The 144,179-nt window shown below is 37.7% G+C and overlaps 2 protein-coding genes and 4 long non-coding RNA genes across 8 annotated transcripts; 5 read left to right on the plus strand and 1 right to left on the minus strand.

Annotated features, from left to right (window-relative positions):
* The first annotated feature begins 7,405 nt into the window (after positions 1-7,405).
* On the plus strand, positions 7,406-9,054 carry LOC137824730 (F-box protein At4g09920-like). The gene is made up of 4 exons (XM_068630402.1): positions 7,406-8,155; positions 8,258-8,419; positions 8,780-8,906; positions 8,957-9,054. Exons 1-4 carry the CDS (start codon positions 7,412-7,414, stop codon positions 9,052-9,054), a joined length of 1,131 nt encoding a protein of 376 aa, XP_068486503.1. The 5' UTR covers positions 7,406-7,411.
* Positions 9,055-22,364: 13,310 nt separating this feature from the next.
* LOC137827069 (uncharacterized) lies at positions 22,365-24,596 on the plus strand. 3 transcript variants are annotated; one of them, XR_011083645.1, is made up of 6 exons: positions 22,365-22,465; positions 22,550-22,616; positions 22,725-22,788; positions 23,323-23,863; positions 24,118-24,319; positions 24,406-24,596. It is a non-coding gene; the product is annotated as an uncharacterized lncRNA (long non-coding RNA). The 3 variants fall into 3 exon arrangements; XR_011083643.1 differs by having other exon boundaries at positions 23,323-24,319; XR_011083644.1 differs by having other exon boundaries at positions 22,550-22,603; positions 22,725-24,319.
* A 10,810-nt stretch (positions 24,597-35,406) lies between these two features.
* LOC137824321 (uncharacterized) lies at positions 35,407-36,446 on the plus strand. The gene is made up of 3 exons (XR_011083238.1): positions 35,407-35,906; positions 35,986-36,041; positions 36,387-36,446. It is a non-coding gene; the product is annotated as an uncharacterized lncRNA (long non-coding RNA).
* Positions 36,447-50,554: 14,108 nt separating this feature from the next.
* On the minus strand, positions 50,555-51,596 carry LOC137823377 (uncharacterized). Its single transcript, XR_011083115.1, has 3 exons — positions 51,513-51,596; positions 50,892-50,961; positions 50,555-50,796 (listed from the first exon to the last, which is right to left on the minus strand). It is a non-coding gene; the product is annotated as an uncharacterized lncRNA (long non-coding RNA).
* A 1,481-nt stretch (positions 51,597-53,077) lies between these two features.
* Positions 53,078-55,589, plus strand: LOC137827042 (uncharacterized). Its single transcript, XR_011083641.1, has 3 exons — positions 53,078-54,772; positions 54,930-55,110; positions 55,398-55,589. It is a non-coding gene; the product is annotated as an uncharacterized lncRNA (long non-coding RNA).
* A 26,205-nt stretch (positions 55,590-81,794) lies between these two features.
* LOC137824731 (uncharacterized) lies at positions 81,795-82,601 on the plus strand. Its single transcript, XM_068630403.1, has one exon. The coding sequence runs from the start codon at positions 81,795-81,797 to the stop codon at positions 82,599-82,601; it is 807 nt and encodes a 268-aa protein (XP_068486504.1).
* Positions 82,602-144,179: the final 61,578 nt, after the last annotated feature.

Consider the following 144,179-nt stretch of genomic DNA (forward strand, 5'->3'; position numbering starts at 1 on the left):
GGGTTTCTTTACCAAATCGCCCTGCATATAGGACCAATCCCCAAGAGACCAAAGAAATTCAAACACAAGTTGAGGATTTATTAGCTAAGGGGTGGGTACAAGATAGCATGAGCCCATGAGCTATGCCTGTCATACTTGTCCCAAAAAAAGATGGGACATGGAGGATGTGTACGGATTGTCGCGCTATAAATAACATTACCATCAAATATAGGCATCCCATTCCTAGGTTAGATGACTTGTTGGATGAATTACATGGGTCTAAAATATTTTCCAAAATTGATCTTAAGAGTGGTTACAATCAAATTCGAATTAAACATGGTGATGAATGGAAAACCGCTTTTAAGACCAAATTTGGTTTATATGAGTGGTTGGTCATGCCTTTTGGCTTGACTAATGCTCCTAGTACCTTCATGCGACTCATGCATCATGTATTAAGAGCATTCCTTGGCAAGTTTGTTGTGGTTTACTTTGATGATATTCTTATATATAGCTTGTCTTTAGAAGATCATGAGTCACATGTTAGACAAGTATTAGAAACCCTTAGGAAGGAGAAATTGTATGCTAATCATGCTAAATGTTTCTTTGCATTAGATCATATAGACTTCCTAGGGTTTGTGGTAAGTCATAAAGGGGTGCATGTAGATCAAACAAAAGTTGCAGCAATTCAACATTGGCCTACACCCACCAATGTCAATGAAGTACGAAGTTTTCATGGACTTGCTAGTTTTTATAGGCGGTTTGTGAAAGACTTTAGTACAATTGTCGCACCTTTAAATGCCATAGTAAAGAAGGATGTGGTTTTTAAGTGGGGACAAGAGCAAGAAAACGCTTTTCAAACTTTGAAGGATAAATTAACTAAAGCCCCCATTTTAGCCCTTCCTAACTTTGCTAAGACATTTGAAATAGAGTGTGATGCCTCTAATATAGGCATTGGGGCCGTTCTCCTTCAAGAAGGACACCCCATAGCTTATTTTAGTGAGAAACTCAAAGGGAGTCATCTCAATTACTCCACTTATGATAAAGAACTTTATGCTCTTGTTAGAGCTTTGCAAAATTGGCAACACTATCTTTTTCCAAAGGAATTTGTGATCCATAGTGATCATGAGTCCCTTAAATATTTGAAAAGCCAAAGCAAGCTTAATAAGAGACATGCTAAGTGGGTGGAGTTTATTAAGCAATTTCCTTATGTGATCAAACATAAACAAGGTAAAATTAATGTGGTTGTCGATGCTCTTTCAAGAAGATATACCTTGTTAAATGTTTTGAATGTTCAATATTTAGGATTTGATCACATAAAGGAACTTTATCATGATGACTTAGATTTCTCTCTAATCTATCAAGAGTGTTCCAAGGGAGGTCACAAAGACTTTTTCTTACATAATGGTTTTCTTTTCAAAGGAAAAAGACTTTGTGTTCCCCAAGGATCCATAAGACAATCTCTTGTTAGAGAGGCTCATGAGGGTGGGCTTATGGGACATTTTGGGGTAGCTAAGACTTTAGAAACTTTGCATGAACATTTCTTTTGGCCTCACATGCGCAAATCCGTACATACCTTCTGTGATAAATGTATAGCATGTAGGAAGGCTAAATCTAAAGTCCAACCCCATGGTTTATATACCCCTCTTCCTATCCCTACAATGCCTTGGGTTGATATTTCTATGGATTTTATCTTAGGACTGCCCAAGACATCGAAGGGTAAGGATTCCATCTTTGTGGTAGTGGACCGTTTTTCTAAAATGGCTCATTTTATTCCATGCCACAAAGTGGATGATGCATGCCATATTGCAAATCTCTTCTTCAAGGAAGTTGTTCGTTTACATGGACTTCCTAGAAGTATAGTATCCGATAGGGATTCTAAGTTCTTAAGTCACTTTTGGAGGACCTTATGGGGGAAACTTGGCACAAAACTTCTGTTTTCTACTACTTGCCACCCTCAAACTGATGGTCAAACTGAAGTGGTTAATAGAACTTTGGGTCAATTATTGCGATGCTTTATTTCCGGGAATCCAAGGGCTTGGGAGGATTTACTACCTCATGTTGAGTTTGCTTATAATAGGGTAGTAAATTCCACCACTAACCATTCTCCTTTTGAGGTTGTTTATGGGTTTAATCCCCTCACACCTCTAGATCTTCTTCCCATTCCTGTACTTGATGAGGTTCTATGCAAGGACGATTTTGAAAAGGCTTCTTTTATTAAGGATTTGCATAACCGCATCAAGTTACAAATTGAGAAGAAAGTTGGTAAGTATGTTGACACTGCCAACCAAAGGAGAAAGGCATTAATCTTTGAGCCCGGCGATTGGGTTTGGCTTCATTTGAGAAAGGATAGATTTCCTTTTCTAAGGAAGTCCAAACTTATGCCTCGTGGTGATGGCCCTTTCCAAGTCATCAAGAGGATTAATGATAATGCCTATGAGTTAGATATGCCTACTACATATCTTGGAAGTAATTCTTTCAATATTACTGATCTCACTCCTTTTGCTGCAGGTTTCCCAAATTCGTGGACGAATTCTCTCCAACCCGGGGAGTATGATGGAAACCAAGTAGAGGATGCTCAAGCCCATGAAGCCCAAGCCATACAAGGGGCCCAAGCCCAACAAGGGGCCCAAGCCCAACGAATCACTAGGAGCATGGCAAGAGCTTTGGGACAAGAGTATCAAAAGATGGCTCTTCTTATTTCTTTTGTAGAGTAGGGGTGCGGATGTAATAAATAGGTGTGTAAGTAGTAAGGGATGCTAGGGGGAGTGTAGATAGGAGTTAGGAGGTGCCAAACTAGGAAGGAAAGTCACACTTCCTTCATGCACTAGTTGGCGCCGAATTTGAGTCTCATTTGAGGCACATTTGGCTTTGCATTTCAGCACCTTATAGGCTATAAATAAGGGTGCTGCCCTTGTACAATTCAAATTTGGAATTTAGAAGTAGAGAGACTATACTCAAATTTAGAGAGAAATTGTGAGTCTTGTGTCTTCTTCTTCCTTTGCCTTATCTTGTGTGTCAATGGTGAGCTTCAAGTGGTGGCATTCCTTCACTTATCTTGGAACAAGGCTCCAAGTGGCGTGATTGCTTTTCCAAGTCTCAAATCCAGCAAGCTTCACTCCATAAGTCTTCTTTCTTTCATTCCTTTCAATTCCATTTGGTAGATGTTTAATGCTTAGTGTTTCCTTTCATTTTCACCGATTAAAGTTGTGTTTTCTAGCTTAGTTTCCTTTTCTGTTCGGTGCAGTATCATTCCTTTCCATTTCTGTTCGGTTGTTTTAATTATGTTCTTCATTCTTTGTTGTTTGATTCCATTTGACAATATATGGACTTCCATATGAGCTTTGGTTTGGTGCAAAGTCTTGGTGAGTTCTTGAATTAGAACATTGATCCAATTCTAAGTAAAGTGCCATTTCATGACCAACTCAAGTTGCTCCTAAGAATGTCAAAGACTGGGAGCAGTTGAGTTTAAAATCATATCCCAGGAGGATAACTTAAGTTTAATATCTGGTTTTTCGGAGGAAGAAATTAGGGATGTAGTTAAACAATGTGATGGTGGGCTAGATGGGTTTAATTTTAGCTTCATACAAAAAAAACTGGGAAACTCTTAAAGAAGATATTTTCACGACGGTTAGCCAGTTCCTAGAATCTGGAACCATTCCTAAAGGGTGTAATGGTTTGTTCACTGCTTTAGTACCAAAAGTTCGTGACCCAGTGAAGCTTGATCAATACAAACCTATATCTTTAGTTGGGTCATGTTATAAGATAATCTCAAAGGTACTGTCAAATAGAATCAAGAAAGTTCTTCCTTCGGTTATAGATGAATGTCACTCAACATTCTTAAAGGACAAAGGAATGCTTGATAGTGTTCTAATGGCCAATGAGATTGTTGAATACATTATGAGGAACATGAAGAGGGGTTGTGTTTGAAGGTAGACTATGAAAATACCTATGACTTGATCAGATGAAATTTCTTATTTGATATGTTACAAAGGTTAGGCTTCCATTATAAGTGGGTTAATTGGATTAGAGGGTGTTTGGAGTCGACATCAATATCAGTATTTGTAAATGGAAGTCCTACAAAAGAATTTAAACCAACTAGAGGGCTAAGGCAAGGAGACCCTCTAGCTCCATTTCTCTTCCTTGTTGTAGCTGAGGGCCTTGCGGGGCTTGTTAGACAAGCAATAAAGAGTAATCTGCTTAAAGGTGTGAAAGTTGGCAGGCTCGAGGTAGAGTTTTGTCTGTTGCAATTTGCAGATGACACTCTTTTTGTGTGTGAGGATAGTTATTCCTGTGTGGTAACAATTAAGTGTTTTGAACTTGCATCTGGGTTGAAGATCAACTTTCACAAATCAAAACTTGTGACCTTTAATGTAAAGAGAACCACAAACGAGTGCTATGCAAAGATTCTGAATTGTGCACTAATGAAGGTACCTTTTAAATATTTGGGATTGTATGTGGGTGGCAATCCAAGGAAGAGACAATTCTGGGAGCCTGTTGTGGACAAAATTAGAGCTAAATTAAATGTATGGAAGGGAAGGTATTTGTCTTCGGCAGAAAGAATATGTTTAATCAAATCGGTGTTCACAACAATACCACTTTTCTACTTGTCTTTCTATAAAGCTCCATAATCGGTCTATAAAAGTATAACTAGCATCCAAAGGAGATTTCTTTGGGGATGTGGTAAGGACAAAAGAACAATACCGTGGGTTAGTTGGGAGAACTTGTGCAAACCAAAGGAGGAGGGAGGTTTATGCTTTAAAGAGGTTCGCATATTCAATGTAACACTCCTGGCTGAGTGGAAGTGGCGTATCAAAAGTGAAGAAAGAGGGAAATGGAAAGAAATTCTTTTGTCAAAGTATGGATCCGACTTAGGATGAACATAAACTCAAAGTAAATACTAATCTTGGTGATGGAGATCTCTTTAAAGTGTGTGGAGAGGGTCACGAAGGGGGTTGGTTCCAAAAAGCAATCATATGGAGAATCGGAGCAGGGGATAAAGTCAGATTTTGGGAGGATGTTTGGGTTGACAAAAGTAATCTCAAGACTGCCTTCCCTAGGCTATATTCAATATCCTTAGATCAAGGGCATAAGGTGGGAGAGGTTGGGGTATGGGAAGATTCAGAATGGCAATGGAGGTTAAGTTGGAAACGCAATAGGTTTGTTTGGGAGTATCAACAAGAAGAACAATTATTAAGGAATCTGTTAAATGTAAAATTGAACAGGGAGGTACAAGACAAAAGGGTTTGGAAAGGAAAGGAATCTGGTTGTTTTTATGTTAAAACAACTTATGAATGCTTGTCTAATTATGCCACTGGTAATGATAAAGATGTATTTAAACACCTATGGTTGTCTAAGGCGCTACCAAAAGTACTTACTACGGTGTGGAGGGCTCTATTGGGAAGACTACCGACTAAAGTAAATTTGTCAAGGAGAGGGGTCGCGGTTAGTGATAACAATTGTGTTCTATGCCTTGATAGGGAAGAATCAAACCAACATTTGTTTATAGAGTGTAAAATAGCTTACCAGGTTTGGAATAATTGCTTTAGGTAGTTGGCCTATTGTGCGTTCAACATAATTATTTGAAATACCATTTTGAGAATTTTCATCTGGTACATATGAATACTAAACAAAATATGGTTTGGAAAGGTGTTTGTGCTGCTGTTGTGTGGAGTATTTTGGGACCACAGGAATAGAGTTATCTTAAATCAAGGAAAAGTTGATGCGAAAGAAATTTTTCAAATGGTATAACTTAAAGCCTGGTTATGCTTGAAATATAGGACAAAATCTTTTAACTACACTTTCTCGGATTGGTTACTGAATCCTAACCTATGTCTAAATAGTAGTCATTAAGGAAAGGAAAAGAATAGGTGAGGGTGTTATAAGTAAAAAAAGGAGGGAAAAGGTGAAAATAGGTAGAGAAATGCAACTGGTACATGGGTTTTGGGTTTAGTTGTAAAGGTAATTAAGTGAAAGGTTTATAATTTGTGTACTACTGATAGCCGAGAAAGGGTTTTTATTTGTGCAGGTTCAGGAACAAGGACAAGAGTTGGGTGCAAACGGAAGGTATGCATGGGAGCCAAATGCATGCGGGCTGTGAAAGAAGGCTATAGAGGACGCTGGAAGTGTTCTAAGAATAGAAGGGTCATGGCATATGAAGCAAATTAGGATGGGGGGCAAAACTGAATGCGCTTTTTTGAAGCTGGAATGAATCGAATGGTGTTTTTAAGATAATGCAGCGTCCAATTTTGCTGCATAATTCTCCTTGGAGTGTAGGGAGCACGGTATGATGCACTTAAGGGGGTGTTGATTGGTTTTTGGGTGCTGTTTTGGTACTGCATAATATGCAGCAAGAGCTAATGCAACAGTACCCTGAAATCTGCAACGGCATCCTTAGTATGTAGCGGAAATTCAGCTTTGGGGGGCTTTGGTGTGTTTTCAGAAAGCGGGTGGTGTGTTATGTAAGTGTAAGGGCTCATGTAGTTTATATTTAAGCATTTCTTTTAGGAAGTCTAAACTTATTTTTTTCTTCGACACCTCTAAAATGTTTTCTTTCAGTTTATTTATTCTTTGTCAAAAAACAAATAGGAACCGTTGCAGTTTGCACCCAGTGGTTGAAGTGAGAGAGGTGGATGCCTACGTCCATCAATACTCTACCACAACACCAATACAGTTAAGTGTGATACTTCCTTTTGCATAAAGAAGGCCATCCGTAGCTGTTTCCACAACGCCAAAACAATACCTACAACTGACCTTATCGAGACATCATAGCCTACAACATCTACCTTTGTATCTACATCAGACTGCAGAGGGCTCTGTATCACCATTTGAAAAGGCGCAAAAACCTGATTGACTAAGCACAACTCCTCTACGTCACCCTCCTTGTTGGTTCTGCACTACGCCTCCTACTACAAAACTGCCACGTATTCACCACCAAAAACTTCCCCATTGTTCACTATGTTCATCCCCTTCCCCTTACAAACAACTTTTAATGCAATCAACAGAATTCACGTCTCAATCAGAAAAAAAGTAGTTAAAAAAAGCCTAGTCTGTGTTTCATCATATCCTCTCTGATTAAATATTTGGTCCGTGAAGTATATACTATTACAAAATCATTAAATCATTTGAATAAAAACTAATTTTAAAAATAAAATAATTATTTACTAAATTAAATATTATTTGAGAAACTAAAAACATTATTAATATCTAAATTAATTTTTATTATTAATAAATAGTTTATAAAAGTTTTTATTATTAATAAATAATTTATAAAAGTTTTTATTATGATAACTTAATATTTTACTCTCTTTTTTAGTTGTGTTTTTTTTTATAGTAAAAATATCCATACAGTCTATAACTGAAATCTATTATCGAATTACAATTAAAAAAAAATATTTATATGAAAATTAATCTTTTTCAACATGATGGTCCTCATATGAAGGAGGAGTGGGTTTGTGAGGTTAAGGGGTTTGTGGTAGTTGCACTCAAACATCATGAAACCATGCCCGATAGGATCAGCAAATTACCCGACGCAGTTCTTTCTCACATTCTCTCTTTCCTCCCAACCACCGCCGCTGTCGCCACCACCGTCCTCTCCAAGCGCTGGAACACTCTCTGGCGCTCATGTACCACTCTCAGCTTCGACGATTTCCAATACATCTTCAACAGCCACGCCTATTGCCGCTTCGTTCAGTCCGTTTACGCGGCAATCCTCTTGCGCGATTGGCATCACACCGTCCAATCATTCAACCTCAGGTGTCGCTCTTCTCTTTGCGACCCCATCAATATGAGAGTCTGGATCAACACCGTGCTGCAACGCGGGGTTCAGCACCTCTGCCTCGCGAACTACTTCTACTTGCCCACCGCCGTCCTCACCTGCAAAACCCTCGTCGTTCTCAAGCTCGATCAGTTCTTGGTTAAGGCTTTCTCGACCGTTGATTTTCCTCTCCTTAAAATCATGCATCTCAGAAATCTAGAGTTCTCAGACCACCGACATTTCGCCGAGTTTGTTTCTGCGGCTCCGAATCTCGAGGACTTGGAGGCCGTCGATTTGACTTTTCGCTGCCGTGCGGTTGAAGGGAGCTTTAAGAATTTGCCCAAGTTAGTTAGGGCAACTATCTCGAAAATGGATGTTCCGCTGGCAGTTGTTACTGATGTTCGGTTTCTGCGCCTGAATTGGGTAATCAACACGTGATCAGTGATTTATCTGTCGTTAGTTTTATTTCTAAGGAAAATGGACTTCCTCGCGATTCTATTGCTGAAATTAACTTATTTTTTTCAGATGGATGCTGAAGTGAAAGAGTTTGTTCCAAACCGCGGGTTTAATGTGTTTCGCAACTTGATTCAGATTGAATTTGGTTATAAGAATTATACTAAAGACTGGGTGGAGGTACTCGAAATGCTCAAGTTTTTCCCCAAGCTTCAAGTTCTTACCGTTGACAAGGTTTGATGAGTTATTCCTTCTTTGATGATTTCTGTTTCATTAATTCTAAGTTTGGACAACTTTCTATAAGAACTTTTGAGAAAAACATGAAAGTAAAATATATATATTTTTTAAATTAATTTATTTATAAACTAATTTGTACATAATTTAATCTGTTGGAGGAACTTCTTTAATTGTTTGAACAACATGGCAATGCACCCTTTTATATATAATACACATTACATAGAAGTTGGTTATTGCAAACAAATCAGGAAACTAACTGCAATCCAAAAATTTCTCAAGAATTGTTATTTAATTTACTGCTTTTTGTCATTTGTTCTCATGTTTGTATTGATTTTACTTTGTGCATACTGTGAACAGATGTCTGTTGATTCCTTGCCTCAAGGTGAGGAAGGAGAAGATTGGACATACCCACAGGATGTTCCTCTGAGCAGCATTTCGTTACACCTTAGAGTGTGTTCGTTTAACAATTATAAAGGTTCGAAAGGTGAGTTACGATTTGCAGAATATATTATGGGGAATGCACTACATTTGCAGATCATGTCAATTTCCAGCAACATTCATGCAAAACAAGAGCAAAAGTTCAAAATGATTCAAGAATTATCTCTCTGTACAAGGCGTTCTGCGAGTTGTAAGCTTATATTTAATTAGTTTAAGACCCGAGAAGTTGCAAGTAGTTCACTAGCATCCTTTGAGACTCAAATACTTCTCTTAAATGGCGTGTTCGTGTCGGACACACATATCGATGTCGACACTCATACGATACTCGTAAAAAACTTATCGGTGAAGTATTCAATTCAAAAAATATTTGTTAGATTTTTAAAAATTCTAGCACCGTTTTAACACAATTTTAAAAAGGATTAATACAATAATTTTCTAAAAACTCAAATTTATTGTATAATTTTTTATCATAATTATAAAAATAAGGAACAAATTCTTTTGAACTAGTCATGAAAAACATCTTTCTGCTCCCAAAAAAATCCGAAACATACTTGTGTACATATATATTTATTGTCCATTTATATAATTAATAATTATATAATACAGAGATTCGCGTCCCCGTATCCTACATTTTTAGAGATTATACGTATCTCTATGTGTGTATTCGTGTCGTGTTAGTATCTGTATCCGAGTTTGTGCTACATAACTGGCATCTAACTTCTTATTTATCAAATTACCAACCTTTCTCATGAATGTTTGCAATATGAGTAATATGAGTCATGGTTATAAAATCCACATTCGTGAATTTTTTTTTATCAGCAAAAGATTAATTAAATTAAAAAGGACCTCTAACAAAGCAGAACTGTGGGTTATGACTCACATTTTCCGTTTTCTTGACATAATTGGGAGGTTACTTACCACAATTAATTGTTATCAAAGGGAGGTTACTTACCATTAATTATTTTTATTATTGTTGTCTCCTAGAACCACTATATATAGTGACTTCCTTCAAGCAGTGTAACACACAAACAAATAGCAACATACACTTGTTTCCTCTCTCTTTTCATATACTCTCTATCTCTTCCCTTGGGTGTAAGTGTTTAACCCATATAGAGAGAATTTGTTTTGGAGCTACTTATCTATTAGCCTGAGAGGAATTCATTGTACTCCCAGTACCATTATAGTGGAAGTTTTGACTCTCTCGCCGGTGGTTTTTTACCTCTATTTAAAGGAGTTTTCCACCTAAAAATTTCTGGTATCATTCTCATTTTCCTTGTTACTTTAATTTCTCATAATCTTTGGTTGAAATTATCACACTTCCACACACGGTATCCCTACAAATTGGCATCGGAGCTTTTTCGATAATTCAACCAGGATCTATTGTTCAACAATGTCGAAATTCGATATTGAGAAATTTGATGGTAAAATCAGCTTTGCTATATGGCGAGTCCAGATGCTAGCTGTTCTCACCCAGAATGGTTTAAAGAAAGTTCTGGCAGGTAAAATGATGAGGCCAACCACTGTGACGGAGGAGTAGTGGGATGAGATGGATGAAAAGGCATTGTCTGCAATTCAGTTATGCTTGCAACAGGAATATAGAGTAAATTGGAGTCTCTGTACATGACCAAAAGTCTTGCAAACAAACTCCGGTTAAAGGAGCGACTTTTTACACTCCGAATGTCCGAAGGTACTCCCATCCAATCTCACCTTGATGAATTTAATTTCATCATAATTGATTTGGAAAATTTAGATGTTAAAATTGATGATGAGGATAAATTCGTTCTACTTATTGTTTCTCTACCACCCTCGTATCGAGAATTCAAAGAAATTATGTTATACGATAATTATCTAATGATAGAGATCAAATAAGGGAGGATTTTACTAATGGAGGAAGAGGTCATTCACCCAAACATTTGAAGTTCTTCCTTCTATTCTTCTCAAAAATGAAAGAAGAATTAAAATAAAGAGAGGACCAAGCCTAAAGCCAAAAGAAGACTCAAGAATGGGCTTCAATTAATATCTTTTTTTATAGTTTCTTTTGTATAAATTTGTAAATAATATACAATAGTGTTTAGGAAGGTGCTAAGAGGGAAACCTAAAGATACCTCTTGTGTAAAGCATCTTTAGGTATTAGCTTTAGAAAATTCTAGAAAGATATCCCTTCCTCCTTCACTTTAGGCGCTAGAAGTGGAAGAGTTACAAGGGAACTTTAGTTAGCTTCTTTTGTAAGCCTCTTGTACTTTCATGACCGGTCCTTCTCCTATATAAGGAGGGCTTGAGTCTTTCTAATACAGATTTGATATTTTGAGTAAAGAAATTCTCCCAAATTGGTGAGTGATTGAAAGACTTGTGTCTTCTCTTCTTCTAGTCTAATCTTGAGTGCATCTTGGAACCTCAAGTGGCGGCATCTACACTCATCTTGAAGCCTTACATCCTTCAAGTGGCGTGTTCATCTCCAAGAACTCCAACCACTTAATTTCCCTATTTCACTTCATCTTCTTCATCCATTTTCCTTTCATTCCAAATTACCCATTTTTGTTCTACTTGTTTTTTTTCACTTTCAATCGGTGCAATCTCTTCCTTATGATGTCCTCTTTCATTTGCTGCACTTATATTCAATTTTAATCAGTGCAAATTGGTTGTTCTTGCTGTTTTTGTCACGTCCTCCATGGGTATAATTGCTATATGTTGTGTTCTTGAGTTTCTATCCATGGGTTTGTTGTTCAAAATGGGTTTCTATGTCAGTTTGGCTTGGTTACTTGTGTTTTGGTGAGTTCTTGAATGTTAAGAACATTGATCCAATTCTTAAAAAGTGCCTAATCATATTCCAACTCAAGTTGAATCCATAACATGTCCTTAGAATATCCCTATCATGTTATTGGAATCATATCATGTGGTATCATGAGTCTTAGGTTTGTTCTTGTTTGTGTTTGAGTTGTTTTGGCACTTTTAATTCAAGAACTTTACATTTTTGTTGTTACCTTTTCTGTTTTAGGTTTATTTTTGGGTATTTCTTACTGTTTTCTTGTTGATATTACATTGTGTTTGTGTCATTTTTTATTTTTTAATCCTTATAAGTTTTGTCAAAGTCATGTTTCTCCAAAAAAATGTTATCAATTCTTTGTGGTCCTTTTATTGTAATTTTTGTTTCTTGATTTTGTGTTAAGTACAGTTTTCTGAGTACGTTTCTTGATCCTTTGGTGCATTTTCTTTTTAGTATTGAGTTCATACTTGTGTAATAGACCTATACAAGGTCTTAAACATCATTTCTATTATGTCATTGTTAGTTCTTAATTCTATTTTTCATTCCTGTTAGGTTTCCTCTGTTTCTTGAAAACATGTTGACTGTTTCGATTTATTGCAATTGATTTGCTTACTGGAAATTTCTGAAATTCTGGATTTGAGTTCTTCAAAGTGTTGAACCTAGTAGTGTTCAATGTTTTGAAGAATCCAAATCCTTTGAAGGATGTTGAAGCCTCTGCTTTGCTTGATGTTGCTGTGCTGGTTTAAGCTTTGTTCTGGGGTAGTTTAATGTTGTAATCCACCCTTAGATTAAATCTCAAGCAATTAGCATCTCAATCTTTATTAAAGTAAAATGTTTTTCAAACTAAGTTGAAACAACCGATTGTTTTGTCGAAACAACTGATTGTTTACACTTAGGTGTTTTGAGAAAGTTTGAAAACTGTTTTTGAATGGTGAAAACTATTAAGTACCAAAACAACCGATTGATTCGAGGAAACAACCGATTGTTTGTTTTGGAACCATAACAGAAAAACTGTTTTCTTTGACTGAGCTTTAAATGCTTTAATTGAATACGCTCCAGTCATTAAATGCTTTGACCAATCTATTTTAAATGCAATTTAGAGTTTGTTAAGATTTGATAACAAACTATATCTTTGTATAATTTCAAAAAAACTGTTTTTAAGAAATAAGAATCTTGAGACAAAGCTTTTCACTAAGAGTTTTTCAAAGAGTTCTGAGATTGCTTAAGAGTTTAGAGATTGATCAAGGTGCTGGAATAGGATTCTACTTGTATTGATTTCAGATATTCATCTGTAACAAGTGTAATCTTTGTAAACTGCTGAACAATTCGTTTGTGTGTTTTGTTGAGATTGGTTGTGTGTTCTTGAGGTGTTCAAGATCAGCAATCTTAGAGTTGGCCAAGGAGAGTGTGTTTCTTGAGGTGTTCAAGGTCATTCTCTTGGTTGTGGTGTAAGTGATCAAGTGGTGATTGCTTAGTGGATATCCTCAGGGTTTCTGAGAAGACTGGATGTAGCTCTAGTTTGGAGAGAACCAGTATAAACAACTGTGTACAATCTCTCTATCTCTAACTCTTTAATTTCAGTTTGTTTGTTGTTTGTTGGTATAAACAACTGATTGTTTCGAAGAAACAACCGATTGTTTTTTCTAGTACTACAGTTTTTGCTAGCTGTTTTGGCTAACTGAATTGCTGAATCAATTGGTTTCTGAAATAAATTCATTCTAGCTTTGAAAAGTTTGCGAAAACCCCTTTAAACAATTCACCCCCCTCTAATTTAAAGCCATCTTTTCTAACACAGAGTGTTACCAAATAGTAGAAAAAAGAAGTACATCAAAATTTTAAGTACAAAAAAAAATGATAAATGAAATACGTTCAGTGTGTAATTCTGCCGAAAAAAAATACGGTAATCTGACAGTAATTTTACAAAATTTATCACAATTAATTGGCTTACTATTTTTGTGTAATTCCGGTGCCATTATTGAGATAAGATCTTGACCTTTCTGTGGTTACAATTTCATAATCCAGTTCGCTTTAAACAATTCCAGATAAATCTGTAAACATCACGCATAGTTTGACAAAACAAGTCGTTGCTCTCAAAGATGAAGCTATGAAAAGATTGGAAGAAAGATTAGCAAAAGTTGAATTGAAGCAAGAAAGATCTTCACATTCCATTCATGGAAGACATCATTCTTCTAGGCATTCTTCCAAAGATTCTTCCAATGCTCACGACCATGGAGAAGATTATAGGAGAAGGAGGCATCATCATCATTCCCATGGAGAAAGCCATCACCATGAACAAAGACATCACCAAGAAGCAAAGCCTCAACTTTCTTTTGTAAAAGTACCTAGCTTTAATGGTGATAGTGATCCTAATGTGTATTTAGATTGGGAGGCTAAATGTGAACAAATTTTTAAAGCCTATGCGGTTGAGGAGGACCAAAAGGTGAAAATAGCCGCCTTAGAATTTGTAGATTAATTATGCCATGAAATGGTGGCATAGCCTTGTAACGGATGTTTGCTATAACAAGAGACCTCCTGTGGTCTCTTGGAACGATTTGATAGAGTGTATGCGCCTTAGATTCGTGCCACCACACTTTAGGAAAGACCTAATGTTGAAGTTCCAACGATTTCAACAAGGCACACTAAGTGTGGATGCTTATTTTAAGGAGTTAGAAACGCTTTTACTTAAAGTACACATGAAAGAAATTGAGGAAGCTATGATAGATAGGTTTGTGAGTGGTCTAAGAAGGGATATTCAAGATATTGTTGAACTTCAAGAGTATTCATCTTTGGGATCTTTGCTTCACCTTGTAATGAAGGTTGAATCCCAACTTGCAAAGAAAAATGCTTTTAAAACTTCTCCCAATGATGGCTACTACAACAATTCTTGGAAAAATAAAAAAAAACTTTTTCAAACCTTCCTTCTAAAGATTCTTCTTTCACACCTAAAGAGTTTAAGCCTTCTACTTCTACTCATATATCACCAATCAAATCGTCTAGTAAGAAATGTTTTAAATGTTTGTGATATGGTCACATAGCTTCTAATTGCCCTTCTAAAAGGAATATGTTTGTGCATAATGGGGTAGTAGTTAGTGAGCATGATTCCAATTCATCTAAGCATTCTTCACCTTCTAAGACATCAAGTGAGATTGAGAGCAAAAGTCCTTTTGAAGGTGACTTATTGATGATAAGGCAAATGTTGGGAACAATTCCAAAATCTTTGGATGAAGATTTTTCACACCCGCTGTCTTATCAACAACAAGTTATGTTCCTTGATTATTGATGGGGGTAGTTGCACTAATGTGGCTAGTACAAGAGTTGTGGAGAAGTTAGCCTTACCCACTATCTCTCATACCAAGCCTTATAAATTGCAATGGTTAAGTACTGAAGGTGAAATCATGGTTAACAAACAAGTCCTCATTAACTTTGCAATAGGAAAGTATAAAGATGAGGTTTTATGTGATGTTGTGCCCATGGAAGCAACTCATCTTCTTTTAGGAAGGCCTTGGCAATATGATAGACATGTTTTACATGATGGCCTATCCAATACAATGTCTTTTTCCTTCCAAGGGCGCAAGGTTATCTTAAAACCCCTCTCTCCCAAAGAGGTTCATGAGGACCAAATAAAAATGAAAACTAAAAGAGAAAATGAGAAAGGAAAAGAAGTAAGTATTAAACCGAGTCACACCACTTTATCCACTAAATCAATCACGTTGACTCGTGCTATGCCTCAAGTTGAACCTCAAAGGTATTCTTCTTCTTTATCTTTTTCATTACCCAAGGTTCCTATTTCAACACCAACTTGGTTAAAGAATGTTAGGGATGATTCTTTCATACCTCCTAATGGTTTTCACCATTTAAGAGGACTTTTTCCAAAAAAATATCATCATTCCCATACAATTTTTTCCAACTTGGTCTGTTTATAGGACCTCCTTTTCTAAGCTCCCACTGCTTACAAATTCCAAGTCATGTTTGCCTTTTTCTTCTTCAACTGTTAATTGTACAAGTAAACTGACTTTGTTATATGCAGGGATTCAAAATTCGTGGTCGAATTCTCTCCAACTCGAGGAGTATGATTGATGGAAATCACATAGGAGAGGCTTTTATGAATGAAGGAAGAGGTTATTCACCCTCACATTTGAAGTTCTTCCTTCTAGTCTTCTCAAAATTCAAAGAAGACATAAAATAAAGAGAGGATCAAGCCTAAAGCCAAAGAAGTCTACAAGCTTTCAAGAATGGGCTTCAATTAAATATCTCTCTTTATAGTTTCTTTTGTATAAATTTGTAAATAATATAGAATAGTGTTTAGGTAGGTGTTAAGAGGGAAACCTAAAGAAGCCTCTTTTGTAAAGCATCTTTAGGCTTTAGTTTAGAATTTTCTAGAAGGTGACTCTTCATGAGTCACTATAGGCGTTAGCTTAGGAGTCTTTTGGTTAGCTTGTGGTACAAGCTTTGTAAGCCATGACCGGCCCTTGCTCCTATAAAAGGAGGGCTTAGGTCCTTCATAATTCAGAATTGGAATTTGTAGTATCAAAACTCTCCCAAATTGGTGATTGAGTGTAGTGAGAACTTGTCTTCTCCTCTTCCTAGTCTCATCTTGAGAGCCTTGGTTCCCTCAAGTGGCGGCATTCCACACTTATCTTGAAGCATTCACACTTCAAGTGGCGTGTTCATCAACCAAGTTCTTCAACGAAATAAGTCTTCTCTCTTCTTCATCTATTTCTTCCATTTCCGTGATCATATGAACTCATAAACATGTCTTAGGTTCTTTTCTTGCAATTCTATTCGGTGTTTTGCCTTTATTTCACATTTTGTTCGGTTCATCTTCTTCCTTGCTGAGTTTAAACGGTTCATCTTCTTTCTAGCTTGATTTGTTCGGTTCAATTCACTTTTAAGGCTTTTTAATCGGTTCATTTGAACTCTTGCATCTTTTAATCCGTTCAATTGGCAAGAAATGGAACTTCCATGTGAGTTTTGGTGTTTCGCGCAAGTTTTGGTGAGTTCTTGAAACATAGAACATTGATCCATTTCTATAAAAGTGCCTCTTCATTCTCCAACTCAAGTTGATTTCATAAAATGTCAAAGAATCATCTATATCTTGCTATTGGAAACATATCAATGATAGAGATCAAATAAGGGAGGATTTTACTAATGGAGGAATTGGTTATTCACCCAAACATTTGAAGTTCTTCCTTCTAGTCTTCTCAAAAATTAAAGAAGAATTAAAATAAAGAGAGGACCAAGCCTAAAGTCAAAAGAAGACTCAAGAATGCGCTTCAATTAATATCTCTCTTTATAGTTTCTTTTGTATAAATTTGTAAATAATATAGAATAGTGTTTAGGTAGGTGCTAAGAGGGAAACCTAAAGATACCTCTTGTGTAAAGCATCTTTAGATATTAGCTTTAGAAAATTCTAGAAAGATATCCCTTCCTCCTTCATTTTAGGCGCTAGAAGTGGAAGAGTTACAAGGGAACTTTAGTTAGCTTCTTTTGTAAGCCTCTTGTACTTTCATGACCGGTCATTCTCCTATATAAGGAGGGCTTGAGTCTTTCTAATACAAATTTGATATTTTGAGTAAAGAAATTCTCCCAAATTGGTGAGTGATTGAGAGACTTGTGTCTTCTCTTCTTCTAGTCTCATCTTGAGTGCATCTTGGACCCTCAAGTGGCGGCATCTACACTCATCTTGAAGCCTTACATCCTTCAAGTGGCGTGTTCATCTCCAAGAACTCCAACCACATAAGTTCCCTATTTCATTTCATCTTCTTCATCCATTTTCCCTTCATTCCAAATTACCCATTTTTGTTCTACTTGTTTGTTTTCACTTTCAATCGGTGCAATCTCTTCCTTATGATGTCCTCTTTCATTTGCTGCACTTATATTCAATTTTAATCGGTGCAAATTGGTTGTTCTTGTTGTTTTTGTCACGTCCTCCATGGGTATAATTGCTATATGTTGTGTTCTTGAGTTTCTATCCATGGGTTTGTTGTTCAAAATGGGTTTCTATGTGAGTTTGGCTTGGTTACTTGTGTTTTGATGAGTTCTTGAATGTTAAGAACATTGATCCAATTCTTAAAAAGTGCCTAATCATATTCCAACTCAAGTTGAATCCATAACATGTCCTTAGAATATCCCTATCATGTTATTGGAATCATATCATCTTACCTTAAGCTTTGATGATGTCAAGACTAATTTACTAGCCAAAGATAAATTTGATACTGAAATTCATTCCGAAAGTTCTGGTGAAGGATTAGTAGTTAGAGGGAGAAACCAAGAGAAAGGTAGGAACAATAAATATAAGTCTAGGTTAAAATCTAGAGGCAAAAACTCCAAATATTGTCATTATTGCAAGAAAAAGGGACACAAGATCTCTGAATGTTATAGCTTGAAAAATAGGCAAGATAAAGAAGATAAGGGAAATGGTAAACAACCAGAAAAATCTGTTGAAGCCAGTATTGTTGAAACTGAATTGGATGGGGATTGTTTTGTAGCTTCCAACACTGAACAAAGGTCTAAAAATGAATGGATTCTTGATTCTGGTTGTACTTTTCATATGTCTCGCAATAGAGACTGGTTTACCACATATGAACTAGTTTATAATGGTCTTGTTTTTATGGGAAACGATGCTCAGTGCAAAGTTGTTGGTGAAGGAACAATTAAAATCAAGACACATGATGGAATTGTTAGAACTTTAACAGGTGTCAGATATGTCCCTGAGTTGAAACAGAATTTCATTTCCTTAGGCACCCTTGAATCTCATGGGTGTAGATACTTAGCTGAAGGTGGAGTTTTAAAAGTGTTTAAAGTTTTTCTTGTGTTACTAAAGACAATTTGATGTCATAGTTTGTATGTGCTGTTGGGTTCAACAGTTACAGGTTCTGCAGCTGTTGCCTCACCCAACAAAGATAACACCAAGTTGTGGCATATGAGATTAGGCCACATGAGTGAGAAAGGAATTCTGATCCTCAAGAAGAAGGGTCACCTTGGTAACCACTGTACTGGAAAGGTTGATTTCTGCGAACATTGCATTTTTGGTAAGAAGAAAAAGATTAGTTTTTCTAAAGTCATACACAGAACCAAAGGTACTTTGGATTATATTCATTCGGATCTTTGGGGTCCGTCAAAAGTTCCCTCCAGAGGTAAATGTCGTTATATGATGACAATTATTGATGATTTCTCACGAAAACTTTGGGTGTATTTTCTCAAACATAAGAATGAAGCATTTTTCACTTTTAAAGAGTGGAAATTATTGATTGAGAATCAAACTGGCAAAAAGATAAAGAGGCTAAGGACAAACAATGGCCTTGAGTTTTGTTCGAATGAATTCAATGATTTCTGCAAGAAGGAAGGCATTTCCAAACACTTCACCATCCCAAGGACTCCACAATAGAACGGGGTTGCAGAAAGAATGAATAGAACTATCCTAAAGAGAGTTCGTTGCATGCTCTCCCATTCTAGTTTGAGGAAATCTTTTTGGGCTAAAGCGGCTTCAATGACATATTATCTGATAAATCGCTCTCCTAACAGATCAATTGTTTGCAACATTCCAGAAGAAGTTTGGTCAGGTGACCTTGTTGATTACTCTAATCTTAAAATATTTGGTTGCCCTGCTTATTCTCATGTAAATGAGGGAAAATTAGAACCTCGTGTTAAGAAGTGCATTTTCTTGGGTTATGGCTTAGGGGTTAAAGGTTATCGTTTATATGACCTGGAATCTCACAAAGTAATTCACAGTCGGAATGTGACCTTTAATGAAAATGCTATGCTCTCTTCTATAAAAGATACTGTCATTTCCTCAATTGATATATGTGACCAGGAAGATGCTCAAGAGAAGGTGGAGTTTGAGACTAAAACACCCGTTCATGAGGAAAACATTCCCAATTCCTCCAGTACTCAAGATGATCAAGTCACTGTTATTGATGGTACAAATGAACATTTGAGTCCACATGAGCAATGTCCACCTCAACGACGAGGGTTACCACAGTCGTGGTCTATGACTCAAGAACTTCCACAACAGAGACCAAGAAAACCGACTCAAAGATTAGTTGCAAAATCTGCCAACATTGCTTATGCTTTAACTATTGCACAAGAGATGGGTGAAGAAGGTGAACCCAAGAATTACTCTGAAGCTATCTCTAGTGACGACTCAAAAAAGTGGATTGCTGCTATGCAAGAAGAAGTTGAGAGTCTTCTCAAAAACAAAACATGGGAATTGGTGAAGTTACCAAAACGAAAACGAGTCATTAGTTGCAAGTGGATCTTTAAGAGAAAAAAGGGATCCCTGGTGTTGAGAGTACAAGGAATAAAGCAAGATTTGTTGTAAGAGGTTTTGATCAAGAGAAAGGTATTGACTTTAATGAAGTATTTTCTCCTATTGTTCATCATACTTCAATACATATATTACTTGCTTTAGTTGCCTTGTATGATTTGGAGCTGGAACAGTTAGATGTGAAAACTGCTTTTCTTCATGGTAATCTTGAGGAAGAGATTTACATCCAGCAGCCTGAGGGGTTTGTTGTTCCTGAAAAGGAGGACCATGTATGTCGTTTGAAGAAATCTCTCTACGGCTTGAAGCAATCACCAAAACAATGGTATAAGAGGTTTGATTCTTTCATGGTTGGACATGGCTACTCCAAAAGTAGCTATGATAATTGTGTCTATTTTCAAAAGACATCTGATGGGTCATTTATATACTTGTTGTTATATGTTGATGACATGTTAATTGCCGCAAGAGATAAATTTTTAGTTAACAAGTTAAAGGCCCAGCTTAGTATGATTGATATGAAGGACTTAGGTCTTGCCAAGAAATTTCAGGAATGGAGATCAACAAAGATCATCAAGCTGGAAAACTTTTTCTATCACAACAGTCATAAAGGAATATACTCCACAATCTTGAAAATTTAAGAGCTTTTATGACTAGTCAAAGATCACATGTGATGACCATGTGATTTTCTGTTTTTTCTGACATTTTCTGTGCAGGGCTTGGTCAAGTCTTTTCTCTCTGAAAATACGGTACCCACTCATGTCATTGAATGCAGTATGATTCTGTTTTTGCTTTAAAATCTGTTGCAGCTGATCTCTTTCACAAGAACAACCAATTGTTCCATCTCTTGCAAATCTTGTGTGAGTTTTTCTTTGCTCCTTCTCTGCCTTCATGGAATCAACTCCTCCCACTTCAAAGAGAGTTAAAACCAGAGCAGTAAGGTCTGGAGGAAGACTAGAAGGATGGTTTTCTGGAGATAATGATCTAATTGAAAGGTATAGGTTTGAGACTAGCACAAAGGTGATAAACAACCCCAAAGGTGTGTGCTTTGATTGGCTGAAAAGTCAAAAGTTGGATAATGTAAGGAGGCTGCTCAAAGATCAATCTCTCAGAAAGTTCTTGGAGATGACACTACAAAAAATCATGTAAAAAGTGACGATTTTAATATGGCGGTTATTAATAACCGCCACAATTTTTCGTATAATACGACGTTTTAGTAACCGCCACAATTATTCTTTAAAATGTGTCATTTTGAAGTGTCGTTCAAAATTTCAAAATAAAAATCACAAATCATACGTTCCCTTCCCTCCCTCGTTATTTCCAATTTTTCTTTTGAAAAACCTCTCTTCCCTCCCTCTCTTCCCGCCCTCTCCTTGCTAAGAAATCCTACCACTCTTCCCCCCTCTCTCTGCAAAAACACTCACGAAACCTCTCCGTTCAAGAATCTCCTGCACCTCCACGTACTTGAACATAGCCATATTGAATGCTAGTCTTCCACGGTCATCCGCCACCTCAGGATCCGCACCGAGATCAAGCAGCAACTTCGCCACGTCGGGCCTCACGTACCCCACCGCCATGTGCAGCGCTGCGAGACGTTGCGGTCGCGGTGGTACAGATTCGCGCTTGCTTCCGCAAGCAGCTTCACGCACAATTCAGAGCCTAGTCCCGCTACAAAGAGGAGCACGGTACGACCGTCGGCATCCACAACATCGACATTGCGGCCGTCGCGGAGTCGACGAGGTTCCTCAGTGCGGTTCAGTACCGATTTATCCCTTTATTTAACAATAGTCACTTTCCGATATTCAACATATGGAAAACTGAAATTAGTTGTTTCTCTCTCTCTGATGTATTATAGACTAGATATTTCTTGACAGGGAGTGAGACTATCAATCAGCACTATTTGTGAAACTCTCTTTTATGGTTTCCATATTTTTGTTTCTCGGAGTTTGAGCAAGATTAGTTTTGTCTACAGTGACTTTGTTTTCCTTCTAGTTCTAGATTCCAAATGTGGAGCAGTGATGGAGTTCAACGGTGACCTTGGAAAGCTGGATTTGTTGAATTCAAGCGATCCATATTTATCTGTATGTTCAATTTATTTTGTACACAAATTTGATCATAGTAAATAACAGTTTAAAACTAGCTATTATAATAACTTCTAAATACTTGAAAAAGTCTTACATTATTGGTACATCATCTTAAGAATTAGGGGTTGATATTATATACTTCAATGATTTTAGGTATGTTTATATTATAAAAAGTGAAGGACTGGAGATATCACAACCGACACTTGATACTGAAAAACTAGAGGTACATCATCGAATTACCTCACATGGGGGAAGTCAAATGTGCACAGGTTCTCCTATTTATCCTATTTTCTGTTGTCAAATGTTTTGTTAATTTCCCCAACCTGCAATAGTGAACTTTAATTCATAAATCATATTATTAAATTACAAAGTTTTAAAGTAGATAGTTGTGTCTATACGGAGTATGCTTTTGGTCATTGTTCAAACAAAAGGATTTACAAAAGTGGTGGTAGAGACAAAGGGTGTGATGAAAATAGTAGTGGTCCTCCTTGCACAGGGTAAAAGTTGTGTGGTAACTTGAAATTTAATGAGGATTCCCTTAACATTACTATTGTCTAAGAAAGGTTCACCAATTCTTTCAGGTGGGTTGAAATGATGGCTCCTGTTTTCTCACGAGGTGTTTGGCGTTGCGTATGGTATATGATTTAGGTGCACCGTTTTCTAATTTTAATGTTTCTATTGCCGAAGCATTTATAAGCATTTCTTTGCTATGATTACTCCCTTTATTCATCATTTGTAGTTTACTTTATTTTGCAGAAAGACTTGATCCATGCATGGGGTATAGATATATAGCTAGGCTATTGTGCTCAGACATGTTAAGGTCCTTAATTTTGGTTAACTTTGATGAATTTCAGTTCTTCATGTTGAATATTCCAAAAACAATGATTGTTGTAACCTCAATTTTGGTTTAAATATACTGCATAATTGCTGCAAGTGTTTTTGGAGTTGTAAGTGTTGATGTACATTTTCTAAGGAAGTAGGTTTATGTGCTTAGTTAGACTCAGAGAAGTTCTCTCCTTTTGAGCTCCAAATGCAGACCTTCCTATGCTTAATAGTTGGTGCTTTATAGTGTTGTTCTTCCTCATATATGGTGTGGTACAGGTTAATGGCATGAAAAATTGATTTCCAAATATATTATCTTTGAAACTGAGGCTTTGTTTTGTTTCTTTTTATTTGTTTTAGTGATCTAGTCTACCATGCAGACTAGCCACAAATTCATATCTCATGAAAACCATTGGTAATAAATTAATTCAAATAATATGTTTTATGTCCTCGCAATTAGTAATAGTATGTTGTATGAGCATAGGAAAATATCATTAAGTCTTTTTCACTTGAATCTTTCGTCACCTTGCAGGTTCATGATGGGGTACTCTACATCAATGGTGTTGCTTAGTAATCCCATTAACTATGAGATCCCTGTTCGTTGTTACAATCTTTTTTCATTCAACAATTATGAATTGATCACTCATCACATTAATGAACACCATACTGCGAAAAATGGAAATAAGACATTAATGAGTTAATTTATTCAAGGTCAATTCATTAAACTTTGGCAAGACAATTTAAACGAATCAAGTTAATGATAGGCTTCACACTTTATTAGTTTACAAACACCTCGATTATGAACATATTACTAAGATAGTTGTTATTTTATTTATTATATTGATTTGAAAACTTATAATTTTATTTATTATTACTATTTTATATATACCATTCACCATATTGATACTCTCAAGAGTCATATTCCAATAAACAATGGTGAGCATGAAAGCTTTCTGTTTATTGATGCATATTTTTCTTTTCCTTGTACAACTTGTGTCCTTGCAGAGTGTGCCCAATGGCCATGTTTATGTGCTAGGGGCTAATAGTAATAATAGTTATGATTCTCAAGTGGGGTAAGTAATTACTGCCGCTTGTTACTAACTTTTTATTGTCCTTTTTTATTAATTTTGTATAGTATGATTAATCTGTTTTCTAGATTAATATTTATGTAAGTTTTTTTTAGTTTTTGGTGTATACATAAATGTGAAACATTTTTTTTCTTTTATTAAAAAATTTGTATTCCATTTAGATATCTTGATATGAAGTTAGTATCAGTATCTTTTACATCCTGTTAATCTTGAACCTTACTGTCTTTGATGATGAACAGGGGAACACTTCCTATGAATAACATAACTGGAAGATAAGTGACTTGTTATCATAGACCAACAAACATTTGACACAAATATCATCAAGATGCACTGAAGGATTTTTTATGGTCTGACCAAGTATACTAGGACATGTGATTTAAAGATGATCCCGAACATTTTGTTACAATGGCTACTAACTTTGTTCATGCATCCATCAATGAGGTATTAATATATTTAAAATATATATTGGTGTTTTTTATTTTATAATTATACATTCAAATTCATTAACTTAAAACTATTTATTTCAGGTATCAGATATTGGAAGTGGTGGTCCATCACCTAATCAAATAATAGGATCAAGTTATGGAAGCAAAACTGATTAGGGATGTGTTTTTTAATTTAAACTTAATTAGGGATGTATGAACTTTTGAACAACTATGTGATGTAATTTTAAACTTGATTAGGGATGTATGAATTTTTTATGTGTTTTAATTTTTAATTATGTATAAACTTTTGAACAATATTATGTGTACTTTAACTTTCAATAAAATGAATGGATGATTATAACTTTATACATTATTTTATTTTATTATGAAAATATATTATATTTAGGTTAATTGTATAAAACAGATTAAAAAAAAGATTATAAAAAGTGGTGATTAAATTTTATTTATTCAGAATTAAAATTACGTCAGTTAAAAACGACATTACTTACTTATATTATGTTGCTAGAATTTTCTTCAATGAATTAAATTGCGACAGTTATAACTGACACTACTTATATATAAAAACCGCCACTACTTACATATAAAAACCGCCACTACTTACACTATGTTTAAAGTGGCGGGTGTTGCGGCGGGTAGTGTAAAACCGCCACATTAAACTTTGTGGCGGCCAGTTCTATGGCGGTTTGGGAAACCGCCACAAGTGTATATTGTGGCGGTTATAAACGCCAGTTTATACAAAAATAACCGCCACAATATACACTTTTTTTTGTAGTGTGAAAGGGAACATATACCCAGACTTGATTAGAGTGTTCTACACAAATCTAAAATTTGAGGGAAACAACCTTGTCTCTCATGTGAAGGGTGTAGATATGGAAATCACCTATGATGTGTGGACTGCAGTGGCGGGTCTAAAGTATTTTGGCCTCAGAATCAACAAAGGGAACCTTGGTGTAGTGGAGGATTTCAACAAAGTCCAATACTACAAGAGTTGTTTGAAGAATCAAAATGCTCAAGTTAGGACTTGTTCGGTTGGAGGTTTGAGGCTTGATGAAAGGTTGCTGGCCCTTATTGTGACTTGGATTCTAACTCCAAGAGGGAGTAATCATTCTGTTCTTACAGAGGAGGACCTTGTGTATATTTACTGCATAATGAAGAAAATCAGAATCAATTGGATCCACATCATCAAGGAACACATGCAAAAGGCAATGAGGTTAAGTGACTATCACTATCCATATGCTGTTTTGATATCTAAATTTTTGTTGTATTTTGAAGTGAACCTGGAAGATGAGACATCTGAGTTGGTTATGTCAACTCAAGAGATGAACAATGGATCTCTCAGCAAAATGGGATTCACCAAAATAGGTGGCAAATGGATAAGCAAAGATGGTGACCATGGTGCCTCATCAAGTGCTGCTGTTGATCTTGATGAAGAGGAGCATGCTGCTGATATGGATTTTCAACATGAAGATCATCCTGAAACAAATCAAGATGCTGGACCCAGTGCTGGAAATCAGGAAGAAGGAATGCCAACCATGTCTTCTTTTGAGAGATACATGGTCAATAGGCTTGATGGATTTGCGGAGAATCAAAGAAATCTCCATGATCTGTGTATAAGCAACTTCCAAAGCATTAATAACAGATTCAACAACATGGATGCACGCTTCATGACTTTGAATGAACAGATTGAAGCAGTCCAGAATCATATTTTTGATCTACAATATGCCAAAGATGACTAAAGAAGAAAAACAACTGGTTGATATCTCGGAACAACCGATTGTTTTTATGGCTTGTATCAGTTTCTTCTGTTTTTCTGTTTCTGCTCTTTAATTCTGCTTTATCAAGAACAATTATATTTATATCTCGTCTTTTTGTCTATTTGTGAAGACAAATAGGGGGAGATTTATGTTGTGTGTTTGTTTTTCGTTATTAAATTTTCTGCAAAAGAGTTGTATGGTTGAAACCTTATAGGTTTTTGCTTTGATATTTTGTTTCTGTTTCTGTGCTAACCTAATATCAAAAGTTCTATGCTTTGCTTAAAACTGTGTCTTGCAGGAACTGCTTTAGATTCAATCAAATCCAACACAAGCAATCAGGGATTTGTCTTCATCAAATAGGGGGAGATTGTTGAACCAAGTGTGTTCAAGCTTTGAAGAATCCAAACCCTTTGAAGGATGATGAAAGGCTAGCTGTGCTTGCTGTTGCTGAGCTGTCTTTTAGTTAGGATCTGGGGTAGATTTTATGTGTAACCCACCCTTGATTGAATCCAAAGCATAAGCATTATCAATCCTTTTAAAAGAAAAGTGTTTTTCAAACTAAGTGAAAAACAACATTTTGTTTTGTCGAAACAACCGATTGTTTTATACTTAGGAGTTTTTAGAAAGGTTGAAAACTGTTTTCAATGGTTGACTTGCTGTAAAAAACAAAACAACCGATTGATTCGTGGAAACAACCGATTGTTTGTTTTGGTACCATAACATAAACTTGTTTTGTGCTTTGACTGAGCATTAAATGATTTTCTAACTGTTTACGCTCCAGTTTTTAATGCTTTGACCAATCTTTAAATGCAATGAATAGTTTTTTAAGATTTGATAACAAATAACAACTTTGATTATATACAGAAAAATAGATTTGAGTTTTTCAAGAGATTGAGATTTTGAAAAGTTGAGAATTGCTTAGAGATTGAGTTTGACCAAAAAGTGTGAGATAGGATTTTTCATCTTGTATTGATTTCAGATTTGTTTTGTAACAAGTGTAATACTTTGTATCTTTTGAAAGAACCTTGTGTGTTTGCTGAGAAGTGTTGTGTGTTCTTGAGGGGATCAAGATCAGCACTCTTAGTGTTGTTGTGCTGGACCAAAGGAAGTGTGTGTCTTGAGGGGATCAAGGTCACTTCTTTGGTTGTGTTGTAAGTGATCTAGGGTTGATTGCTTAATGGATTTCCTCAGTGGTTTTTGAGAAGACTGGATGTAGCTCTGGATTTAGGGTGAACCGGTATAAACCTCTGTGTGCATTCTCTCTATCCTTAATCTCTTTAAATTCAGTTTGGTTATTTGTGAACTGGTATAAACAACCGATTGTTTCTGCGAAACAACTGATTGTTTTTCTGGTGCTGTGTTTTTTGTTTTGTGTTTTGGCAAACTGAATTCCTTATCAACTGTTTCTCGAAGTAATTTCATTCTTGACTTAAAAGTTTGCGAAAACCCTCTTTAAACCATTCACCCCCCCTCTAGTTTAAAGCCATACTTTCTAACACATATGGCCGGAAATCCTGTAGACATGTTGACCAAGCCACTTCCACCGGCTAAGTTCGATCATTACCTGAACTTAGCCGGTATTATCCATACTTAATCAAGGCTTCATGGCGAGAGAGTGTTCCAGTCAAAGGCAAGTCAAGGTGGAGATTTGTGGGTTACGACTCACCTTTTTCGTTTTCTTGGCATAATTAGGAGGTTACTTACCACAATTAATTGTTATCAAATGGGAGGTTACTTACCATTAATTGTTTTTATTATTGTTGTCTCCTAGAACCACTATATATAGTGGCTTCCTTCAAGAAATGTAACACACAAACAAATAGCAACATACACTTGCTTCCTCTTCTTTTCATTTACTCTGTATTTCTTCTCTTGGGTGTAAGTGTTTAACCCATATAGAGAGAATTTGTTTTGGAGCTATTTATCTATTAGCCTGAGAGGAATTCATTGTACTCTCAGTACCATTATAGTAGAAGTTTTGGCTCTCTCGCCGATGGTTTTTTACCTCTATTTAAAGGGGTTTTCCACCTAAAAATTTCTAGTATCATTCTCATTTTCCTTGTTACTTTAATTTCTCATAATATTTGGTTGAAATTATCACGCTTTCACACACGATATCCCTACAAGAACCAACATGTAATTGCTACAAAGGTTTTTCTACTCTCTTAACAACAAAACATATCAGCCAAGCCTAAAAACGGACTCACAGCTCTCAACAAACCCAAAAGCTAAAAGGTTGTTGCTCCCTGTTTTACACGATGACAATATCAGAACCAAACCTGCAACCTAGCAAAACAACACTTGGTGGCCAAATGCGGGAGACATATGAATATAGGACAGACACAAATTACATCCTTCACCTAAACCAGCATAAATTCAGCTTCTGCCAAAAGCATCGTCCAGAAGCACCATTCGAAGCTGCCTTGCTAAACAGTGCAGTGAGGCAAGCATATTCAAGACATAAAGAAACTAGCGGGAGGAGGAACCTGATGTCACCTACCAGCAGCACTGTCCAGGTGCACCATTTAGAGCTGCCTTGCTAAGGAAAAGGTTGCTTAGCCTCTCCAGACATAGACAAACAGTCGCTGAACTTGAATTGTGTCTAACCTGCAGATACCAAACAACAACATCAACCATCCTTCAAACAACATTATGCCTGGAGAAGTGGACAGATTTGGTAGCAGAAACCGAAACACGCTTAGACCCTTTAGGGACTGCCACTAGTGCTTAACTAGGTAATTTAGTTGCCAATATCTCATTTGCATCGGGATATTTTTTTTTTTTATCAACAATAAATAAAATAAATTGACAGGGATACTTCAGGGATATCCCAACCCGTTTAAAAAAAAAAAAAGTGGTTAAAACATAAAGGCTTAAGCTTTATCAAACCAAATTCAGCTTAACTAGTTACACAATGCTTCACTTGCTGAACTCCTTAAACTAATTAAACATGACAAAAGATCAGTGCATGTGTCCAAGCCTTTAAGAGCAACATCCTACAGATGCACCTTCAACACTGACTGTGGCAGCAAGCAATTTAGGAGCGGAAACTAGCTTGCCAAACAACTCTTTATACTAGCATTACCAACTCCATCCTTTGCCTTAGAATATTTTATATTTTGTATTTTAGGCACCTAACCCAACAAGCCTGCTATGCTCCGCGAACCATATCTAAAGAATTCTGACACCGGCATTATCAACACCAACGCAACTCCTTTGTGTAAATTGTACTGTGCTAGAATTCTTTTCTCATCCCAAATATCCCGGTTGGGAAGCCTCTAAAAGCCTGTGTTACTACACCAGTCCCACACACTGATACACTTGTGCACCTTTGCTCCAATCTACTTACACACCTCTGCAGCAATCTGGAATAAAGCTTATGGTTCTAATCATAGACCACACTAACACTTATTTCAAAGCATCAATACTTCCATGCCTCTGCACCAGTCTTCCTTCTCACCTCTGCAACACTCTATTAAATTAACTACTTAAATCAGTGTTCTCATGCTCTTAACTCATAAAAGTCCTCTTCAAAGTTCCTACCACCACCCATGATTAATAGAATGAGCACATTGCATAGGTGCTCCTACTTCGGAGCTGAACAAGCCCAGCACCAGCTGCATAGGACCATTAGCCAAATTCCTTCCCATACCACCATTAGAACTAGCCTCATTTAGAATTGCTTTGAGCTAGGCAGATTCCAACCTGTTTCCATCAGATATAATAGCACACACAGTAGCTTAAAACATTCTTACACTTCTTTGACAGATGCCATGATAGGCCCTCCACTTCAACTCTACGTAAGTCACACTATGATTGTTGTTTACATTCAGTAGGAAAAAACCTTTACTGGCAGAAGCATTCACTGCCATCCTCTCCCTTGTATCTGATAACTAATTCAAACTACATTGACCAGCTGCCACTACTTCTCCTACCATGAGCCTATCTACACCGTGACCCTTTTACTGACATAGAAGCTTTCAGTAAAGAGTGTATTGTTCATCATCTCCACTGGCCTACTCCAATGAGATTTGTGACGTATAGCACAACTCCAGTATAGGAGCTGTGTTGCAGCAGTGCCACTTCCATTCATTACATCTCCATTGATTCTCCCCAGAACCAACAAACCAGAAAACCAGCACCACGAAACAATTGGGCACCTTAACAACATGAAGAATGAAATTTCAGCTAACAACAATAAGGCACTGGTTAGGATTCAATAGCCAGTCAGAAAATGCATACGAGAAACCAGGTGCCTTGTGTTTTAACCACAGCCAAGACAATAACTGAGCATTTTGGAAAGCTTCATCTGCATCGGGGACCCCTCCTTTAAAAACAACTTGGTTTCGCTGCTCCCAAATGCATCTAATAATTGCTGCCCATATCCACACCTGATTTTGCGCACTTGATAAGTGGATTAAGTAAAAATTTTCCAAGTGGTTCCTGATGTCCTTGTTGTGGACTCCCAAAATACCAAATACGTTGCGCGTGTTCGCAATCAAGGAAGAGATGTTGAGATGATTCCTCTGACACTTTGCACAAAACACACAAAGACGAGTCCACGGAAACTCCTCTTCTTATGAGATTGCCAGTGGTTGGAAGTCTGTCAAGAAGGACTCTCCAGACAGTGATAAGTACTTTGGGCATGGCTTTCAGCAGCCATAAAGTACCAAAAACATTATCCGCTACACCATTGGTTTGATGATGATCCAAGAAGGAGTATGTTGATTTCACCGAGAACACCCCTTTTGGGTCTCCCCTCCATACAAGGTGATCTTGAACTTCCTGGCGTATCACACCAGTTGTCAAACTTGAGAACAACTCTCCTTCCATATTCTCCTCCCAAACATATCTTTCTCTTCTCCAGTTTAACCGCCACCGCCACAAACCATCCTCCCACCTTCCTACCTCTTCCACCGTCTTACCTTGATCTAACGACAAAGCATATAATCTAGGATACAAGGTTTTGATACAATTGTTTTGAAGCCACACATCCTCCCAGAATCTAGCTATGCCTCCATCCCCTACTTTCCATCCAACAGCTTTATGGAACCATCCTTCCTGTTCTCCCTCACCACATACTTTGATTATATCCCTCCACCTCCACGATTGATATTTCAACCCCAGTTGTCGACTTCCTGTTTCTGAGACATATTTTGATTTAAGTATGTCTTTCCATTTCCCTTCCTCTTCGCTCATAAACCACCATTTCCATTTTGCCAGTAGAGCAGAGTTAAAACTTTCCATTCTTATTTCCAACATGCATTGATCGGTGATAACCCCGATTACTTCATCTCCAACATAAAAACCTTATTTCTCCTCCCAATCATTCTACAAGAATAGCCTTTGATACTGAGTTAATGCGTCTACTTCACAGAGACCACCTTGGTAAGGTGCTGCCAGCCCATCTCAAACTAGATACATAAGCTCCGTAGAACATTAAACCAGCATCAAACAACAAAGCACCACGTTCCTACCTACCAAGATAACCCCATTCCATTACTTGTAACTTTTAATACACGGTACATGATTCAAATACCAGTCTGAGAAAGAGTAATCGAAAACTTTTGCCCTATGTTTTAACGAGAGTCATGTCTAAATGATAGCCATATAGAATATCTCTTCCTCCTTGACTACCCCTTGTTTAAAGACAAATCCCTTGTTTAAAGAAAACTCTATTTATGTGATCCCATATGCATCTCACTACAACTGCCCATATAGACCTTTCTAAATCAGATTCTACTTTTTGTTGACATGCATTAAGTGAAAACTCTCTAAATGATATATCAGCCCTTCATGTTGTACAAACTGGATACCAATCCATCTAAAGCAGAGAAACCACACTCGCCGAGCACAAGCACACTGGATAAACAAATGTTGAGACGATTCATCCGTCGCATGACAAAGTGCACATGTAGGATTATTTACCATCTAACCTAGTTGGAATTTTATCCAACAATACCCTCCATGCATTAATCAACACATTGGGCATTGCCTTAGCGTTCCAAAGCATCTTGAAGATCCCATCACTGTTAGTAGAAACATGGTTGGACAAATAACCGAACGTAGAATTCAAATCGTTAATAGTTCGTCACAGTTCAATAGTGCCCCAATTAGGGGTGGCAGGTCGGTCTATACCCCACTATGAAAAATGCAGGTCAAAATCACTGTTTTGGTCCATTTATCCATTTAGATATGTCCCATATAACTCGCAATCTGCATGGTGAAGAATGGAACTCGCATAATAACAAAAAAGGGTGTTTTGTCTTTATCCCTCAAATATTTTTCTATAGCCCACCAATTAGAGAAATCGAATTTTGAAAGTGTCAAAATAGGTTTTTTAGATTTCGAAAGGTATGATAGGTGATCTAGAAATGTTAGTTTAGGATTTTTTTTATTTTTCTACAATTAATTTTATATTGTGAAAATTAAATTTCGAAATTGATGAAATGCAATAATAAATTTAAATGAGTGCATGAAGAAAAAAAAATTGTCTCCTTTAATAATTTTTTAATAAAATATTAATTTTTATGCGAGCTAGTTAATAAATTAAGTCCGCGTTAATTAAACAGGGCGAGCAAACCATTGCCACCCTAACTCCAATGACAAACTTGCCTTCATAGCCATATATATATATATATATATACCATTTTATTTTTCCTTTCTCCCATGTTTGGGTTATATTTGGTAATTCACATTAGCATTTTATTTTCCATTTGTCATTTGAATAATGGTGAAGGTGTACGTATCTAAATGTGGTTGAGGTGATGAACCGGTCTAAGAAGTAGGCAAAATAGCCTAGTCGAAATACAGCAAGTGTAACCTAAATTGAATTCAGTAATTTGGTTTTAGCTTATTGTTTAAAATATAAAAATAATATTATTTTATTGAAATATATTATGTACTATAATTATATGTAAAAATGTTTTATATAAAATTAAAATTAATTTTATCAACAAGACTTCAATATTAAAATACATATTTTATGTTTAATTTTTTATATCAATTACTACAACTATGTAAATAGATAAAAAAAAAGTTAAAAAAAAAGAAAAAATTGAAAAAATGGGGGTCATCCCGTCAACCCACCCTCTGACAAGGACTATTACTAATTTTAACTCGTATCACCTTTGCAGGTCGGGGCAAAACGAGTCAGGTTGACTCGTTTTGTCACCCCTCATTAGATATCAATTTAGAAGTTTATTTATAAATTTTATTAATAATATAAACTACTTAGATACCAATAACTTTTTTAAGTATCTAATTTAATTAATATAGTGATTAATTATTATTTTTTATCTAAAATTAGTTTCTATTTAATGATTTTCTTGTAGTGATAGGTAAGATGATCACAATTATAATCTTTATATTCACATTTATAACATGTATATCCATAAGTGAATCCCAAACCATATTAATTTTTTTAATTTCAATTATAAACTTTCTGAAGCAAATTACGATTTGTTTATACCAACATCAATGAATTTGAATCAGAAATCAAGTTTAAAAGTTCATTAGTAACTGGTGTTAATTATTTTAGTTAACTCAAAGTGATATAGTAAAAAAGGTTTGAAAAAAGAACATAAAAATAATATCACCTAAAAGAACGAAAAATTGAAAGTTTGGAAGATAGAAAGGGCTGCCAGAAACATGATATTGGATGGTCAATTAGAAGAACCTTTAAAAGAATGTAAATAAATAAATTAAATTCAGTATGGAAATAATGAATGAAGTAATAGATAAATCAAAACACACAATTTTGAATTAGTGTATGAAATATAACACATGCATATTTATTCAAACATATTTTGTGAATTATAAATTAATGTATTTGAAGATTGGTGTATCTAACTATAATGTTGCAGAGCAAATGGAACAGAAAAAATACTGCACCCAAACTACTAAAGGGAAAAAGGGTGAGAATAGAATCCCCTGAACAACCATCACGAAACCGGTTTGGGAACAAGAAAAACTTTATAAAGAAAAATAAAAAAGAAACTTTTTTTTAAAAAAAAATTCTAATCTTATGTGTAACATATATGAAGAATATTCAAAGTTAACCAAAATGGAATATATTAAATTTATATTAGTTTGAAAATAGAATTTTAAATTTAACTGCCCAAGGCTCAATTAGCAGTGGGGTTTGAAAGTCCATTTAGTAGACATTTCTTTCAATCGAAGGATTAATTTTTCGCCTTATAATATATATTTTCCCTTCTCATTTTCATTTCAGAAAAAATTATTTCAAAAATTTAGATTTACATTTCAAAACATTCATTGTGTAATAAAAGTTTGTGAACAAAAATATATATAGGATAAACAACGTCATAAAATTGAGTCAGAGTATGGACCCAGGCAAACGTTAGATAATTGATTATAATAATGAGCAAAATCTCTCTCTCTCATCTATGTATATTTTCCCTACATATATGTATTAACGGTAAAAAGTTAATTTTAATATTTTTTTTAAAATTTAAATAACTTTAAATAAAGTATAATTGTATATTTTTAAATAATTTTAGTTGTACTTTATTTTTTTTTTAACACTTACATTTTTTTAATCGTTGAGAGAATTTTATCATTGAGCAGGTGTGTGAGAAGGTTATTGAAAAGATTTGTTGTATTCGATATTTTTCATTGCAAAAATAATTTTTTTGAGTTTTGTACTATTTTTGCACATAGTTGATTCTCTTTTTCTGGATTTTGTGCCTCCAAAAAAATGAAAAAAAAATGAACGAAAACATAACCATCACTAGTAAAAACACCACAAAACTTACTTCAATCATCGACCACCATCATCGACCACAAACAATCACCACCATTTAAAATGAAGAAAAAAATATTATACTCTTCACCATATTTAGAAGGGTATTATTGAAATTAAATAGAAAAGTATAGATGTGGATGAAGTTTTTGCCTAATATTATATGTAAAAGGATTTTTTAAACGAAAAAAAGATAATTGAAAACAGATTAAATGAATTTGCAAAGATAAGACCTAAAATAAGTTATAAGCTAAATGTTAATTGTAATGTGTATTTGGTCTGCATACTTTATTTTAAATAACATAACCTATTAAAAATAATAAAAAATGGCTAATTACACTAAAAAAATTAGTGAATTAGTTTGGGTCAAACTGCATACACTATTAGAGACAATACCACCCACACTACAACGACCCAACAATAACTCTAAAATACTAGAATAGGCCGAAAACACTAAGTCCAACGCTAGCAGTTTTAAAAATAATAAATTATTAAAAATTTTATTTCAGTTAATTAAATAATATATTACTAGGCTTTTTTGAGTGTATTCTGGAGAGTTTAGCCAACCGTTAATTATTTTCATTTTTTCCCGAAAGATTAAATCCTTCACCTCTTTCTTCAAAGCACCTACGAGTTCAAATCTTTTCCAGTTTTCATCTTTTCTTCTCAAACCAAACTCGCAAGGTTAAATCTTCCCTTTTTTCCCCTCTTTTTTTAGAGCAAACCCTAGATCCTCTTCTTCATATGCAAGCTAAATTCTTCTCCTCTTTTTTCGTTTTTTGGCGCGAGTTAGAATCTTCTCCCTTTTTCTCCTATTTTTTCAGAGCAAGCCCTACACCTTTTTCTTCGTTTTTGGCCAAACCATTTGTTCCTACTGTGATTATCTAATCAAGCAGTTGTTAAAACCTCGATTTCTTTCTGTCCCCATCTGTTGTTGCACAGATTTATTTGTTTTTGTAGTGAGTGAGCTAGTGAGGCTACGTAATCGGTTCCAGTCTTCAAAATTGGGAGGATGATGTTGAATTTTTGTATTGGCTTCGATGCTTTGCAGCTTAACCTCTAAGGTTAATTAATAGGTTAATTGATTTTGGTTTCATGATTTTTAATTATTGCGTTTTTCTGTGTTTGGTTGAGGTGGTGCAGAGGTTGTACGAGGATTGTCATTTGAAATTGGAAGTTGTGTTGGGAATGCTATAAAGGTTAGTTTATAGCAAGTTAGTTTAGGAATCGAAAATAGTTTGTAATATTTTAAAAAATTTGCATGTCGAAGAATGAATTAGATGGAGTAACTAAAATTATTGTGATGAATTGCAATTAAGATTGGGATTTGGTTATGTTTTGAACATGTTACTATTGAATATTGATTTCAGTGAAAAATTTAACATTATAGCAATATGCATAGTCTAGGTTCTTTTTTCTTGTTACTTTCATCATTTTTCTCCAATTTTGTTGAATCCTTCATGCAATTCCTCTTCTACTTTCAAATGAAAATATGTTTATAATATTATTTTTATAATATTGAATATTAAATATGCGTATTGTAGGCAATGATTGAGAATATAAGAACTCAGCATGAAGATGAAACTGCTACTGTCTTGAGTGCAACGCACGTGAATTTTTCTAATATTTTATATTTAAATATTAATATTAAAAATAATAAATTTATTTAGATATATATAAATTATTAAGTTGATGAAATGAAATTAAATATATTGCAATAGTATAAGTTTCTTTTAGTATATTAATGAATTTAATATAATATAACATAAATAATAAAAAATTCATGAATATATTTTTATCATAATAAATACATTACAATACAATATCAATATAATAAAATAATTTGAACAAATACATTATTATATAAACAATTATCTAATACTATGTATTTATTACGTATTTATGGTGAAATCCTCTTCCCCAACCTCATGTTAACTTCATACTATAATTTAATCTGCAAAAAAAACTTTCCAAAAAATCTTTGCAATTAAAAAATATAATTCAATAGATTATACCAAGTACAATTATTACAAAAAAAAACTATCAGTAAATGTGTGTTTCTTCCCGTAACAGATTGTAGGCAAAATCTTATTAAATTATGAATTCACCTTTTGTGATATAAATTAAATTAAAATGTAATGTAATATAATACAAATAAAACATAATGAAATATAAATACAATGAAATACTATTATATAAATAACTAAAGATCTTAAAAACCACACAACAATAATAAACATATATACATTATCAGGTTTCTAGATAAAAAAAGTAACAATTATAAATAATTTGAACAAATTTACATTATATAAATAATTATCTAATATTATGTTCCCATAAGATATTTACGAAGAAAATGAAGTATTCTTCACCAACTTCATGCTAAGTTAATATGCAAAAATCTTTCATTATATTATACCAAGTACAGTTAAAATAAAAGTAATAAAAAAATGTGTTTCTTCCAGAAACATATTGTAGGCGAAAATTATATTAAATTATGAAGTCACATTTTGTCATATAAATTAATACTTGTGCACATAAATCTTTATTGTCAATTTATATAATTCATAATTATATAATATATAGATTTGTGTCTCCGTGTCCCCGTGTCAGTATCTATGCTACATAGATTAGTAGTCCACAAATTAATTATAAATAAAAAGGAATGAATAAATTTTTGCCATAACAAACACATTACAATAGAAAAAAATAATTTGAACAAATTTACATTATATAAATAATTATCCAATATTATGTTCCCATAAGAAATTTACGAAGAAAATGAAGTACTGTTCATCAACTTCATGCTAAGTTAATATGCAAAAATATCTCAGAATAATTATTGCAATTAAAAAATTAATTCATTATATTATATCAATTACATTTATAGTAAAAGTAATAAAAAAGGTGTGTTTCGTCTAGAAACATATTGTAGGCGAAAATCATATTAAATTATGAAATCACATTTTGTCATATAAATTAATATTTGTGCACATAAATCTTTATTGTCGATTTATATAATTCATAATTATATAATATATAAATATGTGTCCCCGTGTCCCGTGTCCCCATGTCCCGTGTCCACCCGTGTCCCCGTGTCAGTGTCTATGCTACATAGATTAGTAGTCAAAATATTAATTATAAATAAAAAGAAATGAATAAAATTTTGGCATAACAAATACATTATAATAAAAAAAAATAATTTGAACAAATTTACATTATATAAAGAATTAACTAATATTATGTTCCCATAAGATATTTACGAAGAAAATGAAGTATTGTTCACCAACTTCATGCTACATTAATATGCAAAAATCTCTCAGAATAATTATTGCAATTAAAAAATTAATTCATTATATTAAACCAAATACAGTTATAGTAAAAATAATAAAAAATGTGGGTTTCTTTCAGAAACATATTGTAGGTGAAAATCATATTAAATTATGAAGTCACATTTTGTGATATAAATTAATACTTGTGCACATAAATCTTTACAGTCAATTTATATAATTCATAATTATATAATATATAGATTTGTGTCCTTGTGTCCCCGTGTCAGTATCTATGCTACATAGATTAGTAGTCTACAAATTATTTATAAATAAAAAGGAATGAATAAGTTTTTGCCATAACAAATACATTACAATAAAAAAAATTGAACAAATTTACATTATATATACAATTATCTAATATTATGTTCCCATAAGATATTTACGAAGAAAATGAAGTATTGTTCACCAACTTCATGCTAAGTTAATATGCAAATATCTCTCAGAATAATTATTGCAATTAAAAAATTAATTCATTATATTATACCAAGTAAAGTTATAGTAAAAGTAATAAAAAAAATGTGTTTCTTCCAGAAATATATTGTAGGCGAAAATCATATTAAATTATGAAATCACATTTTGTCATATAAATTAATACTTGTGCACATTAATCTTTATGGTCAATTTCTATAATTCATAATTATTTAATCTATAGATCTGTGACCCTGTGTCCCGTGTCAGTGTCTATGCTACATAGATTAGTAGTCCACAAATTAATTATAAATAAAAATGAATGAATAAATTTTTGCCATAACAAATACATTACAATAGGAAAAAAAAATAATTTGAACAAATTTACATTATATAAATAATTATCTAATATTATGTTCTCATAAGATATTTACGAAGAAAATGAAGTATTGTTCACCAACTTCATGCTAAGTTAATATGCAAAAATCTCTCAGAATAATTATTACAATTAAAAAATTAATTAATTATATTATACCAATTAACGTTATAATAAAAGTAATAAAAAATGTGTGTTTCCTCCATAAACATATTGTAGGAGAAAATCATATTAAATTATGAAGTCACATTTTGTCATATAAATTAATACTTGTGCACATAAATCTTTATTGTCAATTTATATAATTCATAATTATATAATATATAGATCACTGTCCCCGCGTCCCTGTGTCAGTGTCTATGCTACATAGATTAGTAGTGCACAAATTAATTATAAATAAAAAGGAATGAATAAATTTTTGTCATAACAAATACATTACAATAGAAACAAAGTAATTTAAACAAATTTACATTATATAAATAATTATCTAATATTATGTTCCCATAAGATATTTACGAAGAAAATGAAGTATGTTCACCAACTTCATGCTAAGTTAATATGCAAAAATCTCTCAGAATAATTATTGCAATTAAAAAATTAATTCATTATATTATACCAAGTACTGATATAGTAAAAGTAATAAAAATTGTGTATTTCTTCCAGAAACATGTTGTAGGCGAAAATCATATTAAATTATGAAGTCACATTTAGTCATATAAATTAATACATGTGTACATAAATCTTTATTATCAAGTTATATAATTCTTTATTATATAATATATAGATACGTGTCCCTCTGACTCTGTTTCCCCGTGTCAATTTTATGCTACATAGATTAGTAGTTCATAAATTAATTATAAATAAAATTGAATGCATAAATTTTTGCCTTAACAAATACATTACAATAGAAAAAAATAATTTGAACAAATTTACATTATATAAATAATTATATAATAGTTTGTTCCCATAAGATACTTACGAAGAAAATGAAGTACAGTTCACCAACTTCATGCTAAGTTAATATGCAAAAATCTCTCAGAATAATTATTGCAATTAAAAAATTAATTCATTATATTATACCAATTAAAGTTATAATAAAAGTAATAAAAAATGTGTGTTTCTTCCATAAACATATTGTAGACGAAAATCATATTAAATTATGAATTCACATTTTGTCATATAAATTAATACTTGTGCACATAAATCTTTATTGTCATGTTATATAATTCATAATTATATAATATATAGATTTGTGTCCCCGTGTCCCGTGTCCCCGTGTCAGTGTCTATGCTACATAGATTAGTAGTGCAAAAATTAATTATAAATAAAAAGGAATGAATAAATTTTTGTCATAAAAAATACATTACAATAGAAAAAAATAATTTGAACAAATTTACATTATATAAATAATTATATAATATTATATTCCCATAAGATATTTACGAAGAAAATAAAGTATTGTTCACCAACTTCATGCTAAGTTAATATGCAAATATCTCTCAGAATAATTATTGTAATTAAAAAATTAATTCATTATATTATACCAAGTACAGTTATAGCAAAAGTAATAAAAAAATGTGTGTTTCTTCCAGAAACATATTGTAGGCGAAAATCATATTAAATTATGAAGTCACATTTTGTCATATAAATTAATACTTGTGCACATAAATCTTTATTGTCAATTTCTATAATTCATAATTATTTAATATATAGATCTGTGTCCACGTGTCCCCTTGTCCCCGTGTCCACGTGTCCCGTGTCCCGTGTCCCCTTGTCCCCGTGTCCCCTTGTCCCTGTGTCCCCGTGTCACTGTCTATGCTACATAGATTAGTAGTCCACAAATTAATTATAAATAAAAAGGAATGAATAAATTTTTGCCTTAACAAATACATTACAATAGAAAAAAATAATTTGAACAAATTTACATTATATAAATAATTATCTAATATTATGTTCCTAGAAAATATTTACGAAAAAAATGAAGTATTGTTCACAAACTTCATGCTAAGTTAATACACAAAAATATCTCTGAATAATTATTGCAATTAAAAAATTCATTCATTATATTATATCAATTAAAGTTATAATAAAGGTAATAAAAAATGTGTGTTTCTTCCATAAACATATTGTAGGCAAAAATCATATTAAATTATGAAGTCACATTTTGTCATATAAATTAATACTTGTACAAATAAATATTTATTGTTAATTTATATAATTCATAATTATATAATATATAGATATGTGTCCCCGTGTCTATCCTACATAAATTAGTAGTGCACAAATTAATAATAAATAAAAAGGAATGAATAAATTTTTGTCATAACAAATAGATTACAATAGAAAAAAATAATTTGAACAAATTTACATTATATAAATAATTATCTAATATTATGTTCCCATAAGATATTTACGTAGAAAATGAAGTACTGTTCCCCCAACTTCATGCTAACTTAATATGCAAAAACCTCTCCGAATAATTATTGCAATTAAAAAATTAATTCATTATATTATACCAAGTAGTGTTATAGTAAAAGTAATAAAAAATGTGTATTTATTCCAGATACATATTGTAGGCGAGAATCATATTAAATTAAGTAGTCACATTTAGTGATATAAATTAATACTCGTGCACATAAATCTTTATTGTTAAGTTATATAATTTATAATTATATAGTATATAGATCCGTGTCCCGTGTCCCCGTGTCAATGTCTATGCTACATAGATTAGTAGTCCATAAACTAATTATAAATAAAAATGAATGCATAAATTTTTGCCATAACAAATACTTTACAATAGAAAAAAATAATTTGTACAAATTTAAATTATATAAAGAATTATCTAATATTATGTTCTCATAAGATATTTAGGAAGAAAATGGAGTTCTATTCACTAACTTCATGCTAAATTATTATGCAATAATCTCTCAGAATAATTATTGCAATTAAAAAATTAGTTGATTATATTATACCAATTACATTTATAATAAAAGTAATAAAAAATGTGTGTTTCTTCCAGAAACATATTGTAGGGGAAAATCATATTAAATCATGAAGTCACATTTTGTCATATAAATTAATACTTGTGAACATAAATCTTTATTGTCAATTTATCTAATTTATAATAATATAATATATAGATTCGTGTCCCAGTGTCCCGTTTCCCCGTGTCAATGTCTATGCTACGTAGATTAGTAGTCTACAAATTAATTATAAATAAAAAGGAATGAATAAGTTTTTGCCATAACAAATACATTACAATAAAAAAAATAATTTGAACAAATTACATTATATAAATAATTATCTAATATTATGTTCCCATAAGATATTTACGAAGGAAATGAAGTATTGTTCACCAACATCATGCTAAGTTAGTATGCAAATGTCTCTGATAATAATTATTGCAATTAAAAAATTAATTCATTATATTATACCAAGTACAGTTATAGCAAAAGTAATAAAAAATGTGTGTTTCTTCCAGAAACATATTGTAGGCGAAAATCATATTAAATTATGAAGTCATATTTTGTCATATAAATTAATACTTGTGCACATAAATCTTTATTGTCAATTTCTAGAATTTATAATTATTTAATATATAGATCTGTGTCCTCGTGTCCCGTGTCCCCGTGTCACTGTCTATACTACATAGATTAGTAGTCAACAAATTAATTATAAATAAAAATGAAAGAATAAATTTTTGCCTTAACAAATACATTACAATAGAAAAAAATAATTTGAACAAATTTACATTATATAAATAATTATCTAATATTATTTTCCCATAAGATATTTACGAAGAAAATGAAGTACGGTTCACCAACTTCATGCTAAGTTAATTTGCAAAAATCTCTTAGAATAATTATTGCAATTAAAAACTTAATTCTTTATATTATACCAAGTACTGTTATGGTAAAAATAATAAAAAATGTGTATTTCTTCCATAAACATTATAAGCGAAAATGATATTAAATTATGAAGTCACATTTTGTCATATAAATTAATACTTGTGCACATAAATCTTTATTGTCAATTTATATAATTCATAATTATATAATATATAAATCCGTGTCTCTGTGTCCCCGTGTCCTTGGTTCCCCGTGTCCCGTGTCCCTGTGTCAGTGTCTATGCTACATAGATTAGTAGTCCACAAATTAATTATAAATAAAAAGGAATGAATAAATTTTTGCAATAACAAATACATTACCACAGAAAAAAAATAATTTGAACAAATTTACAATATATAAATAATTATCTGATATTATGTTCCCATAAGATATTTACGAAGAAAATGAAGTACTGTTCACCAACTTCATGCTAAGTTAATATGCAAGAATCTCTCAGAATAATTATTGCAATTAAAAAATTAATTAATTATATTATACCAATTACAATTATAGTAAAAGTTATAAAAAATGTGTGTTTCTTCCAGAAACATATTGTAGGCGATAATTATATTAAATTATGAAGTCACATTTTGTCATATAAATTAATACTTGTGCACATAATTTTTTTTTGTCAATTTATATAATTCATAATTATATAATATATAGATCCGTGTCCGTGTGTCCCCGTATCCTCGTGTCCCCATGTTCGTGTGTATGCTACATAGATTAGTAGTCCACAAATTAAATATAAATAAAAAGGAATGAATAAATTTTTGTCATAACAAATACATTACAATAGAAAAAAATAATTTAAACAAATTTACATTATATAAATAATTATCTAATATTATGTTCTCATAAGATATTTACGAAAAATATGAAGTATGTTTCACTGACTTCATGTTAAATTAATATGCAAACATCTCTCAAAATAATTATTGCAATTAAAAAATTAATTCATTATATTATACCAAGTACAGTTATAATAAAACTAATAAAAAATGTGTATTTTTTTCCAAAAACATATTGTAGGCGAAAATCATATCAAATTATGAAGTCACATTTTGTCATATAAATTAAGATTTGTGCCCATAAATCTTTATTGTAAATTTATATAATTCATAATTATTTAATATATAGATCCGTGACCTCGTGTACCTGTGTCCTCATGTTCCGTGTCCCCGTGTTCCGGTGTCCTCGTGTTCCGGTGTCCGTGGCTATGCTAAATAGATTAGTAGCGCACAAATTAATTATTAATAAAAAGCAATGAAAAAAAAATTTCCGTAACAAAATACATTACAATAGAAAAAAAATAATTTTAACAAATTTACATTATATAAATAATTATCTAATAATATGTTCCCAGAAGATATTTACGAAGAAAATGAAGTACTCTTCACCAACTTCATGCTAAGTTAATATGCAAAAATCTCTCAGAAAAATTATTGCAATTAAAAAATTAATTCATTATATTATACCAAGTACTGTTATGGTAAAAGTAATAAAAAATGTGTATTTCTTCCAGAAACATATTATAGGCGAAAATGATATTAAATTATGAAGTCACATTTTGTCATATAAATTAATACTTGTGCACTTAAATCTTTATTGTCAATTTATATAATTCATAATTATATAATATATAAATTTGTGTCCCTGTGACTCTGTTTCCCCGTGTCAATGTTATGCTACATAGATTAGTACTTTATAAATTAATTATAAATAAAAATGAATGCATAAATTTTTGCCTTAACAAATACATTGCAATAGAAAAAATAATTTGAACAAATTTACATTATATAAATAATTATCTAATAGTATGTTCCCATAAGATATTTACGAAGAAAATGAAGTACTGTTCACCAACTTCATGCTAAGTTAATATGCAAAAATCTCTAAGAATAATTATTGCCATTAAAAAAATAATTCATTATATTATACCAATTAAAGTTATAATAAAAGTAATAAAAAATGTGTGTTTCTTCCAGAAACATGTTGTAGGCGAAAATCATATTAAATTATGAAGTCATATTTTGTCATATAAATTAATACTTGTGCACATAAATCTTTATTGTCATGTTATATAATATATAGATTTGTGTTCCCGTGTCCTCGTGTCAGTATCTATGCAACATAGATTAGTAGTGCAAAAATTAATTATAAATAAAAAAGAATGAACAAATTTTTGTCATCAAAAATACATTACAATAGAAAAGTAATAATTTGAACAAATTTACATTATATAAATAATTATATAATATTATAATCCCATAAGATATTTACGAAGAAAACGAAGTATTGTTCACCAACTTCATGCTAAGCTAATATGCAAATATCTCTCACAATAATTATTGCAATTAAAAAATTAATTCATTATATTATACCAAGTACAATTATAGCAAAAGTAATAAAAAAATGTGTGTTTGTTCCAGAAACATATTGTAGGGGAAAATCATATTAAATTATGAAGTCACATTTTGTCATATAAATTAATACTTGTGCACATAAATCTTTATTGTCAATTTCTATAATTCATAATTATTTAATATATAGATCTGTGTCCCCGTGTCCCCGTGTCACTGTCTATGCTATATAGATTAGTAGTCCACAAATTAATTATAAATAAAAAGGAATGAATAAATTTTTGCCTTAACAAATACATTACAATAGAAAAAAATAATTTGAACAAATTTACATTATATAAATAATTATCTAATATTATGTTCCCATAAGATATTTACGAAGAAAATGAAGTACTGTTCACCAACTTCATGCTAAGTTAATTTGAAAAAATCTCTCAGAATAATTATTGCAATTAAAAAATTAATTCATTATATTATACCAAGTACTGTTATGGTAAAAGTAATAAAAAATGTGTATTTCTTCCAGAAACATATTATAGGCGAAAATGATATTAAATTATGAAGTCACATTTTGTCATGTAAATTAATACTTGTGCACATAAATCTTTATTGTCAATTTATATAATTCATAATTATATAATATATAAATCTGTGTCCCTGTGACTCTGTTTCCCCGTGTCAATGTTATGCTACATAGATTAGTAGTTCATAAATTAATTATAAATAAAAATGAATGCATAAATTTTTGCCTTAACAAATACATTACAATAGAAAAAATAATTTGAACAAATTTACATTATATAAATAATTATCTAATAGTATGTTCCCATAAGATATTTACGAAGAAAATGAAGTACTGTTCACCAACTTCATTCTAAGTTAATATGCAAAAATCTCTCAGAATAATTATTGCAATTAAAAAAATAATTCATTATATTATACCAATTAAAGTTATAATAAAAGTAATAAAAAATGTGTGTTTCTTCCAGAAACATATTGTAGGCGAAAATCATATTAAATTATGAAGTCATATTTTGTCATATAAATTAATACTTGTGCACATAAATCTTTATTGTCATGTTATATAATTCATAATTATATAATATATAGATTTGTGTCGCCATGTCCCCTTGTCTCCGTGTCCCCGTGTCCCGTGTGCCCGTGTCAGTGTCTATGCTACATAGATTTGTAGTGCAAAAATTAATTATAAATAAAAAGGAATGAATAAATTTTTGTCATAAAAAATAAATTACAAAAGAAAAAAAATAATTTGAACAAATTTACATTATATAAATAATTATATAATATTATGTTCCCATAAGATATTTACGAAGTAAATGAAATATTGCTCACCAACTTCATGCTAAGTTAATATGCAAATATCTCTCATAATAATTATTGCAATTAAAAAATTAATTCATTATATTATACCAAGTACAATTATAGCAAAAGTAATAAAAAAATGTGTGTTTCTTCCAGAAACATATTGTAGGGGAAAATCATATTAAATTATGAAGTCACATTTTGTCATATAAATTAATACTTCTGCACATAAATCTTTATTGTCAATTTCTATAATTCATAATTATTTAATTTATAGATCTGTGTCCCCGTGTCACTGTCTATGCTACATAGATTAGTAGGCCACAAATTAATTATAAATAAAAAGGAATGAATAAATTTTTGCCTTAACAAATACATTACAATAGAAAAAAATAATTTGAACAAATTTACATTATATAAATAATTATCTAATATTATGTTCCCATAAGATATTTACGAAGAAAATGAAGTACTCTTCACCAACTTTATGCTAAGTTAATACACAAAAATCTCTTAGAATAATTATTGCAATTAAAAAATTAATTCATTATATTATACCAATTAAAGTTATAATAAAAGTAATAAAAAATGTGTGTTTCTTCCATAAACATATTGTAGGCAAAAATCATATGAAATTATGAAGTCACATTTTGTCATATAAATTAATACTTGTGCACATAAATATTTATTGTCAATTTATATAATTCATAATTATATAACATATAGATATGTGTCCCCGTGTCCTTGTGTCCCCGTGGCTATGCTACATAAATTAGTAGTGCACAAATTAATAATAAATAAAAAGGAATGAATAAATTTTTGTCATAACAAATACATTACAATAGAAAAAATAATTTGAACAAATTTACATTATATAAATAATGATCTAATATTATGTTCCCATAAGATATTTACGAAGAAAATGAAGTACTGTTCCCCAACTTCATGCTAACTTAATATGCAAAAATCTCTCCGAATAATTATTGCAATTAAAAAATTAATTCATTATATTATACCAGGTAGTGTTATAGTAAAAGTAATAGAAAATGTGTATTTCTTCCAGTTACATATTGTAGGCGAGAATCATATTAAATTAAGAAGTCACATTTAGTCATATAAATTAATACTCGTGCACATAAATCTTTATTGTTAAGTTATATAATTCATAATTATATAATATATATATATATATATATATATATATATCTGTGTCCCTGTCTCCCTGTTTCCCCGTGTCCCGTGTCCCCGTGTCAATTTCTATGCTACATAGATTAGTAGTCCATAAATTAATTATAAATAAAAATGAATGCATAAATTTTTGCCATAACAAATACATCACAATAGAAAAAAATAATTTGAACAAATTTAAATTATATAAAGAATTATTTAATATTTTAAATTGTATAAAGAATTATCTAATATTATGTTCTCATAAGATATTTATGAAGAAAATGAAGTTCTATTCACCAACTTCATGCTAAGTTAATATGCAAAAATCTCTCAGAATAATTATTGAAATTAAAAAATTAGTTGATTATATTATACCAATTACAGTTATAATAAAAGTAATAAAAAATGTTTTTTCTTCCAGAAACATATTGTAGGGGAAAATGATATTAAATTATGAAGTCACATTTTGTCATATAAATTAATACTTGTGCACATAAATCTTTATTGTCAATTTATATAATTCATAATTATATAATATATAGATTTGTGTCCCAGTGTCCCGTTTCCCCGTGTCAATGTCTATGCTACATAGATTAGTAGTCTACAAATTAATTATAAATAAAAAGGAATGAATAAGTTTTTGCTATAACAAATACATTACAATAAATTTTTTTTTTTGAACAAATTACATTATTTAAATAATTATCTAATATTATGTTTCCATAAGATATTATCTAATACAAATTACATTACGAAGAAAATGAAGTATTGTTCACCAACTTCATGCTAAGTTAATATATACAATACATGAACATAAAATAATACACAGAGATAAATAATTAAAGTATAACAAACTTACAAAATTTGTTTAGAAAATTAGTAACAATAAACCGTTATGTGTAAACAGTTATAATAATTATTATTATTTTGATATTTAAAATAATGAAAAAAAATTATTTATTTAAGTAGGACATTAAATAATTTAGGATTTTTATGTGTTTAAAATTCTTAAATTATTTAAAAATATTATTATTATAAAATTTTATCCATGACATTGAATAATTTAAAATTTGTGTTTATTTATATTTTTAAATAATTTAAGAATTTTATGTATTATAAATTTTTATTTAAGTATCACATTCAATAATTAGAATTTGTATCTATTTCTAATTTTCAATAATTTATGTATTTTATTTATTGCAAATTTTTAATTTAAGTACTACATTTATTAATTTAAGATTTGTATTTGTTTATAATTTTAAATAATTTAGGATTTTTTTTATTTCCATTAAATTAAGTATGACATTTTTTATTTCCATTTAGGATTTTGAATTATTTAGGAATTTAATTTATTTAAAAAAATTATTTATTTAAAATATTAAATCATTTAGATTTTGTATTTATTTAGGATTTTAAAAACATTATAAATGTTATTTATTATTTAGGATTTGTATTCATTTAGAAATTTGAAAAACATAAAAATTTAATTAATTTAGATTTTCATTTAAGAATGACATTAAATAATTTAGAAATTTTATTGATTTTAAGTTTTTATTTAAGAATGAGATTAAATGATTTAGGAATTGTATTATTTTGAATTTTTATTGAAGAATGACATTAAATATTTTTTGGACTTATATTTATTTGATTTTGAAAAACCTATAAATTTCCTTTATTTTAGTTTTTTTATTTAAGTTGGAAATAAAATAATTTAATATTTTTTTATTATTGAGTATTTTGAAAACTTATAAATGTTTTATTTATTTGAGATATGTATTTATTTAGAATTTTGAATAATCTAGTAACTTTATTGATTTTCGGTTTTTATTTAAGAATGACATTAAAATTGAGAGAATTTATATTTATTTAGGATGTTAAAAAACTTATAAATTTTATATTTTTATTTAAGTAGAAAATAAATAATAGGACCAGAAATAGTAAGAAAACATAATGAAATTATTGTCAGAAAGGTAATTATTGTTGTTGAAATTTTAAAATTTTAAAATCTGAAAAATTAAATATTTGAAGATTAATAATAATAATAATAATAATAATAATAATAATAATAATAATAATAATAATAATCTTGGAATTGGAAATAAGTGTGCAGCAAAAGAAGTCAGAAAAAGAAGATATGAATCAGAAAAGTAATTAATGATCTTGGAATTGTAAAATTTGAAAATATATCTTGGAATTGGAAATAAGTGTGCAGCAGAAGAAGTCAGAAAAAGAAGATATGAATCAGAAAGGTAATTAATGATATTGGAATTGTAAAATTTGAAAATATTTTAAGATTAATAATAATAATAATAATAATAATAATCTTGGAATTGGAAATAAGTGTGCAGCAGAATAAGTCAGAAAAAGAAGTCAGAAAAAAGAAGATATGAGTCAGAAAGGTAATTAATGATCTTGGAATTGTAAATTTTGAATATTAAATACATTAAAGTTTTGAATTTGAATTTTGAATTTGAATTTGAAATTTGAATTTTGAATTTGAATTTTGAATTTTGAAGAATAATATAATGCGAATAATCTTAACGTTAAAGTTTTTCGGAGGAATACATTAATGCGAATAATAAAATTAAATACATTAAATATAATTAAATACATTAAATTGAAGAATAACTTTTTATGAAGTTTAACTTATTTATGCCAACACATTATTATAAACAAATAACACACATTTCATGTCTCTTTTCGAAGTAAACTATAAAGTAACATATTGAAATAAAAAATACAAAATAACATTCCATAATAATATTTAATATGAAATTACAAAATTTGACCATGTATCTAAACAAAACTTGATAACTAAAATAAAGTAAACAATTAATTTTCTCCGGTGGACATTACAACAATTTGCAAATTACATAACTCTATAATAGTAATGAAATCTCTATAATCAGAACATTGTCTTTGGAAAATTAAATTCAGAAGAATACAATCTTGAATTTTCCCAGCACTTACAACACCATCATATGAATTCCACTATGAAAGATCAATTTGTGGTCTTCACAAAGTGCATGGATCTGACAAAATTTCCTCCATCCCAACAAAATTTTGCCGCACATCTTTGAGAGGAAGTCAAAACCCTAAGTAGCCCAAAAATAACTTCATTAACGATTTTATCAGAATAAAAATGAACAATGAAAACAACTCTGAGAAAAGAGGAAAGAAAAGATTTCACCTTGATGCTTGAAGGTACTATTGATATGAACGAAAATTCATTCCACTTCCACTACACGAAGCTGCACAAACTGAAATATAGATGAAAAAAAGGTGTAAAAAATTTGCCAAAGAAAATTTAACAACAAAAAGGAGATCTCTTTGAGTGGAAGTCCAAATCCTAAGTAAAAAAAAAACTCCATTAACGATTTTATCAGCAAAGAAACAAAGAGGTGGTAAAAGAGATGAAAAGAATAAGCAGAAACATGAAAATAATGAAACTTTGATAAGAAAAACCAAAAAAAATATCATTTTTATGCTATGAAACGTAACAACAAAACCCAGGATCAACAATGTGAAGAACAAAGAAGCAAGAAACGGTAAAAGAGATGAACATAATCAACAGAAACATGAAAATAATGAAACTTTGATAAGAAAAACCAAAAAAAAATATCATTTTTATGCTATGAAACGTAACAACAAAACACAGGATCAACAATGTCAAGAACAAAGAAGCAAAGAAACAGTAAAAGAAATGAAAAGAATCAGCAGAGACATGAAAAAAAAACGAAACTTTGATAAACAAAACCCAAAAAATATCTCTTTGAGTGGAAGTCCAAACCATGAGGACAGACAAACTTACCCTGGAAAAGATTTTACCTTGGTGCTTGAACATACAATGGATATGAACGAAAATCCATTTCACTTCCACTACTGGTTGCGGAAGAAACTGAAATGAAATGTAGATGAAAAAAAGAAACTGAAATGAAATGCAGATAAAAAAAACAGCAGAAACATGAAAAGAACGAAACTTTGATAAGAAAAACCCAAAAAGAATAAATAATAACCTGGAGAAATAGGAGAGAACCGCAAGAAACCCAGAGAAGAACCGTGCAGGAAACCCAAAGAAGAAAAAAATATCAGAAACATGAAAAGAACGAAACTTTGATAAGAAAAACCCAAAAAGAAAAAATAATAACCTAGAGAAATAAGAGAGAAGGAAACCCAGAGAAGAACCTGCAGGAAACCCAGAGAAGAAAAGAAAAAAAAATCATCAGAAACATGAAAAGAACGAAACTTTGATAAGAAAAACCCAAAAAGAAGAAATAATAACCTCGAGAAATAGGAGAGAACCGAAGGAAACCCAGAGAAGAACCGTGCAGGAAACCCAACCCAGAGAAGAAAAAAATCATCAGAAACATGAAAAGAATGAAACTTTGATAAGAAAAACCCAAAAAGAAGAAATAATAACCTGGAGAAATAGGAGAGAACTGTAGGAAACCCAGAGAAGAACCGTGCAGGAAATCCAGAGAGAAAAAAATCATTAGAAACATGAAAAGAACGAAACTTTGATAAGAAAAACCCAAAAGGAAGAAATAATAACCTGGAGAAATAGGAGAGAACCACAGGAAACCCAGAGAAGAACCGTGCAAGAAACCCAACCCAGAGAAGAAAAAAATCATCAGAAACATGAAAAGAATGAAACTTTGATAAGAAAAACCCAAAAAGAAGAAATAATAACCTGGAGAAATAGGAGAGAACTGTAGGAAACCCAGAGAAGAACCGTGCAGGAAATCTAGAGAGAAAAAAATCATCAGAAACATGAAAAGAACGAAACTTTGATAAGAAAAACCCAAAAAGAATAAGAAAAACCCAAAAAGAAGAAATAATAACCTGGAGAAATAGGAGAGAACCACAGGAAACCCAGAGAAGAACCGTGCAGGAAACCCAAAGAAAAAAATCATCAGAAACATGAAAAGAATGAAACTTTGATAAGAAAAACCCAAAAAGAATAAATAATAACCTGGAGAAATAGGAGAGAACCACGGGAAATCCAGAGAAGAACTGTGCAAGAAACCAGAGAAGAGAAACCGGGGAAGTTGAAAAATAGGAGAGAGAAGGAAACAAAGAGAAGAACGGTGCAGGGAACCAGAGAAGAGAGATCGGGGAAGTTGAGTGATAGGAGAGAGAAACGCTGAAAGTGTGTATAAAGAAAGGGAGTATTTAAAGAAATGGGGTTTTGCACACGTGTAAGTCATATAGAGTGCCACTTGTCACTCCCAGAATGAGTTTCAGCTTGCTATTTTTAGTTAAAATTTGAATTTTTTTCTTTTTGAATTTTTTTTAAAACTTACCCTGAAAGTGCCTTCTATTTGTTATATTTATATATATATATATATGCGTGTGTAATGTATGGTACTTGCTAAGAATCAATTTCTTATCTGTTATTGCACAGCCTTATTATGGATATTTTAGAGTTTGTTTGGATATACGGATAGAAACAAAACAGAAATGTATACAAAATTAATTTTTTGGATGGATAGAATAAGAAGGAAAGAAATGGAGAAACTTATCTGTGGCTAACCTTGTTGGGATGAGTGAGAAATGCTATACAAAATTAATATGTTTTTTTATAGTAGATATTTTTTCCTGTGAAAAAGAATAGAGGAAAAACATAAAAGACCTTTGAGGAATTCATTAAAAGGGATCTCATGGTTAAATATACTTGATAATTTGTTCTTTTATTAAGAAGGATTCCTATCCTTCCTTCTCTTTTGTAATTTTTCTGTTGTAGATAGAGGCATATGACCTCTTTAAATGTGTTCCCCTAATAGATATCTTGGATAGTGTATGATCCTGCCTGTTGACTAGAACACCAGAGCCTTACCTCGTCAAATCTGGATCGACTTTGCACCGTGCTAGCTTCCGTCCTTTGCCTTGATTCACCTCAAGAACCTGCAAAAGACAGAACGGCGCCGCTGCGGCCGATCGCACTCCGACGCCCAAGTCAGCGACTGAACCACCAAAATACTAAGAGGAAACTAAGAACTTCAGGAACCGTGCAATGTTCTCTCTCAGCGTACTCAAGTTCTCGCAAGCGTAAAAGAAGTATTCTAAAACGCGCGTACCTCAGAAGTTCGTTAGGATCCCTTATATACCTGTGCGCTTTCTCTCTCCAGACAGTTACACATCTGGACACGTGGCGCACATCCAGATGTACACGTGTCACCATCTGGAGCATTCTTGACTTGAGCGTCACCTCTTACTCTTCAGGCTTTTCGACTAAGTTACTTATGCAGGAAGCAACTTAGCGTATAACTGCCTTGGAGCGCGATCTCTTCTGCGTGGCGAGTACGGGTGCCTTCGTACACACCTACCCTGTGGTCTCGCCGGCCGCCATTATATTCTACTTTACTTACTTCACTGTGCATGCTCGGGTAAGCTGTTCCCCGACCTCAACCTCTGGCCAGCTAGGGAATGACCATCTGACGACCTCATCCTTTGCTTCGAAAGCCTGGAACAAGCTTTCCTGATCCTTCGGCGATGTCCTCCTCTTGGCGATCTTCGATCGCCTTGTCGCCTGGGTTCACACCCGGCGACTACGAAACAAACTTGGTGACCGCCGGTTTAGGTATGCTAGAGATCGGGGCACGCCAACTTAACGACTGGCGATCACACGAGCCCCCCGACGTCCTTCCCTTCTGCCAGCCAGGTGCCCCGTTCAACACGCCTATACTATTGCTTGCGACCACGTCATCAATTCCGACTACCTGGGCGATACAGTGTAGCTTGTTTCATTGATTCTCTCTCTAGTTCTTTGTTTTATTCTTTTGTTAAGAAGGATTTTATACCTCCTTTTGTAACTATTCTGTTGTAATGGATTTTTGTATCATCATATAGAGAAAAGACGTCCATGGCATGGCACCACTGTTATCTCATGGTTATCTATTGACTTATGTTATATTATCCTATGTTTCAGTTCCCTTGTCACTAGATACAATTACTGCAGAGCTCTGATGAAGACAGATACAGGACGAATGATGACCATATATCGTATTAGAGCTTCCCTTAGCCAGTTGGACTGTTCGCAGAAGATGATTGTAGATGATGCATATAGTATTGGTAAAACTGATATTTTCTTCATGGAAAACTACTTGTGTTGTGATATAAAATATTTATAATTTTATTTTCTTATTTGTTAATGTCGAAGAACTCTTTCATAGTTTTGGTTTATGATTCCTTTAATACTTTGTAATTTAGAAGTCTTCCTTTTTTTCAGATTTGAAGAAAATTATTGAAGGGGCTCAGAATGAGGAGGTTTTAATCTTCTTGTTGTTTATAAAATTATTTTATGTTCCATGTTGCAGGTTGAGTCAATTGTATTGAAAAGATATGGAAGGGATGCGTACAAAATGTTCAGGCCACTGTCAAAGGATTGTTGTTTTCATAACACAAATCAGGTGATTTACTTATTAAGGAAGTTCAAATTAAATTTGCTAAAAATGTAGTGATTCAGTCAATCTTTTTTCATTGATGTTAACAAATTGAGATTTTAGTCCAATTAACTTGATGCTTTGGAGAATATGAGAAATCATGTGGTTGAAGTTCTCTTTATCCCTAGCTTTCAATTTACAATATGTTATTGTAAGAAATAAAAGTTGGCCTTTTATTTACTTAAGGTTTATATATTTCTTTTAATGCACTAATTGTTCTATTTATTCTACTAATCGCTTCATTTTTTTCACAGGTCCTATTAATTTTGTATTCACTCTGGTGATGATGATCATAAACATGTTATTTTCTTACTTATTTCTTTGTATTCATTTTAGTTTTCAAATATTGTTTACATTCAATTGCATTAGATATTGACTTGAATTTGAATTTTTATTTGGATTTTTGAACTCAATTAGAAATATATACTACATTGTGGATTTTTTTATTTTAGAATTTATTATTACAATTATAATTATATGATGGATTTTAATTTTTCAAATAGATCTAGAGATAATTCGAGTCACAACTTGACGGAAGAAATAACTCATTTAATTTAATGATGTCCCAACAATATTAATTTGGATTATTCAGCTCCCATACCCTGTTGAAATCCACCAATGACTGTGATTGTTAAAAGATAAATGAACATTCACACCAATTTTAATTTTGACGAAACTATCTTTCTGGAAGATTAGTGCAAGATTATATATATAAATAACGTCTACTGTATATGATTTTTTTAGCAATAACGTCCTATCATATTTTTTTATTTATTTTACTTTTAGCGTAGGCTTAACCTACACTAACATTTTAAATTATTTTTTTATAGCGTTGGTTAAGCCCATTCATTATTTTAATTAACATCCAAAAAGCTTAGGTTACACCCACGCTAGCCTAAACTTATAAAATAATAATTTTAACTTTGTGGTGGCCTAGGTGATGCTAGTGTGTCTACCTTGTGTCCAAATTGCGAAAGTTTAACCTACTCAAATTGCATCCCCTGTTAAGGCCCATGCTTAAATGATAGCATCCAAGGTATTAGCTTCCAATTTGTTTGTGACGTTAAACCTACGCTAACAATAATTTTGTGTCGGCTTTTGGTTGTTTGTGTCCATTTAAAACCTACACTATTTCCCTAGTTTCTTGTAGTGAATTAAGAAACTTCCATTTTGTGAAGTATTTATTCTTTTTTATCTTTGTAATATTATCACAACTCATTTGTTATAAACCATAAGCGATAATTAAAGAATATTTAGAAAAGTTAGAATTGACTTTGTGAGACAAGAATACTTGTGTTTTCAACTCATGAAAAATAAAAGAGATAATCATAAAGAACTTTGTATACTCGTTGTAAATTAAAAGTTGAAATAAAAATACTTGTAATCATTTATTAACTAGTGAAGTCTTTTATAGTTTGTCAAGAAAAACAAGACATAGTTCACTTTTAGGATAAATCAATATAAATATTAAAGTATATCTTTATTTCTTTCAATTGTACAACTTTGAAGCACTAATAAAAAAAATACATTTAATGACGACTTATTATGACGGTTATATTTTACCTATCATAATAAGTGAAGCGGTGTCACAATGATAATTATAAGAGAACTTATTATATCATTTATGAAAGAAACCATCATAATAAATATATTTTATATATTTTAATATGACACCTGTCATAGTAAATTTTTTAGAGTTTTATTTTCTTACTAGCTCACCTCTCCATTCCTCCACTAACATTGTCTACGCATTCCATAAATATTCTTGCTCATGTTTTTTGCTCACATCTTCATACTCTCTCTGCCTAAGTTCATGTTCTACAATCTCTCTCTTTTCCTAATTTCAATTTCACCATAATTTCTCATGTGTGCTTTGTTTGTGGATGTCTCAAATAGATTCCTAAAGTGTTAGAGAGACATTAAAGGTCTGCACATCTCTCTGAGATTTGCAAGTTTGTGTCGTCAATTTTTGTTTGTTTGTGCCATCCATTGCGCACAACAGGTATCTTTTGTTGACAAATATTACTCTAGTAAAAACTCTTAGTAAGTAATAAATTTGAAGGTGGGGAAAAGGAGGATGGAACAAAAGGTGTAGGGGAAGGAGTGGATGGGGCAGTGCTGGGAGAGGAGAGTGCAGTAGCTAAACGCATTGTAAGTAACTTATATTGTATGTCATGTTTGAATGTTTATGTTTATATGCATATATTTTAAAATAAGTGTTCAAAATTTATATTATAGGACGAGTTGGTGGACAAATCACGCAGGGATTGTTCATTCCACAAGTGTGAGTCGTCTAGAGCATCCTAGACGTGTTTGTGTTGCAGGACCAGGGGTGGGAACCCGACAATTCTTTGGTCCTCCACCTCGGTATTATAGTAAATTACATCTTAGTGAGATGGAGATGGAATTTCTCAAAGAAGATATTAGAAAGGAAATTAAAAAGAAGGTATAATCTGAATTGAAGAAAAAGTTGTTATTAGATATGCAAGCAGAGTTAACATCCATGTCTATCCATGTCTGTTAAGCCTTTTGTTGCTCCTTCAGAGCCTTCCCCTATTCATAGTACAAAGGAGAGTTGTGATGCTCCTGAAGGATTATAGGAGGTTGGTCTTACTATCCTTCTAGAGTGTGAATTGTATATTGATGATCCCCTCGAGTGCTTGGTGCCCTTAGGTAATTTTTATTTTAATGATATTGTTTGACGCAGATATGTTTTAGTCTAATTATATTATTTAATTTCTTTCAATTACATTATTTGCCTTAGGTAAAATGTATACATTAGGGTCAACCATCCATCACCAGAAAATTACAGATGATATGATAAGAGTGGTGGTTGTAGACGTTCAGGATGTTGTTGCTTGAATCCTTGTGCCTACTAAGGAGGTTCAGACAGTGGGACAGACCCTTGGGAATTTTATTCTTTGGCCAGCTAGATTAGCAAAGCCAATTATGCTGATGGTAATTTTCTTTACTTGTCTTAATTATGCATATGTCTTTTGTAGGTCTTATAATTAATTAAATTGATATACTAATGTTACTTAATTTTTTTATATATGCATAAAATGGTACTAAAAAAGATAAGGAAGTTGTGAATCATTCACAACAACATTCAAGTACTTTTCAGCAACTCGGTGCAATGGCAACGACTATCAGGATGCAACCTATACAATTAGATATGCCACCGGAAGTTGTAGGCGGGACTAAAAACATCCTTCTTTTTTTTCTGTGCCAAAGTGATATTTTGATATTCTCACTGGTACTTATATGATATGCATATCAGTAATACAACTTTGGTTAATATAAGTGTTCTCGCCGGTTGACTCGGTTGCCGGTTGACTCGAACGACAGTCTCTCGCTCACCTGTCTCCGTCTGGAATCGAACTCCGTTGGGTAGAAGAACGCTTCACCTATAAAGACAAAAGGAGGCCGTTACAACCGTTCGCACTCTGACGCTCAAGCCAGTAAGGGCTAGAAAACAGTATGTATGTAAAGTAGTTTCAGTCTTTGAAACGACATACCTTGCTAGGGTTCTTACCACCCTTTATATAGGTTGTAACTAGGGTTACTTATGTGATGCTCCCACATCTCTTAGTGGGCTTACGGTTCCTGGGAGAATGTCCTTGTGCCGCTATCACACAATCTTAGCGTAATCTGGCTCATGGGACTTCCCTTTTCTGGAGTGCACAGACCTAATAGCGTAGCTGCCAAGGTACCTACTCACGTACCAGCGCTGCGACATCATCTGTTTTGTGGGTGCCCTAAGTATTCACGTGCCATGCATACAGTCTTTCCCTAGAAACCCTAACCCTAATGATCCTTAGCGCCTCCCAGGAACACTTGCTTGTGTCGTACCCGAATGTACAATACACACCCCATGCATGATCCTCTTGTGTCTTAAGGCTTTTTTGGTATTTGGGTGTTAACTCATGTTAACTCATGCTAATGTGGGGCCCAGCTTACGTGGCCCACTATAACTATCAGTCCACCGATGTCCGATGTCTTTCTCTCAAGACGATGACCGAGGTTTGGCCTGTACACAATGTTGAACCAAATGGTGTTCAAGTTTTGAAGAATCCAAATCCTTTGAAGGATGGTGAAGCCTCTGCTATGCTTGATGTTGCTATGCTGGTTTAGCTTAGTTCTGGGGTAGTTTATATGTTGTAATCCACCATTTGATTAAATCTAAAGCATTAGCATTCTCAATCTTTGTGAAAGTAAAATGTTTTCAAACTAAGTTAAAACAACCGATTGTTTTGTCGAAACAACCGATTGTTTATACTTAGGTGTTTTGAGGAAAAGATTGAAAACTGTTTTTAAATGGTTGCTCTGTTAAGTACCAAAACAACGGATTGATTCGAGGAAACAACCGATTGTTTGTTTTGGGACCATAACAGAAAAACTGTTTTATCTTTGACTGAGCTTTAAATGATTTAAATTGCTTACGCTCCAGTCATTAAATGCTTTGACCAATCTTTTAATGCAATTTAAGAGTTTGTTAAGATTTGATAACAAACTACATCTTTGAATATATTCAGAAAAACAGATTTGAGATTTAAGAATCTTTGACAAGTTTTTCCTAAGAGTTTTTGAGTTTTTCAAAGAGCTGAGATTGCTAAGAGTTTGTGATTGATCAAAGTGTATGGAATAGGATTCTGCTTGTATTGATTTCAGATTATCTTCTGTAACAAGTGTAATCCTTGTACTCTGTTGAACAAGTATTCGTTTCTGTGTTTGCTGAGATTGGCTGTGTGTTCTTGAGGGGATCAAGATTAGCAATCTTAGTGTTGGTGTGTTGACCAAGGAGAGTGTGTTTCTTGAGGTGTTCAAGGTCATTCTCTTGGTTGTTGTGTAAGTGATCAAGTGGTGATTGCTTAGTGGATTTCCTCAGGGTTTCTGAGAAGACTGGATGTAGCTCTGGGTTTGGAGTGAACCAGTATAAACAACTGCGTACAATTTCTCTATCCCTATCTCTTTAAATTCAGTTTTGTCAATTAATAACTGGTATAAACAACCGATTGTTTCGGTAAAACAACCGATTGTTTTTCCAGTATTGTGCTTTTGCTTTATGTTTTGAAAAACTGAATTCTTAATCAAGGTTTTCGTGAAGTATTTTTCATTCTAAGCTTAAAAGTTTACGAAAATCTTTCTTAAACAATTCACCCCCCCTCTCGTTTAAGGCCATATATGCTAACAATTGGCATCAAGAGCTTGGTTCTTGAAAGTTATTCAAGTTGATCAAAACCTTTTTTTTCTATGGCTGGAAAAGTATCTTTTGAGGAAGGTGCTTCAATCTACAAACCACCTTTATTCTGTGGATTGAATTATAAGTTTTGGGAAGCAAGAATGAAAATCTTTATTGAATCTATTGATCAAAGAATTTGGGATTCAATTGAGAATGATCCTTACATTCCAAAGTTCAAAAAGGATAATTCTTTCATTGCAAAACCTTTGTCCAAATGGACAAATGATGAATGTAAGATGGCCCAGCTTGATCGGTCTGCTCAAAACATTATAGCATCTGCACTAGATACTAATGAATTTTTCAGGATATCAAAGTGCAAAACTGCTAAGGAAATGTGGGAGACACTCAAGGCTGCTCATGAACCAAAGGAAGCAATGACAAAGAGTCAATGATGTGATTCCAATAGCCACATAGAACAAGATTCTTGACACTTTGAGGAATCACCTTGAGCTGGAAAATATAGAGGCACTTTCTTAGAAGTTGGATCATGGTTCTAAGTCAAGAACTCACCAATAACAAGTACCAAATCCCAAACTCATTTGGATGAACCAAGTATTGTCAAATTGAATCAACAAAGGAATTTAAAAAGAAGAGACCGAACAGAATTGAATTAAAATCAAATGTACCGAACAGAATTAAGAAACAAACAGAATGTAGGTGCTGGAAAATTAGAAGAACCGAAACAACAACTCAAAACACAAGGCAACATGAACAAATTGAAGAAGAAAGGAAGGAGAAGAGAATGCTCATGAAGATGGAAGAATGGTTGTATGATCACGCCACTAGAAGTATGGATGCTCCTAGATGAGTGTGCAAGCCGCCACTTGAGGAAACCATGGTCCTTCAAGATAAGACTAGAGTAGAAGCTCAAAAGCTCTCCAAATGCTCACTCCAATTTTGAGTATAGTTTCTTTAGATGAATTCAAATCTGAATTTTACAAAGGAAGCACCTCTATTTATAGCCTAAGGTGCTGAAAAATAGGTGGGAAATTTCAAATAAACTCATTTGAAATTCCCACCAAAAACAAGTCACATGGGAGGTGTGACCTTTTTCTACTATGACACCTCCCAAAAACTACACCTACACCACTCTCCTAAGTCACATGGACAATGTGACTTTATTTTACATTTTCACACACCTTTATTTAATAACCACACCTCCTAAAACTATACAAGAGTATTTCAAAGCTTGGCCTTGCCCCTCATGGGATGGACTTGGGCTCTTTGGGCTTTGGCCTTCTTGGGCTTGGGCTTGGGCTTTGGGCTTGGGCCTCATCTTTATTTTATGTCTTCTTTTAATTTTGAGAAGACTAGAAGGAAGAACTTCAAATGTGAGGGTGGATGTCCTCTTCCTCCATTAATAAAAGCCTCCTTTATTTGATTCTCATCATACTCCTCGAGTTGGAGAGAATTCGTCCACGAATTCTGAATCCCTGCATATAACAAAGTCAGTTTAGTTTTACAATTAAAAGTGGAAGAAAAATGTAAACATGAATTAGCATTTGTAAATAATGGGATTTCAGAAAAGGAGGTTCTATAAATCGACCAAGTTGGAAAAATTTGTTTGGGAATGATGTGATGTTTTGGAAAAAGACCTCTTAAATGGTGACAACCATTAGGAGGTATGAACAAATCATCCCTAACATTTTTTAACCAAGATGGTGGTGAAATAGGAACCTTGGGTAATGAAAAAGATAAGGAAGGAAAACACCTTGGAGGTGAAAGGATAAGACCCATGTCAACTTGGCCTTCTTTGTCTTTTTCTTGTTTACTTGTGGTAGGTGGGTGAGTTAGGTCTTGTTTTACCTTGTTGATCTTTAAGATTTGCTTTTGTGGACAATGAAGAGCTATGTGCCCAAAACCTAAACATTTAAAACATTTGATATTTGAAGTTTTGGTAGGTGACTTAGGAGTAGAAAGATTTGTAGTAGAAACTTTGTTTGGAAACATGGTTTGTTTGGAAAAATTGGAAGGAGAAATTTTGTTTGCATCCTTCCTAGAAGAGTTGTAGAAATCATCATCATGAGTATTTTTGAAAGTTTTGTTCAAAAGATATGATTCTACCTTGATGGCTTTGCGAAACACGCTCTTTAAAGAAGAATATTCTTTTAATTCTACAAAATCTCTAATATCTCTTTTCAAACCACGTACAAACCATTTAATCTTTGACTCTTCATTAGCATGCATATTCATTTTAGTCAAAGTTGTTTCAAAATCTTTAAAGTATTCATCTACCATCCTATGTCCTTGGGGAAGCCTTTGGAACTTCAACAAGTGTTCCTTCCTAGAAGGAGGAACAAACCTCGCGCGCATACACTCTTTCAAAGCATTCCAAGAAACCACGGGAGGTTTCTTGCGATATATAATGTCCATTACAATTTTATGCCACCATTCTTTGGCATAGCCCAAAAAGGATAAAGAAACTAATCTAAGTTTTTGGTCATCTTGGACCTTATACACATGAAAATAATGGTCAACCTTAGTCTCCCATTCTAAATACACATTAGGATCACTATCACCATTAAAACTAGGGACTTTTTTACAAGCAATGTTGAACACTTGGTGATATCTTTGGTCACGGTTATAGCTCTCTTCATGATAATGATGGTGATGCCTCCTTCTTCTATGTTCTTCTTCACCAAGGACTGAAGCTTTGGAAGGAGAGTGCTGTTTGTAAGATGCACCACTTGAATAGCCAGCCATTTTGCAAATAAAAAAACAGCAAACACACAAAAACAGCAAACAAGTTAAGAAACAAAATTAGCAAAAACAGTGAGCTTGGCAATGAAACTGCCGAAGTGAAATGAGGCTGAAAAAAGAGATCACTCTCAAAGAAATAATGTTCTTGCACCAATCTGATCTTGAGGCCTTGGAATCCTCAAATGAAATATGTCAAAGCAAGCACACCAATCTCAAAAGCAACCACCACAAAACCAATGAAACAATAAAGACACACAAGAAAAGGTATAAGCAAGGAAAGGTAATTGCAAAAGGAATACTATATGTAAGACAAACTCAAAGAGTAAGAATGAAAGACAATCAAGAAAATAAAGAACTCAATGAGAAAAGTAGGCACACAAAAGAATACTTAAGGAAAAGCACTAGAGTAGATGAAGAAAACAAAAAATTAGCTACTGGAATTTTTTTTTTTAAAATGCAAACTGTGCTTGATATTCACTGATTTAACTGGAACGTTGTAGAGCGAACTGGATTATGAAATTTATACCACAGAAACTTCAAGATGTTAACTCAAAAATGGCACTGGAATCAATTAAAAACAGTAAGCCAATTGAGAGAAATAAATTTTTTAAAATCACTGCCAGATTACCGTATTTTTTTCGGCAGGAATGTACACTTTTTTTTTTTATTTATCATTTTTTGTGTACTTCATATTTTTGAATGATTCTTTTTTCTATTCTTTTCTAACACTTTGAATATCTCAAATCCAGAATTTCAGAATTTTACAGTACGTAAATCAGTTGCAATAAGGAAAAACAGTAAGCACTTTTTTTTAGAAACAGAGGAATCCTAATAGGAATAAAAAACAGGATGATGAACTAGCAAAGACATAATAGAAAATGATGTATTGGAACTTGTATAGGTCTAGAATACAAGTATGAACTCAATTCTAAAAAGAAAATGCACAAAGGATCAACATCAATTCAGAAAATTATATGACACCAAAGCAAGAAACAATCAAAACAATAAAAGTACTACTAGAAGTAATGACATATATGGAATAACATGACTAAGACAAAACTTGACATGATTCAAAAATTAAAAGACACAACACAAATTGTAACAAGTGAAAGGAAGCTTAAGGTAAACTCTAGGAAGGATAATGCCATTCCAAAAGAGCAACCATACTCATAAGAATTATGAGTGCCATAAACCTTTCCACAAACACTTGGAGCAAAAGAAAAACAGCAAGAATACTCAATTAAAATTCTAAAACAGAAACTTAAATTGCAAGAAAAATTAAAGAGCTCTTGAAATTAAAGTGCACACAACTCAACAATTAAACAAGAATGAACCTAAGACTCATGATACCACATGATGTGATTCCAATAGCCACATAGAACAAGATTCTTGACACTTTGAGGAATCACCTTGAGCTGGAAAATATAGAGGCACTTTCTTAGAAGTTGGATCATGGTTCTAAGTCAAGAACTCACCAATAACAAGTACCAAATCCCAAACTCATTTGGATGAACCAAGTATTGTCAAATTGAATCAACAAAGGAATTTAAAAAGAAGAGACCGAACAGAATTGAATTAAAATCAAATGTACCGAACAGAATTAAGAAACAAACAGAATGTAGGTGCTGGAAAATTAGAAGAACCGAAACAACAACTCAAAACACAAGGCAACATGAACAAATTGAAGAAGAAGAAAGGAAGGAGAAGAGAATGCTCATGAAGATGGAAGAATGGTTGTATGATCACGCCACTAGAAGTATGGATGCTCCTAGATGAGTGTGCAAGCCGCCACTTGAGGAAACCATGGTCCTTCAAGATAAGACTAGAGTAGAAGCTCAAAAGCTCTCCAAATGCTCACTCCAATTTTGAGTATAGTTTCTTTAGATGAATTCAAATCTGAATTTTACAAAGGAAGCACCTCTATTTATAGCCTAAGGTGCTGAAAAATAGGTGGGAAATTTCAAATAAACTCATTTGAAATTCCCACCAAAAACAAGTCACATGGGAGGTGTGACCTTTTTCTACTATGACACCTCCCAAAAACTACACCTACACCACTCTCCTAAGTCACATGGACAATGTGACTTTATTTTACATTTTCACACACCTTTATTTAATAACCACACCTCCTAAAACTATACAAGAGTATTTCAAAGCTTGGCCTTGCCCCTCATGGGATGGACTTGGGCTCTTTGGGCTTTGGCCTTCTTGGGCTTGGGCTTGGGCTTTGGGCTTGGGCCTCATCTTTATTTTATGTCTTCTTTTAATTTTGAGAAGACTAGAAGGAAGAACTTCAAATGTGAGGGTGGATGTCCTCTTCCTCCATTAATAAAAGCCTCCTTTATTTGATTCTCATCAGTCAAGCAAGAAGGAAAAGAAGGCAAAATAAGAAAAGCCTCAATCTTTGCTTCATGGCCAGAAAGGAGGATGACTCAAGTAGTGTAAGTTCATCAAACTCTTCAAACTCTGAAAATTATGGTCAATTGCTTCAAGCCTTTTGTACCGTCCCGTATCCGGGCGTTGACAAAGTCAAGGTCAAAGTCAACACCTGGAGTCAAAGTCAACACAAGGCGTCGCCTAGGTGAAGAGACGCCAAGTGCCAGCGTCGCCAAGAGGAAGCGTCGCCAAGGCAAGGCGTTGCCTAGGTGAAGGCGTCGCCCAACCAGGGCGTCGCCAAGATCAAATATCACTAAGGCAAGGCAATCGCAGTGTGGTTCCCCGATACCCATGGATAGGAAAGACGATGGAGGGAGCGACGCCGTGGGAAGGCCTCAGGTCCCGATGATCCGGGGTAGTGATAAGGAGAGGAGAAATGTGGCTTCAAGGCCATAGTGACAGCACCAGTGTAGGACATCCTGACTCGTGAAGTACCCCTGCCGCCCCAGAGACGCCTTTGGGACAGATACGACTCAAGAGGAGGGTCACGCCCAGGGTAGCCAGGCGCAGGGTACGAGAGGAAGGCAGATACGCCCTCAAAGTGAGTGACTAGAGGATTGGGGGCATGAGTTGGCACCCAAAAGGTCACCCCTTGCGCAGTAGCACTCCCAAGCAGGAGGACTCACACGAAGAAACGTCCCCAGATGGGATCATGGCGCTGTGAGGCCCTCCACGTGTACGACAGCCAGGTCAGAATAGAAACACCATTTAGTCAGGTACCAGGTAATTAAAGTCATTTAATACAGTTTCTGTTTTAAGCGTTTAAGGTACTATAAAGGCTCCCAAGCGTTTCAACATCTTAAATGCGCTACGTTTTCTAATTAGACGCGCTAATTAAGCGCGCTACGTTTTATGATTAAAAGCGCTTTAAGGTGCTTTAAATGCTAGGGTAGTTTAAATAGCGCCGAGAATGTTGAGAACAGGGTTCGAACTTTTGGCAAATTTCCCAGAAACTCTCTAGTTGCTTGCTCGAGCCTTGAGGTTACGCACAAGGAACTAGGGAAAGATCTTTGCTGGAAGGAGAAATAGGCACTAGACACAATTTTCTTTTCACCACCTTCAGAGTGCCATACGCGGTGCTCAGATACGGAGGTGCTTAGTTTTTTGGTGTTTCTTGCTGCCTGACTTGAGCGTCGGAGTGCAAACGGCCGCTAGGGCGCCCTTTTGTCCTTCTTTGCAGGAATCCACAGGTAACCAGTGGGAAGGAGTCCTTAGCTGACGGTTGAGGTCGCGCACGAAGACGTCCCAGGTCAACCGGACGGAACACCTTTCAAGAAACGCATGAAGAAGCCAACCGATTGGCTCTCTTGAACAATCGGTTAAAAGAAAAGAACAGCTGGCTTGAAAATAGAGTAAAGACACTGGAAGAGGATTTAGAATATTCAAAAACAGATTTTGAAAATCTGGAAATCATTTACAAAAAGTTCTCTTGCAAGTGTGATACTCTAATTTGTGAAAATTGCGAAAATCTTAAAAGGAAGGTCCACTATCTTGTTAAAACAGTGGATAAGATTTCTAAAGGCCAATCCAATTTTGACAGTGTTCTAGCATCTCAAAACTGTGTTTTTGGAAAATCTGGATTAGGTTTTAATCCACAAAACAAACAAGATAGATTTTCAAAATCATTTTCGAAAATGCCAGAAAAACAATCGATTGGACCATCGAAACAACCGATTGTTACATGCTTCTATTGCATGAAAAGAGGTCATTGTGTGAGGTTCTGTAAAATCAGAAAACATGCAGTTCCTAAAGGGCTTATGAAGTGGATTCCTAAGGGAAATAAAGCTTTAATTGATAAGTATAAACCAGATGGACCCACATTCATAAGGGGACCAAATCTTTGTACTTGAAAATCTCTTTTGTAGGAAATCTTGGAGGAGAGCAAGCAACTATGGTACTTGGATAGTGGATGCTGCAAGCATATGACAGGGGACAAATCAAAGTTCCTGAGTATCTCCTTTAAGCAAGAGGGTCATGTCACCTATGGAGACAACAACAAAGGAAGAATCCTTGGGAGAGGATCCATAGGAGATGAAAACATCTTGGTAATCCATGATGTGCTCTTTGTTGAAGGCCTAAAGCATAATCTGCTGAGCATTAGCCAACTTTGTGACAAGGGATATCAAGTGATGTTCAAGTCAAACACATGTGAAATCTCTCTACCCAACACCAAAGAGGTAACGTTGGTAGGTAAGAGAGTTAATAATGTGTATCTTCTAGATATCTCTTCACCATGTTCAATTGGATGTCTTCTATCCAAGCAAGATGAATCTTGGCTTTGGCATAGAAGAATTGCTCATATTCACATGAATCATTTGAACAAGCTAATCTCAAAGGATCTTGTGATTGGGCTGCCAAAACTCAAGTTTGAGAGGTCCTCATTTCTGTCCTTGCCCTAGCCGTATAGAGGCAAGGGAGAATTTTCACTGGCAACTGTTTGTTCTCGACCTTAGGGTTCCCACAGAAGAGGGAGGCTCACTAAGAACCATGTTATTCCTAGTCTTGGTGTTTCTAACCCAAGGGAGATGCTTGTTTTGTTGACCTCGCCCTAACTGTACAAAGGCAGGGGAGATTTTAACTGTTGAACCATATTGTTCTCGACCTTGGTGTTCTTACTCAAGTGGAAGGCTCACGAAGAACCATATTATTCCCAATCTTGAGGTTTCTAGGTAGGAAAGTATTTTAACTTTTGAACCATACTGTTCTCAGCTTTGGTGAACTCACACAAGAGGGAGGCTCAATAAGAACCATATTATTCCCAATCTTGGCGTATTAAACCAAAGGAGAGGTTCGTTTCGCTGACCTCACCCTATCTGTACGAAGGTAGGGGAGGATTTTAACTTTTGAACCATACTGTTCTCAACTTTGGTGAACTCACACAAGAGGGAGGCTCACTAAGAACCATACTATTCCCAATCTTGGCGTATCAACTCAAAGGAGAGGTTCGTTTCGCTGACCTCACCCTATCTGTATGAAAGTAGGGGAGGATTTTAACTTTTGAACCATACTGTTCTCAACTTTGGTGAACTCACACAAGAGAGAGGCTCACTAAGAACCATACTATTCCCAATCTTGAGGTTTCTAACCCAAGGGAGAGGTTCATTACTGCACTGTACAAAATACTTTTCTTTAACTGAATAACTGGAATTTTATTGGGTGACCTCGTTAAAAAAGCTTTATAAGGGAAAAATTGTGTCCCCTAAAAACTGTGTACAATGCAATAATCTTAACTGAAATAAAACTTAAGGTTGGTCGCATTCCACGTACGAGGGATTGCTCCACCTTCTAAAGTCTCGAGCCTGTATGTTTCATTTCCAAGGGCCTCTGTCACACGGAAGGGACCAATCCACCTGGGAGATAACTTGTTTTCCAACTGGTACGGGTGGGCTTTCTGCATCACCAGTTCGGCGACCTGGAACTGCCAAGGTCTCAGCTTAGAGTTGTACCTGTACTCCACCTTTCTCTTCAAGGCTTCTGCCTTGATCCTTGCTTCTTCTCTAACTTCATCCAGTAGATCCAGGTTCACCTTGTTGAAGATGGATGAAGCTTATTCTCTACCCAGTCTTAGTGTGTGTTTGATGTAGAGAATAACTAGTTTTCTTTGAAGATGGTAATGTGTTTTAGATGATCTTGTATTTAGGCTAGTGTGATTTTAAGGTTTCCTTTTGCTTCATGACCTATCCTATTTGCCTAATCAAGGTGGTAAGATCAAGCACAAGAAGTGATTCAATGGTTTTCAAAAAGCTCTTTAAAGTTTTCTAAAAAATCAGATTACTGCACAAAAATAAATCTGTTTTGTTTGGAAAACAATAGGTTTATTTTTGTTATGCTGAAAGGGCTTTCAAAATTCTGTTAGGGCACCAAAATTGCAGTTTAGTCAGTTATTTCAGTTAAACTGAGCTGACAGTTTTCCTGAAAAATAATCTGTTAGTTTTAAATTTAATTTGTTGTTTTTATAACAACTTTTCAATAGTTTTTTGAAAATTTGTTAGAAATTGATTTCTATATAATAAAAGGTTTTTCTCACATGAAAGGTTGTTGTGCAATCACGATTTTAATAGAGATTAAACGTTTTCTTTGTGAGAAGAAGGATTGGAATGAGTGTTTGAAAGGTTTCTTAAAAAGATCTTCAAGTGTGCTTGTTCTAAGAGAGCCTTGATCTTGGTGAAGGTGCTGGTACGGTTCTGCTGCAATTGAACTACTGGTTTTGAGTTCTTGCATCTTCTTTCAGGTGTTATCTTTCGTTATTCTTTCTTGTAAAAGGTGTAAGTGTTAGCCACTCTTTGATAGGGTTTCTTGGAGTGCAAGGTATGCTGAAATAGGGTTTTTCAGCTTTGGTTGTATTGTTCTTGTAGGGTTTAAGAACTGTTGTGTGTTGTAATTGATTACAACTTGTTTTTAGTGGATTTCACCTTGGAGTGAGGTGAAACTGGATGTAGCTCGTTATGAGTGAACCAGTATAAAGTGTGCTTGTCTTATTCTTCTAATCTCTACACTCATTTCTGATATTTTGAATAATCTGTCAAGAAAGAAATCTGTTCATTTAAAACTGAACCTGTTATTTCTGGGTTTAGTCAAACTGTTCTTCTTGATCTGGAAAATCTCTTTAATCATAAACAAAGCCTTTTGAATATGAGTTTTTAATTGGTTTAAGGACAAACAGTTTCTTCATTAGATCTTTGTTAAAGATTCATTTTCTTTGAAAATTTGTGGTGAAAGAACTTGGTTGATCTTTTGGTATAAATTGTGTTCTTCAAGCTGTTTGTATATCAACCAATCTAGTTCTATTAACTTTCTTTGTTTGATCTAAATCCTAATATGAACAAGTTTTGATTTTGTTAAAGTGTATCAAAACATTAATCTGTTCCTTTTAAAATAAATCTATTCTTTTTCTTCTGATATACTGTAAACCAGTTTGTGTTTGCGAAAATTTTATAACTTCAATTCATCCCTCCCCTTTTGAACTTAGACACTAATAGACCCAACAATTGGTATCAAGAGCTAGGACTTGTGTTTTACTCAAGTTTGTGCATTATGTCTGAGTTTAAAATGCCTTTTGCTGAAGGTGCGTCTATTAATAGACCTCCTATGTTTGACGGTGTGAATTATGCATTATGGAAAATTAGAATGAAAATCTTCATGGAATCTATTGACATGGGAATTTGGGATGCATTGTTCAGTGGACCTTTTGTGCCTATGCAGGTTATCAAAGAAGAAACAGTAAAGAAGCCTTGGTTTGATTGGAGTGAAAGTGAAAAGAAGAAGGCTCAGTATGACTCCCCAGCCAAGAACATCATTACCTCTACAGTGAATATGGATGAATTCTTTAGAGTGTCTCAATGCAACTCGGCCAAGGAGATGTGGGAAGTACTAGAAGTAACCCATGAGGGCACGGATGATGTGAAACGAGCAAGGAAGCATTCACTCATTCAAGAATATGAACTTTTCAGGATGCAATCAGAAGAGAGCATTGCAGATGTGCAGAAATGGTTTACTTATATTGTAAATAATCTCACTAGACTTGGTAAGGTCTTTGACAAGGAAGAGCTCAACATAAAGGTGCTGAAATGTCTTGACAGGAGTTGGCAGCCTAAGGTAACAACAATCTCTGAATCTAGAGATCTATCCAAGATGTCCACTATTGCATTGTTTGGAAAATTGATGGAGCATGAGCTAGAACTCAAAAGATTGAAAGAACAAAAAATAGTGGAGAAAAGAGCTAAAGGAATTGCTTTGAAGACTACCATAGAACATGATACAAGTGAGGAAGATGATAATCCTGAACATGATGGGACTTTAAGTCTACTCACCAGAAAATTTAGCAGATTTCTTAAAAGGAAGAACCGAGACAGAACCCAACAAAGAAAAAGGTACTCAAAATCCAATGACTCAAATTCTTCTAGTTATACTTGATTTGGTTGTGGTAAACCAGGTCACATAAAGATTGATTGTCCAAACAGTCAAAATAAAGAAAAACCAGCAAGCAAGAAGAGTGAAAGAGGCAAAGGAAAAAGAGCATATATTTCTTGGGAAGAAAATGAAGTTTCCTCAACAAGTGACTCCTCAATTGGAAGTGAAGAAGCAAATATGTGCTTCATGGTGAATGATGAAAGATCAATCTCTGATTCGGTGAGTGATTTTTCCACTGATTCTGAAAGTTCTGATCATCTGTTAATTGTTTTTAAGGAAACACATGATGAAGCAAACATATTGGCTATTATATGTAGCAAACTGAATAAAGTAAACAGAGTACTTGAACTTAAGGTTAAATCACTTGAGGAAGAATTACACAAAGCTAAAACTGATCTTGTTAGTCTTGAATTGACATGTTTGCATGCATCTATAAAAACCTGTGAAAACTGTAAGAAGTTGGAAAAACAGGTTGAGTATTTGTTGAAAACCTTATCAAATTTCACCAAAAGGAGAGAAAACCTTGAAACATTGCTGGGTTCACAAAATGTTGTTTTTAATAAAAATGGGCTAGGATATAATCATGGAATAAATAACAATGTGAAAAAGCTATCCAGTTTTTTTGTTCCTTCCAAAATAGGTTTTTCTTCTTTTAACAGTTCAAATACAATGCATACTGCATCTTGCTTTTACTGTATGAAATCTGTACATATCTCTAGAACATGTAAAGCTAGAAGGTACCTTGTGTTAGAATGTATGGCTTTAAACTAGAGGGGGGGGGGTGAATGGTTTAAAGAGGGATTTCAAAAACTTTTAAGCCTTGAATGAAATTTCTTCAAGAATATCTTGATAAAGAAATTAGTTTTTCAAAACACAAAGCTAAAAGCACAGCACCAGCAAAACAATCGGTTGTTTATACCAGTTTACAAAATATCAAAATTGAATTTAAAGAGTTAAGGGAGAGAGAATGCACACAGATGTTTATACTGGTTCACTCTAAACCATGAGCTACATCCAGTCTTCTCAGAAACCACTGAGGGATTCCACTAAGCAATCAAACCTAGATCACTTACAACACAACCAAGAAAGTGACCTTGATCCCCTCAAGACACACACTTCTCTTGGCCAACACACCAACACTAAGAATGCTGATCTTGATTCCCTCAAGAACACACAACACTTCTCAGCAAACACACAAAAGAAACTTGTTCAACAGATACATGGATTACACTTGTTACAGAAGCAAATCTGAAATCAATACAAGCAGAAATCCTATCTCACACTCTTTGATCAATCTCAATCTCTAAGCAATCTCAACTCTTTGAAAATCAGAATCTTGTTGTTAAAAAAAAATGTTATTTCTCAAATCTGTTTTACTGAATTTATTCAAAGATGTCTGTTATCAAATCTTAACAAACTTATTCATTGCATTTAAAGATTGGTCAAAGCATTAAAGACTGGAGCGTAATCAGTTAGAATCATTTAAAGCTCAGTCAAAACAAAAACCATTTTTCTGTTATGGTACCAAAACAAACAATTGGTTGTTTCCTTGAATCAATTGGGTGTTTTGGTTTTAATAGCTCAACCATTTGAAAAACAGTTTTCAATCTTTTCTAAAAACATCTAAGTATAAAACAATCGGTTGTTTCGACAAAACAATCGGTTGTTTCGACAAAACAATCGGTTGTTTTTCACTTAGTTTGAAAAACACTTTTCTTTTAAAAAGATTGAGAATACCTATGCTTTGGATTCAATCAAGATTGGATTACAAAACAATCTACACCTGATCCTATCTAAGACAGCTCAACAACAGCAAGCACAGCCAAGCCTTCAACATCCTTCAAAGAGTTTGGTTCTTCAAAGCTTGAAGACCACTTGGTTCAACACGTTGTTCCTAAAGGATTGGCCAAATGGGTTCCTAAGGAAAGTTATTAATCCTGTTGGACCCTACATTAGAAAGGGGTACCATATGTGTTAAATCTGTTTTGCAGATAAACAAGGGGAAAAAACCAGTGGTACTTGGACAGTGGATGCTCAAAGCATATGACTGGTGACTTGGCTCAGTTCACAAGTCTGAAACTGATGGAGATCAAACTCAAGTGGACATGGAGGCCAATCAACAAGATAAAGAAGAGGTAGAGGCACAAATAGAGGACGCCCATGGAGGTCAAAGCCCACCTCAAAGGCTTACAAGAAGCATGTTCAAAGCTTTAGGAGCTAGGGGACAATTATTTTCTCTTTTTGTAATTTCTTTGGTTGAAGGTGCTTAGAGGGAAACATTAGAAACCTCTTTTGTTATAGCATCTTGTAGGATTTAATTAGGAGCTATAGGAGGGGGGGGGGGTGCGTTAGTAGATAGGTGTAGGAGTAGAATAGGAGGTGCCAAAGTGAAGGAAGAGGTCACACCTTCCTCATGCCTTGTAATTGGCGCCGGTTCTAGAACTTGCTTAGGAGGGAAATTTGAATTTGTGTAGCTTGCATTTCAGCACCTTAGGCTATAAATAGAGGTGCTCCCTTTGTAAAATTCAGATTGGAATTTAGAATAAAAAAACTATACTCAAATTTTGAGTGAGCATTGGAGAGCTTTTGAGCCTTCTTCTCTAGTCTTATCTTGAAGGATCCATGGTGTCCTCAAGTGGCGGCAGCACACTCATCTAGGAGCAACCATCCTTCTAGTGGCGTGATCATCCAACCTTGCATCCATCTTCATGAGCATTCTCTTCTCCTTCCTTTCTTCTTTTGTTATTTCCTTGTCTTAGCTTGTTTCCTTGTTGTTTTTGGTTCGACATTTTCAGATTTTAATTGTGTTGCTTCGGTTCTTTTGTGTTCCTTGCTGTTCTTTATCTTTTTTCTTCATTTTCCAGCTTTTGGTTCGGTACATTTTAATTTCCAGCATTCTATTTCAGTTTGCTTAGTTTTTGTTCCTTTTTGTTCGGTTCAATTTGACTATAATTGGAGCTTCCATATGAGTTTGGAATTGGTGCTAGTTTTGGTGAGTTCTTAACTTAGAACATTGATCCAATTCTAAGAAAAAGTGCCTAACATTTGTCCAACTCAAGTTGATTCCTAAGAATGTCAAGAATCATTCTCTTCTATGCTATTGGAATCACATCAGAAACTTAAAGCTGAAGGGCATGTCACATATGGAGATAACAATAGAGGAAGGATTCTTGGAAGAGGAAATGCTGGTACTGAAAACTCAACCACAATTGAGATTGTTTTATATGTGGAAGGACTAAAGCATAGTCTTCTAAGTATTAGTCAACTTTGTGACAAGGGCTACAAGGTTAATTTTGAAGCCAACACCTGTACAATTTCAAATGAAACCTCTGGTAAGGTGTTGTTCACAGGTAGAAGGGTAAACAACATCTATCTCTTAGATATTATGAATAATTGCTCTAAAAATGAATGTTTGTTATAAAAAAGTGATAAGTCTTGGCTGTGGCACAGGAGGTTAGCTCATATTTATACAAATCACTTGAATAAGTTGAAATCTAAGGATCTTGTTTCTGGTTTACCAAATATAAGGTTTTAGGATAGAAGATTGTGTGATGCATGTGTAAAGGGCAAACAAATAAGAACTTCTTTTAAAACAAAGGATGTGGTTTCTACAAATAAAGCTTTGGATGTTCTACATATGGATTTCTTTGGACCTTCTAGGACTGCTAGTTTAGCTGAAAACTTCTATGTTTTGGTAATTGTTGATGATTTCTCAAGATATACATGGACTCTAGTCAGTTTGAGTACAATGAAGTATGGTCCTTAGTTCCAAGAACACTTGAGATGAATATCATAGGAACCAAATGGGTGTACAGGAACAAGATGGATGAACATGGGGCTATCACCAAAAATAAAGCAAGGCTGGTTGCTAAAGGCTACAACCAATAAGAGGGAATAGATTTTGGTGAAACCTATGCACCAGTAGCTCGACTAGAAGTTGTCAGACTACCCTTAGCATTTTCCAGCATAAAAGGATTCAGGTTATTCCAAATGGATGTTAAGAGTGCATTCTTATATGGATATATTAATGAAGAAGTGTTTGTCTCTCAGGCTCCAGGATTTGAAGACTACAAAAATCCAGAGCATGTGTACAAGCTAAAGAAGGCATTGTATGGATTAAAGCACGCACCTATACAATGGTGAGAGGCTAAGTGAATTTCTGCTTTCTCAAGGTTATGACTGTGGCACCTTTGATAAAACCTTGTTTAAAAAGAAGAAAAGAGAAGACATTATACTTGTGCAAGTTTATGTGGATGACATCATCTTTAGATCCACAAATGAAGAAATGTGTGAAGCTTTTGTAGAAACAATGAAAAGTGAATTTGCGATGTTAATGTTAGGAGAAATGAATTTCTTCCTTGGACTGCAAGTTAAACAACTCAAGGATGAAATTTTCATAAATCAAGCAAAGTACTGCAAGGAACTGCTTAGGAAGTTTGAGATGGACCAATGCAAAGCAATCAGCACTCCAATCTCAACAAGCTGCAAACTGCACCAGGATTATGCAGGAAAATCAGTGGATCAATCAAAATACAGGGGTTTAATTGGTTATTTACTATACTTAACAGCTAGCAGGCCTGCCATTATGTTTGTTGTGTGCTTATGTGCTAGATATCAATCTGATCCAAAGGAATCACACTACAATGTAGCTAAGAGAATTTGGAAATACTTGCAAGGGACTAAAGATGTTGGACTATGGTATCCAGACAATGTTTCCTTGAACTTAACTGGTTTTTCAAATTCTGATTTTGCAGGTTGCAAGATTGATAGGAAAAGCACAAGTGGAACTTGTCGCATGCTTGGGTCAATTCTAATCTATTGGCATTGCAAGAAACAAGCCTGTGTTGCTCTTTCTACGGTAGAGGCAGAATATATAGCAACTGGAAGTTGTTGTGCTCAAACACTATGGCTAAGGCAACAACTAAGTGACTTTGGAATTCTTTTAAATAAGATACCTATCAACTGCGATAACACTAGTGCTATAAATCTGTCTAAGAATCCTGTTATGCATTCAAGAACTAAACATATAGCTAAGAGAGCATATAGCTAATGGAACTTGTGATATTAAATTAATTGGTACTGAATTTCAATTGGCGGATTTGTTCACTAAACCTCTTGCTAAAAATAGGTTTTACTTTCTATTAAACGAATTGGGTATTATTAGCTTAAATTGTCCATTGTAGTAAAAATTTAAATATGTTATCTCCTCCTTTAACGTGTTGTTTTTCATGTTTCAGAATCACAACTATGACTTGGAAAGAGAAATAATTACTTTTCTCTCTCTCCTTGACCATTGACTACTTTTATGGTTATTGACCAGCATATTTATGACATTCATGTGTGGAAATCCTAACTGATTTTATACTTTGATTATGCAACAAATTTGATTTGCTAAGCAGAAACATGTTTCCAATATATTTTTCCATCATTCAAAACTGCACCCTTCTGTACTACATGGAATCAAATCTGTACTGCATCTGTTTTCTTGATCCTGCTTTCAAAACCCATGATCTTTGAAATATGATTTGTGCTCTATATAAATATGGATTATATCAATTGTATTTCACACTTTCTCTTCCTTGCTACAAGCTGTCCAGGTTCAAATTTGATGCTTTATTAGTTTTGTTTCTTTTATTGTTCATCATATGAATTTTGCACTAACTTTCCTTCTAGCTGGAACTGTCTCTTGGTGAATAGGTGCAGATAAAACCAGATTGAACAATGGCATCCTCTTCACACAGAAAGAAGAAATCCAAAGAGCAACCTAACAACAACCAAGGTATTATGGAAAAATGGTTTGCTGGAGATTCTGAAGCTATGACAAGGTTCATACATGAGACAAGTACAAAGCAAATCAATGTACCTAAGGTGTTGGATTTTTCATGGTTGAGGGATGAAAATCTAACAGAAGCAATAACCCTGCTCAAGCATCAAAAACTGAAAAGCTTTCCGGAAATGACTGGAAATGTCTATCCAGACCTAGTGAAGGTGTTATAGCAACCTTGTACAAGATGGCAAGAATCTTGTCTCCTATGTGAAAGGAGTAAAGTTAAAAATCACTAGAGATATCTGGAGCAATGTTTGTGGAATCAAATACTCAGGGCTGAAAGTGAGCAAAGGGAACACTGCTGGAATTCAAGGGTTCAACAAGATGCAGTTTTATAGAAGCTGTGTGAGGAATCCTACTGAACTAGTGGCTAGGTTTCATGCAGGTAATTTATCTTTAATTCTAAGACTCTTAGCTCACATCATTGCTTGGTAACTCACTCCTAAAGGAAGCAATCATGTTGTTCTTCATGAGGAAGACTTGATACTGCTCTACTGCATAATGAATCAACTCAAGGTAAATTGGGTGAGTACTATGGTAGAACACATGCTCAAATCCATAAGGCTCCCTGATTATTGTTTTCCATATGCAATATTTGTTTCCAAATTAATTGACTATTTTGAAGTGGATACTACAAATGAAAGAAATGATACTATCAAATCAACAAGTGAAATAGACAATTTTGCTCTCATGAAAATGAGATTTCACAAGGAAGAAGACAACTGGGTTTTCAGAAGAAATGTTGCTCATAGAGCTGAGCATGAAGCCTTCAATCATGGAGATGCAGATGAAGAGAATGCTGGAATGCATAGGGAAGATGAAACTGTGCAGGCTGCAGAAGCATCTTTCCATAGGATGCATCATTCTTCATCACACAGGGTGGAATCACTAGCTCAACCATCTATGCAGCACATGGAGGAATCACCAGTTCATTCCTTCATGAATGAAGATGTTGCTGCCACAAACTACAATGCACTGGTTGCATACCAAGCACCTGAATATAGAGGTGAGCCTCTATCAATGTTCGAAAGACAGGTTCTGGACAGGCTGGACTCACTCACAGATGATTAAAAGACCTATTTTGAAATGACTCAAGCCAGGTTTCAACACTTAGACTATCAAATTGAAGGGGTCCAAGAGCAGCTAGCTGAGCTTTATTACAAACACATATGATCCTTTCCAAATCTTTCTCTTTTATGTTTTGTTGAACACTTTGTTTTATGATTTTCTGCACTGGTTATGTTTTGACTTTTGGTTTGTAATAGAACTTTATGCTATTTTATCTTGAGCTATCATGTATGGCTATGGTGTGTTTCTTTTATCCCATGCTCCCATTCTATTTGATGAATCCAAAGGGGGAGAAGAATAGCTTGATACAGGTTATGATAGTTGAACAATAGCTCATGTAAGTTGCTGATGTGGTTCAAGTATTAAAACTGCAGGAGGTATAACAATTCTCAAATATGTTATGTTCTGTTTTACATCTAAAAGGTTTTTGTGCATATTCTGGAATCTAGTGCAGTACACGTATTGATCATGACTTTCCTTCAAAGCTATGCAAAGCAAAGGGGATTTGTCTCCATCAAACAGGGGGAGATTGTTGAAGATGGATGAAGTTTCTTCTCTACCAGTCTCAGTGTGTGTTTGATGTAGAAAATAGCTAGTTTGCTTTGAAGATTGTAATGTGTTTTAGATGATCTTGTATTTAGGCTAGTGTGAGTTTAAGGTTGCCTTTTGCTTCATGACCTATCCTATTTGCCTAATCAAGGTGGTAAGATCAAGCACAGGAAGTGATTCAATGGTTTTCAAAAAGCTCTTTAAAGTTTTCTAAAAAATCATATTACTACACAAAAATAAATTTGTTTTGTTTGGAAAACAATAGGTTTATTTTTGTTATGCTGAAAGGATTTTCGAAATTTTGTTAGGGCACCAAAAGTGCAGTTCAGTCAATTATTTCAGTTAAGCTGAGCTGGCAGTTTTCCTGAAAAAAATCTGTTAGTTTTAAATTTAATTTGTTGTTTTTATAACAACTTTCCAACTCTTTTTTGAAAAGTTGTTAGAAACTGATTTCTATATAATGAAAGGCTTTTCTCACATGAAAGGTTGTTGTGTAATCACGGTTTTAACAGAGATTAAACGTTTTCTTTGTGAGAAGAAGGATTGGAATGAGTTTTTGAAAGGTTTCTCAAACAGATCTTCAAGTGTGCTTGTTCTAAGAGAGCCTTGATCTTGGTGAAGGTGCTGGTGTGGTTTTGCTGCAATTGAACTACTGGTTTTGAGTTCTTGCATCTTCTCTCAGGTGTTATCTTTCCGTTATTCTTTCCTGTAAAAGGTGTAAGTGTTAGTAACTCTTTGATAGGGTTTCTTGGAGTGCAAGGTGTGCTGAAATAGGGTTTTTCAGCTTTGGTTGTATTGTTCTTGTAGGGTTCAATAACTGCTGTGTGTTGTAATTGATTGCAACTTGTTTTTAGTGGATTCCACCTTGGAGTGAGGTGAAAATGGATGTAGCTCATTATGAGTGAACCAATATAAAGTGTCTTGCCTTATTCTTATAATCTTTGCACTCATTTATGATATTTTGAATAATCTGTCAAGAAAGAATTTTGTTCATTTAAAATTGAACCTGTTATTTCTGGATTTACTCAAACTGTTCTTCTTGATCTTGAAAGTCTCTTTAATCATAAACAAAGCCTTTTGAATATGAGTTTTTAATTGGTTTAAGGACAAACAATTTCTTCATTAAATCTTGGTTAAAGATTCATTTTCTTTGAAAATTTGTGGTGAAAGTGTTGAAGATGGTTGCTGCCCCTTCAAGACATGTGTTTGATGAAGCCATTTGTGTAAATTTCATTTGTATTTACATTTGCTTTAAGAATGTCTTAGGTTTAGTTTAGAGGTTGTTTAGAGTAGGCTTTTTCCTAGGTAACTCACCTCTTAACCCCATACCATGTGATAAGAGCAAGCACAAGTTTTATGAAACTGTTTTTCACATGTTTTGCAAAAATATCCTTACTGCATAAAAAATGAATTTGTTCTTTTCTAAATGAATAGATTCTTTTCTTAAGTTGATGCCTTGATTAAATGTTTTTGAAAATCATGTTTTGTGAATCAAGTGTTTTGACTAAGTCTTCATTCCATCAAAATGACTGTGTTTCACTTGTTAAGAAGTTTCTATTATCGTTTTGAAAATAAATTTGTTCATCTGTAAATGAATAGATTCTTTTTGGTCTGGTGCCATGTTTACCTTAAAAGGCTTTTTATGATTTATTCTTACACCAAGTGTTTGACTAAGTCTCCTTCACATAACAAATTCTCTAAGTGCCTTTGAAAATAAATCTGTTCATTTTATTTTCAATCTGTTCTTTTTATAACAGCTTTAACTGTTTTTTGAAAATCTGTTATAAGATGTTTTTTCTATAAAAGGAGAGTTTGTTCCTGCGTTTAAAGATTGATCATACAATTGAGAAAACAAGTTTTACAAAAGATAACTAAGGATTTTCAGAGAATTAGCATGTGTTCTTGAAAGATTTTCCAAATCACAAAGTGTGCTTGTTCTTGGTTGGTTCTAAGGCTTGGTTAGAGTTGTTGTCACTGTGTGAGCAATGTGTTCTACTAGTCTAAGGCAGATTTATGCATTCACTATCAGGTGTAATCGTTTCATATTTCAAATTCTTGTAAAGTGTGGTTGTAAACTCTTCTTGATAGTGTTTCTTGAAGAGTGTGTGTGCTGGAATAGTGTTTTTTCAGCAAGTGTGCCATGTTTCTTGTAGGGTTCAGGAACAATGGCTGTGTAAGTGTGTTTGGTACGTTTGTTTAGTGGATTTCACCTTGGATTAGGTGAGACTGGATGTAGCTCATTGAGTGAACTAGTATAATTGTTGTGTGTTCAATTTCTCTTCATCCCTGCACTCGGTTATTGCTTTATCTGTTAACCTGTCAGAAATTGAATATGTTCAATTACAAATAAATATGTTCTTTCAGGGCTTGTTCATTCTGTTCTTATTTTCTAGAAAATTTGTTTTCTTTTGTTAAAAAGATATATGAATTGTTGATTAGAACTGGAACAATTTCAATGTGGAAGGTTACCCAATAAATTGTTAAGTTAGTAATTGAACTTTTATCTCATGCTTTAGAAGTTGAAAATCACTGATTTTGTTTTTCATGGTTTCCTCTTAAAAATCAGTGTGTGCAAATTAATCTGTATAACTTCAAGAATTACTTGGCTGATATAAACGCTTAAATACATAAACAGTGTAAAAATAAATACGTTCATTGCTAAATAAATCGATTTATTTTCTGTGTACTGTGATAAAACCTGAATCTGCGTTAAAGTTTTAAGAGGTCAACTCACCCCCCCCACCCTCTTGAACTTTGACACTATTGAACACCCAACAATTGGTATCAAGAGCTAGGACTTGTATTTTAATCAAGTTTGTTTGCAATAATGTCTGAGTTTAATGTACTTTTTGCTGAGGGTTCGTCTATCAATAGACCCCCTATGTTCAATGGGATGAATTATGCTTTTGGAAAATTAGAATGAAAATTTTTATGGAATCTATTGACTCGTTTATTTGGGAGGCTGTTGTCCATGGGCCCTATGTGCCAATGCAGGTTGTCAAGGATGAAGAAGTGGCAAAGCCAAGATCTGAATGGAATGAGATTGAAAAGAAGAAGGCTCAATATGATCTTGTAGCCAAGAACATTATAACTTCATCATTAACAATGGATGAGTTCTTCAGGATATCCCAATGCAGTTCAGCTAAGGAGATGTGGGAGGTCTTGGAAGTTACTCATGAAGGTACTGAATATGTGAAGAGATCAAGAAAACATTCTCTCATCCAACAATATGAATTGTTTAGAATGCAACCCGAGGAGAGCATTGCTGATGTGCAGAAAAGGTTCACTCATATTGTGAATCATCTTACTGGATTGGGAAAGGAATTTGACAGAGAGGAACTCAACATAAAAGTGCTGAAGTGCCTCGACAGAAGCTGGCAACCTAAGGTGACTGCCATATCAGAAAGTCGTGATCTGTCAAAGCTGTCAACTGCTGCACTCTTTGGGAAATTAATGGAGCATGAGCTGAAGCTCAAGAGACTTAAAGAGCAAGAAACAGTGGAAAGAAAACCCAAGGGACTTGCACTGAAAGCAAGTGAACAGAGTGATATCAATGAAGAGAAAGAAGATGCTGAACATGATGAGACAATCAACTTACTTACAAAGAGGTTCAGCAGATTCCTGAAGAAGAAAAGCAGAGATAGGAACCAACAGAAAAGAAGGTATCCTAAACCTAATGAATCAAATTTCTCTAACTACACTTGCTTTGGATGTGGTAAAACATGACACATCAAAATGGATTGTCCAAACAATCAATGAAAGGACAAATCTGCTAGCAAGAAAGTTGAAAGGAGCAAGGGGAGGAGAGCTTACATTTCGTGGGAAGAGAATGAAGTATCTTCAACCAGCAACTCTTCAACTCAGAGTAAGGAAAACAATATGTGCCTCATGGTGAAAGATGAAGGGTCAATGATGAGAATCAACTAAAGGTGGCTTTTTATAATGAAGAACAAGATCATTCGCCTTCACATTTAAAGTTTTTCTTGTTAATCTTTCCAAAAGATAAAGCCCAAGCCCAAGCCCAAGAAGGCCAAAGCCCACAAAAGCCCAAAGACCATCCCATGAAGGGCAAGGCCAAGTTTTAAATAAATATTGTTTAGAAAGGTGCTTAGAGGGAAACATTAGAAACTTCTATTGTTAAAGCATCTTTTAGTCTTTAGTTAGGAGTCTTAGGGGGGGGGGGGTGTTAGTAGATAGGTGTAGGAGTAAATAAGGAGGTGCCAAAGTGAGAGAAGGGATCACACCTTCCTCATGTATTGGTTTTGGCGCCACTTGCATTTGAATTTAGGGGGAAATTTGAATTGTTTTAGCTTGCATTTTCAGCACCTTAGGCTATAAATAGAGGTGCTCTCTTTGTAAATTTCAGATTTGGAATTTGTAGTAAAGTCCCAATTTGGTGATTGAGTGAGTGAGATTTGATTTCTCCTCTTCCTAGTCTCATCTTGAGAGCCTTGGTTCCCTCAAGTGGCGGCAATTCACACTTATCTTGGAGCAATCACACTTCAAGTGGCGTGTTCATCAATCAAGTTCTTCATCCACATAAGTTTCCTCTCTTCTCCATTTAGTTCTTCCATTTCCATGTCCATATGAACTCTAAAACAAGTGTAGTTTCTTTTATTCGGTTCATCTTCCTTTTCTTGCACTTTTGTTCGGTTCTTTTCAATTTCTTACTGTTTTAATTCAGTTCAGTAGCTCCTTTTCATGTTTTGTTCGGTTCAATTGCTTTCTTTAGAGTTTCAATCGGTTCATTTACTTTTCCTCTCATTTTAATCGGTTCAATTTGACAATAATTGGAACTTCCATATGAGTTTGTGTTTTGGCACTAGTTTTGGTGAGTTCTTGTTCATAGAACCTTGATCCAATTCTATGATAAAGTGCCTATCCCATAACCAACTCAAGATGATTCCTAAGAATGTCAAGAATCATTCTAATTGTGCTAGTGGAATCACATCATGTGGTATCATGAGTCTTAGGTTCTTCTTGTTTAATTGTTGAGTTGTGTGCACTTTAATTTCAAGAGCTCTTTAATTTTCTTGCAATTTAAGTTTCTGTTTTAGGTGTTAATTGAGTTTTCTTGCTGTTTTTCTTTTGTTACACCAAGTGCTTGTGAAAAGGTTTATGGCACTCATTATTCATATGAGTATGGCTGCTCTTTTGGAATGGCATTCTCCTTCCTAGAGTTTACCTTAAGCTTCCTTTCACTTGTTGTTATTTTTTGTCATATGTCTTTTAATTTTGTAATCATGTCAAGTTTTGTCTTAGTCATGTTATTCCATAATTGTCATTACTTCTAGTAGTACTTTTATTGTTTTTGATTGTTTCTTGCTTTAGTGTCATATAATTTTCTGAATTGATGTTGATCCTTTGTGCATTTTCTTTTTAGAATTGAGTTCATACTTGTATTCTAGACCTATACAAGTTCCAATACATCATTTTCCATTATGTCTTTGCTAGTTCATAATTCTGTTTTTTTATTCCTATTAGGATTCCTCTGTTTCTGAAAAAAAGTTCTTACTGTTTTTCCTTATTGCAATTGATTTACTCACTGGAAAATTCTGAAATTCTGGATTTGTGATATTCAAATTGTTAGAAAAGAGTAGAAAAAAGAATCATTCAAAAATTCAAAGTACACAAAAAATGATAAATAAAATAAAAAAAGTGTACAATTCTGCCGAAAAGAATACGGTAATCTGGCAGCGATTTTGAAAAATTTATCTCAATTAATTGGCTTACTGTTTTTAATTGATTCCAGTGTTAACATCTTGAAGTTTTTGTGGTTTAAATTTCATAATCCAGTTCGCTCTACATCATTCCAGTTAAATTAGTGAACATCAAGCACAGTTTGCATTTAAAAAAAAAAAAAATTTCCAGTAGCTAATTTTTTGTTTTCTTCATCTACTCTAGTGCTTTTCCTTAAGTATTCTTTTGTGTGCCTACTTTTCTCATTGAGTTCTTTATTTTCTTGATTGTCTTTCATTCTTACTCTTTGAGTTTGTCTTACATATAGTTTTCCTTTTGCAATTACCTTTCCTTGCTTATACCTTTTCTTGTTTGTCTTTATTGTTTCATTGGTTTTGGGGTGGTTGCTTTTGAGATTGGTGTGCTTGCTTTGACATCTTTCATTTGAGGATTCCAAGGCCTCAAGATCAGATTGGTGCAAGGACATTATTTCTTTGAGAGTGACCTATTTTTCTGCCTCAATTCACTTCGGCATTTTTGCTTAAAACACTCACTGTTTTTGCTAATTTTTTTTCTTGACTTGTTTGCTGTTTTGTGTGTTTGCTGTTTTTAATTTCAAATGGCTGGATTTTCAAGTGATGCATCCTAAAAGCAGAATTCTCCTTCCAAATCTTCAATCCTTGGTGAATTACATGAAGCACAAAGAACTATTAGACGCTTGGAAGAGAAAATGCAAAAGATGGAGGTCCAACAAGCTAGACCATCTCCTTCTATCCATGATGGGCATCATTCTCATAGACCATCTTCAAGAGCCTCTTCAAATGATTTTGGCCGTGAAGAAGAGCATAGGAGAAGGAGGAATCCACCACAATTTCATGGACAAAGGCCTCATCATCAAGGAGAAAGACATCACTACGGCAATGGTTACTACCAAGATGCAAAGGCTAGGCTACCTTCGGTCAAGCTTCCTTGTTTTAATGGCTCTAGTGATCCTAATGTATATTTAGATTGGGAGGCTAAGTGTGAACAAATATTTGAGATCCATGAGATCCAAGATGAGCATAAGCTTAAGCTAGCCACCCTAGAGTTTAGTGATTATGCCATGAAATGGTGGCATGGAATTGTAAAGGACATTATCTATCACAAGGGTCCTCCCGTGGACTCTTGGAACTCTTTAAAGGATCAAATGCGCGCTAGATTTGTGCCCCCACATTTTAGGAAAGACCTCATGTTGAGACTCCAACGGTTTCAACAAGGCACGCTAAATGTGGATGAATATTATAAAGAGCTAGAAACGCTTGTGCTTAAAATTGAATTAGAGGAAAGTGAGGAAGCTATGATTGCTAGGTTTGTGAGTGGTCTTAGGAAGGATATTCAAGACATTGTTGAGTTACAAGAGTATTCATCATTGGGCTCTTTAGTTCATCTTGCAATGAAGGTGGAAGCCCAACTTGCTAAGAAAAACTCTTTCAAAAATGCTTCCAATGATGGATACTACTCCAAGTCTTGGAGAAACAAAAATTCTTTTTCTAAACATCCTTCCAAAGATTCTGCTTTCAAACCCAAGGATCCTACGCCATCTACTTCTAGGCCTAAATCCCCAATTAAATCGTCTAGTCAAAAGTGTTTTAAATGTTTGGGATATGGTCACATTGCTGCTAATTGCCCTTCTAAACGAAGTATGTACATGCATGAAGGCATTGTAGTTAGTGAGCATGATTCCAATTCACCTAGGCATTCTTCACCTTCTAGACCATCAAGTGAAAATGAGAGTGAAAGTCCTTGTGAAGGTGACTTATTGATGGTAAGACGTATGTTGGGCACAATTCCAAAATCTTTGAATGATACTCAAAGAGAAAATATTTTTCACACCCGATGTCTTATCAACAACAAGTTATGTTCCTTGATTATTGATGGGGGAAGTTGCACTAATGTGGCTAGTACAAGAGTTGTGGAGAAGTTAGCCTTACCCACTATCTCTCATACCAAGCCCTACAAATTACAATGGCTTAGTGAAGTAGGTGAAATCATGGTGAATAAACAAGTCCTCATTAACTTTGCAATAGGAAAGTATAAAGATGAGGTTTTATGTGATGTTGTGCCCATGGAAGCTTCTCATCTTCTTTTAGGAAGGCCTTGGCAATATGATAGACATGTTTTACATGATGGCCTATCCAATACAATGTCTTTTTCCTTCCTAGGGCGCAAGGTTATATTAAAACCCCTCTCTCCCAAAGAGGTTCATGAGGACCAAATAAAAATGAAAACTAAAAGAGAAAATGAGAAAGAAAAAGAAGTAAGTACTACACCGAGTCACACCATTTTCTCCTCTAAATCCATCATGTTGACTCGTGCTATACCTCAAATGGACCCTCCAAGGTCTTCTTCTTCTTTATCTTTTTCATTACCCATGGTTCCTATTTCAACACCACCTTGGTTAAAATATGTTAGGGATGATTTTTTCATACCTCCTAATGGGTTTCACCATTTAAAAGGTCTTTTTCCCAAAAATATCATCATTCCCAAACACATTTTTCCAACTTGGTCGATTTGTAGGACCTCCTTTTCTGCAATCCCTTTGGTTCCATCTGCTAAGTCATGTATTCCTTTTCCTTACACTTTTGATTGTAAAAGTAAACTGACTTTGTTATATGCAGGGATTCAGAATTCGTGGGCGAATTCTCTCCAACTCGGGGAGTATGATGAGAATCAACTAAAGGTGGCTTTTTATAATGAAGAACAAGATCATTCGCCTTCACATTTAAAGTTTTTCTTGTTAATCTTTGCAAAAGATAAAGCCCAAGCCCAAGCCCAAGAAGGCCAAAGCCCACAAAAGCCCAAAGACCATCCCATGAAGGGCAAGGCCAAGTTTTAAATAAATATTGTTTAGAAAGGTGCTTAAGGGGAAACATTAGAAACCTCTATTGTTAAAGCATTTTTTAGTCTTTAGTTAGGAGTCTTAGGGGGGGTGTGTTAGTAGATAGGTGTAGGAGTAAATAAGGAGGTGCCAAAGTGAAAGAAGGGATCACACCTTCCTCATGTCTTGGTTTTGGCGCCACTTGCATTTGAATTTAGGGGGAAATTTGAATTGTTTTAGCTTGCATTTTCAGCACCTTAGGCTATAAATAGAGGTGCTCTCTTTGTAAATTTCAGATTTGAATTTATCTAAAGAAACTATACTCAAAATTGGAGTGAGCATTGGAGAGCTTTTGAGCCTTCTTCTCTAGTCTTATCTTGAAGGATCCATGGTGTCCTCAAGTGGCGGCAACACTCTCATCTAGGAGCATCCACACTTCTAGTGGCGAGATCATCCATCATTCATCCATCTTCATGAGCAATTCTTCTCTCCTTCCTTTCTTCTTTGTTAATTCCTTGTTCTAAGCTTGTTGTCTTGTTGTTTTGGTTCGGCTGTTCTTGTTTTCCAGCACCTATTTTTCTGTTCTTTGCCTTTTAATTTCACTTTGTTCGGTTCAGTTTGCTTATCATCCTTTGCTGTTCGGTGTGTTTTAATTTTACCTCTCTTTGTTGATTCAATTTGACAATATGTGGAACATCCAAATGAGTTTGGGATTTGGTACTAGTTTTTGGTGAGTTCTTGTCTTAGAACAATGATCCAACTCTAAGAAAAGTGCCTTAATAATGTCCAGCTCAAGGTGATTCCTAAGAATGTCAAGAATCATTCTCTACATGGCTAGTGGAATCACATAAGTCAATCTCTGATTCAATAAGTAAATTCTCTATGGAATCTGATAATTATGATCAATTGCTTACTGCTTTCAAAGAAACACATGATGAAGCAAATAGACTAGTTGTAATATGCAGTAAGTTCCAAAAGGTAAATAATGTGCTTGCACCTAAAGTAAAAACACTTGAGGAAGAACTACATAAGGCCAAAACAGATCTAGTAAGCCTTGAACTAACATGCTTGCATGCCTCTATTAAAACCTGTGCAAACTGTAAAAAATTGCAAAAACAAGTGAAGTATTTGCTAAAAACCCTTTCCAATTTCACTAAGGGAAGAGAGAATCTTGAGTCTCTCCTTGGTTCACAGAATGATGTTTTCAAAAAGAATGGTATTGGTCATAACCCTGGAAATGTAACCAATGTCAAAAAGCTTTCAAGTTTTTTTGTTCCAGCAAAATCAGGTTTCTCAGCTTTTAACAGTGGCCAAAAGGCATCTCATGTTACCTGTTTTTACTGCATGAAATCTGGTCACACCTCTAGGTCATGCATTGCTAGAAAACATCTTGTTCCTAAGAACTTAGCAAAATGGCTACCAAAGGGATCTGAAAAAATTCACTAGCTTGAAGCTCAAGGCAGAGGGACATGTAACCTATGGGGATAATAACCGTAGAAGAATTCTAGGTAGAGGCACTGTTGGAACTGGGAATTCAACCACTATTGAGAATGTGCTTTATGTAGAAGGACTCAAGCATAGCCTTCTCAATATCAGCCAACTATGTGACAAAGGATACAAGGTGAACTTCAAGTCAAATGGCTGCACAATCTCAAATAACTCCTCTGGTAAGGTGTTGTTCACCGGTAAGAGAGTGAATAACATATATCTCTTAGATATTATGGAAACTGATTCTTCAAATGAGTTTTTACTGTCTAGAAGTGATAAGTCTTGGTTGTGGCACAGGAGGTTAGCCCACATACACATTAATCACTTAAATAAATTGAAATCTAAAGATCTTATTTCTGGTTTACCTAACATTAAATTTCAGGATAACAGGCTCTGTGATGCTTGTGTGAAAGGTAAACAAATCAGATCCTCTTTCAATTCAAAAGACATTGTTTCTACAAAAAATCCATTGGATGTATTGCATATGGACTTATTTGGACCCTCTAGAGTTGCTAGCTTGGCTGGAAATTTGTATGTTTTGGTTGTTGTGGATGACTACTCTAGATTTACATGGACTCTTTTTCTTGCACATAAAAATGATGCTTACAATGCTTTTAAGAAATTAGCAAAGGTTTTACATAATGAAAATGGTTGTTGTATAAAATCAATTCGAAGTGATCATGGGGGAGAGTTTCAGAATGCTAGATTTGAAAGGTTTTGTGAAAAACATGGGATATCACATAACTTTTCAGCCCCTAGGACTCCCCAACAAAACGGTGTAGTTGAAAGGAAAAACAGATCATTAGAGGAACTAGCTAGAACTATGTTAAATGAATCTAAGCTTCCTAAGTATTTTTGGGCAGATGCAGTCTATACTGCAACTTATGTGTTAAACAGAACCTTAATTAGACCCATTCTTAAGAAAACACCATATGAATTGTATAAGGGCAGGAAACCTAGTGTGAGTCACCTTAGAGTGTTTGGGTGCAAATGCTTTGTATTGAATAATGGCAAAGAGAATTTAGGTAAGTTTGATGCTAAATCTGATGAAGGTGTTCACATTGGTTATGCTTTGAATGGTCATGCATATAAAGTTTTCAATAAAAGATTGCTCATAGTAGAAGAATCAATGCATGTTGTATTTGATGAAGCTGATCATAGCATATCTAAAACTGCTGCAGATGACCTTGAATGTGATGAATTTAAATCTGTTTTAAATCAAAATGAATCGATTCATATTAATATTGCTGACTCACATGCTATCTAAGAACCTACTGTTTCTGCAGGTTTGCCAAAAGAATGGAAAACCCCAAGAGATTTAACCCTTGATAATGTCATTGGGAACATTGAGAAAGGAGTATCAACTAGGAAATCTCTGAATAACTTCTGTGAGACAATGGCCTTTGTATCTCAAGTGGAGCCCGAAAATCTAAATGAAGCCCTCAAAGACAGTAACTGGATTCTGGCTATGCAAGAAGAACTGAATCAATTTGCTCAGAATGAGGTATGGACTCTTGTTCCTAGAATACCTGAAATGAATATCATTGGAACAAAATGGGTATTCAGAAACAAGATGGATGAGCATTGGGTGATTACCAGAAATAAGGCTAGACTAATGGCTAAAGGGTATAATCAAGAAGAGGGAATATACTATGATGAAACATATGCACCAGTGGCTCGGCTAGAAGCTGTTAGATTGCTACTTGCCTTCTCCTGTATCAAAGGATTCAAGTTATTCCAAATGGATGTGAAGAGTGCCTTCTTGAATGGTTATATAAATGAAGAGGTATTTGTTTCACAACCACCAGGTTTTGAAGACCGTCAACATCCAGGACATGTGTTCAAACTCAAAAAGGCTCTGTATGGGCTTAAGCAAGCTCCTAGGAAATGGTACGAGAGGCTAAGTGATTTCCTTATCTTACAAGGCTATGACAGAGGCACATCAGATAAGACCCTGTTCATTAAGAAGAAAGGAGATGACACAATTCTAGTACAAGTCTATGTGGATGACATCATATTTGGATCAATCAATTGAGAATTGTGTGAAACTTTTGTGGAAATCATGAAGAGTGAGTTTGAAATGTCAATGATGGGTGAGTTGAATTATTTTCTAGGCTTGCAGGTCAAACAACTCAAGGAAGGTATATTCTTGAATCAAGCCAAGTATTGTAAGGATCTGCTGAGAAAATTTGAAATGGACAAGTGCAAACCAATCAGCACACCCTTCTCAACTAGCTGTCACTTGGATCATGATGAAGCTGGAATTCCTGTTGATGAAACTAAATACAGAGGACTCATAGGATCTCTACTGTATCTCACTGCCAGCAGGCCTGACATAATGTTTGCAGTGTGCATGTGTGCTCGGTTTCAATCTGCTCCTAAAGAATCACACTTCAATGCTGCCAAAAGGATTCTGAAATATTTGCAAGGAACTAAAGAAGTTGGCTTGTGGTATCTTGGTAACATTTCATTGAGTTTGACTGGCTATTTTGATTCAGACATTGCAGGTTGCAAAATTGATAGGAAGAGCACCAACAGTACTTTTCACTTGCTTGGATCAAGCTTGATCTCATGGCAATGCAAAAAACAGGCATGTGTTGCTCTCTCCACTGCTGAAGCAGAGTACATTGCAGCAGGGAGTTGCTGTGCTCAAACCATATGGCTAAGACAACAATTGAATGACTTTGGTATCTTACTTAACCATATACTTTGCTGTGTGATAACACAAGTGCCATCAACTTAACTAAAAATCTTGTCATGCATTCAAGAACTAAACACATTGAAATTACACATCACTTTCTAAGGGAACACATATCAAATGGAACATGTGAGATTAAGTTCATTGGTACAAATTTATAGCTTGCAGATTTGTTTACAAAACCATTGGCTAAAGATAGGTTTAATTTTCTGCTTAATGAATTAGGAATTATAAATGTTAATTGTGCTTCGCAGTGAAAAATTAAATTTGTTTATTTGTGATTGAATGTGTTTATTTTTGATACTGATATGCTTTGATGACTAGGAAAGAGAAAGTTTGATCTTTGACTGATTGACTGACTTAGTGGGTATTAATCACTGTACCTTTAATGGTTTTGGTCATGGTTATGTAACCTATTTGATGCATTAGTTGCTCAATTAAGGTGTGATATGTGTGCATCGTGACTCCAAATATTTGTTGCACCTTTTCAAAGATTCTCTGCACAATTTTAGAGAATAAAATCCTCGTGCATATCTGTTCTTAACTGCTCCATCAACCCATTCATTTTTCAATATAAATATGTGTGAAATTGCTACCCACATTGGCTGTCCTTACTCGTTGCTCACCATTTAAATCAAAAGAAAAAAAAACTGGTTCAACCATGGTTTCCTCTTCAAGACAGAAAAAGAAAAACCAGGAAAGGCAAAGCAACTTTCAAGGAGTTCTAGAAAGTTGGTTTGCTGGAGATGAAGAAGGAATAAATGCCTACATTCACGAGATGAGCAGAAAACAGATCAACATACCCAAGGTGCTGGATCTCAACTGGCTGAAATCTGAAAAACTGGCTGAAACAAGGTCTACACTGAAGCATCAGAAACTGAAAAAGCTGCTGGGATTAACTGGTAATGTATACCATGACTTGGTTAAATTGTTTTACACAACTCTAATTCTGGATTGAAAGAACATTGTTTCCTATGTGAAAGGAATCAAGATGAAAGTCACGAGTGAAGTTTGGAATTTAGTGGCTAGTATCAAATATTCTAGTCTAAAGGTTGGAAAAGGGAACACAAGTGGAATTCAGGAGTTCAACAAAATCCAATATTACAAAAGTTGTATGAGAAACCATGCCCAGAGTATAAGCAGATTCCATGCAGGTAATCTGAACCTAACTCCACGTCTAGTTGTCTACATCATTGCATGGCAGCTCATCCCTAGAAGTACAAATCATGTTGTCCTGCACGAAGAAGATTTAATCCTTTTATACTGCATCATGAATCTGATCAAGGTTAACTAGGTGTATATCATCAATGAGTATATGCTTAAATCCAAAAGATTAACTGATTATCGCTTTCCTTATGCTATTCTTGTTTCAAAATTGATTGATTACTTTGGCATTGACACCTCTAATGAGCGAAATGAAACCATGCTGTAAGTGAGATTGATAACTCAACTCTCACAAAAATGGGGTTTCATAAAATGGATGACAACTGGGTGTTTCTCAAAGGCAAGAATCCTCAAGAAGAACATGGAGCCTCAAATCTCAACAATGAAGATGGAGATGAGGCTGTTCTCATGGAAGATGACACTGTTCAAGCTGCATAACATTCATGCTATGTTATCCATCACTCTTACGGGCAAGAGCCATCTGCTGATCATGCTGGAAGTCAAAGGATGAGTTTTCCATATGTAGAAATCAGAGGAGATTTGTACCGCCCTGGAAGTCGGAAGTGATGACGTGGCATCAAGCTACAGTATGGGCGTGTTGACAAGGCGCCAGGTTGGAGAAGGGAAGGAAGTCGGGGGGCTCGTGAAGTCGCCAGTTATTAAGTTGGCGTGTTCCGATCTCCAGCATGCCAGAATCGGCGACCACCGGGTTAAAGATGAAGTCGCCAGATGTTGACTCAGGCGGCCTAGTGATTGGAGATCGCCAGAGCAAGCACATCGCCAGAGACGAAGGTGATGCAGATTATGAAGGCGGCCAGCGAGACCACAGGGAAGGTGTATGAAGGCCCCCTAACTCGCCAGTTCCAGTAGAGATCGCACTCCCAAGTTAGCTATGCACTGGGCAGCACCATGCATAAGTAACTTAGCCAAAAAGAGAGTCAGAAGCAGCGCCCAAGTCAAGGAGCCTCCAGATGATGGCACGTGTACGGTTGGATGCGAGCCACGTGTCCAAGTCTGTAACTGCCAGGAGAGAGAAAGCAACCAGGTATATAAGAGTTCTTAACGAACTTTCTGAGGTACGCACGTTGAGATTACACTCTTTACGCTTGCGAGTTCTAGAGCTTACTGTGAGAGAGAATTTGCACGGTTCTTGTTCTCTTAGTATTTGGTGATTCGGTCACTGACTTGGGCGTTGGAGTGCGATCGGCCGCAGCGGTGCCGCTCTGTTTCTTTGCAGGTTCTTGAGGTGGATCTCGAAGAGGAACGGAGGTTTGAAGCGGTGCGCACGTCGATCCTTTGACGAGGCAGTTTCCAGCGTTCTGGTCAACAGGCAGGATCAAGATTCACCTGCTCCCCAATCAATGCATGAAGAGGCTGCTGCAACCAATCAAAATGCTATTGTTGCCTATCAAACTCCAAAATATAGAGGTGAACCCTTATCCATGTTTGAGAGGCAGGTTCTGTATCGCCTTGATGCCATGACAGCAGAACAGAGGGCATACTTTGAGACAACTCAAGCAAGGTTTCAGCATCTTGATGATCAAATTGAAGGAGTTTAGTTGCAGCTGGCAGAGTTATACTACAAAGATTAGGAGTATCTTGCTTTCCATGTTTTCCTTTCATCAGTTTATATTTTTGTAATGTTGAACAATTTGTATTTGTTTTTGAACTGTTATGATTGTGTTATCTTTCTATTTTTATCTTTCTCTATGCTCAAACGATGTTTGATGAATCCAAAGGGGGAGAAAAATAGCTCACCATGCTAGGTGAAGCTAGGTAAAACAGGAAGTTACATTTTGCACCTTAAAACTGATTCACATGTTAATGCATTGTTTCAACTTTTCAGTTTGGTATCTGGTGCAGTACAGGTTCTTAAAGCAACAGAGCAATGGGGTTTTGTCTCCATCAAATAGGGGGAGATTGTTGAAGATGGTTGCTGCCCCTTCAAGACATGTGTTTGATGAAACCATTTGTGTAAATTTCATTTGTATTTACATTTGCTTTAAGAATGTCTTAGGTTTAGTTTAGAGGTTGTTTAGAGTAGGCTTTTTCCTAGGTAACTCACCTCTTAACCCTATACCATGTGATAAGAGCAAGCACAAGTTTTATGAAACTGTTTTTCACATGTTTTGCAAAAATATCCTTACTGCATAAAAAATGAATTTGTTCTTTTCTAAATGAATAGATTCTTTTCTTAAGTTGATGCCTTGATTAAATGTTTTTGAAAATCATGTTTTGTGCATCAAGTGTTTTGACTAAGTCTTTATTCCATCAAAACGACTATGTTTCACTTGTTAAGAAGTTTTTGTTATCGTTTTGAAAATAAATCTGTTCATCTGTAAATGAATAGATTCTTTTTATTCTGGTGTCATGTTTACCTTAAAAGGCTTTTTACGATTTATCCTTACACCAGGTGTTTGACTAAGTCTCCTTCACATAACAAATTCTCTTACTGCCTTTGAAAATAAATATGTTCATTTTATTTTCAATTTGTTCTTTTTATAACAACTTTAATTGTTTTTTGAAAATCTGTTATAAGATGTTTTTTCTATAAAAGGAGAGTTTGTTCCTGCGTTTAAAGATTGATCATACAATTGAGAAAACAAGTTTTAGAACAGAGAACTAAGGATTTTCAGAGAATTAGCATGTATTCTTGAAAGATTTTCCAAATCACAAAGTGTGCTTGTTCTTGGTTGGTTCTAAGGCTTGGTTAGAGTTGTTGTCACTGTGTGAGCAATCTTTTCTATTGGTCTAAGGCAGATTTCTGCATTCTCTATCAGGTGTATTCGTTTCATATTTCAATTTCTTGTAAAGTGTGGTTGTAAACTCTTCTTGATAGTGTTTCTTGAAGAGTGTGTGCTGGAATAGTGTTTTTTCAGCAAGTGTGTCAAGTTTCTTGTAGGGTTCAAGAACAGTGGCTGTGTAAGTGTGTTTGGTACGTTTGTTTAGTGGATTTCACCTTGGATTAGGTGAGACTGGATGTAGCTCATTTGAGTGAACCAGTATAATTGTTGTGTGTTCAATTTCTCTTCATCCCTGCACTCGGTTATTGCTTTATCTGTTAACCTGTCAGAAATTGAATTTGTTCAATTACAAATAAATCTGTTCTTTCTGGGCTTGTTCATTCTGTTCTTATTTTCTGGAAAATTTGTTTGGTTTTGTTAAAAAGATATATGAACTGTTGATTAGAACTGGAACAGTTTGATTGTGGAATGTTACCCAATAAATTGTTAATTTAGTAATTGAACTTTTATCTCATGCTTTAGAAGTTGAAAATCACTGATTCTGTTTTTCATTGTTTCCTCTTTAAAATCAGTGTGTGCAAATTAATCTGTATAACTTCAAGAATTACTTGCCTGATATAAACTCTTTAATACATAAACAGTGTAAAAATAAATTTGTTCATTGCTAAATAAATCAATTTATTTTCTGTGTACTGTGATAAAACCTGAATCTGCGTGAAAGTTTTAAAAGGTCAATTCACCCCCCCCCCCCACCCTCTTGAACTTTGACACTATTGAACCCAACAAAAAGAGCTTGGTTGATCTTTTGGTATAAATGGTGTTCTTCAAGCTATTTGTATATCAACCAATCTAGTTCTATTAACTTTCTTTGTTTGATCTCAATCCTAATATGAACAAGTTCTTATTTTGTTAAAGTGTATTAAAAAATTAATTTGTTCCTTTTAAAATAAATCTATTTTTTTCTGATATACTGTAAACCAGTTTATGTTTGCAAAAATTTTATAACTTCAATTCACCCCTCCCCTCCTGAACTTACCCAACACACCTTTCTCTCTTCGTTGGACTCTTCAGCCACGAAGTTCTGGAAAGGTGGTGAGCTCTCCTAGATCTCCACAGGAATCATCGCGTCCGAACCATACACCAAGATAAAGGGTGTCTCTTTGGTAGTGGACTGGATAGTGGTGTGGTAAGCCCACACAATTCTAGGGACTTGGGCATGTTCTGCCCAAGTCCCTTTGGCTTTATCTACCATTCTCATCATACCTCTGAGCAGAAATCGGTTGGTAGACTTGACCTGCCCATTTGTTTGGGGGTGTTCGACTAATGCGGACACCTGCTTTATGTCTAGCTCTGTGCACAACTTGCCCAACTATTGGCTAGCGAACTGAGTGCCATTGTCGGACACCAACCGTTTTGGGACTCCAAAGAGGCATACTATATTCTTCCACACAAAGTGTTGGACCTGTGGGCTGTGATTTGTGTTACTGGCTTAGCCTCTATCCACTTTGTGAAGTACTTAATGGCAACCACGAGGTACTTCATCAGTTGCACCGCTAAAGGTAATGGCCCCAGAATGTCGATTCCCTAGGTGTGAAACGCCCATGGGCTATAGATCGACCTCAACTCTTCTAGGGGCGCCTTGTGCCAGTCAGTTGGCACTGCTTGCAACGCTGTGCGTACTTCGTGCAGTCCTCCTTCATGGTTGGCCAATAATACCCTGCACGATTAGCCTTCGACGAGAGAGCTCGGCCACCAATGTGACTCCTACATATCCCTTCGTGAAGCTCTGCCATAATGCACGTCCACTGCTCACCACTTACACACATCGGGGTGGGGTGAGTGAAACCGTGTCTGAACAAATCCCTGTTGACCAGGGTGTATCTGCTTGAATTTTTCTTGACTACTCTGGCCTCTATGGGTTCCAGCGAGAGTATCCCATCAGCCAAGTAGCGTCGATAGGGTGTCATCCAAGTCTCTTCACCTTCCACTAGTCAGACTTGCATTGACTCTTCCCCTGGTAACGCATATGTGTTTCTTCTGGGCATCTTCAGGGTTTCTTGAGCCAACGACCGATGACTTCTCTTAACACCTTCTGAGGTGCTTATCTGTTGGACTTTCGCTGCGTCGTCGGTGGTTCGAGGTGTCCTCAGGGTCTCCTGTATGACTGTCCTCTTCCTGCCCCCCCTTGCCTGAACTGGAGAGCTTTGCTAACAAGTCAGCTCGAATATTCTGTTCACGTGGGACATGTACTAACTCAAACACCGCGAAAGTCTCCTTAAGGATTTGAACATGCTGCAGGTAGGCGGCTGATCCGATCGGTCATCGGTCGTAGATGACGTCAGCAGTAGAGGACCACGTGGACCACCCGCAGGGTGACACGTGGACCAGGTGGCAGAGAGATCAGGGAGACGATCGCCAAAGAGAGGTGATCGGGGGGTCCGTAACCAAGTGACCACCGACAGATCAGGCGGCATAGGGGTCAGGGGACAGATCATCCAGAACGGTGATCGGTGGTCAGTAGCCAAGAGACCACCAGCAGACTAGTTCTCAGACTAACGCCTGGGGGCAGAACTCTAGAGGCAAGTAGAGCACCGATCAGTCATCGGGTGCATAGTCATCGGGGTCTCGTGTTACACGCAGTTAAACTGGGACTGAGGTTCCCAGCGAGAGCGTTACGCATGGACCTCGCATGAGCATATCCCAGGGAATCATGCACGAGAGTGGCCTGAGGGAACTAGTAAACCAGTCAATGATTGGTGATTCCCTCAACCCATTACGTGCGTGACACCGAGAAGGGTGAGCTGTATGCGCAGGGAGCAGCGTTTGGTGAGTGTGCCTAGACCAGCCACACCTGACGTTCTCCTAAGAGTATACACTTACCCAGATGAGAAAAATATCCTTTGTTACTCCGCTAGGGCGCAACTTAGGCACACAAAGAGAAGCGCTAGAGCCCTTCCAGGAAGTGACACGTGTGTGGTTAGATGTGAGTTGCAGGCCTCCACGCGTCATCTTCTGAGAGGGGTGCGGTCCAGACAAAAGAGCACTCCGTACCACTAAAGGTACAGACAGGCGCAGCCAAGCGCAGAGACGCGCAGACATGCACAGACTCTCACGCTCCCACTACTGATTCTGCAGGTACACTGTCTCTGAAAAGCATAACAGGGTTCTGACACATGCCAGAAAAGCATAACAGAATTTTGTTATGCCTAGAAGCAGAGGGAGAGAGGATAAGAAGGAATCAGGGAGAGAGTGAGGGGGATACGAAAAACAGAGAGCAAGAGTTTTTCACACACACTGCTAGTTTTCTCATTTGGTGGTTCTGTGGACTAACTTGATCGTCGGAGTGCAAACGGCCGCTAGAGGCGCCGTCTGTGTGTTTTGCAGGTCACGTTTGGAGATCCAAGAGAAGGTTCTGACGGTGATTCTGTAGAAAACGCCAGTCGCGTAGACGGGACAGAGTGTGCTACAGAGCGATTCCTCCACGTTCGAGTTGCCGGCAGGATCATTTGGCGCCCACCGTGGGGCACGAGTGAATCGTTGTCCCATATACACCACAGTTTTTGAAGCTCACCAGAGTTCTATCAGTTTCTTTGATAGAGAAAGATGCCTAGAAACAGACAACCATCACCTGCGCCATCTGCTGACGAAGGAGCTGTGACAATGGCGCATGTCCTGGAAATGGTGCGCACGCTGCAGGATAACGCCGCAGCGTCAAAAGTTGAACAAGAGAGGATGTAGACGGAATTGACTGCGTCGCAAAGCAGGAACGACGAGCTGAATCGCGTCAACGAAGAGTTGAGAAGGACGCTGCAGGCGTAGAGGGAACACATTGTTGACGAAAGGGTGTCTAGGCAACCCTCACCTCCAAGAGCATTCCCCATGCCATTCTCCCCTGAGATCATGGGAACCATGGTGCCTCCCAACCTGGTGGGGGAGAAGGCATCGTTCAAGGGGGTAGAAGACCCGGAGGCGCATCTGACGGCGTTCCACACCCAGATGATGTTGTCTGGGGGCTCAGACGCTGTGTACTGGAAGATGTTCATGAGCACATTGAGCGGAATCGCCATGGAGTGGTTCGTGAGTTTACCAGAAGGACATATCACGTCTTTCTCCCAGTTTTCAAAGCTCTTCACTGAGCAATATATCGTCAACAAAGCACCTGCAGTGGTGTCATACGACTTGTTTGACGTGCGTCAATACCAAGGTGAGTCGCTGAAAGACTACCTCAACCGCTTTGGGGCACAAGTGGTTAGATTGCCTAGCAAAGATGAAGATATGCTGGTGCACGCGTTTAAGAAGGGAGTGCTGCCTGACCCCTTCAGCGAGTCTCTCATCAGGAGCCATCCCAGCACCTTTGCAGAGATCCGACGATGGGCGGTGGCGCACATAGTGGCAGAAACAGAGGTTTCTGAGAAGAGGGGAAGTGCTGCACCCCCAAGACCGCGTGGAGGGCAAGGAAAGCCACAACAAGCAAGGGTGCATGAGGCCAAAGAGGGGAAGAAGGTGCGGGAAAAACCTCGTCCCTATGCACCAGGCAAAGATCAGAGCAGGGGGCGTGCAAGGGAGAATAACGCACCCCCGAGATACAACTTCATGGTAGGATTGGCGGATCTCATCGCCCTTCCTGCTGTAGCGGCAAGACTACGAGTACTAGAGAAGACAGATAAGGTACTTGGAAGGAAGAAGAATGAATGGTGCGAGTTTCACCAGGCCTTTGGCCATACACTTCACTCCTGTTTGGCGCTGGGACACCAACTGGCAGAGTTGGTGAAGTTTGGTTTTCTAGCAGATTACCTGCGTGAGCCGCAGGGTGATCGCGCGTCAGGATCCCAGACTGGAGAACAGCAGCATGAAGTCCCTGTGCATGGGGAAGTGCAGACGATCGCAGGAGGCTTCTCTGGTGGGGGATGCACAGCTTCACAGAGAAGGAGATACGCTCGATCGGTGTTGGCGGTAGATGTGGTAAATGAGAGTCATTACCCTGAAGTGGACATTATCTTCAGGAAAGCTGATCTACGGGACGTTGTCCCGCACGACAACGACCCTGTGGTCATTTCTCTCATCACAGCAGGAAGACGAGTGCATAGAGTACTCGTAGATCAAGGAAGCTCGGCGGACGTCATGTTCTGGCCAACATTCAACAAGTTACAGTTGTCCCCTGATCAGCTGAGACCGTATACCGGGTGTCTCTACGGTTTTGCAGGAGATCAGGTAGAGGTGCGGGGATACATCGAGCTGAGGACAACGTTCACTGACGGAACGACAGCCCGCACTGAAAAGATAAAGTACCTGGTGGTGAACGCCCCTTCTGCGTACAACGTTTTGTTGGGTAGGCCAACACTCAATAGGCTGGGCGCAATACCATCGACGAGGCACATGAAGTTGAAGCTGCCGTCGATGGAGGGAACCGTGATAACCATCAAGTCGGATCAGGCTGAGGCAAGACGCTGTTATGAGAACAGTTTGAAGCAAAAGAGAAGTGTGTGCCACGTCACCACGAAACCACCACCAGGCGTGCGCGAAGAGCGATAGGTGGTCAGGGAGACACAAAGCGCTCAGAGGATGGAGGATGCTGCGGTGGGGGGCTCCCAGGTAGCCCAAGTTGAAGAAGAAGAGGAAGGCGCGATCACTCCTCGCGAGTCAGGGATCGCGAGGGCGGTCATCGCCAGTGAGAGAACGCCCCACCCAGCTGAAGGATGGGTCGAAGTGGACATCGGGGGAAGAAAGTTCAAGTTGGGAGGATCCCTCGTTGAAGAAGAGCGAAGGCTGATCATGGGTGTGATTGAGAAGCACATGAATGCCTTTGCATGGTCAGCATCCGACATGCCAGGAATCGACCCCGATTTCCTCTGCCATCGTCTGTCGATGGACCCTGTGGTTCGACCTGTACGACAGAGGCGAAGGAAATTCAACGAGGAGAAGAGGAAGGTGATCCATGACGAAGCGCAGAAGCTCCTTGCCGCAGGGCACATAAGAGAAATCCAGTACCCCGAGTGGCTAGCAAATGTGGTACTGGTTCAGAAGGCAAGCAGCAAGTGGAGAATGTGCGTGGACTTCACTGACCTCAACAAGGCGTGCCCCAAGGATTCTTACCCCTTACCCAGTATAGATGCTCTAGTTGATAGCGCATCGGGGGGAAAGCTACTCAGCTTCTTGGACGCTTTCTCGGGGTACAACCAGATCAGGATGCACCCCATGGATGAGTGCAAGACTGCGTTTATGACGGAACGGTCTTGCTATTGCTACAAGGTCATGCCATTCGGGTTAAAGAATGCGGGGGCTACCTACCAGCGGCTCATGGATAGGGTGCTCTCGCCCATGCTGGGAAGGAACGTACACGCCTTTGTAAATGACATGGTGGTTACGTCCCAAGAGAAGAAGCATCATGCAGCTGATCTGGAAGAGCTATTCACCACCATTGCCAAGTACAGGCTGAAGCTCAACCCGGAGAAATGCATTTTTGGTGTGGAGGCTGGAAATTTCTTGGGCTTCCTCTTAACAGAGCGGGGAATCGAAGCTAACCCAGAGAAGTGTGCGGCGATCGTGGCAATGAGGAGTCCAACGACGGTGAAGGAAGTGCAGCAGCTCACCGGTCGCTTGGCAGCTTTGTCCCGGTTTATGTCCGCTGGAGGGGAGAAAGGTCACCCATACTTCTAGTGTCTCAAACGCAACAGCAGATTTCTCTGGACACAGGAGTGCGAGGAGGCCTTCATCAAGTTAAAGGGGTATCTGGCGAGCCCACCAGTCTTGCGAAAACCTCAGGTAGGCATCCCTCTTCGTCTATACTTTGCTGTGACGGAGAGAGCAATCAGCTCAGTCCTGGTGCAAGAGCAAGACCAGACCCGGAGGCCTGTTTACTTCGTGAGTAAGGTGCTGCAAGGCCCTGAAACAAGGTACCAGGCCCTCGAGAAGGCTGCTCTGACGGTGGTGTTTTCAGCCAGAAGACTCAGGCATTACTTCCACAGCTTCACAGTGGTGGTGATGACTGATCTGCCTATCCAGAAAGTATTGAAGAAACCTGATGTAGCAGGCAGGATGGTCAAATGGGCGGTGGAATTGTCAGAATTTGACATCCAGTACGAGCCCCGAGGACCGATCAAGGGGCAGGTGTTCGCGGACTTTGTCGTCGAGCTATCGTCAATCGCGACACCTGCAGAAGGATTAGACTTCCGATGGGTATTATCGGTGGATGGCTCCTCTAATCAGCAGGGGAGCGGCGCGGGAGTCATCCTGGAGGGACCAAACGGGGTACTGATCGAGCAGTCCCTCCGCTTTGCCTTCAAGGCTAGCAACAATCAGGCGGAGTATGAAGCCCTGATCGCAGGAATGTTGCTAGCAAGAGAAATGGGAGCAAGAAATCTGCTGGCCAAAAGCGACTCTTTGCTGGTCACCGGGCAGGTTACAGGGGAGTTCCAAGCAAAAGATCCCCAGATGGCAGCCTACCTGGAGTATGTGCAGCTCCTGAAGACGTCCTTCGCCGAGTTTGAATTAGTGCACGTGCCAAGAGAGCAAAATGCCAGAGCAGACCTGCTTGCCAAGCTGGCCAGCTCAGGCAAAGGGGGGAAGCAGAGGACCGTCATTCAGGAGACCCTGAAGGTGCCGCGCGCGTTCGTATCAGACAACCAGGTGCTTAATGTATACAAGCCAATGGAGCGTCTAACGATCGGTCATCGGTCATTGACCCAAGAAACGCTGAGAGCACCAAGGGTGAGATCGCGACCGTCAAAGACCGATGAGTCGATGGAGGTCCATGCGGGGAAGGAGCCCGACACCTGGATAACGCCATACCAGCTATACTTAGAAGATGGTGTACTCCCGCTCGATGCGGCAGAGGCCAAAAGGATAAAGAGGAGTTCAAGTAAGTTCACTCTTATAGATGGAAACCTCTTTAGATTTGGATTTTCTCACCCTGTGCAGATCTGTGTGCACGGCGAGCAATGCACCAGACTCATGTCTGAGCTGCACGAGGGGGTGTGCGGAAGCCACGTAGGTGGTCGCGCTTTGGCAAGTAGAGTGCTCCGCGCGGGGTACTACTGGCCAAAGCTGAAGGAAGACTGCATAAGGTTTGCTCAGCGTTGCAAACAGTGTCAACTGCATGCAGACTGGCACAAGGCACCCCCTGAGGAGTTGTGGTCCATCTATAGCCCGTGGCCATTCCATACATGGGGGATTGACATCCTAGGACCCTTTCCCCTGCGATAAGGCAGATGAAGTTCCTCATCGTGGCTATCGAGTATTTCACCAAGTGGGTGGAGGCAGAGCCAGTCGCACACATCACCGCACAGAAAGTCGAGCACTTCGTCTAGAAGAACATTGTCTGCCGCTTCGGAATACCCAAGAGGCTGGTTTCCGACAATGGCACCCAGTTCACAAGTCATCAGCTGAGGAAGATGTGTGAAGAGTTAAAGATACAACAGGTTTTCGCTTCAGTGGAGCACGCACAAACCAATGGGCAGGTGGAGTCAGCAAATCGAGTACTGCTCAGGGGGCTGAAGCGAAGACTAGACAAGGCCAAAGGAGGCTGGGCAGAGGAGGTCCCCAGAATTGTATGGTCTTATCACACCACCCCACAGTCCAGCACCCATGAGACACCCTTCAGCCTTGTCTATGGGACAAACGCCATGATTCCTGTGGAGATACAGGAGAGCTCCCCCAGATTCTTGAACTTCGTTGCTGAAGAGTCCAATGAAGAGCGTAAGGTGAATCTGGATCTGCTAGACGAAGTGCGAGAAGAGGCCAGAGTCAGTGCTGAAGCTGTGAAGAGAAGAGTAGAGCGGAGGCACAACTTTAAAGTGAGGCCCAGGCGCTTCCAGGAAGGTGATCTGGTGATGAGAAAGGCGCATCAGAATGACATGCAGAACAAGTTATCCCGAAAGTGGACAGGCCCGTACAGAGTGGTGGAGACATTGGAGAACGGAGCCTATCGCCTAGAGACTTTGGAGGGAGGAGCAATCCCCAGAACGTGGAACGCCACCCATTTAAAATTTTATTTCAGTTAAAGTTGTATAGTAATGGCGTTCTCGCGCTAAAAGATACATGCTTTGTATGTGGTGGAAACAGTTGAACAGACAAGGGGGCACTCTTTTCCCTAAGGAGGGTTTTTAACGAGGCCACCCAATTAAAGAAAAATTTCCAACATATCAAGTGTGCTCAAGTATTAAAGTTAAAGTCCTCCTTGCCCCAGGTGCAAGTGCAGGTGATTGGTTAGGCCCTACTTGCCCTAGGTGCAAGTACTGGCACCGATCCAAGTCTTCCTCACCCCAGGTGTGAGCGCAAGCAGTTAAAGGTTTGAAAAGCCAGGGGTGCTAGTAAGACCAAGGGTGGGAAAGGAAAGGTTTTGACAAAATGTCCTTACCCGCTTGGCATGCACCAATATTGGCCCAGTAAAGCTCTTAGTCCGAAACCCTTCTCACCCCAGGAGTGAGGCAGGGAATGAACGACTCAACGCCCCGAAGGGTGATGACCTTGGGGAAAGTAAGAGGGGTTAGCGAGAAACACTTTTATTTCCCCAAAACAAAGCATCACCTCGAGCGATCGATGCCAAGGTTCTCTATGCACTTAGCGCTAGAGCGACAGAGAAGCTAGGTGAAGATCGAGGAACGATCACTGATGAGTCGTCAGTGATTGGTTAGTGGTGTAAAGCAGCGCACGAGGACTGTCAAACACCAAGCTAAGGGAATAGCCAGTCGTGATCAAGTAGAAGCGAAAGAATAAGAGAAGCCGATCGCGCTAAGCCTAAGCTGGTTAACACTTAGTCGTGCGCAAAGTGAAAGATAAAGCCCAAGATCGCGCTGAACCTAAGCTAGCTAACAGTTAGTCGCGCACATAAAGATAAGTGAAGCTCAAAGAAAATACAAGGGAAGAAACTTATGCAAGAGAAGAAGCGTTGAGAGTTTGTATTCACAGTCAAGTCTTATATAAATTTCGGAGTATTAAGAAAAATTGTGCAGAAGTTAAATTTACAGAGAAGAGAAAAGATTAAGGGGCAGGAGGGATGAGCTTTCCATCTACCACTTCATGATAGATGTTGAACTGCGAGAGGTCCAGGTCTGGGAGAACGCATCTGATTTGCTCGAGTGCTAGCTCGAATCCATCAGTGAGGGCGTCAGCACCCACGTTCATCAAATCAGCCTTCTCTGCCTCCAGTTTTTGCTTTGAGGCCTCCGCAGCATCTCTCTTAGTGGTAACGGCAGCAAGGGAGGAGGCAGCTTCAGACAGTTTGCCCACCACCTCCTCAAGTCTCTTCTCCCCAGCAGCAGCTGCTTCTTTGGTGGACTCGAGCTCCCCCACTAATTGAGAATTCAGTTGGCGTAGGGAGGAGGCCTCGGCCCGCAGCTCCACCACCGTGCAGTCCAAAGAGCTAACAGCTTGCCCCATCAAGATCTCCGTCTTGATGGTCTCTTGGACCTGCGCTAGGTACTCCCTCCTAGCTTTCTCCACCATGCCCTACATCAACTCTACAGATTCTTGGGCAGCTTCGAAGTCACTTCGCAGTGACTCCTTGTCGTGCTCAAGATCCTTCACCCTCTTCTCCAGGGCTAGTTGCTTGCGATGCTGGATGGAAAATTCCAGAGAGAGCACTACCTGCTTGGCCAGGTGCATGTCCACCTCATCACCATTCCATTCGACGAGCTCCCGGTTGCTTATGAGCTGTCGAACCAGGGTGATGACCCTGCTGAAGTTCTCGTGGCTGGCCCCAGAAGCGCTTGGGCGCGAGCTGGACCCACCACATTCAGCAGTGGCGGTAGAAATTGGCAGCAGTGGTGGTGGTGCACCCCCAGCAGGATGAGCAGATGGACCAGGTGTTTGGCCTGCTGGGGGGGAAGATGGCAGTTGAGAAGTTGGAGGCAACTGCTGGCCTGGAGAAGGAAGACTGGTGGGCTCTGAGGCAGGTTAAGCATAGGGAGGTGGGGGAGACCCTTCCTCTACTTCCACCACCTCGATCTCTCCAGGCTGGAGAGACGAAGCCCCCTCAACTGCTGGCTTCTTCCTCTGACGGTGTATAAGAGGAGAGCCAGAGCTCTCCTCTTCAGTTGAGGCAGCAGCAGCAAGTGAAGTGGAAGCCTTCACCAGCCTCTTCCTTTTCTTTCCTTGCTCGGGGCCTTCAGCTGGCGCGACCGAGAGTGGAGGGGCTGCAATGGGCTCAGTTGTAGAAGAGGAGGAGCCAGTGCCCTTGGTTCCCCGACGCTTGGCAAGCTCTAGCAAGGCCAGCCTCCTGTCTTTCCCCGACATTGAGTCTGCACAGACGAGAAAAGGAAGGGTTAGTTGGCCAAGTTATGCAAGTAAGTCAAAAACACATAAAAACATGCATGAGAAGAGACAAGTATCCTAAGAAGTGCAAGAAGAGCTACCTATATATTTTTTCAGAGCCACCACATCAAATTCATCCTTGATGAGGCGAGCGGAGTTGTACTTGGCCCCCAGGAGCAGCCCACATAGCTCGCGCTCGTAGGGGCCCATAGCTTCGAGGTCCCTGAATTTCTTGGATTCAACTCCAGGAACCCAGTAGAGAGGGTACCCCTCGAGCAGATTTGGACTTTGAGGGGTAGCAGACATCATGTAGAATCTGCCCTTCCAGTCTTTGAAGGATTGCTGGTACAGGCCCAGGAGCACCCGTCCAGCAACCCCGTTCAGGCTAACCCAGGACCTGTCCCCAGGGTTCTTCGCTTCGAAGAAGTAGAGGAACACGTCCACGGAGGCGTTGTGCCCGAAATAGCTGCAGAGGATCTGAAATGCCCGGATGAAGGCCCAGGCATTTGGATGGAGTTGGCAAGGCGCGACGTTTAACTCCATCATCAGCTCCTTTTCGAAGAAGGTGAAAGGGAGGCGCAGCTTCAACCGCTTGAAGATAGCGGAGTAGACGAAGACGAAGGGCACCCCATTGGTGGCCCTGTCATCCGCGCAGATAGGCATTCCTCGAGGAGGAATGCGAATTTGGATGTTGAAATCATTCTCCCTGTCGATGGAGCAGGAAGGCTCATCGGGATTGTGGCTTAGCAGGGACGTGAGATGACCCATGGGCAGCAGGGTGGAGGTTTCAGCGAGCAATGCCAGGGGAGTCCAGTCGTAGACCCTGGCATTGTCGTGGTAGGAGGTAGCCACAGGCGGAGGTGGAGCTGGCGCACTCGCGGAAGGCTGTGCACTAGAGGATGGGGCAATGATGCGCGCAATTTGTTTCAAGCGAGCCATCGCGAGATAGCTGCAAATGGAGGAAAAACGAAAAAGTCAGAATGAATGGAAGAAGAGGGAATGATGAATGTTTCGGTGAAAACAGAAAGGGAAAAGGAGAAGGAGATGCCCAGGTGAAGAGAGGAAGAAGAAGAAGCAGAAGCCAGAGTGAGAGCGTGAAAAAACCCTAGCGCGGGTTCGAGAGAGGGAAATAGAGAAGACGAATGCATGATAACCAGAATGATAAATGCAATCGGTAAAGATGACCAAGAAGGGGCCAGGGAGAAGAAAAACCATACCTTTGGATGATCGCAAGAGATTTGGAAGCAGAGAATTTGAGGAAAGAAAGGTGCGTAGGGGAAAAGTTCGCAGAGAGTCTGGGAGCCGAATGAAGAAGATGAAGGAACAGTAACGGAGCGCGCCAATTTGAATAAGAGAAGCGCTAGCGACACACCACGCTGGTCGTCGATGGGGCCACGTGTCGCGAGATTAAGGAAGGAAGTTCGAACGTTAAAGAAGCAGCACGTGAGGTGGCACGTGATGCGACTCCACTTGCCACGTGGACTGAGGGCACGACCACTTAGTCTCTTTGCTGAGAACGAGTTCTCGACTCGAGACTGGGGGGCTTGTGATCCGATCGGTCATCGGTCGTAGATGACGTCAGCAGTAGAGGACCACGTGGACCACCCGCAGGGTGACACGTGGACCAGGTGGCAGAGAGATCAGGGAGACGATCGCCAAAGAGAGGTGATCGGGGGGTCCGTAACCAAGTGACCACCGACAGATCAGGCGGCATAGAGGTCAGGGGACAGATCATCCAGAACGGTGATCGGTGGTCAGTAGCCAAGAGACCACCAGCAGACCAGTTCTCAGACTAACGCCTGGGGGCAGAACTCTAGAGGCAAGTAGAGCACCGATCAGTCATCGGGTGCATAGTCATCGGGGTCTCGTGTTACACGCAGTTAAACTGGGACTGAGGTTCCCAGCGAGAGCGTTACGCATGGACCTCACATGAGCATATCCCAGGGAATCATGCACGAGAGTGGCCTGAGGGAACTAGTAAACCAGTCAGTGATTGGTGATTCCCTAAACCCATTACGTGCGTGACACCGAGAAGGGTGAGCTGTATGCGCAGGGAGCAGCGTTTGGTGAGTGTGCCTAGACCAGCCACACCTGACGTTCTCCTAAGAGTATACACTTACCCAGATGAGAGAAATATCCTTCGTTACTCCGCTAGGGCGCAACTTAGGCACACAAAGAGAAGCGCTAGAGCCCTTCCAGGAAGTGACACGTGTGTGGTTAGATGTGAGTTGCAGGCCTCCACGCGTCATCTTCTGAGAGGGGTGCGGTCCAGACAAAAGAGCACTTCGTACCACTAAAGGTACAGACAGGCGCAGCCAAGCGCAGAGACGCGCAGACATGCACAGACTCTCACGCTCCCACTACTGATTCTGCAGGTACACTGTCTCTGAAAAGCATAACAGGGTTCTGACACATGCCAGAAAAGCATAACAGAATTCTGTTATGCCCAGAAGCAGAGGGAGAGAGGATAAGAAGGAATCAGGGAGAGAGTGAGGGGGATACGAAAAACAGAGAGCAAGAGTTTTTCACACACACTGCTAGTTTTCTCATTTGGTGGTTCTGTGGACTAACTTGATCGTCGGAGTGCACACGGCCGCTAGAGGCGCCGTCTGTGTGTTTTGCAGGTCACGTTTGGAGATCCAAGAGAAGGTTCTGAGGGTGATTCTGTAGAAAACGCCAGTCGCGTAGACGGGACAGAGTGTGCTACAGAGCGATTCCTCCACGTTCGAGTTGCCGGCAGGATCAGCGGCCATCTGGGGTCCTTGGCCTAGTATTCTCCTGTGACCTGCCCCATTACTAACAGGGAGTCATTCTTTGCTAACAAACTTTTCGCCCCCATCTCCTTCGCTAGCACCATTCCAGCTATGAGTGATGAGAATCAAAAAGATGTTATTAATAGGAGGAATGGACAAAAGTCAAAACATCTTAAGTTTTTCTTATTAGTCTTTTCAAAAGATAAGGCCCAAGCCCAAGAAGCCCAAGCCCAACCTATGAGGAGCAAGGCCAAGCATTAATAAATGAGCATCAATGGATGTCTCTTTTTGTAATTACTTTTGTGTAGTTTTTAGTAGAACTTTAAAAGGAAGGTGTAGATATTAAATAAGGGGTTCTAATGTACAAAACAAAGTCACACTTTCCATGTGACATAAAAGAGTAGGTGTAGATATAGTTTTAGGAGGTGCCAAAGTAGGAAAGCAAGTCACACTTCTCATTGACTTGTTTTGGCTCCAATTTTAAATAGTCTAGTTTTTTAATTGTGCCTTTTCATTTTCAGCCCTTTTCTACTATAAATAGAGAGGCCATGCTCTTGTAAATTCAGAATTGAGAAATTGAAGAAAGGAAACTCTATTCAAATTGAGAGAGAATTGTGAGAGATTTGATCTCCTTCACTAAGTCTTATCTTGTGAGCTTTGGAGGGCTTCAAGTGGCGGAAACTACCACTCATCTTGGATCATCATCTCCAAGTGGCGTGTCCATCTCCTTCAAGTCTTCATCCAATTAAGTTCCTTCTTCCTTCCATCTCCATTTCCATGTTTTTAGCAATTCCAATCGGTAGTTTGTGTTTTTAGGTGTTGTTCTTTATTTTCCACCGATTGTTCTTGCTTCTGTTGTGTTTCCTTTTATTTCCAACACTTATTTCTCCTGTCAATCAGTTCATATGTGTTAGTTTATGTTTTTAATCGGTTTAATTGTTCAATATTGTGTTTCTACTTGTGTTCATGTGTTGATCTTACTTTCCTTTCCATTTCCGCCCTATACTTTTGTATAAGGATATGGCACTCATGATTCTTATGAGTTTGGCTCTTCATTTGGAAGGCAATGTCCTCCATTGAACTGTCCTTAAGCCTCCTTATTGTGTTCCTAAAGTGTCTATGCTTGATTCAACTCACATCAATGAGGGCCTCATACTCCGCCTGGTTATTGCTGGCCTTGAAAGCAAAATCGCAAGGCCTGCTCGATCAGCAACCCATTTGGTCCTTCCAAGATGACACCAGCCCCACTCCTCCTTCTTGGTGCGTGGCTTCAGAGGAAAGTTCTACCACGAAGTCAGCATAAACCTAGCCTTTGATTGGGCCTCTAGGTTCGTATTGCACATTGAACTCTGATAGTTCCACCGCCCAGTGTACAATTCTTCCTGCCACATCAGGTTTTTGAAAGACCTTGCGAATGGGCAGGTCTGTCATCACGATCACTGTGAAACTATGGAAGTAGAGGTGAAGTCTCCGCGTTGAAAACATTATCGCCAGAGTTGCCTTCTCTATGGCCTGGTATCTGACCTCAGGCCCTTGCAACACCTTGCTTACAAAGTATATTGGCCTTTGTACCTGATCTTGCTCCTGGACCAGAACCGAACTAATCGCCTCATCTGTGACTAGGAAATACAGTCGAAGTGATGTGTCAGGTTGGGGTTTGCACAATACTTGGGGGGTAACCTATTGAAGATGGGAAGCTTTGATGTGCCAAATCCAAGTGAAGCCTAAAGTTGTGTGATGTTTTAGGTTTAGGTTTTGGGTTAGGGTTTAGAATCTTTGTAAGATCAGTTTTGAATCACAGACAAAGCTCATTTCAATCAGTTTTAAAGATTAAAGTTTTTTTCCATGCAAGGGAAAAACAACCGATTAAAATGTCGATATAATCGGTTGTTTGTAACTTAGCTGGCAAAAAGGTTTTAAAACTGTTTTATAACTGACAAGAGCATTCAACCGATTAATTCGTGGTTTTAACCGATTAAATGTGTGCCTGTAACAGGTTTTTGAAAATTTGTTTTAACTGATTTAGTTGTACAAATTTGCTTTAACGTTAGCATTTCAAGGTTTATAAATATGTGTTTAATTCAAACGTTAAAAGATTGATGAAACAAAAACTTTTGATACTTTGAGCTGAGATTGATTTGAGAGATTACGAAATTGTTTGTGAAAAGGTTTCAACCAAGTTTTTAGCAAGATTGCCTTGTGCTTTGCGGTCTTTGAAAGAACTGATCAATAGGGTGCTGGTGTATTGCGTTTTACTAGGTGTTTTCTAATCCTGTTCAAGTTCTTGTAATTATTCATGTAACATTTCTGTATAACTGTGGAAAATCCTATAAAGTCAGTGGGATTCTGGCTTGAGGTGGTTGTTGTGTGTAAGAAGGGTGAGTAAGCTTTGTGGGATTCAAAGTCACCTTCTTGTGTGTGGTGTTTGTGTAATCTGTGATTGATTGCATAGTGAAAACACAGTGGTTTGACTGAAGACTGGATGTAGCTCTGTGATAGAGTGAACCAGTATAATCTCTGTGTGTAATTCTCTCTATCCCTTCTCTCCATATCTGTTTGAATTTTCCGTTGTCATAAACAACCGTTGAACTGCTATTTTAACCGATTATAATTTTGCTTCAATTTTTGTTTGGTAGTTTGATTAGCTTTCTAAATTCCTTTTCTGATTGAAAAAGTTTTATTCTAAGCCAAGTACTTGCGAAAACAGTTTTACAATTTACCCCCCCGCCCCCTCTTGTTGTAGCCATCAAACCTAACATAGCCAAGTACTCCTTCAACTTGAGGAAGGATTCCTCACACTCTTTAGTTCAGATGAACCTGCTATTTCTCTTGAGGCATTCGAAATAGGGATGCCCCTTATCTCCCCCTGTTGACACGAATCTGAACAGAGAGGCCATCCGCCTTGTCAACTGCTGCACTTCCTTCACCGAGATCGGACTACGCATAGCTATGATTGCGACGCACTTCTCCGGGTTCACCTATCCCACGCTCGATGAGTATGAACCCTAAGAACTTGCCTACCTCCACCCCAAACACACACTTTTCGGGGTTTAGCTTCAGCCTGTATCTAGTTATTGTAGTAAATAGTTCTTCCAAATCGACGACGTGTTGGTCTTTCACCTGAGAGGTGACCACCATGTCGTCCACGTATGCCTGGACATTCAACCCTATCATGGGCGCTAGCACATTGTCCATCAGCCACTGGTAGGTCGCCCCTGCATTCTTGAGCCCAAAGGGCATCACTTTGTAGCAATAGCAAGAGAGCTCCGTCATGAACGCTGTCTTGCACTCATCCCTGGGATGCATTCGCATTTGGTTGTATCCAGAGAAAGTGTCCAAGAAGCTAAAGAGTCTACACTCTGAGGCGCTGTCTACCAGGGCGTCGATGCTAGGTAGTGGGTAGGAGTCCTTTGGGCAAGCTTTGTTGAGGTCTGTAAAGTCCACGCACATCCTCCACTTCCCGCTAGCCTTCTTGATCATGTCGCCTATCATCGTTGAACTTCTTTTGTCTCTGGTGGACAGGTCAGACCTTTGGGTCCATTGTGAGGCGATGACACAGGAAATCGGGTCGATGCCAGGCATGTCTGAGGCTGACCATGCAAAAGCATCCATGTGCCGTGCTATGACCTCGACAATCTGGTCCTGTGTTTCTTGGCCCAAAGATCTGCCAAGCTTCAACTTCTTACCCCCGATCTCCCTCTCCAACACCTCTTCTATAGGGTTGGGTCGTCTCTCCCGGGCAATCTCAAGTCGGGTGATGATGGAAACCAAGTAGAGGACGCTCAAGCCCATGAAGCCCAAGCCCAACAAGGGGCCCAAGCCCAACGAACCACTAGGAGCATGGCAAGAGCGTTGGGACAAGAGTATAAAAAGATGGCTCTTCTTATTTCTTTTATAGAGTAAGGGGTGAGGATGTAATAAATAGGTGTGTAAGTAGTAAAGGATGCTAGGGGGAGTGTAGATAGGAGTTAGGAGGTGCCAAACTAGGAAGGGAAGTCACACTTCCTTCATGCACTAGTTGGCGCTGAATTTGAGTGTCATTAGGGGCACATTTGGCTTTGCATTTCAGCACCTTATAGGCTATAAATAAAGGTGCTGCCCTTATACAAATCAGATTTGGAAATGAGAAGTAGAGAGACTATACTCAAATTTAGAGAGAAATTGTGAGCCTTGTTGTCTTCTTCTTCCTTTGCCTTATCTTGTGTGCCAATGGTGAGCTTCAAGTGGCGGCATTCCTTCACTTATCCTGGAACAAGGCTCCAAGTGGCGTGACTGCATTTTCCAAGTTTCAAATCCCGCAAGCTTCACTCCATAAGTGTTCTTTCTTTCATTTCTTTCAAGTTCATTCGGTAGTTTCCATTGTGTAGTGTTTTCCATTCATTTTCACTGTTCAAGTTTGTGTTTCCTAGCTTTGTTTTCAATTTCTGTTCGGTACAGTAGCTTTATCTTTCAATTCTGTTCGGTTCATAATTGTTGTTCTTCATTCCTTGTTGTTTGATTCCATTTGACAATATATGGACTTCCATATGAGCTTTGGTTTGGTGCAAAGTCTTGGTGAGTTCTTGAATTAGAACATTGATCCAATTCTAAGTAAAGTGCCATTTCATGACCAACTCAAGTTGCTCCTAAGAATGTCAAAGAATCATGTATTCTTGTTATTGCATTCACATCAGGTGACCCCTTCCTCTCTTGGAGTTTGGGCGGCTCCTTCTTCCCTTGGAGGTTGGGTGGTGACTAAGCATACCCCTCTCTTTGTCTTAAGGTTGTTCTGATAACACCTCTTGGCCTCATTTTGATCAGACTTCATAGTGATCATGACTCCTTCAAGGGAAGGCAACTTCATCTTCATGTGCCTCAACAAGCTTGTTGAAGGTCGACCGAAACATCACGTCGGCCGAGCTTCCTTGATCTACCAGGATGCGGTGCACCTTTCTGCCTGCTGCCACCACTAAGATCACCATGGGGTCATTGTCGTGTGGGACGACGTCCTGCAAGTCAGCTCTGGTGAAGACGAGGTCGGGCTCGGGCGTCTGGTCTGAATTCTGCCCTTCCACCATCATCACTCCTCTGGCGTACTTCTTACACTGGGAGGCGGTTCACCCTCTTCCAGAGAATCGTCCTGCAATGGTTTTGATTTCTTCATGTATGGGCACCTCGTGCCCCTAATCTCCTGTTAGGGCTGCTATCGTCAGGGCCCCCTGCGGCTCTTGTAAGTAGTCCTTCAAGAAACCGCCTCTCACCAACTCATCCAACTGGAATCCCAATGCCAGACAATTGCGTAGGTTGTGGCCAAGGGCTTGGTGGAACTCGCACAAAGTATTTTTACTATGCCCTAGCCTCTTATCAGTCTTTGGCAGAGGCTTTGATCTGTTGGCCACATCGGGGATGGCGATCAGATCCTTCAGTTCCACCCGAAAATGGTGTCTGGGTAGGATGTTCTTTCTCATGCGTCCCCTGGTTTGGGGCTTCCTGGCTTCGTATAACGGTTGTGCTCATGGGGCTTTTTTCTCCGCCATTTCCTTATATACCCTCATGGGCTGAGGACGACCTGTTCCCCGAGGTCGGACAGGGCCAACGCTGTCGCGCTTTTCTGTGACCCGATCCTGTACGACAATGTGCGCCACAACTCGACGCCTGATCTCACAAAACATCTTTGGGCAACATTTGATCAGCGAGTTGCTGAATGGTCCTGGCAGCACTCCTTTAGTGAAGGTGTGCACCGTCATGGCTTCGTCCTTGGTGTGTAGTTTCACCCCTTGCACCCCAAACCTGTTTAAGAACTCTTTCAAGGACTCTCCCTGGTATTGTCTTACGTCAAAGAGATCGTAAGAGATTGGCGAGGGAGCCCGGTTAAGAATGTACTCTTCTTTGAACAACGTTGTGAATTGATCGAACGAAGTAATATGTTCGTTAGGAAGACTAACGAACCAGTCCAACGCTGCGCTTGCCAGCGTACTTATGAACAACTTACAATACACAGCGTCAGAACCTCCTAAAAGCATCATCTGGGTGTGGAAAGCTATGATGTGCGCCTCTGGGTCCTCTACACCTGTGAAGGTGACCTTTGGGCCCATGAACTTGGCTGGTATCACGCTGGTGGAGGCGGGGCTCGCTCGTCCACAGTGCGCTCTCCTACATTATGTAAATTCCTGCGCAGTTCCTCATTGGTTTTGCACAACTCTTCGTTGTTTGCTTGCGATGCGGCCAGATCAACCTGGATGCGATCCTGGTCGACTCTAGACGCTGTTACCGCCTCTTGAACGGCGCGTATGGTCTCCATGAGTTCTTGCATGGTGACATTGTCCCCTCTTGAGGGCACAACGGATCATTGCCTCGTGTTTCTCATGTTGCTGGTGGCTCTCAACACGATTGTGAATGGAACCAAGTTCTATTGGCCCCACGGTGGCCGCCAAATGTTCTCACTGGTTGACTCGGTTGTCGGTTGACTCGAGCGACAGTCTCTCGCCCACTTGTCTCCGTCTGGAATCGAACTTCGTTGGATAGAAGAATGCTTCACCTGTAAAGACAAAAGGGCGCTCTTACGGCCGTTTGCACTCCGACGCTCAAGTCAGTAAGGCTACAAAATAGTATGTATGTAAAACAGTTTCAATCTTAGAAACGACATACCTTGCTAGGGTTCTTACCACCCTTTATATAGGTTGTAACTAGGGTTACTTCTATGATGCTCCCACGTCTCTTAGTGGGCTTAAGGTTCCTGGGAGAATTTCCTTGCGCCGCTATCACACAATCTTAGCGTAATCTGGCGCATGTGACTTCCCTTTTCTAGAGTGCACAGACCTAATAGCGTAGCCGCCAAGGTACCTACTCACGTACCAGCGCTGCGACATCATCTGTTTTGTGGGTGCCCTAAGTATTCACGTGCCATGCATGTAGTCTTTCCCTGGAAACCCTAACCCTAACGGGCCTTAGCGCCTCCAAGGAACACTTGCTTGTGTCGTACCCGAATGTACAATACACTCCCCATGCATGATCCTCTCGTGTCTTAAGGCTTTTCTGGTATTTGGGTGTTAACTCATGTTGTTTGTGGGGCCCAGCTTACGTGACTCACTATCGCTATCAGTCCACCGATGTCCGATGTCTTTCTCTTAGGCCGATGACTGAGGTCTGACCAGTAAGCTTCCTATAATAACTTTTAATAAGTTTTAATATATTCAATATTTTATTATAATAATATTTTTTTCAATGTTTAAGGTATTTACACAATCTATGCGTTGAGAAAAAAATGTTTACTTAAATGAATTCCTTGACCCTATTGCCATTCAGAGTGTTGGGAATAAAACTAGTGAGGTGTAGATGTGTTTCATAGAGACATTTCAAAATGGGAACAAAGAGGTGTACTTCGCACATTACTTGCATAAGTAAGTATATATGTAAAATTCAATTGTTACTAATATTATTTCATCTTGTAACGGTTACTGGCAATTGATAGTAATTATTCTTCGACAATCTCTTGTTGTTCTCTTGTGTTCATTACACAAGAAACTTAATAGTTTGGCAATTAGAAATATACTAGATGCATAAGTTTTCAATTATTTTGTTTCTTATGTTATATAATTTTATAAATAATAAAATTTTAATGTATGTAACTATTTATAGAGCTATGAAAGCTCATTTAAGGTTGCAAGGACTTCCACGTATTGTTAGTCATTCGTCTTACTAGTATTAAATGTAAGTCATTCGTCTTACTAGTATTAAATTGCAATGTATAAATTATTATATTATTTTATTTGTATTTAACTTGTAGTGCTCACATCAACCGAGAAGCTATGAGTGTGGGTATTATTTAATGAGACATATGCATAAAATTATATTTGTTAACATTAAGGACTCGTGGAAGGAGGTGATATACAATTAACTCAAATATGTTAAATATTAATTTCATCTTCAATATTTGATTATGTAGATATTCAATGATTCATTTCCATTGAAGTTGGAAGTGTTACAAGAGGTTTGAGAGTAGTGGGCATCATTTCTTTTAAGTATTGTAAATTATCATGTTAGAACTAGTTAAATATTTTGTATGAACTTTAACATATTCACTTTTAAGTATTTACTGTAAATGATAATTTTAGATCTAGTTAAAAATTTTGTATGAATTTCAACATATTAACTTTTAGTCAATTATATCATTATTAATATACTAGATTGTTAAGATTTTATTTTAAAAGTATTTGCTTGAGAATTGTGGTTATTATACACGGTACATTATGCATGTAAGAAAATGAATATATCACAAAATAATTTATAAAAAATACGCATTCTATGATGGTTAACCATCATAGAAAATACACATTCTATGACGGTTAAAATATTATCAATCATAGAAAATAACATATTTTATGATGGTTAAAATAATGTGTCATAGAAAGTAATATTTTTTATGATGGATGTAATTTTAACCGTCATAAAATGTGTTATTTTTTATGATGGTTAAAAATAAATCAATCATAGAAAGTAAATTTTCTATTATGGCTCTTTTAGGTATTCATAAAAATAAATTTTCTATGACAGTTATACAACCATCACAGAAAATACATACTTACTATGTCGCCTAAATTTATGACGGGTCTAAAACTGTCATAAAAAGGTTTGTTTTATCTGTCGTAAAAAGGTTTGTTTTAATCGTCATAAAATGTCATTTTTTCCATTAGTGAAGTATGTTTTACAAGTTATTTGCGGAAACCTTTTAGAAATTTTTTTCTATGGTCTAATCATTATATTATCTTACAAAAAAATTGCACATTGTTATGTTTTATAAGTGGTTAACAATCAAGTTTCTTATTACCACTACAAAAAATCATTAAATAAAAGTTAATTTTAGAGACAAAAAATAATTAGTTAGATATCAATAATTTTTTTAATATGTAAACTAGTATATAATTTAGTCAATATAGTAACTAATTATTTTTTGTCTCTAAAAAAATTCCTTGAAGGTACTTCAACTTTTTTACAACCTAAGATCTATACAAATTGGTTAGAAATGGAAAAAACTAGCCCAACAAACTTCTAAATTTGTAACTATTGGGGTTAATAAGTCATATTCCACCAAACCTTAAAGGAAAATTCTTCCTGCACCATATCAATTTGAATTTGCATCCTATTTGCCACTAAAATGATGAAAATGCTCTTGTGAAACGGTGAAAATAACGTTCAATGAAAGGATAATGTAAATAAAAAAATATATTTTTTAACCCTTTTCCATAATACATTTATGGATTTGGATTTCTAGAACACATTTCATAATTCCAAATATTCTTTTCCATAATGCATTTCTAGATTTTGTGTTTTGGGTTTTCTTTTCTGGAATGCATTTTTAGCACTTCAAATTTACTTTTCCATAATGAGATTTTGATTTTTGAATTGTATTTTTTAAATTATGGATTTTTAAATCAAGAATAAAAGGTAATTTTGGAAAACTTGAAAGATGATAAAGTGCATGTTGTGTAGGAAAAATTTGCCTACCTTAAAACTTTCATAACTTTGCCTAAGACTTTACAACTAAAAATTAGAAACAGTTTATGATAATATGATAATTACATAAATAATTGGGCCATGATCTATATGTATCACTGTAAAGAAATAGGAGTTGACAATGTGTAACCACACATTTCCATTTGAGAGCATAATGTGTGGTTATTTACATGATTCCCAAATTCCTTATATTTTATTACCGTAGACACTTCCTTAATTCCTCCACGCATGTTTTGTTCAGTGATTTTCATGTATTGTGTGTTGAACCAAGTGGTGTTCAAGCTTTGAAGAATCCAAATCCTTTGAAGGATGTTGAAACCTCTACTGTGCTTGATGTTGCTGTGCTGGTTTAAGCTTTGTTCTGGGGTAGTTTATATGTTGTAATCCACCCTATGATTAAATCTAAAGCATTAGCATTCTCAATCTTTGTGAAAACAAAATGATTTCAAACTAAGTAAAAACAACCGATTGTTTGTACTTGGGTGTTTTGAGAAAAAGTTTGAAAACTGTTTTGAATGGTTAAACTGTTAAGTACCAAAACAACCGATTGTTTGTTTTGGGACCATAACAGAAAAACTGTTTACTTTGACTGAGCTTTAAATGATTTAACTGTTTACGCTCCAGTCATTAAATGCTTTGACCAATCTTTTAATGCAATTTAAGAGTTTGTTAAGATTTGATGACAAACTACATCTTTGAATATATTCAGAAAATCAGATTTAAGAATTAAGAATCTTTGACAAAGTTTTTCTAAGAGAGTTTTTTCAAAGTGTTGAGATTGCTAAAGTTGTTAGTGATTGATTAAAGTGCTGGAATAGGATTCTGCTTGTATTGATTTCAGATTATCTTCTGTATAAAGTGTAATCCTTGTACTCTGTTGAACAATTTCGTTTCTGTGTTTGCTGAGATTGGTTGTGTGTTCTTGAGGTGTTCAAGATCAGCAATCTTAGTGTTGGCCAAGGAGAGTGTGTTTCTTGAGGTGTTCAAGGTCATTCTCTTGGTTGTGGTGTAAGTGATCAAGTGGTGATTGCTTAGTGGATATCCTCAGGGTTTCTGAGAAGACTGGATGTAGCTCTGGATTTGGAGTGAACCAGTATAAACAACTGTGTACAATTTCTCTATCCCTATCTCTTTAAATTCAGTTTTGTCAATTAAAAACTGGTATAAACAACCGATTGTTTTTCCAGTATTGTGCTTTTGCTTTATGTTTTGAAAAACTGAATTCTTAATCAAGGTTTTCTTGAAGTATTTTTCATTCTAGGCTTAAAAGTTACGAAAATCCTTCTTAAAGCCATATATTCTAACAATTGGCATCAAGAGCTTGGTTCTTGAAAGTTATTCAAGTTGATCAAATTTTTTTTCTATGGCTAGAAAACTATCTTTTGAGGAAGGTGCTTCAATCTACAAACCACCTTTATTCTGTGGATTGAATTTTAAGTTTTAGGAAGCAAGAATGAAAATCTTTATTGAATCCATTGATCAAAGAATTTGGGACTCAATTGAGAATGGTCCTTACATTCCAAAGTTCAAAAAGGATAATACTTTCATTGCAAAACCTTTGTCCAAATGGACAAATGATGAATGTAAGATGGCCCAGCTTGATCGATCTGCTCAAAACATTATAGCTTCTGCACTAGATACTAATGAATTTTTCAGAATATCAAAGTGCAAAACTGCTAAGGAAATGTGGGAGACACTCAAGGCTGCTCATGAACCAAAGGAAGCAATGACAAAGAGTCAAGCAAGAAGGAAGAGAAGGCAAAATAAGAAAAGCCTCAATATTTGCTTAATGGCCAGAAGGGAGGATGACTCAAGTAGTGTAAGTTCATCAAACTCCTCAAACTCTGAAAATTATGGTCAATTACTTCAAGCCTTTCAAGAAACGCATGAAGAAGCCAACCGATTGGCTCTCTTGAACAATCGGTTAAAAGAAAAGAACAGCTGGCTTGAAAACAGAGTAAAGGCACTGGAAGAGGATTTAGAACATTCAAAAACAGATTTTGAAAATCTGGAAATCATTTACAAAAACTCCTCTTGCAAGTGTGATACTTTAGTTTGTGAAAATTGCGAAAATCTTGAAAAGAAGGTCCACTATCTTGTTAAAACAGTGGATAAACTTTCTAAAGGCCAATCCAACTTTGAGAGTGTGCTAGCATCTCAAAATTGTGTTTTTGGAAAATCTGGATTGGGTTTTAATCCACAAAACAAACAAGATAGATTTTCAAAAATGCCAGAAAAACAATCGATTGGACCATCGAAACAGCCGATTATTACATGCTTCTATTGCATGAAAAGAGGCCATTCTGTGAGGTTCTGTAAAATCAGAAAACATGTTGTTCCTAAAGGGCTTATGAAGTGGATTCCTAAGGGAAATAAAGCTTTATTTGATAAGTATAAACCAGATGGACCCACATTCATAAGGGGACCAAATCTTTGTACTTGAAAATCTCTTTTGTAGGAAATCTTGGAGGAGAGCAAGCAATTGTGGTACTTGGACAGTGGATGCTCCAAGCATATGACAGGGGACAAATCAAAGTTCCTGAGAATATCCTTTAAGCAAGAGGGTCATGTCACCTATGGAGACAACAACAAAGGAAGAATTCTTGGGAGAGGATCCATATGAGATGAGAGCATCTTGGTGATTCATGATGTGTTCTTTGTTGAAGGGCTAAAGCATAATCTGCTGAGCATTAGCCAACTTTGTGACAAGGGATATCAAGTGATGTTCAAGTCAAACACATGTGAAATTTGTCTACCCAACACCAAAGAGGTAATGTTGGTAGGTAAGAGAGTTAACAATGTGTATCTTCTAGATATCTCTTCACCATGTTCAGTTGGATGTCTTCTATCCAAGCAAGATGAATCTTGGCTTTGGCATAGAAGAATTGCTCATATTCACATGAATCATTTGAACAAGCTAATATCAAAAGATCTTGTGATTGGGCTGCCAAAACTCAAGTTTGAGAGGGATCACATTTGTGAAGCATGCCAAAAGGGGAAACAAGTGAAAAGTTCTTTTAAAACCAAAAATGTTGTCTCTTCTTTGAGACCTCTTGAACTTCTTCACATGGATCTCTTTGGAACCTCTAGAACTATGAGTCTTGGTGGAAATTACTATGCTCTTGTTATTGTTGATGATTTCTCTAGGTACACTTAGACTTTGTTCTTGGAATCAAAGAGTGATGCATATGCTGCATTCAAAAAGCTAGCAAGAAGACTTCAAAACACAAAGAGCAGCAACATAGGTTCTATAAGGAGTGATCATGGAGGAGAATTCCAGAATGAGAAGTTTGGCAAATTCTGTGAGAAGTTGGGGATTCTGCACCAAGAACACCACAGCAAAATGGAGTTGTAGAAAGGAATAACAAGTCTCTTGAAGAGCTTGCAAGAACAATGCTTAGTGAATCATCACTTCCTAAGTATTTTTGGGCAGATGCAGTGAGCACCTCTTGTTATGTGATGAATAGGGTGCTTATAAGGCCCATTTTGAAGAAAACTCCATATGAACTTTTCAATGGAAGGAAGCCTAACATCAGTCACCTCAAAGTCTTTGGCTGCAGTTGTTTCGTTCTTAACAATGGAAAGGAAAGCTTGTGAAAGTTTGATGAGAAAGCGGACCTTGGTATATTCATTGGTTATTCACTTACAAGTCATGCATATAGAGTCTACAACAAGAGGTTGATGACTGTAGAAGAATCATTTCACGTTGTCTTTGATGAGGTAGATCGCAGAATCAGTCAGATCCCAAAGACCAGTGCTGAGGAAGATGAACAGAGCATCAGTTTGGAAAAGATGGAAATCTGTGCAGAAAAACAACCGATTGATTCGCAGAAACAACCGATTGAAATTCTGCAACAAAGTGAGCTGCCCAAAGAGTGGAGGATTCCTAGAGATCTGTCAGTGGATAACATCATAGGGCAGATAAAGGAAGGTGTCTCCACACGTAGCTCCATCTCAAACTTCTGCAGGCACACAACTTTTGTTTCTCAAATTGAACCAAAGTCAATTGAGGAAGCTCTCAAGGATGAGAAGTGGGTTGAAGCTATGCATGAAGAGCTAAATCAGTTTGAAAGGAATGAGGTATGGTTTCTTGTCCCTAAAACTAATGAAATGAATATTATTGGTTCGAAATGGGTTTTCAGGAACAAGCTAGATGAGGAAGGTGTGATCACAAGGAACAAAGCAAGGCTAGTTGCCAAAGGCTACAATCAAGCAGAGGGCATAGACTATGGTGAAACCTTTGCTCCTGTTGCTAGATTGGAGGTTGTAAGGCTGCTGCTGGCCTTTGCATGTATGAGTGGTTTCAAACTCTTCCAAATGGATGTAAAGAGTGCCTTCTTCAATGGCTACATCAATGAGGAACTCTATGTAGATCAACCACCGGGCTTTGAAGTTCACAAGTATCCCAACCATGTCTTCAAGTTGAAGAAAGCTTTGTATGGACTGAAACAAGCTCCAAGGCAGTGAGTGGTATGAGAGGCTTAGCAACTTTCTGCTATCTCATGGTTATGAAAGAGGAATGGTAGACAAGACTCTCTTCATCAAGAAGTCAAATGCAAAAATAATTCTTGTGCAAATCTATGTTGATGATATCATCTTTGGTGCTACACAAGATAGATTGTGTGAAGAATTTGTGGCTGCAATGAAAGGTGAGTTTGAAATGTCTATGATGGGAGAACTATCTTTCTTTCTTGGATTGCAGGTTAAGCAAACAAAGGATGGGATCTTCTTAAGTCAATCAAAGTATTGCAAGGAGATTCTCAAGAAATTTGAAATGGAGAATTGCAAAGAAGCAAGCACTCCAATGCCATCAAGCTGTTACATGGATGCTGATGGAAAGAGTATAGATCAAACAAAATACAGAGGTTTGATTGGATCTTTGCTATATTTAACAGCTAGTAGGTCGGACATCATGTTTGCAGTGTGTCTATGTGCAAGATATCAAGCAAATCCTAAAGAGTCACACTTCAAAGTTGCAAAAAGAATTCTGAAATATCTCAAAGGAACATCATCTGTAGGATTATGGTATCCTTCTCACTCTCCAATACATTTAATTGGTTATTCAGATTCTGACTTTGCTGGTTGCAAGCTAGATAGAAAGAGCACAAGTTGCACTTGTCACCTTCTTGGCTCAAGCCTAATATCATTGCATAGCAAGAAGCAAGCATGTGTTGCTCTCTCTACTGCTGAGGATGAATATATAGCTGCTGGTAGCTGTTGTGCACAGATTCTATGGCTCAAGCAACAACTTGCAGATTTTGGTTTACAAATCAGCAAGGTTCCCTTGATGTGTGATAACACAAGTGCCATCAATCTTACCAAAAATCAAATTCAACACTCAAGGACCAAACATATTGAGATAAGACATCATTTCATCAGGGATCATGTACAAAATAGGAACTATGAAGTGAAGTTTGTGGAAACCAAACTGCAGCTAGCTGACATTTTCACAAAGCCTTTACCAAAAGAGAGGTTTTTCTTCTTAAGAAACGAGTTAGGTATTCTTGATCCTAATAATCTCTCTTAAATCTGTTTTTGATACATGCTAAAGTCTATTTGTGAAGACAAATAGGGGGAGAATTTATTGGTTCTTGTATATCTTTGTCTGATACTGCATAAAATGTTAAAATCTCTGATATGAAAGTGTTTTCTGCTGTTGCTGATAGAAACAACCGATTGTTTCGTGTAAACAACCGATTGTTTATTATTGTTTCATGCTTTAAAAGAGTAATAAACTGACTTGCTGTTGTAAGAAGCTTTGGATAGTATAAATGCTTTTTCTGCAGCAACTGCTTCAGATTTAATCAGATCAAACACAAGCACCAGGGATTTGTCTTCATCAAATAGAGGGAGATTGTTGAACCAAGTGGTGTTCAAGCTTTGAAGAATCCAAATCCTTTGAAGGATGTTGAAGCCTCTACTGTGCTTGATGTTGCTGTGCTGGTTTAAGCTTTGTTCTGGGGTAGTTTATATGTTGTAATCCACCCTATGATTAAATCTAAAGCATTAGCATTCTCAATCTTTGTGAAAACAAAATGATTTCAAACTAAGTAAAAACAACCGATTGTTTGTACATGGGTGTTTTGAGAAAAAGTTTGAAAACTGTTTTGAATGGTTAAATTGTTAAGTACCAAAACAACCGATTGATTCGAGGAAACAACCGATTGTTTGTTTTGGGACCATAACAGAAAAACTGTTTACTTTGACTGAGCTTTAAATGATTTAACTGTTTACGCTCCAGTCATTAAATGCTTTGACCAATCTTTTAATGCAATTTAAGAGTTTGTTAAGATTTGATGACAAACTACATCTTTGAATATATTCAGAAAAATAGATTTAAGAATTAAGAATCTTTGACAAAGTTTTTCTAAGAGAGTTTTTTCAAAGTGTTGAGATTGCTAAAGTTGTTAGTGATTGATCAAAGTGCTGGAATAGGATTCTGCTTGTATTGATTTCAGATTATCTTCTGTAACAAGTGTAATTCTTGTACTCTGTTGAACAATTTCGTTTCTGTTGAGATTGGCTGTGTGTTCTTGAGGTGTTCAAGATCAGCAATCTTAGTGTTGGCCAAGGAGAGTGTGTTTCTTGAGGTGTTCAAGGTCATTCTCTTGGTTGTGGTGTAAGTGATCAAGTAGTGATTGCTTAGTGGATATCCTCAGGGTTTCTGAGAAGACTGGATGTAGCTCTGGATTTGGAGTGAACCAGTATAAACAACTGTGTACAATTTCTCTATCCCTATCTCTTTAAATTCAGTTTTGTCAATTAAAAACTGGTATAAACAACCGATTGTTTTTCCAGTATTGTGCTTTTGCTTTATGTTTTGAAAAACTGAATTCTTAATCAAGGTTTTCTTGAAGTATTTTTCATTGTAGGCTTAAAAGTTATGAAAATCCTTCTTAAACAATTCACCCGCCCTCTCGTTTAAGGCCATATATTCTAACATTGTGCTCATTGTCCTGCATAACAAAAGACCAAAAATTATAGGCTTGATTGCTCGATGTGGTTTTGTGGTCCTATAATTGAGATGTAGACCATGATCAGATAAGGATTTAATACAAGTAATTGGAATTCAATTCCAATCTAAATAAGAGAAAGTATTTAGACCTTATTTAACTTCATGTTTTAACATGTAGCATCATGAAAATTCCACTTCATATTTGTTTTCGAACGGGGTTTGGAATAAAGAGAACGATTGTCTTCCTTCTCGGTCGGTCGGTTAGCTCTTCCTCCCTTCGAATGAACTCCTTACACTTCTCCCGCCTCTCTACTCATCATTTTCGTGAACTCCAAGCTCGGATGGTACCTGCAAAAGGCACTCTGACGCTCAAGTGAGATTTCAGTATTGCAAACTCGGTAGTACTGAATGATGATTTACCTAATTCTTGGAATCTGTGCCAATTTATATGATTACCATGGGCCTTTGTTATTGGGTTGAATTAAGGATGTGGACCATCATTAAGAATGTATTACCTAGTGTTTAATTGTTGATTAGTCTTGTTACTCTTCTTAGGGCATGATGGTGTCGGTCGACCTTGACTAGACATTGGGCTTTCATCTGGTCGTTTGGTCCCGATTGGTACACTTGCCCCCAAGGCTCGAGGAGGTTGAACCCAAAGAGTTTTTGTGACGATTGTGTTGCAAGATGTGATGTTGGCGACACCGAACGCGTGACATGACGTGTAATAATAGCCTTAGGGGTTTTTGGTGCCATTTGTCATGGACCGTTGGATTGAAAGAGATCTAACGGCTAAGATGAGAGAGATGTTTACTATTCCTCTCTCTCCTCTGAAGCTATAAGTAGTGGTCCCTCACAACCCCATGCCACTTCTTATTTGCTCCGACTTCCAAAACTTAATCGTTCTGGCACAGTTCTTTCCCTACATCCGGTCGGATCCATCGAGGAGTCGTCCCATCGTTCGGGGCTTGACTAGGTGGCTCCCAAGGTGACTGGATTCACATTTGTATATCTGGATGGGTCTTCCATCGCTTCCTTTATAGAAAAACACACCATTTTGAAATCGGATGTCGATGATGGTATCTTGGTTGTCGATTATTGTCATCAGGCCGATACAATCTGTATCGGTCGGTCTCCCTCCAAAACACCTTTCTTTTTTGTTTATTCCTGTCTTTTTTTCAGATTTGCATGTTGTTTTACCTTTTGATGACTTTATGATGGGTGTCCATTGGGAACGCAACATTGCTCCTTCTCAGCTTCATCCTAACACTTGGGCCCCCCTTCAAACTTTTCGTCTTATATGCGACATGTTTCGCCTTTCCCCGACCCCTTCCACTTTTCTGCATTATTATATCTCTCACCCGTCCGACCCTGTTAGTTGGTTGTTGCTTATCAGTCAGCAGAGTAACATTCTTTTTAACCCTTACACCACTTCGTACAAGAATTTTAAGGGGAAAATTTTAAAACTTTTTGTTGAGACCGAGGGTATGGACCTTTTCTTTGACGAAACTGGTTGGTCCAAGTTTCCTTTATACTGGACAAGGTCTCCCACTAGGTTCAAGGAATGAATTCGTTCAGCCTCGAGCGCCAAGGATTTAGAGGTTTATTCCTTGTTCGACAGCCTCCCTCGAAGGCTCCATACACAGAAACTGTTAATCGTGTACAAGTCGTTTCAACGGTGGATGGATTTTCATGGTATGTTTACATTGTTTTCTGTCTTGGTTGGCTGAAGCTTTTTAACTGATGTATCTATTTCTAAGTGCAGACATTATGACAAAAGAAGTTCCTTGATTGGGTAGTGTTATGGATGCCTTTCACGTTAAGACCCTTGAGGAAGACAAGGGTAAGGGCAACTTAGAGATGGTTATGGCTGGCAACCTCTTCATTGTTGGGGCGTCCGGTCCCTCAACTGCTATCGGTGGGGGCAGAAAGAGAAAAAGGAGAGACACTGCCACCACCACTCGGTCTCCCGGCGGTCATCGTCGATCTGGATTACCGACCCTGACATCGGCATTGCTCTCTTAGAACTGCTTGGAGGCAATATTCAATTCTTCAAGGGCGTTAAGTTCGGTCAGACACCGACCGAGGAGAACCTCTTCTCTTCCATCCCCGAGGAGGAATTTCTCTCGACTGGCATCGATATGTAGGATCGGGGGCTCGTACTGACTCGACTGGCTGTCGACATTCGAAACTGGAAGATCGATGAGATCTCTCGGCTAGAACATGAGTTGGTCGAGGCCTCTAGCTCTTTAAAGTCCTCGTTGGAAGCAGTGTTGGCCTTTGAGTCACGAATGATCAAAGCCAATGCCAACCTTGAGCTGAGCCACATCAAGTGTGCTGAGCTGGAGAGGTGGGAGAAGAAGAAGGTGGAGTATGTGGCCAAGCTGAAGAAGGCTCTAGAGGACATGAAGGCCAAGTACACGGTGCTGGAGGCCGAGAAGGTTTCAGTGGAAGTTGAACTCGACTAAAGCCAAGATGATACCTTGGTGATGTTAGGAGAGAACTTCGACCAGGCCTCTAACAGTCATACCTGCTCTACAAGGCTACGCCTCCGAAAGGTGCTTTTGGCGCCAACAAGGATGACTATGAAGGACGAATGGTGCTCTTTGTCGAGCTGGCATCTTTGAGGGATGCGACGGTGAGGACCTCTGCCGAGTACATTGAAGACGAAGACCATTAGGTTTAGTCTTAATGTATTTTGTTCCCTCGAGGTCGGGGTGTAGCCTTTTCCTTTTGGTTATATTGAATATATCAATCTTTTCTTCTTTATTTTTGTTTAAAATGAACAAGTAATAATTGTTAAAATGTACTGAGAATATAATACAATCGTTCAGTCGAAGATTGTTGAGTGTTTGACTTTAGTGCGGCCTCGAGAGGGATTTCCACTTGAGGTAAATATCCTTGATCGAGATAAGTATTTGAGTCTCGGGAGGGATTACCGATTAAGGTAAGCGTCCTTAGTCTAGACGAATCGTTGAGTCGAGTCTCAGGAGGAATTACCGGTTAAGGTAAGCATCCTTAGTCGAGACGAATCGTTGAGTCGAGTCTCTAGAGGGATTACCGGTTAAGGTAAGCGTCTTTAGCCAAGACGAATCGTTGAGTTGAGTCTCGGAAGGGATTACCGATTAAGGTAAGCGTCCTTAGCCGAGACGAATCATTGAGTTGAGTCTCATGAAGGATTACCAGTTAAGGTAAGCGTCCTTAGCCTGGCAAAATCGTTGAGTTGAGTATCGAGAGGGATTACTGGTTAAAGTAAGTGTCCTTGGGCGAGACGGGTGTTGTGATTGAGCATAAGATAATTGACTTGAATTTAAATGAAGAAGTTATAATAAAATTCCTCGTTAAAACCTTCCCGACCGAAAATCCTCCTTAGGAACAAAACGGTAGGGTGAGAAAAGAGTGTATAATTTTATTAATTCAACTATAGTAAGTTTGAGGTACGTGGCATTCCACGTCTTTGGTACAACTTTGCCTGATAACCACTCTAGGTAATATGCCCCCCCGACTGCCACATCCGAAATCCATAACTGACCTTCTTAGTTGGATGAGAACTTGCCCTCGACCGTTCTTGCCTCGCTGCTCATCTTCCATACAAGGTCTCCTTTCTTGAAACTTCTCGACGTATTATACCATCTGGCTACTCGAAGCTGGCATGCAGCCTCTCGGATCTTGCTTTTATCTCGTAGCACATTTATGAGGTCGAGTCCGGCCGATAGGCTCTCTTGGTTTAGGGATAGGTCAAAAATTTGTCTTCTAAGGGATGACTCCCCAACCTCGACCGGAATCATGGCCTCGGTGTCGTAGGTTAGGTTGTACAGTCTTTCTTGTGTTTTTTTTTTTATCAGCAATGAATAAATAAAATTAAAGGGGATACTTTAGGGGTATCCCAACCCATATACAGTAACCAGAAGTGGACTTCCTATATCATCCACAAACGAAACTCTCCTTTATGGTTGGAGCAGACCAACCTTAAAGTGAGAAAACCATACCCAAAAAAAATAACCAACATCGGCGACCACCGACTACACATATGGAGAACGCCGTTTCATCGATCGGCGATCATGTTGACAGAACGCCGCTTCATCAACCGGCGATCATGTTGACCTTTGCATACCTACGGCGACCACCGACTACACACATGGAGATCACCGTTTCATCGACCGGCGATCATGTTGACCTTGTATAACTTCAGCAACCTCCGGCTACACACATATGGAGAACGTTGCTTCTTCGATCGGCGATCATGTTGACCTATGGAGAACGCCGCTTCATCAACCGGCGATCATGTTGACCTTACCTTCGACGACCACCGACTACGATATCGTCGTTTCATCAACGACGACCACCGACTACGCACGCATGGAGATCGCCGTTTCATTTCGACGACCACCGACTACGCCCGCATGGAGATCGCCATTTCATCGACCGGCGATCATGTTGACCTTGTATAACTTCGGCGAATCACACAGCCTAGCACATGGCGGAAGTTTCCTCAAACAAACCTTGCTGGATTTGAATCTGCATTCATCAGTGAATACCTACAGCATATCATGGCCCCTTCTTACAACGTTTCCCCCTTCAAAACCCTATACCTTCCTCCAGATTCAGCACCGCATCGGATCAGATATGCCCCCATTAAACTCTGCAGTTGGACCAAGACCATAACTCTCAATTAGGGAGGCATCTTAGCCTTTTCAACCCCTCACCGACCTGGCTAAGCTCCCTCAACCCTCGCTTCTTTGTGCTAAAAGCCCCTGCAGCTATTTTTGCTCCACCTGCTACCTTCATCACACCGAGAAGCTGCCTTCCACCCCACTTACTTAAAGCATGTGATGCATACCATTGGATTTAGGATCCAATCCACTAAAGAGTAAGTGAAAGAGTTTGATTTATGTTTTAACCATAACCATGCTTTGATTTGGGCTTTTTGGAACATCTCCTCTGCATCTACTACTCCGTGCTTAAACACCACCTCATTCCTTTGATCCCATATACTCCTCACAATTGCTGCCCAAACTCCACTCCATACCAGATTTTGTTTATAATTAACATGGTACAAATGGAAGCTCTCAAAGTTGATCTTTATGTCATTATGTTGGACAGTCACTATACCAATCCATCTGAAGCACATCGACCATACACTCAGTGCATGTTTACATTCCATAAAGAGGTGTTGACTGGATTCTATCTTGGTCTGACAGAGTGCACAAAGTGGGTTACTCAACGCCACCCCTTTCCTACTCAAACTCTCTCGAGTTGGTAACCTATCCAACAGGGCCCTCCATGTCGTGGTCACCACATTAGGGAAAGCTTTAGCCTTCCAAAGAAGATTAAACACCCCAGGGTATGGCCCTCTTCCTTGGTCAGCCAAACAATCATATGCAAAACTTACGGTAAAACACCTTTCATCTTTACTCCCCCATGTATACCCATCCTTCTCTCGTTTCAGCCTGATCGTAGCCAAGTGTTCTAACATTTCTTCTTCCAGCTTGGATTCCCACTCAAATCTTGCACGTCTCCACCTTAAATTCCACCTCCATATCACATCGTCCCACCTACCAACCTCTTCCACCTTATGCCCTTGATTCAGAGACAGAGAAAAAAGCCTAGGAAACATATTTTTAAGGCTAGAGTTCCCAGTCCAGACATCCTCCCAAAACCTTACTTTGTCACCACATCCTACTTTCCACCCTACTTCATTTTGGAACCACCCTTCATCTCCACCCTCCCCACACGCTTTTGATAGATCTCTCCACCACCAAGATTGGAGTCTCACTGGAGTTTGTGAGACTTCTGAACCCAATCCATACTTGGAAGGAAATGCCAGTCTTTCTTGTGTTAAAGTTTGAGGTATGCATCGATATGCCCATATGACCTTTACTAATTCCTCGATCCACCGTCCTTTTGCTATTCTGATTCGTTTCTTCAACTCATTGAGGATGACCTTGTTTGCAGCTTCGGCCTGCCCGTTGATCTAGGGGTGCTCGACCGAGCTCGTTATAGATTTGATGTCGAGCCCTTTATAGAAGGTTTGCAGACCTCGATTGATAAATAGTTGATCGTTATCGGTTATAATCGTGTGGGGTACTCCAAATCTACACACTATATTCCTCCGTATGAAGTTTAGGACGTTCTTGGCCGAGATGCAGGCGAGGGGCTCAACTTCAATCCACTTGGTGAAGTAATCGAACCCGGCCAAGAGGAATTTGGTCTACCCTTTGCCCAGGCTGAAGGGACCAATAATGTCCATCCCCCAGATGGCGAATGGCCATGGAGACACAATGTTGTGGAGTGACTTAGGTTTGATATGGGATAAGGGGCCATGCTCTTGGCATTTGGTGCATTTCTTCACACATTCTGCACAGTCGCAACCATAGTTCTTGTGCCTGAGTGGCTTGCACATACCTCCTCGTGGATCTCCTGAAGGACATACTTTACTTGTTCCTCAGTGATACACTTTCAGAAGAGGCTTGGAATACCCTCCTCTTTAGAGGTCTCGGCCAATTAGGGTGTATCTGATGCATTGTTGTCTTTTCATTTTTTCCTCTTCCGGTTTACAAAGGCTGAGCTCTAGGTACTTCGAGATTGGGGTCATTCATGTGTCATTCTTGGTTATTGTTAAATACCCGACTTCTCCTACACCAGGATGTCGTAGGCAGACCTGGACGAAAAAATGGTGGTGGTTCTCCATTGATCTGACCGACCACCAACTGGGAGTCGCTCTTACACGTCACCTTGCGAACCCCCATATCGTACGCCAGGCTCAAACCGACAAGGATAAACTCGCACTCAGCCTGATTTTTGGGGGCTTTGAATTCGAACTTGAGCGCTTGTTCGAGGATGAGATCGCCTAGCCCTTCAAGAACGACCCCGACTCCGCACACCGTTTCGTTGGAAGATCTGTCGGCATAAACGATCCACTCGGTCTGAAGGTCATGCTGAGGTGTCAGCTCGACTAAGAAGTCGGCTAGACATTGGGACTTTATTGCCCCCTTTGGCTGGTACTGGATGTCAAACTCTAACAGCTCCACCAATCACCCTATCATACACTCTGGTCCGGTTTAGAAAGAATTTTAATGATTAGGTAGTTGATTCTTTCCACAATGGCGTGATTTTGGAAGAAGGGTCTCATCCTTCTTGTCGTGAGGACCAAGGCGAATGCGACCTTCTCTATCATTTGGTATCTGGCCTCGACCACATGGAGTGTCCAACTAGCGAAATAGATTGATTGTTCCTCCTTGTCAACTTCCTTTACGAGAATTGCGCTTACTACCTCTTCCGAAATCGAGAGATAGATGATGATGGTTCGATCAGTTCTAGGCTTCTGGATTATTGTCGGCGAAGACAAGAATTTCTTCAACTGTTGGAAGGTGTCTTCGCACTCTTCACCCCAATTGAACCTGACTGCCTTCCGAAAGAGTTGTACCATCAACCAAGTCCATTCGGCCAGCCGAGGGACAAACCTTGAGAGGGTCGTAAGACGACCAATGAGTTGTTGAACCTCCTTTACATTTTGAGGGCTTTTCATCTCGGTTATGGCTCGACATTTTTCCAGGTTGGCCTCAATTCTATGGTGGATTAACATGAAACCCAAGAACTTGCCCCCTTCAGTGCCGAACGTGCATTTTTCCGGGTTGAGCCTCATGTTCGTTTTCTTTAAAGCTTCAAAAACTTCCTCCAAGTCTTTGACGTGTTGGTCGCACAAGTCTGACTTCCTGACTATGTCATCCACATAAACCTCTATTTTCGGGCCGATCATTCCTCTGAAGATTTTTTCCATGAGCCTTTGGTGGGTTGCCCCAACATTTTTCAAGCCGAACGACATGACCTCGTAGTAGTAGTTAGCTTCGTCCGTCATGAAGGCGGTTTTTTCCTTGTCTCTCGAATGCATACTTATTTGGTTATAACCAGAGTATGCATCTAGAAAAGTGAGGATCTCATGACCGACCGCTCTGTCCACTAGTCAGTCGATGCTGGAGAGAGGGTATGAGTCTTTTGAGCACGCCTTGTTGAGGTTGGTGTAGTTGACACACATCCTCCACTTGCCATTGGCTTTTGTTACCATGACTACATTGGCTAACCAAGTAGTATAACGGGCTTCTAGTATGAAATCGGCCGCTAGGAGCTTCTCGGCTTCCTCTTTTGTTTCTAACCTCTTCTCCTCCCCAAGCTTGTGCTTTTTCCGAGCTACTGTTTGTGCCTCCTTGTAATCCGAGAGCTTGTGGGTTATGATAGCCCAGCATATCGAATGTTGTCCAGGAAAAAAGATTGACATTCTTCTTCAATACCTGATGGATCGTCTCAGCCTCAGTTGCTGCCAAAGACGTTTGCACACTAGTCGTGTGATCACTACAAAGTAGGGGTACTCGACATAGATCTTCTTTGGTTTCGAGTCTTAGCTTGTTTGCCTGAGGGACTAGGTCAACCATAACAACCGTATGCTCCTTTCACACTAGTTTGTTCTTTGTGCGAGCGGATTTCGGACTGCGGAAGGACCTATGTCGAGGTGACTGGTCCATGCCCGCTCGGTTGGTGTCTTGTCGTTTTGACTCTACCCTCATACTTGTTTCGTAGCATTCCCACGCCACCTTTTGATTCACATGCACTGTGAGGATGTCTCCCAAAGCCGACGGGAATTTCATGGCCAAAAGAGGGGTAGATACAATCGCCCCTAACTTGTTGATGGAAGGTTGTCCCAACAGGATGTTATACAAGGTGTTGACGTCTATCACCAGATATGGAATCTTGATGGTTTTACTTGTTTTTCCATCGCTGAAAGTGGTATACAACTCAATGTACCCTCGGGTGCCCACTCTCTCACCCGAAAAGCAGAAAACTTGATCATCATACGACTTCATCTCCTCCTCTAGAATTCTCATATTTTTAAACGTTTTCCAATAGAGGATGTCTACAAAACTCCCTTGGTCGACCAACGTCTTTATGATGGAGAAGTTGTCAATATAGACCGTTATGACCATAAGGTCATCCTAAGAGGGGTTGATGCCTTTGAAGTTTTCATCGATGAAGGTAACGAGAGGCATCCTCGGTCGGAATGAGACGGGGTTCACCTGTTGTACCGTTCTTAGGTGCTTCTTTCTTATCGAGTTGGAGCTGCCCCCTCCTGCAAAGCCCCCGACATTGGTGTTAATTACCTTCCAACAACCTCTTCCACCCTCATCTCTCCTTGAGGGTTTCTCCCTTCTCGAGCGACACTTAGGTCAGTGGTCTTCCTCACTGGATCGACGAGGTTGGTTACCCTCCATTCGGTTGTATCTTCTCTTCACGAGGGGTAATGCTTCATGTTTATGTTCCCCTCTTGGACGTAGTGGCAGAGATGTCCATCTTGGATAAGCTCCTCAATCTTGTCTTTTAGTGTTTGGAACTCCTCAGTCGTGTGACCACTGTTATGATGGTATCGGCACCTACGCGATTGGTCAGTGTTCTTGGGACTTGTAGCCTTTCTAGGATTTTCAAAGAAACAAGTGTTGATTTCACCAACTCAGATGTTTCATCCTCAAGATTCACTTCAAAATAGTTTAAGAATTTAGAAATCAAGATAGCATAAGGATAATGATAGTCACTTAACCTCATAGATTTTTGCATGTGTTCCTTGATGATATGGATCCAATTGATCTTGACTTTGCTCATTATGCAGTATATGTCGACAAGATCTTCCTCAGTTAGAACAGAATGGTTGCTTCCTCTTGGTGTTAGAATCCAAATGACAATGAGAGCCAACAATTTTTCATTCAATTTCAACCCTCCAACTGAACAAGTTCATACTTATGCATGAGGATTCTTCAAACAACTTTTGTAATATTGAATTTTGTTGCAGTCTTCCACCACACCAATGTTTCCTTTGTTGATTCTCAAGCCAACATAGTTTAGGCCAGTCACAGCAGCCCACACTTCATAAGTGATCTCCATATCCGCACCCTTAACATGAGAGACAAGATTGTTACCTTCAAACTTTAAGTTGGTGTAGAAAACCTGAATGAGGTCTGGATAGATGTTCCCTTTCATCTCCAGGAACCTCTTCAACAGTTGTTTTTTGAGAAGTCTTCTCACATCATCCAGCTTTTGACTCTTCAACCAGTTAAAAGAGATAACTTTTGGATTGTTTATCACTTTTCTACTTGTTTCAAAGCGATATTTCTCAATCAATTCATTGTCTCTTGAAAACCAGCCCTCAAGACGTCCTCTCGATCTTACAACTCTGGTTTTAATCCTTTTTTATGATGGAGGAGTGAAATCCATGAAACCAAAATGTAAGAAATCAGGAAAGCAGAGGAAGATATGAGATGCAACAAGAGATATGCCAATGGGTTGTTTTGTGTAGAAAAACAGTTGCATAGGGTTTTATAGCAAAGTAGATATCCTCTTTGATCCTTTGGATGCAGTGGGTTTCAGTCTTCAAGAAAAAAAATCTAGTCCAATCTTGCACAGAACCACGTCAGCCCTTATCAGAAAAACACATGGTCAGCACATGTTGATTTGACTAGTCATAAAGGCACTTGAATTTCCAAGATTTGGAATATATTCCTTTTATGACAAGAGGCAATTTTCTCCTTAACCAAATCAGACCTCATAATTGCTTTATTGACTCATAATCCCTTTAGAAAAGTAATCTGTAACAGATAAAATTCATAAAGAGATTAAATCAATTTTATGCAGTGTTGTCAGAGAAGAAACAATCGGTTGTTTCGAGAAAACAATCGATTGTTTTCTGTAGTAGCAACAAGTTTGAGATTTAAAACAAAAACAGAGAAAAATCAAAATGTAATTGTACATATACACATAGATGAAGATTTTAGCATGAATTTTAAACAAAAAAAAAAAAGAAAACAAAGACAAAGAAGGTCTTATCCTTTTGTCATGAAGTCCCTTCAATGAGTCATTTTTTATGATCAAGAATGCTTCTTTTGGCTTTCAAGACACCTTGAGTTGGTACAAAACCTTAATTTAGTTCCCGACAAACTCCTTTTCTTCCAAAAGCTTGATTAGATAACTCAAGACTCCATGCTTCTTTTAATATCCATGCAACACATTAAATTCAAGCAACAAGATTTGGTCCCTTACAAATGTGGGTCCTTTTGATTTAGCTTTATCAATGGGAACTTCAGAACTTTTAGGAATCCATCTCATAATATCTTTAGGAACAGAATATTTCCTAATTTTACAGAATCTAACTGAGTGGCCTTTTTTCATACTGTAAAAGCATGTAACAACCGGTTGGTTTGATCTTTCAATCGGTTGTTTTTCTGGCACTTTTGAAAAGGCTTTGAAATCCCATTTTTCTTGTTTTGAGGTTAAAACCCCAAACCAGATTTTCTAAAAGCACATTTTTGGGATGCCAAGAAAGTTTCAAAGTTGGATTTACCCTTTGAAAGTTTATCCATAGTTCTTACAAGATAGTGGACCTTACTCTCAAGAGTTTTACAATTTTCACAAACTTTAGAGTTACACAAGTGAGAAGAATTTTTACAATGCATTTCAAGATTTTCAAAATCAGTTTTTGACTTTTCCAATTCTTCTTCAAGAGTCTTGACTCTATTTTCAAGCCAGTTATTCACCCCTTTCAATCGGTTTTTTGAGAGAGCCAATCGGTTAGCTTCTTCATGAGTTTCTTTAAAAGCATGAAGTAGTTGAGTATAGTTTTCAACTTTTAAGGAGGCACAAGAACGTACACTGCTTGAGCTGCTTGAATCATCATCTCCTTCTGCCATTAAACACAGATTGGATTTTTCATCTTCACTTGATAAGGAGCTTGATGAAGAAACTTCATTTTCATCCCAAGCAATATAGGCTCTTTTTCATTTCCCTTTCTTTTCCTTATTGCTTAACTTCTTTTCCTTGCCTTCTTTATTTGGGCAATCAACTTTTATATGCCCTTATTCTCCACAACCAAAGCAAGTATAATTGTTAGAATTGAAATCACTAGTTTTCTTGTTTCCATACCTTTCTTTGTTGGATTCCTTGTTGCGGTTTCTCTTCAAGAATTTGCTGAACTTTTTGGACAACAAGGTAAGCTTTTCTTCCTCACTTGAGTCTTGCTTATTCTTATGCTTGGCAGCTTTCAAAGCAATGTTCCTTACATGCTTGTCTTCACTTTCTTGAACATTGAGTCTATTCATCTCCAACTCATGTTCTCTAAGCTTTTCAAACAAGGAGGCTGTAGTCAAAGATGTCAAGTCCTTTGATTCTGAGATAGTCGTGACTTTAGGTTGCCAAGACCTATCAAGGCACTTGAGAATCTTGATGTTCAACTCCTTTTTGTCAAAGATTTTCCAAGACTCATTAGATGGTTGATAATGTGAGTGAATCTCTTTTGTACTTCTGCAATTGATTCTCCTTTGAGCATTCTGAACATTTCATACTCTTGTATTAGAGTATGTTTCCTTGCTCTCTTCACATCATTTCTTCCTTCATGTGTACCGACCAGGTCATCGGTTGTGATGACGTGCCTGGCACGTGACCGTGTGGGGCGTGCTCAGCGGAACACGTGGACAAGTGAGAAACGAATGGATCAGGAGTGAGCATAGTCGTCGGGTTTGTGTGTCGTCGACGTGTTAGATAATGGGAGATCAGGTGGTCTGACGTCGCCGCGAGGAGCACATCGCCGGATCTCCCAGTAAACTCAGTTGAAGCTGCTGGAGGCTTAGAAGGGTAAATTCAAGCGTATAATTTCAGTAAGATGATTGTTGTGCCACCATAGGGCGTGAAGGTTGTGTGGGTTGAAGGGAACAGTTCGCCCATCAGCGACAGGCTTCCCAGAGTGGACATTCGTTGGTGGCAAGGTTTCCTCAGCCAGAACATGCATGGCGCAGCGGTGAGGAAGGTGCCACTAGCGACATGCGATATCACAGAGATGGTGCACTTTGCTGCACCCGATACTCGCCTTGTCAGGTGGTGTTCTAGGGCATATTGTGTGCTAGCTTGCTCCATGAGTAGAGGACTTAGTCGCGCGACTGGTTACTACACACAAATAACGTTCAAGTTGCCCCAACCCAGATGACGACACGTGTAGGGTTGGATGCTACCTGTTACTCCAACCCAGATGATAACACATGTAGGGTTGGATGCAATAGAGAAATGACGCTCGGGTTATCCTAGCTCAGATGATGACACGTGTAGGGCAGAAAAAACCTAGCTATAAAGGTAAACTTAACAGAATTTCCAGAGGTACGTTTTTCATTACGACTCATTGCTAGGGTTGTGTGCACTTTAGTACGGTTCTGCAGAGTATATTTTCTCTCAATTTTTAGGTGTTCTTGTGACTGACTTGAGCGTCGGAGCGCCACCGGCCACAGAGGCGCCATCTTGTGTTTTTCGGGTTCTCAGAGAGAAAGACTTTTTGTGGTGTGGACTTGAAGGGCACGTGGTGTCAAGCTGGTGAGGAGGTTCGTGACGAGGCAACGCTCTTGCGCTAGGTCAACCGGCAGGATCATCTGGCGCCCACCGTGGGGCCGTATAAAAGGTGATTCCCAACCATAGTCTGTGTTTGTTGAAGTTTTGGTGCTTTATGTTCGACTGCTCGCTGTCGCAGTCGGTTTCTGGAGTTTTCACTGTTCGTTTGGAGTTTCTTTGAGTTGCTGAATTTGCTGAGATAGGATGAGGACAACGCGTTCTAGTTCAGTCGCGCCGTCAACAGATGAGGATGTTGTGTCTATGACGCAGGTGATGGATATGATGAGGACGCTGCAGGAAAACGTAGCTGCATCACGTTCTGAGCAAGAGAAAATGCACGAGGCGCTGGTGGCCTCGCAAGCTAGGAATGAGGAGCTCAACAGGGTCAACGAAGAGCTGCGTAAAGCTCTCCAATAGCGGGAGGAGCGTGCGGTCGGGGACAGATCTGCACCCCCATCCCCACCGCGTAGCTTCCTCATGCCATTTTCGCAAGAGATCATGGACTCGGTGGTCCCGGCCAATACGGTGTCGGTGAAGGCGTCTTTCACCGGTGTGGAGGACCCTGAGGCTCATCTCACGACATTTCACACCCAGATGATGCTCTCGGGGGGGTCGGGCGCGGTCTACTGTAAGGTGTTCATGAGCAACCTTAGTGGGACAGCGCTGGATTGGTTCGTCAGTTTGCCTACTGGCCACATTACCACGTTTTAGCAGTTTTCCAAGTTGTTTGTTGAGCAGTATATAGTGAACAAAGCACCACCGTTGGTGTCTTACGACCTGCTCGACGTGAGGCAGTACCAAGGGGAGTCCCTTAAGAATTTCTTGAACAGATTCGGAGCTTAGATAGTCCGCTTGCCAGGCAAAGATGAAGAAATGTTTGTACACGCCTTCAAAAAGGGTGTGTAACCTCGGCCCTTTAGTGAGTCGCTTATCAGGAGTCACCCCGCCACGTTCGCTGAAATCCGGCGACGTGCCGTGGCTCACATCGCCGCTGAGAGCGAGGTCTCCGAGAAAAGGGGAAACGTGGCCCCAGCCAAGCCGCGCGCCCAGGCAAGGCCTCAGCCGCAGAGGGTAATGGAGGCGGGGAAGAGGGACCAAAGGATGCGCCATCCTTATGACCCTAAGCAGAATAAGGGGAAAGGGCTGGGGCGGCCAGAGAGACTAATCGCCCTCCAAGGTACAAGTTCGTGATGGGGTTGGCCGATCTGATCGCCATCCCTAACATTGCTGCCAGGCTCAAGGTGCCTGAGAAGACGACGGAAAAGGTTTTGGGACCAAAACCAAACGCGTGGTGTGAGTTCCACAAGAGCTTTGGCCACTCTATCAACTCGTGTTTGGCTTTGGGACACCAACTCGCCGAGTTGGTCAAGTGTGGATTCTTGAAAGATTACTTGCTGGAGAAGCAAGCGGGCCAATCAACAGGTTCCCAACCAGCGGGCAATGAAGGACAGCAGCACGAGGTGCCCATTCACGGTGAGATCCACACCATAGCTGGTGGATTCTCAGGTGGAGGGTGTACTGCATCGCAGCGCAAGAAGTACGCAAGGTCGGTGATGTTAGTGGAAGCTTTCGAGGATCACTCACCCGACGTGGACATCACATTCAACAAAGGAGACCTTGGGGACGTTGTGCCTCACGACAACGACCCTATTTGTGATCTCTCTTGTCACGGCGGGAAGGACTATCCACCGGGTGCTGGTCGACCAAGGAAGTTCGGCAGATGTAATGTTTTGGCCGACTTTTGAAAAGTAACAACTATCCCTCGATCAACTGAGGCCATATGGGGGCTACTTATACGGTTTCGCCGGCAATCAAGTGGAGGTCAGGGGGTATATTGAGTTAAGGACGACGTTCACAGATGGTTTGGCCTCACGAACAGAGAAGATCAGGTATCTTGTCGTAAATGCTCCGTCGGCATACAACATACTGTTGGGGAGGCCAACGCTCAACAGGACAGGAGTTGTGCCCTCAACAAGGCACATGAAGGTCAAACTACCGTCTATGGAAGGTTTGATCATCACCATCTGTTCTGACCAAAAGGAGGCGAAGAAGTGCTACGAAAACAGCCTCAAGAACAAGAGATTTGTGTGTCACGTAACCACAACGCCGCCCCCTGGCGTGGAGCCTGTGCGGGAAAACTGGCGAGTTTCGGATACGGCGTTGGAGGTGGCCGCCGAGGGCGATGTGCCAATGGAAGATATCGAGGCGAGGTCCGAGAGCGCCGCTCGGGTGGAGGGAGAGAGAAACTGCTCGGAGACCGCCAGGGAAGCAGGTATCACGAGGGCGTTGATCGCCAGCGAGAAGAAGCCTCAGCCAGTGGAGGAATGGCTTGAGAAGAAGATCAACGGCAAGACATTTAAACTGGGGAAAACCTTAGACAGCGAGACACAAGACCAAATCACCAAGGTGATAAGTAGACACATGGATGCATTTGCGTGGTCTGCTCCAGACATGCCGGGGATCGACCCCGATTTTTTGTGCCATCGCTTAGCAATGGATCCCCAAGTCAGGCCCATCCGCCAGAGAAGGAGGAAGTTCAACGAGGAAAAAAGGCAGGCAATCAAGGACGAAACACAGAAACTCCTTGCAGCAGGCCACATCAGGGAGATCCAATATCCAGAATGGCTCGCCAATGTCGTTCTGGTCAAGAAGAGTAGCGGAAAATGGCGGATGTGTGTTGACTTCACAGATCTGAATAAGGCCTGTCCAAAGGATTCTTATCCTTTGCCGAGTATAGACGCCCTGGTAGACAACGCATCAGGGTGCAAGTTACTCAGTTTTCTGGATGCCTTCTTAGGATACAACCAAATCAAAATGCACCCCATGGATGAAGAAAAGACCGCCTTCATGACGGAAAGGTCATGCTATTGCTACAAGGTGATGCCATTCGCGCTGAAGAACGCAGGGGCCACGTACCAAAGGCTAATGGACAAGGTGCTCGCACCTATGCTCGGGAGGAATGTGCAGGCATATGTTGACGACATGGTCGTGACGTCCCTGGAAAAGAGTAGACACGTCGCCGATTTGGAAGACTTGTTCGCTACCATAGCCAGGTACAAGCTGAAACTGAATCCTGAGAAGTGTGTTTTCGGCGTGGAGGCAGGGAAATTTCTGGGATTTCTCTTGTCGGAGAGGGGAATCGAGGCCAACCCCGAAAAATGCACCGCCATATTGGCAATGAGGAGTCCCGCCACCGTGAAGGAAGTACAACAGCTCACGGGACGGATGGCCGCTCTAGCCCGATTTGTATCTGCCAGTGGAGAGAAGGGCCACCCATACTTCCAATGCTTGAAGAGGAATAACAGGTTTGTCTGGACGAGGGAGTGTGAAGAAGCTTTCATGAAGCTCAAAGAATACTTGGCGAGCCCGCCAGTCCTGTGCAAACCTCAAGCAGCAACGCCCCTCAGGTTATATTTTGCCATAACTGAGAGGGCAATAAGCGCGGTGCTCGTCCAGGATAAAGATCAGGTCCAAAAACCCCTCTATTTTGTCAGCAAGGTGTTGCAAGGCCCAGAAGTGAGGTATCAGGCCTTGGAAAAGGTGGCGCTGGCAGTTGTGTTTTTGGCGAGGAGGCTGCGTCATTACTTCCAGAGCTTTACAGTGTTGGTAATGACCGACTTACCCATCCAGAAGGTTTTGAAGAAACCAGATGTAGCTGGAAGAATGGTGAAGTGGGCGGTGGAGCTGTCGGAATTCGACATCAAGTATGAACCCCGGGGACCGATCAAGGGGCAAATCTTCGCTGATTTTATGGTCGAGTTGTCTTCCGAAACAGCCCAAAACGCCAAGGATGATTTTCGTTGGGTACTCTCGGTGGATGGGTCGTCTAACCAGCTGGGTAGCGGGGCTGGGGTTATTTTGGAGGGACCCAACGGTGTGTTGATAGAGCAATCACTGAGGTTTGCTTTTAAAGCAAGCAACAATCAAGCACAGTATGAGGCTTTGATCGCCGGTATTCTGTTGGCAAGGGAGATGGGGGCAAAGGTGCTGATGGCCAAAAGTGATTCGCTGTTGGTCACTGGGCAGGTAACTGGCGAGTTCCAAGCCAAAGATCCGCAGATGGCGGCCTACCTGGAGTACGTGCAAGAGCTAAGGAGATCTTTTGTTCTGTTTGAAGTGGTGCACGTGCCAAGAGAGCATAATGCCCGAGCTGACTTGCTAGCCAAGCTTGCCAGTTCGGGCAAGGGGGGCAGACAGAGGACTGTTATTCAAGAAACTTTGAAGACTCCTCAGGCTTTTGTCGCAGATCACCAGGTCCTTCACGTTTGCAAAGCGACAGAAAGGACGGCAAGGGGCCATAGATCTCTAACGCAGGAGACCTTGAGGACACTGAGGGTCAGGGCGCGCCCAGCGAAAGAGGTAAGAACGATGCAAGTTTGCGCTATCCACGAGCCAGATACGTGGATAACGCCATACCAGCGCTACTTGGCAGATGGCGTGCTTCCAATGGACTCAACGGAAGTCAGAAAGATAAAGAAGACCTCCAACAAGTTTACCCTCATCGACGGCGAGCTGTACAGGTTCGGATTTACACACCCTCTTCTTGTATGTGTACACGGAGAGAAGTGCACGAGAATTATGGTCGAGCTTCATGAAGGGATTTGTGGGAGCCACATCGGGGGTCGAGCTCTGGCGACAAGGATTGTCCGTGCAGGTTAATACTGGCCCACAATGAGGGAAGATTGCAAGAGATATGCCCAACGTTGCAAGCAATACCAGCAGCACGCTGATTGGCACAAGGCGCCCCCAGAAGAGTTGAAGTCAATCTACAGCCCCTGGCACGTTCCACACGTGGGGAATCGACATTCTGGGACCCT

This window comes from Phaseolus vulgaris, chromosome 8, assembly GCF_000499845.2.
Source record: "Phaseolus vulgaris cultivar G19833 chromosome 8, P. vulgaris v2.0, whole genome shotgun sequence".
Classification (NCBI taxonomy): domain Eukaryota; kingdom Viridiplantae; phylum Streptophyta; class Magnoliopsida; order Fabales; family Fabaceae; genus Phaseolus; species Phaseolus vulgaris.

What these genes read in the sequence shown, in the direction of transcription:
- LOC137824730 (XM_068630402.1), top strand. Translation starts at nt 7,412, where the DNA reads ATGAAGGAGGAGTGGGTTTGTGAGGTTAAGGGGTTTGTGGTAGTTGCA. An exon ending in AAGTTCTTACCGTTGACAAG is followed by an intron (nt 8,420 to 8,779) that starts GTTTGATGAGTT and finishes TACTGTGAACAG; the next exon opens with ATGTCTGTTGATTCCTTGCC. An exon ending in CAATTATAAAGGTTCGAAAG is followed by an intron (nt 8,907 to 8,956) that starts GTGAGTTACGAT and finishes CTACATTTGCAG; the next exon opens with ATCATGTCAATTTCCAGCAA.
- LOC137824731 (XM_068630403.1), top strand. Translation starts at nt 81,795, where the DNA reads ATGAAAATTTTTATGGAATCTATTGACTCGTTTATTTGGGAGGCTGTT.